Here is a 144179-nt window from a genome sequence, read left to right as displayed (position 1 = left end):
TATATATTCTGAACGATATTATTTGATTGTGATAAGACCTCCTATATATATATTTTGAACGATATTATTTGATTTGTGATGTAATGCTGAAGTAGTTCCTTATATATGTAGATACAGTTTTCTGTGTCAAACCTTTTAACTATTGTACTATATATGTCTTTTTCATATTTTGAATAAATTTATATAAAACAAAAAACCATTACTTTCTACACTTTCGAATTTATCTGGTGCCTTTAAAATCCCAAAGTCCTTATTTTTTCCCTTTTTAAAAATCTCTATTCATTAAGGATGATGGCACCCCCTTACAACGATACATCTGTGATATCCACTATCTAGCCACGAAGTGTTTTAGATATCCCACTTATTCCCATATCTTTATTTATTCACAGCAGTCAAAGAAAAAATTTTGCGTGGAGAATTCATAGACATTTTGTCATTGCTCCCATAATCTAAGGATTTTTTGTTAAAATCTGATAAAAAAAATGTATGATAGGTCTGAGGAAGATAGGAGGAGGGCAATTCCCCGGACTTTTCAGAACTGGCTCCAGACCTTTTGTATTTTTGCTTCTGTTATGGGTGAACGTTTTCCTGGCAAATGCTCAGAATTTTTTCAACACCTAGATATAGTTGCGGAGGCATACCACCACTTTGGTGCCATTGCATGGTTTAGCTATGATGAGAGCTTCAGACAGAAACTTTCAGTTTACCCATCCCTCCGCTGGGGGGGTTAAGGATGTGGGTCTGTGGCTAAACTTGATTCTGCTGCAAAGACCCCAATATACACAGAAACCTCAAATAACGAATGTTCAATTGACTTTTCGTAACGGAGTGTGCTTTGCAAACAATGATTCACAATGCAGATTCTTATCGAACTGCAGATATAAACATGAATGCTCATTTTGTGCGGGTACCCACCCAGCAGGCCGCTGTTTCAAAAAAGCAGCTAATGCATCTCAATCAAGGGACAATGCTGCAAAAGGCATGCCAGTGAAGTTGTCAAAAATGCAGTTCTGGCTAGATTGTTATCCAGACCGCAAGATGGCGGACCTTCTTTATGAAGGCTTTAAGTTTGGTTTTTTAGTCCCTGCCTTGCTTGGTGAAGGTTTTCTTTCAGTTAAAAATGTACGCTCTGTTCTGGTGCACCCGGACATAGTCAAAGAAAAAATTTCTAAAGAAATACAAGAAGGCAGAATTGCTGGACCTTTTTCTTCTCCCCCCTTTTTAAATTTTCATTTATCCCCTTTAGGCCTGGTTCCAAAAAAGGAGACAGGCTCCTTTCGGCTAATTCATCATTTATCTTTTCCGCATGGGAGTTCTTTAAAGGATGAGATAGCAGATTTTGAATCAACAGTGTCATATGCTTCATTTGACGATGCTCTTTGTCTTTTAAAGCATTTTGGCAAAGCAGCTTATATGGCTAAAGCAGATATAAAATCTGCATTTCGACTTTTACCAGTCAATCCCATAGGTTTTAATTCATTGGGTTTTTATTTTGAAGATCAATTTTACTTTGATAAATGCCTACCAATGGGTTTTTGAAAATCATGCCGTTATTTTGAGGCCTTTCCAACTTTTTTGCAGTGGGTTTTGTCACGAAATTTCCCTCAGGGTGGCGCTATTCATTATTTCGATGATTTTTTATTTATAGGCCCTGCAAAAGTTCAAGTTTGTTATGAAATGTTGAATTGTTTTTTCAACATGTGCAAATCTTTTGACATTCCCTTAGCACATGAAAAGACAGTGGGTCCAGTGACGGTGATTGAATTCCTGGGTAGTGATGGATGAACTTCCGACGGGAGGTTTCGCGAGCCCGAACCGCGAACGTGGCCAAAAGTTCACGAACCGCAAAGTTTGCGGCAGACCCCATTGACTTTAATGGCAGGCGAACCTTAAAAACCTCCAGGTCATATTTTCAGCTACAAAATACTTACTAGCTGGGCACACATAGTCCCACCACATGGCCACTGACATAACAAAAGTATTAAGTGAATCTGGGATCGACAACGACAAGCATTCTTTTTTTATCTGTGAAATTTTGACAATTCAGGAGCGCATGAAGGCCATGGAGGAGAGGCAAGGTCCTGGGCAGGCTATGAAGGGGGGTGCAGGAGATGATCAGTGCTACAGTCAGGGCAGCGCAGTCCTGTTCCAGTGTCCCAGTGTGCCAACCTGTGCTTGAGCCCCTCCCTCTGCCCGGCCCTTACCCCCACCTATGCAGGGCTCCACTGTGATGGTCCGGAGGTGCCAGTCCAGTGCTGATCCTCAGCCATGGTGCTGGCACTGCCTGCTGATTGGCTTCTCCACTGCTATCTCCCTCACTGACATCAGCACTGACATCAGCACCATGATAGAGATAGAGAGCACTGACACCACACCAGCACCGAGATAGAGAGAGAGCACTGACACCAGCACTGATACCAGCAACTCGCTGCGGGACTCAAAAAATATGACACCGCTCAACCTCTTCGAACAGGAGAGTACGGGCATGTAGTACGGTGTGCTTTTTTTGTACAAGGAAGTGAGCCAAAGGTAGAAAAAAGGTCCCTGTGTTTGATTAAATAAATTGTTTATAGAGTTATGCATATACATGGTCTACTGGTCACATGTGTTGAATTCCTCCGAGATCCATGCCTCATTCATTTTTATAAATGTGAGGTAGTCAACACTGTTGTGAGCTAGGCGAGTGCACTTATCGGTCACGATCCCCCCTGCTGCGCTGAACGTCCTTTCGGCCAGGACACTGGACGAGGGGCAAGCCAACAGTTCCATTGCAAATTGGCCAGAGGTCAAGCCTGCCCACTCAGTAGTCCAGGGGTTCGTCACTTCTCAAAGCATCCACATCGGCCGTTAACCTGATGTAGTCGGACACCTGTCGGTCTAGGCGTTCCCTGATGCTGGATCCGGATGACACCTGTCGATGGGTCGGCTGAAAGAATGACCTCATATCAGAAGTCACCAACACATCTTCAAACCGGCCTCTTCTTGCAGGCGCTGTTGGATTGGTACCCGCAACTCTTTCTCTGGGAGTGGGAATTCCTCCTCTGCCAGCGCACGCAAAAGCAGAATGCAGCATTTCTTGAAGCAAGGCCTGTAAGTGCTCCATTCTGACAGCCCTCTGTGACAGCGGTAACATTTCCGCCATTTTGTGTTTGTACCGGGGGGTCTAACTACGTTACCATCCAGTACTGGTCCTTGACCCTTATGCTTTTTATACGGGGGTCCCTATTAAAACACTGGAGCATGAAGGCCCCCATTTGCACTAAAGTGGAAGATGTGTGGTGGCCTGGCTCCTGCTCATCATCCAGGATAATGTCGTCCTCCTCGTTCTCCTCTCCCCATCCACATACAACAACAGGGATCCCAGAAAAGTTTAAAGCATGCTCTTCTTGCTCCTCCTCATCCGCCCCGGCACCATCCTCCTCTGACTCCTCTTCAGACTCCTGTTGTTGACTTGTCTCAGATAGAGTACCCCCCCCCCCCCCCCGGGAATTCATCCAGCATTGGGACTTCCTCATCTTCCTGCTCCTCCACGGCTTGATCAATGACATGACACAATGCACACTCCATAAAGAAGGCATAAGGTACCATGTCACTGATGGCGCCATGGGTGCGACTGACCAGTTTGGTGATCTCATCAATAAACACGAAACTCCAGCGCTAAGATTTTTTGGTCTTATGCTGGCCATACACCATACAATTCTCCTCTATGGATCTCCAACAACTACCAAAAACCACACAATATGAAGCCAAATCTAAACACCTTCAATGTGTGTGCAATCAGACAGGCCCTTATACCACACAGCTGAAGGCAAACCCAAAGGAAATTGAATAAGAAAATTGCATGGTGTATGGCAAGCTTTATTGGAGACAACCTATCAAAGTCAGATTAAAAACTAGTGATTCCGAGTGGTATCCAGTGCAGCTGAAAAAACTTCCGGAGAGAGGTTCACATGAATACAATTTAAAATCAGCGCTCAGTGGAACTCAACATAAATACAATCAATTAATTAAAAATATCACATTTAATCAAAAGAGAAGCACAGAGGTAAAATCATTAATATCCAGCACAACAGTGAGGGATGTACTTATTGCACAGTCAAGTAAAAATCCAAAAGTAGGACTAAATCAAAAGTAATAGTACACTGTGCCGCCTTCCTTCAGGAAACAAGCGGTTAACTCTCAGCTATAGATCTATTAACAGGTAGCAAAAGCATAGAGGACTCATAGCTCCACGTTGCAGTAACTTGGCAATTCACTTATCGCAGGCTGCTGTCCACTTAAAAAACATGTGCGCTGTTTTAATCTCAAGTTGAGATGACCAGGGATCAGACAGCGCTGCGCCAAGACAGTCAACAGAGTACCTCTATTCACGATGAGCGGCGTCCTATAGTGTATGTCCGAGAGACGTCGGGTTGGCATCCCATGACGCCCACCGTGTGGTGCAGAGGGGAGAAGCCTGAGTTGCCGGGAAAGACCGGAAAAGGACAACCACTACCGTTCGGAAAATGGAGCTTCCGTTCGGAAGGAAAGGGCGGTCAGTGAAGCTCAATAAGTTGCCGTGACGACCATGACTGACATGTTTCGCGCACCTGCACTTTGTCAAAGTCACGGGAGTCACTGGCAGGGTGGAATATAAAGCATAACAGACACTGAGGGATGGACCGATCAGCTGTCTGAAGTAACCTTAGATTTAACCCCTTGTTGGATGCTTCATATACATAGCATAGCAAGGCTAAGAGATAATACTATTAGACACTTACTACAAAGATATATATATATATATAAATATAGATAATATAACATATTGTATAAAATGTGTATATATATATATATATATATATATATATATATATATATATATATATATATATATATATATATATATATACCATATATAAACCAATCTGTATCTAAAAGGCTAAATTAATTGGTAAAAAAAAAAATATTGTAGAGAAAAAATAAATAAATTAAAAAATAAATATACATTAAATTTAAAAAAATATATATTTTACATATAAGATAAGCTGGATAGTGGGTAGCTTATTTTCAAAGGATGGTAATAATGAATATATCCCCATGGGTACAGATATACGCATACATGTAAAGGCATATAAATTGTGTTAACTGACATTCAGACCCAGGGGCTGGGCTCAACTTGAGACTATACTGAGGACGTCAAGGTCTTCGTTCATACCCTCAAGGGCAAGGGACCCCAGATGATAGATCCAGAAGGCTTCCCTTCAACACAGAAGGGAAAACCTTTCGTTCTCCGTGAGGGTATCCCTGGGTATAGCCTCTATGGCCCGAACCTCTATTTGGTTAAAATCTTTATTGTGAGCTTGGTGACAGTGACGTGGGACACTATGTTTAGTGCAGCCTTTCTTTGTCAGTCTACGGTGTTCACCCACCCTAGTACATAGGGTATGTATTGTGCGTCCCACGTAAAGCATGCCACATGAACATCGCAAGATGTAAATGACAAATTCAGTTGAACAGTTAATGAATTGTTTCATTTTTTAAGTTTCGCCCTTACTGGTGGTTACCTCAGAACATCCGTGGGGAATGGACTGACAGGTAAGACAACCCTTCTTACGGCACTGAAATATCCCAACCCTGTTATCAAAATAGGTTCTAATATTGGAGAGGGGACCCCTCACAGAGTTTGTCAACTTGCTGGGAGCAATAATATTCTTCACTGTGCAAGAACGCCTGAATGTCACTTGTGGTCTCGAGGGAAGTATTGGAGCCAGGAGATGATCAAGTTTGACAATGGCATAATGTTTATTTATGATTTTAGAAATAGATCTGAACTTAGTATTAAATGTGGAAATTAACCTTACTGCATGGCCCATTTCAACTGGATCACTCCTGTTCTTTTTTGGGGGACATATCTCATTTAAACGAAAAGCCTCTGCTATTAGTTCACTGGGGTAACCCTTTTCTTCGAACTTTTTGGTCATCACTTGACCCTGTTTTCTGTACTCCTCCATTTTGGTACAATTCCTACGTAGCCTATGAAATTGTCCACTGGGAATGTTGTTGTTCCATATAGGATGATGACAACTACCATAGTGGAGGTAGGAGTTGCCAGCCGTAGGTTTATTATGATTACTGGTAATGATAACATTGTTCTCATGTGACAAGACCAGATTGAGAAAAAATGTGATAAAAAGATCTCTACTACCACTCCAGATCAACAAGACATTATCGATATAACGTCCGTGAAAGACGATATATCGTGAAAAGGGGTTCTCGACCAAAATTTTCAAATGCTCCCAATGCCCCATGGTTAGGTTAGCATACCCGGGAGCAAAATTGGCCCCCATCGCAGTCTCTTTATGCTGGAGATAGAAATGGTCCAGAAAGGTGAAGTAATTATGACGCAAACAAAACTCGATACTAGAAAGCAAAAATGAAGATTGTTTGGAATTCATATCATTATTTTTGTTTAGAAAGAACTGTACGGCTGCAATACCCACCTCATGGGGTATCGAGGTGTACAGAGAGGATACAGCCAAGGAGGCCCACAGATAATCCTCCTGCCATGTATACTCCTTCAGTGTCTCAATCACCTGGCTCGAGTTGTCACAGATCAGCTGCGGAGCTGATCTGTGTCTCACCTTTACTGCAGTGGGTCGGCTGGCATCTGTTGTCCACTGTCAGGTGTTCAGCTCTGTGCACTCTGCAGCTATGGGCGTCGACGCCCTTCACCTGTTGCCTGATATATGTTTCCTTCCTGCTACTTCCTGTCCAGCCCCTCATGTGCTTCTCTATTTAAATCCTTTCCTAACTTGCTACCATTGCTTGAGCAACATTTGTTTCTGAAGCTCCCCTGTGTAACCTGTTTTATCTGACTTCTCGTGAACTGATCTTCTGTGTACCGACCCGGCTTGTTCTGATTACGTTGTCTGCAGCCCGCCCTGACCTTGGCTCACTACCTGGCTTTCCTTGCTTCATCCATCCATCCTTGTCTACAGTGTCTTCTGGTACTTCCCTAGCAAGCAGGGTGAACCCGGGGGTCATGACCTGGGATCAGCACGCAGCTAAGTCCAAACCTTCGTGAGAGGGTCACTGGCGGAACACCGGCTGACTCTTAGATTCTACGCCCTGGGGGATCCCGTGTCACCTGCTCGCCTGTGGGTTCGCTGTAAGTAGTACCGTGACACGAGTCTTTAATATAGGATGGTAATTGGACCACCATCGGTTGTAAACAATGATCAATATAGATGGAGAGGCCACTAATAAAGCTGTTCGTACTGGCAACGCTGGGTCTACCAGGAGGATCAATGAGAGATTTGTGCACCTTTGGAAGATGATAAAAATACGGAGTGCTACAAACCTTGGGGAGCAGGAAGCATTTTTCTTTAATATTCAGAATTCCATCCTTGTAAGCTGCCTCCACAAGTGGAACTAGTTCACGTTGGAAACCAGGAAGAGGATCGAATGGAAGCTTCAGGTACGTATTCGTATCTGAAAGTAATTGATAAGCTTCACGCAGCTAATCCTGTCTATCCTGGATTACAAGGCTACCACACTTATCCGCCTGCTTCACAATAATCTTTCTATTGGTAGTGAGATCTTTGAGTGCTTGCTGCTCATCCTTACTCAAATTCTGACTGTTTGTCTTGGGTGGGGAGTCACATAAGTTCAAAAAGTCTTTGTATACTGCTTGATAAAAAGTTTCAATATGTGGACCCTTGGAATTCGTGGGGTTAAATATAGAAGGAGGTTTAAAACTGGTATGTTGAATATCAGGATCTTGAAAGGGATATTGAGTCTCACTTTCAATATTGCTTTCTGCCCAAAGATCCTCCAAAACCTATAGCATATCTTGTTTAGAGTAGGAGGTAACATCATTGCCCATAACGTCTGAGATTTGGTTGTTAGACGAGCTGAGCTGAGCATAGTGTCTCTTCAGGGTGAGAGAGAGCGAATAAATTTATTAAAGCGGAGGTCCACCCTAAAATGGACCTCCGCTCATCGGAATCCCCCCCCCCTCCGGCGCCACAATCGGCACCTTTCAGGGGGGAGGGGGGTGCAGTTACCTGGATAATCCAGGTAACTGCACCCACTTCCGGGCTAGCTCTCTGCGGAACGGGGCATACGTTACGCCCCCGTTCCGCAAGCGCCCGCCCCCTTCAGCAAGTGCCCCGCTGCCTGCTGGGAAACACACAGCTCCCAGAGGCAGCGGGGACCGTCCGGATTGCGCCGCGCGGCTCGCGCATGCGCAGTAGGGAACCGGGAAATGAAGCCGAAAGGCTCCATTTCCTGATTCCCATACCCAAGATGGCGGCGGGACCCGGCAGCCGAGCGAGCGATCGGCTTCGGGTGCCGACATCGCGGGCGCGCTGGACAGGTAAGTGTCACTATTTAAAAGTCAGCAGCTGCAGTATTTGTAGCTGCTGGCTTTTAAAAAAAAAAAAAAAAACGCGGAGTCCCGGTGGACTCCCGCTTTAAGGACCTTAAACAGACCAAATTTATTCGGGCCTGATGAAGGACAGAAACCTAAACCCTTCTTCAATAAACATAATTCTGCCGCTGTTAAATTATGTGAAGACAGGTTAAATATTTTTATAGTACTCTCACCTCCCTCGTGTCTATTCTCTCTTTTTTGTTTGATCTCAGAACGTCTGCCACCTCTTCTACCTCGTCTAGTTTTCTTTTTTCTTTCTGTGATAGTCCTCCCTTTGGAGATCTGGGAAAAAAAGTATCATCGACTGGTAGAATAGAACTGTCTGATCCTTGGTCATCTCAACTTGAGATTAAAACAGCGCACATGTTTTTTAAGTGGACAGCAGCCTGCGATAAGTGAATTGCCAAGTTACTGCAACATGGAACTATGAGTCCTCTATGCTTTTGCTACCTGTTAATAGATCTATAGCCGAGAGTTAATCCCTTGTTTCCTGAAGGAAGGCGGCACAGTGTACTATTACTTTTGCTTTATTCCTACTTTTGGATTTTTACTTGACTGTGCAATAAGTACATCCCTCACTGTTGTGCTGGACATTAATGATTTTACCTCTGTGCTTCTCTTTTGATTAAATGTGATATTTTTAATTAATTGATTGTATTTATGTTGAGTTCCACTGAGCGCTGATTTTAAATTGTATTCATGGTGCTCTCATCAAATGGCCGCAGAAGTCTGCATGCGTCGCGCATGAGCAGCCACTGGCGCGGTGAAAAATAACAAGCTCCCCAGACCCTGTTCTGAAGCAGAGTTCATACAGGTAGTCGTTAACTGCACGTTTCTGCTGGAGCAGCCTATAAAGCATATAGAAGGTTGAGTTCCATTGCGTCAGGCAATCGCAAATAAGACGTCTGACCGGCAGATTGTTTCGCTGCTGAATGTCAGCAAGGCGAGCCATGACCGTGTAAGATCTTCTGAAATGGGCCGAGATTTTCCTTGCCTGCCGCAAGATGTCCTGGACCCCAGGGTATTTGACAATGAATCGGTGCACGACCAAGTTTAAGATGTGTGCCATGCATGGCACGTGTGTAATTTTGCCCTGTTTCAATGCGCTAAACAGATTGGCACCATTGTCACACACCACTTTACCAACTGTCAAATTGAGCGGTGTTAGCCGCTGATCTTCCTGTGAATGCAAAGCTGAAAGGAGTGCAGGGCCAGTGTGGCTCTTGGCTTCCAGGCACAACAGACGCAGCACAGCATGGCAACGTCTCACCTGGCATGTCGAATAGGTTCTGGAGATCTTGGGCAGCGCAGCGGAAGAGACGCTAGCAGCGGAAAAGGAGGAGTCAGCTGAGGAGGAGAGGGAGAAGGATGGAGTAGGAGGAGGAGAAGAAGAGGCAGGTCTGCATGCAATCTGTGGCGGTAAAACCAAATCTACATGAGTGCCACAGGTTACATGCTTGACGGACGTCAGAAGGTTCATTCAGTGGGCAGTAAAATTTATATACCTTCCCTGCCCGTGTTTGCTAGACCACGTGTCTGTGGTCAGATGTATCTTGGCACCAACACTGTGTGCCAGAGATACATTCACTTGCCTCTGAACATGGCTCTGGGATGCCCTTCTGTGAGAAATACTTCCTTCCTGGACCTTCCATTGTCGTGTTCCAATGGCCACAAATTTTCGAAAGGCCTCCGAGTCCACCAGTTTATATGGCAGTAGTTGGCGGGCTATCAGTTCTGACAATTCAGCCGTCAACCGTTGGGCAAGAGGGTTATCCGGCGTCATAATTTTTTTACGCTCAAACATTTTGCCCACGAAAGCCTGCCTTTTTGCAGAAAAACGTGAGGATGGCATGATCGAAGGTGGAGTGGAGGACAATTGTGAGGAGAGAGGAGAAGAAGTAGAAGACAAGGCTGGATGTTGAGAGCCTGGAGTGTGGCTTTGTGGGTTCCGTTGCTCCCACTGGGCTCGGTGATGGCAGCTCATGTGCCTTCTTAAGGCGGTCGTCCCTAGGTGAGTGTTGGGCTTACCACGACTTATGCGTTGACTGCAAAGATTGCGGAGCCATGTGCCGGCGTCCTGGGAGCGCCAGATGTGACCGTACATTGTTGATGCCTCGCTCCTGATACATTAGCAGTCTGCTTTGTCCCTCCTGTGCAATCTAAGTTCCGCCTGCTTCTCCTCCCTATCTGCTGGTCCATATCTCCCTCTGAGCTCCCCTCCTCTTCCTCTCTTGTGGGCACCCACGTGACATCACTAGACACGTCATCATCTACGTCACCTTCCCCACTGCTATAATTAGAGATCTCGGAGTAGGCAGCAACAGTGGGGACCAACCTCCTTGGGCTGATTTGGGTACTGTCGTCAGACTGCTGAGTGGCGGTTGTTGCTACCTCCTCTTCCTGATCCAATGCCAAGAATGGCTGCGCATCGGAAATGTCTTGTGATGGATCGGAAAATAATTCCTGTGACTAAGCGGAAGGTATATGGTGGTGGTGGTGTTGGTGGTAGTGTCTTTGGGGGTGCACACAGCAGAGAGTGAAGAGGGTGCAGATCAAGAGGATAAGGAGGGAGCAGAAGAGTAAGGCTGAGTGAGCCACTCAACCAAGTCTGGTGCGTTCTTTGACATAATCGCACGCACCTTCTGCAATTTGCGACTTTGGCTCAAGCCTGTTGCTCCTGCCCTACCCCTACCACCTACTGCGGAAGGGCCTGCCTCTTCCTCTGCCTGTCATTTTTTTTAATGACCCTGTGACAAAAGTCTCTAGAGAAGTGAAGTATGTATGTGGAAGAAGGTATATAACACCCCGCTTCAATCTGTCGTTTTTGGGGGCCACTGGTCTATCACACCAGTTATAATACTTTTTTTTTAATTGCGTTTGTCACTCTTTGTAGTATCTCTGCAGAACCGCTCAGCAGTCACAATGCTGCACAGTGGAAATGCACTATACTATGCTTTCTATGTGTGCAAGTATTTTATACGTGTATTACACCCCTATATACTGCACACCAAATAGTACACCTATTCCAGTCCTTAAAAGGAACTTTGTGGACCTAATAGTAGCTAGCTAGTAGCTAGTGAATTGCAGACTGTCCCTGCTCCAAAAACCAAACTGTCCCTCCCTACACTGAGAAGCGACAGCTGCAGAATTGGTCAGCAGCACAGCAGTGCACTATAATATGCTTTCTATAGTTGAAAGAAAGTATATTATACATGTACAACCCTATATACTGTACACCTATAAAAGGACCTTTGTGGACCTAGTAGCTAGTGATTTGCAGACTGTCCCTGCTCCAAACACCAAACTGTCCCTCAGTCCCTACACTGATAAAAGACAGCTGCAGAATCGGGCAGCAATCAGCTCAGCAGCACAGCAGTTAAGTATAATATGCTTTCTATATTTGAAAGAAAGTACATTATACGTGTAGAACCCTATATACTGTACACCTATACCAGTCCTTAAAAAGACTTTTGTGGACCTAATAGTAATAGCTAGTGATTAAACTGACTGTCCCTGCTCCACACAGCGTCCTGTCCCTACACTGACAAAAGACAGAATGTAAAATGGCCGCCAGATCAGGTCTATTTATAAGGTAGGGGGAATGTCCAATTGTCCATGTGCTGAAATGTCTCAATTGGCTGTCCTGTACCCCATGATGGATGTGTCATCATGGGTCAAAGTTCTTTCACAATGTAAACGCATATGTCCGCCACGCGAACAGCGCTAGAAGTCCGCCGGTTTGGCGAATTGCAAACAAGCAAAATTTGCCGCTAACCGACCGCCGTGCAAACTGCAAGGCCATCCCTATTCCTGGGCATCACAGTTGATTCTGTTGCCATGGAATTCCACTTGCCAATAGAAAAAATGATCAAAATGAGATTATCAAAAAAATTTGGTCAAAAAGAAAAGTTCTGTTGCGTGAGGTTCAGTCCTTGTTGGGTCTCTTTGCGTTTGCGTCTAGAGTAATCCCAGTAGCCAGAATTGTTTCTCGTCTATTTGCTCTAGCCACTAGGGGTCTTAAAAACCCTTTTTCACATGTCACTATTACTCGACTCATTATGGAGGACTTAAAAGTTTGGGATCAATTTTTGATCAACTTTAATGGCTGCGCGGTATGGCAGAGTGAATTCATTGAAGGTTTTGATATTCGCTTGTTTACGGATGCATCCGGTTCTGTTGGTTTTGGTGCTTTCCTGGATGGTCATTGGTGTGCTAAGGAATGGCCTGATTCTTGGAGGTCTCCAGATGATATCCGTAATTTAGTATTATTAGAGTTGTTTCCTGTAGTAGTGGCTATTTCTATTTGGAAAGAATTCTTTTGGAATAAACTAGTCATACTGCATACGGATAATAAAGGAGTATTCTTTGCAGTAAACGGTTTGTCATCAAAGTCTGAATTCGTGATAAAATTACTCAGTTTTTTAGTTTTGCAATGTATGACGTTTAACATTTGGCTGAAAGCAAAACATGTTCCAGGTATTACTAATGAGATCACTGATTCATTATCTCGTTCGTAGTTCTAGAGGTTTCAGGAACTCGCTCTGGAGGCGGATCAGGAAGGTTTCCCTTGCCCAGATTTTCTCTGGGGCCTGATTTGGGTTTAATTGAAGAAAATACAAGAAATTCCATTGCTCCCAAAACTTAGGAAGAATACTCGCAAGCCTGGTTAAGGTGTAAATTCTGTGCAGAATCAAATTTTTCTGTTGATACAGTTAGTGTGCATATGGCCTTATATTTTGTTTCTTCTCTGATTCAATCTAAACTTAGCCCTGCTTCAGTTAGCAAAATTTTAGCAGGGGCCTCATTCTTTTTGAAATTATCCGTACTTCCCGCTCTAAATTCCTTTTTTCCAGTTAAGCAAATGTTGAAAGGATTTAGAAGATCCTCTCCAGCTGTTGACGGTAGACTCCCTATTTCTTCAGATTTACTGGTAAAACTGATGTCTACCCTTGAATCAGTTTGCTTTTCTTCTTTTGAGACTTTGCTGTTCAGAACGGAATTTGTCATTGCATTTCTTGGCGCTCCTAGGATAGGGGAATTCACTGCACCTAATACATTTTCTTCTTCCTTTTTAGTTTTTTCGGACATCTCTGTTTCTGGGGATTCGGTTAAGATTTTTCTCCGTAGATCTAAGATGGATCAATTAGGCAAGGGTTGCTGGTTAACTCTTTATAGAGCCCCTTTTGAGATAATATGTCCAGTTTTTAGAGTTTCCCAATAGCTTTCTTTAAGACCCCACTTTTGAGGATAATTTTTTATTCATGTTAATTTATCTCCATTAACAAGATTACAGTTTTCTTCTGTCCTGTCTTCTTGCCTTTAGCAACTTAACCTTTCCGGTTTTCAATTTTCTTCACATTCTTGTAGGATTGGGGTGGCTACTGAAGCCTGCCTTCTCTAGTTTTCTAAAAATGGTTTAAAACAATTGGGGCGTTGGGATAGTGATAGATTTAAATTGTATGTTTGTCCTGATCTTATCATTGTTTAATTATTCTTAAGCCCCCATACACACTATTAGATTTTCTGCTGATTTGTTCCTTCAGATTTACCAAAACCATATAATATGAGGTCAAACCTTAGGAGTTTCAATTTGTATGCAATCAGACAGGCCCTTCCACTACATGATTTTGGTAAATCTGAAGACAAAAATCAGCAGAAAATCTGATAGTGTGTATGGGGCTTTAGGTTCCTCCAAGCGTGTAAATTGGATAATAGGACATTCCTTTATAATTTGGGCCAAGCAGAGAGCTTCCATCAAGAATGGCAGAATCAATATTGGTTTGGATGAGAGATGTTTTCAGGTTTTATGGTGGGTAATAAGGGGGCTGAGATGGAGAAATTGAAAGGATCAATTAATTTACTTGTGAAGTTAGTGGCCTCCTCCTGATGTGCTTATTATTCATGCCGAGAGGTAATGACCTGGGCAAAGTGAAAACTTGGGATCTGATTTGTGAAATGAAGAGAGACTTATCTGCTTTTAAGTTATTATTTCCTTCCACAGTTATGTTTTTTTTCGGAAACAGTGCCAAGACTTCTTTGCCCAGATTTAAGTAATCTTCACTATTTAGACAAAATTAGGAAACGTGTGAATAGAACTATTCGCAATTTTGTTGTTTCACAAGGTGGTTTTTCTTATCGCCATATAGATCTTGAGGGTTTCCTGCCTAGTCTTTACAGAGTTGATTTTGTACACCTTTCTGAAGTTAGTTTAGATATTTTTCTTTTAGGTTTACAAAACATGGTTGAGCAGGCCACGGTGTTTTGGGGGCTTCAGCCACTCAGTTTTTGAGTGGCTTTCAGCTGTTGGGGTTTGTCATCCAGTTCAGTTCAGGATGGACTATGTGATATTAATAAATTTAATTATTTATGGTTATGGAATTTTAAGATTAAAGATTTTGTATGAGTGATTATTGTTTATCTTAGGTAACCCCTTAATAAATGTCGTGGCCATTATTGCCAAACATGAAATTGTTTGTGTCTCTTTATTTATATACAGTATATTTTAGTCCTTTGTGCTGTCCCATGAATGAGCCCCTAGCGTTTATGTGGGGCTCCATGGGACAGTACAGAGGGCAATAGTTAGGCTGTTCCCCACCCCTTTTGTTTATTCTTTTAGGTTGCCCCAAGTGATGGCAGACTGTACAGTGGCATGGCAACGGGTCCCGATTGGCTGAATCAGGTGGAATTGAGCCGGGCTGTGTCTATATAAGCCGGCAGCTTTCCCGCTCCGTTCACCGCCTGAGGAGCCCTGCTGAAGACAGACCCCCCCCCCCCCCCCGTGCTGCTCCCACCCTCCTTCCCTAAATATATTACATTTTGAATCCGTCATGGCATTTTTTAGTGGGGTTTGTCATCCAGTTCAGTTCTGGATGGACTACGTGATATTAATAAATTAAATTATTTATGGTTATGGAATTTTAAGATTAAAGATTTTGTTATGAGTGATTATTGTTTATCTTGGGTAACCCCTTAATAAATGCAGTGCCCATTATTGCCAAACATAAAATAGTTTGTGTCTCTTTATTTATATATCCTTTATATGTATTTTAGTCCTTTGTGCTGTCCCATGAGTATGAGGAATTGGTCTGACATCCAGTCTGATACCCCATGACTGGCATGTCCTTCCATAGTCTTAAGCAGCTCTGTGACACTCCTGTGACCCATAAAATAAATATGGCTTTTGCCACACTCCTCTTTTAACCACTTTAACCCGACCAGCGCACGACGATGTACGTCGACAGAATGGCACGGGCAGGCATATTGGCTTACAGGTACGTCCAATATTCAATGCCGCCCTGCCATCGGGAGCGCGCCGCCGCCGGCGCACTCCCGCGCTGGTCGGGACCCCCGTGAGTCCGGTCACGGGACCCGCGGACTCGATCGCCGCGGGCATCCCCGCGATCGTCTTACGGAGCGGCCAAATGGAGGAAATGCTGTGTAAACAACATTTCTCCATTCTGCCTAGCAACTAGTGACGCTGATCTCTGCTCCATGTGATTGGAGCAAAGATCAGTGTTCACTAAATGAAAGCCCAACCCCCCCACAGTTAGTAACACACCCCTAGGAACACTTAACCCCTACACTGCCACCCACTGGTTAACCCCTTCACTGCCAGTGTCATTTACACAGGAATCACTGCATTTATATAGCAGTGATTACTGTATAAATGACAATGGTCCCAAAAATGTGTCAAAAATGTCCGATGGGTCCCTCACAATGTCGTAGTCACAATAAAAATCGCTGATCGCCGCCATTACTAGTAAAAAAAAAAATAATAAAAAATTATTAAAATAATAATAAAAATGCTATAAAACTATCCCTATTTTGTAAACGCTATAACTTTTGCGCAAACCAATCAATAATCGCTTATTGCGATTTTTTTTTACCAAAAATATGTAGAAGAATACGTATCGGCCTAAACTGAGGGAAAAAAATGTTTTTTTATATATTTTTGGGGGATATTTATAATAACAAAAAGTAAAAAATAATGCGTTTTTTTCAAAATTGTCGTTCTATTTTTGTTTATAGCGCAAAAAATAAAAACCGCAGGGGTGATCAAATACCACCAAAAGAAAGCTCTATTTGTGGGAACAAAAGGACGCCAATTTTGTTTGGGAGCCACGTCGCACGACCGTGCAATTGTCAGTTAAAGCGACACAGTGCCGCATCGCAAAAAGTGGTCTGGTCTTTGACCAGCAAAATGGTCCGGTCTGCAAGTGGTTAAAGAACTTGGGAACGAAGAGTACCATCCTGAGATATTAGTGTAAACCCTTGAGCAGGGGCGTACCTAGGGCATTTGGCACCCGGGGTGGAGCCTATATCTTCCCCCCCCAACAAAATCACAGTGTGCAGAGCTTGATGCTCAAAAGGAGCTTCTTTTGAGTGACAGTGTCGCATGTTGTGTTTTGCTGCGACTGCATCGCTATTTATCCCACCACAATTGGGGTGCCATTAAGAAGGTTCAGGTAGTATAGTGGCAGGGCTGTATAGGGTATTCTAGTGGCAGGTCTGGGTAGTATAAGGTATTATAGTGGCGGGTTAGGGCTATATACAGTGACAATGTGCTCAGTCACTTACAGCATGTCTGGAGATGCAGACACTCTTGGCTCCTGTGTGCTCTTCTCTTTATCCCCCTTCAGCTGCAGGATCAGCCAGTGAACGAGTCTTTGGGAGGAGTGGAGAAGAGCAGAGGCAGCCACACCACTGGCTCCCCCTACAAACGCCAGCGGACTCAGGACTCAGGAGATATTGAAGATCCCAGAGAGACAGTCGGCCTGATTGGATGATTGGGGAGACAGGAAGCCACCCTCCCCATAACCACTGGGCACCCTGCCATCCCAATGGACTTCTGATGTTTACAAAGCTAGGAAAGTGCAGGGGCACTCGCTCATTAAGATGGCCCTACTGCAATCTCCTCTCCGGATCATCCCACACTGCAACCCCCAGGCTGGCCCCCCCAATGTGCGGCACCAGGGGTGGACCGCCCCCCTGCCCTCCCCCTCCCTTTGTAGGCAACTGCACTTGAGGTTATGAAGTAGAAAGTGTCAAGAAGGCAAGCAACCAACTCGAGTGTGGAGCAGTGGTGACCAGTATCTGAGGTTCTGTAGGTAGGGGGTAGCCTGACACTGGGCACTCTACTGGACAGCAGGGTTCCTGACTATATATATATATATATATATATATATATATATATATATATATATATATATATATATATATATATAGATATATAGATATATATACACACACACACACACTGTATAGGCCAGTTTGGGAGCCACATGCCAAGTCTGTGTTATCAGATGCCCGTGCGGGTTAGAATACATAGGCTGGACTATACGACAACTCCAAGTGCAGCTAAAAGAACATGTTACCAATATTAAAAATGGATATACGAAACATAGTCTATACCATCATTATGCTACCCACCACAATAGGAGCTTAAAGGGCTTAGTATTTGTGTGCATGGATAAATTCACAGGAAACTGGAGGGGTAGCCACATGACCATAAGGGTGTCCAAATTGCAGATCCAATGGATCTATAAGGCCAGAACTTACAATCCTCACGGTATAAACGTATAATGGGATATAAACGCATTTATCAGTAATGCATGATGGGAGGTTTAATTAATAGTAATAAAGTATCCCACTAGCATTGAATAGTTTGCTGGGGTAGGAGTATTTTTATTTTTTTATTTTTTATTTTCTTTTCTTTTTTAATCATGTTTTGTATAAATTTCATTTTTTAGATATTTTTATCCCTGTTTCTGTGTGTGTATAGTTTACCATATACCAGTGATGGCGAACCTTGGCACCCCAGATGTTTTGGAACTACATTTCCCATGATGCTCATACACTCTGCAGTGTAGTGGAGCATCATGGGAAATGTAGTTCCAAAACATCTGGAGTGCCAAGGTTCACCATCACTGCCATATACCGTATATGGTTGATTGTAATTTTTCCTCAAACCAGAAGATGGCGCTGTGTCCGAGTGCAATACAATGTTTGTTAAAAACATTCTTTTCAAATGTTATTCATTTTATACTGGATTTTTACTATGTTACAGTATAAAGTTTTAACTTTTTGGTCCCTCTTTTTTGACTGAATGAGTAGATCTAAGGCTAATAAAGGGTGTTGATTTGGCTGCCCATATTATGAGATAGGAATGAGGGACACCTACTAACAAATGTATGTAGGCATAGGACACAGCTAATGCCACAAACTCTTAAAGGAAAATTAAGCCCAAAAAAGGTTAATTAAATTCACAATGACTTTTTTTTTGTTACCACTACTATTCTTTTATATTGGCTTTTAAAATCTACAAATGCAGCTGTTTAGAATTTGGATGAAAGGTTTAGCACTGGGAAACACTTTTTGAAAGATAAAAAGTGCATTTTATATACAATTATACAGATCAGACCAAAATGAGGGACAAATGAGGAGGAAAGAGGGGCAGAGGGACATTGCTCCAAATCAGGGACAGTCCCTTGAAATCAGGGACAGTTGGGAACTATGCCATATGTGTATGAGCGTTGTTTTTCACATCCGGTGCTTGAAGCGCATCTTACTTCCTCATTTCAATTAGTGTGTCCTGCATATATAATCCAGCCGAGCGTCCGTCTAGCCATGTCCCTGACGATGTCATTCTCTGACGAAACGGCTTAGGGAGGAGTCGGCAACGAGACGCTACTGCGTGCTGGGACACGGCGGCCATGTTTGTGATGAGGAAAGGCTGCATACATGCAAACAGAGCTCCATTTGTTTGTAGTCAATGTGAGTGAATTTTATTTGTTTTTACTCGATTAAACACTATCCTGATGTACTGCTCAAAATGGCATTTTTCCTTTTGTCCACATGGGATGTTTTTTGTGTGGTGATTACCGCCAGAGTGCTTCTGGGGTGAACCTTGAATAAGGAGAGTTATACCCAGATTTGCTGCATCCAATATCCAGTCTGCTGCTATAGATGTATAAAGATCGATGAGCTTCCAGTATACTTCATATGTGCTAATGTGCCCTTTGTGAAGAGGGTCCATTTAATAGGGTAAGCGGCTGTATTGTCGGGTGCTGGTGACGGGTCTCCCTATCTTCTGCTTACCGCAGACTGAACCATCATTTGAACATTCGTTCCTGAACAAATTCTTGGGACTATTAAGCGGTGCACCTTTACTATATATGTGTTTAGGTTTGCAGATAGAAGAGACGTGGGAAAGCATGACCACGGCTGCTAATTCTGTGATGTACATTATCAAGCCATCGTGAAATGAACCCCCCTACTCCTTTACTTTGCCTTTAAAGGCCTGTTTACTTTGCCCATAGATTCAATAAAGTCAAAATCCCCTGTCTATCGATCTTACATCTATCGCCATGTTAAATCATACCTGCTGCTCCCAGTCTCCTATGACCAGTAGATCGGCTCCCATCCCTTCACACACTTCCCGACTCCCATTCCATGTTCTTAAAACTCTGCTAGAGGAAATGTTATAACAGATCTCTCTGTGCCGCAACCAGCCATCGGGACACACCACACACCCTATAAGAAAATGTTTTCATTGCTTTAACAATCTTAAAATCAGCATAAATGAATATGCAAAAAACCTTGTCATTCAAAGCTCAACTTTCTTAGCCAAGCAATGGGAGCTTACATACACTGACCAGCCATAACATTATGACCAACCACCTAATATTCAGTAGGTCCCTCTTTGGTCACCAAAACAGCTCTGACCCATTGAGGTATGGACTCCACTGGACAAAGCATCACACTGCCTCCGTCGGCTTGCCTTTTTCACATACTGCATCCTGGTGCCATCTCTTCCCCAGGAAAGTGACACGCACTTACCTGCCAATCTACAGAATGTAAAATAAAACAAAAGTGATTCATCAGACTAGGCCACCTTCTTCATTTGCTCCATAGTCCAGTTCTGATGCTCACATCCTCATTGTAGGTGCTTTTGCCATGGGTCAGCATGGAGACCCTAACCAGTCTGCGGTTACACAGCCCCATACACAGCAAACTGCTATGCTCTGTGTGTTTTGACACCTTTCTATCAGAACCAATATAAATTTTTCAGCAATTTGAGCTACAGTAGCTCTTCTATTGCATTGTACTACACAGGTCAGCCTTCGCTCCCCACATGTATCAATGAGCCTTCACTGCCCATTATCTTGTCCTTGGTTTTCCTTCCTTGGACCAATTTTGGTTGTCAGTGTACATTTTGGCAGCAAATTTCAATTTCGTTTTAATCTAATGCCATGTACACAAGACCGGACTTTACGGCAGACTAGGTCTGATGGTCTTCCCGACAGACTTTCCGAACGAACAGAATTGGCCACACACAATCACAACAAAGTCCGATAGATTCGAAGGTGATGACGTACGACCGGACTAGAATAAGGAAGGTTATAGCCAGTAGCCAATAGCTGCCCTAGCGTCGGTTCTCATTCGTCGGGCTAGCAAACAGACAAATGGATTTTCCGACCGGACTCGAGTCCCTCGGAAAGATTCAAAACATGTTCTAAATCTAAAGTCCGTCTGATTTTTAGACAGCAAAGGTCCGATGAAGCCCACACACAATCGAATTGTCGGGTGGATTCGTTACGTTGGACCTTTGCTGTCAAAAAGTCCAGTCTGTGTAGACGGCATTAGCCTTAGGACTAAAATGGCATTTTAGTTTAAGTCCCATTTTAGTCTTCTGCAATTGCTTTAGTTTTAGTCGTATTTAGTTGACTAAATCTACAATTACATTTTAGTCGACTAAAATGTCCTACATTTTTAGTCAACTAAAATCTCCAGTACATTTTAGTGGACTAAAACTAATTTTAACTGTCTAAAATAAAATGGGTGTAGTGAAATTGTAATGCATTAGTTAACATTTCTCTATAATTTACAAACTCATTATATACTGCTGGAGTGAAAAATCTAATATGTTATTATTTAAGGGGGTGGAGGAGAGAGGTGTGTCACAACCAGTAGTAGCATTTTGGAAGCGTGGTGGTGGCACAACCTCCAACACTACTGCACCTTGTCCTGCATCCTTCCCAGCTGCCAGAAGAGTTACCCAATGCACCGTGAAATATAGGTAACGTCCCTGTCCATGCCTGCTGGACCATGAGTCTGACCATGCACCTCACCGCTGACTGCCCTGTCCAGCGAGGCATGGACATTGACCTCGACATGCCGATAGAGAGCTGGAATCGCCTTCAGTGAGAAAAAGTGGCGTTTGGGAACCTGACACTGAGGAACCACACATTGTACAAACTCATGGAAGGGGGCCGAGTCTACCAACTGAAAAGGCAGCAGTTGAAGTGCTAGCAATTTAGCCAAGCTACCATTCAACCGCTGGGCATGTGAACTTCTTTCAACTGTCCAGCAGCTGGGGAAGGGAAATGTGCCTGCTACGATCGGACGTCGGTGTACTGCTAGCAGAGTGCCCGCAAGTACTTGGCTGTGACACACCTAATTCTACACCTTCATTCCTCTCAGTGCAGGTTTCAGAGAGGACTGAAGGTATAGTGAAGGTATAGTGATAATGATCAGCCAGCAGTGCACTGCGATCCCGCAGTGCATTATGGGACGTGAGCGCCACTCGAATATGGCGCGAATGGCCCATAACGTTTGAAATTCGCCGAACGGGAAAACAGCCGGTGTTCGAGTCGAAAATGCGTTAGACTAGAACACCCAGCTCATCCCTAGTATTGAAGTATGAACATGCACTACAAACCAGTGTTAATTTTGAAGTCAAATTTCAATTTAGGCTTAGTATTATGCTGCGTACACACGATCGGACATTCTGACAACAAAATCCATGTTTTTTTTTTCCGACAGATGTTGGCTCTTGAAATTTGTCTTGCATACACACGGTCACACAAAGCTTGTCGGAAATTCCGAACGTCAAGAACGCGGTGACTTACAACGCGTATGACGAGCCGAGCCTCGAAATAGCCAGTGCTGCTCTTCTGCTTGATTCCGGGCATGCGTGCCACTTTGTGCGTCGGAAATGTGTACACACGATCGGAATCTGCGCAAACAGATTTTGTTTTTGGAAAATTTGAGAACCAGATCTCAAATTTTGTGTAGCGGAAATTCCCTTGGAAACTGTCCGATGGAGCCTACACACAGTCGGAATTTCCGACAACAAGCTCCCATCGCACATTTTACGTCGGAAAGTCCGACCGTGTGTACGGGGCATTAGTCTTTTGACTAAAATGCCATTTTAGTTTTAGTTGTATTTTAGTCATCTCAATTGTTTTAGTTTTAGTCGACTAAAATAGTATTAATTTAGTCGACTAAAATGTTTTAGTCGTCGAAATTAACACGGTTGGTTGGTCCTGACCACTGCAGACCAAACATCTCACAGGAGCTGCAGTTTTGGAGTTGCTCTGACTCAGTTATCTTGCCATTACAATTTGGCCCTCGTCAAAGTTGCTCAAATCCTTACATTTGCAAATTTCTTTCTGCTTTTAACACATCAACTTCGGAGACAAGATGTTCACTTCCTGCCTAATATATCCCAACCACTTTCAGATGCCATTGTAATAAGATAACTGATTTTATTCAGATCATTTGTCAGTGGTCATAGTGTTTTGGCTCATCAGTGTATTTATTTAATTGAAACTATATTGTAACCACATCAGCGCTCACATCTGTACACCCCTTATGGACCAAATCAACGTTTACATTTTTGCTATTATTGATTAGGCATACCACACATACCCAAAGTATTTCAATGACGGACACTTTTGCTTAACCATTGTCCAATCACAGCCTAAGGTGGGGTGGGGACCAGACCACATTGCTTAACCAATTAAAGACCGGAAAGGATTTTCCCCCTTAATGACCAGGCCATTTTTAGCGATACGGCACTGTGCCACTTTAACTGACAATTGCACGTCATGCGACATTGTACCCAAATAAAATTTACGTTCTTTTTTTTCCAACAAATAGAGCTTTCCTTTGGTGGTATTTGATCACCTCTGCGGATTTTATTGTTTGCACTATAAACAAAAAAGGACAGACAATTAAAAAAAAAAAACAATATTTTTTACTTTTTGCTATGATACATATCCCCCGTTTTTTTAAAACAAATAGGGCAGCACAGTGGTGTAGTGGTTAGCACTCTCACCTAGCAGTAAGAAGGGTCGCTGGTTCAAATCCCAACCACAACACTACCTGCCTGGAGTTTGCATGTTCTCCCTGTGCCTGCGTGGGTTTCCTCCGGGTACTCCGGTTTCCTCCCACACTCCAAAGACATGCAGGTAGGTTAATTGGCTTCTGTCCAAAATTGGCCCTAGTATATGAATGGGGACCTAGGATTGTGGGCTCCTTGAGGGTAGGGACTGGTGTGAGTGTGCAATGTACAGGGATGGGGACAGTTGTAGACACTCACTCAGGTTGAACTGGATGGACTGGTGTCTTTATTCAACCTTACTAACTATGAAATGTTTTCATCAGTTTAGGCTGATATGTGTTCTTCTACATATTTTTATAAAAAAAAAAAAAAATGGCATTAAGTGTATATTAATTGGTTTGCGAAAAAGTTAAAAAGTTAAACCAAAATAAGGGATTGTTTTATGGCATTTTATTATTAGAGCCCAAAATAGCCACTGATTACTGTATAAATGACACTGACAGGGAAGGGGTTAACACTAGGGGCTGATCAAGGGGTTACATTTGTGTTTCTAACTGGGGGGGGGGGGGGGGGGAACTGCCTGGAGGAGGAGACTGATCGCTGTTCCTAATCTGAAGGGACAGCAGATCTGTCTTTCCTCTCCTGACAGAACAGAGATCTGTCTATTTACATTGATCTCCATTCTGTCTCTGTCAGATGAGCTGCGGGCACATGGGCGCACCCCCTACAGCTCTTAAAGCACCCGACGTACAATGAGGGTTATTCACCCTGGGGAGTCAGCCTGCTGCAGTACAACTGCGGCGACTGGTCCTTAAAGTGGGGTGCCCCTTAAAAAAAAAAAGTCAGCAGCTACAAATACTGCAGCTGCTGACTTTCAATAATCGGACACTTACTTGTCCCAGGATCCAGTGATGTGGGGGAACGAAGCCCCCCTCATTCCCCACTCCGCTCACAGCGCCGTCATTCGTACTGTGAGCACCCGGCTGTGGCTTCACAGCCGGGCACCTACTGCACATGGCGCCGTGATACGCCGCACAGTCATCTGGGACACGTGACAGGTCCCAGATGACTGTGCGGCGCGAGGGGAAGTGATGTCACCAGCCCGGGCAAGGAAGAAGGCAGACTACGAGGGACCCCCTAGCAACAGGTATTTAGAGGTGAGTAAAAAAAAAAAAAATTCCCAATTTTTTTTTTTTTTTTAAGATTTTTAATCACTTTATTTTGTGTTAGACTGATACCACTCTACATGAGACTGATGGCCTCACAATTCTGCCTTGAGAGGGGGTTACAGATAGCTAATATAAACACAGATTTTGGCGCTATTTACACATACAGTGCCTTGAAAAAGTATTCATGCCTCTTGAAATTTTCCACATTTTGTCACAAGTTACAACCAAAGATGTAAATGCATTTTATTGGGAATTTATGTGATAGACCAACACAAAGTGGCGCATAATTGTGAGGTGGAAGGAAAAGGATAAATGGTTTTCAATTTTTGTTTGCAAATATCTGAAAAGTGTGGGGTGCATTTGTATTCAGCCCCTTTACTCTGATACCCCTAACTAAAATCTAATGGAACCAATTGCCTTCAGAAGTCACCTAAATGGTAACTAGAGTTCAACTGTGTGTAATTTAATCCCAGTATAAATACAGTTGTTCTGTGAAGTCTTCAGAGGTTTGTTAGAGAACCTTAGTGAACAAACAGCATCATGAAGGCCAAGGAACACACCAGACAGGTCAGGGATAATGTTGTGAAGAAGTTTATAGCAGGGGTAAGGTTATAAAAAAAAAATATCCCAAGCTTTGAACATCTCAGAGAGCACTGTTCAATCCATCATCCAAAAATGGAAAGAGTATTGCCGGCCGGGCAAGGGGAGCATTAATTAGAGAAGCAGTCAAGAGACACATGGTAACTCTGGAGGAGCTGCAGAGATCCACAGCTCAGGGGGGAGAATCTGTCCACAGGACAACTATTAGTCGTCTCTCCACAAATCTGCCCTTTATGGAAGAGTGGCAAGAAGAAAGACATTGGTGAAAGAAAGTCATAAGAAGTCCCATTTACAGTTTGTGAGAAGCCACGTGGGGGACACAGCATGTGGAAGAAGGTGATCTGGTCAGATGGGACCAAAATTGAACTTTTTGGTCTAAAAGCAAAACGCTATGTGTGGTGGAAAACGAACACTGCACATCACCCTGAACACCCCATCATGAAACATGGTGGTGGCAGCATCATGTTGTGGGGATACTTTTCTTCAGCAGAGAGAAGGAAGCTGGTCAGAGTTGATGGGAAGATGGATGGAGCCAAATACAGGACAATCTTAGAAGAAAACCTGTTAGCCCTTGTACACACGGTCAGAAATTCTGACGGAAATGGTCCGATCGGATTATATTGTCAGAAAAGCAGATCGTGTGTGGGCTCTATTGGACTTTTTCCATTGGTAATTCCGACGGAAAAAATTTGACAGCAGGATCTCAAGTTTTCCGAACGCAAAATCCGATCTGACTTTTTCCGATCACTTGTAGATCGGACAAAGTGCCACGCATGCTAAGATCAAAGTATGAGAGCAAAGCTATTGGCTACTAGGCTGAACGTAGTCCCATCGGAACGCACGAACGTCATCACGTTCCGAACGATCGGATTTTTCGACAACTTTGTCCAACCGTGTGTATGCAACACCAGATTCAGACAAAATCTGTCTAAAAAAAAACGACGGATTTTGTGGTTGGAATTTCCGACCGTGTGTACAAGGGCTGCAAAAGACTTGAGACCGGGGTGGAGGTTCACCTTCCAGCAGGACAACGACCCAAAAAATACAGCCAGAGCTACAACGGAATGGTTTACATCAAAGATAGAATGGCCCAGTCACAGTCCAGACCTAAATCCAATTGAGAATCTGTGGCAAGACTTGAAAATTGCTGTTCACAGACGCTCTCCATCCAATCTGACAGAGCTTGAGATATTTTGCAATGAAGAATGGGCAAAAAGGTCCCTCTCTAGATGTGCAGAGCTGGTAGAGACATCCCAAAAAAGACTCGCAGCTGTAATTGCAGTGAAAGGGGTTCTACAAAGTTTTGACTCCGGGGGGCGCCATACAAATGTACCCCCCACACTTTTCACATATTTAATTGTAAAAAAATGTGAAAAGCATTTATCATTTTCCTTCCACTTCACAATTATGTGCCACTTTGTGTTGGTCTATCACATAAAATCCCAATGTTGGGCTTTTGTTAAATTTTTGTTTTTGGTTGCAATATGATAAAATGTGGAAAATGTCAAGGGGTATGAATACTTTTTAAAGACGCTGTATATTGAAAGCTTTTGATTGAATATATAACTTGTTTATCTAAATGTCGTTTTATATTTGTTTAACATTGTGCTTGAAACTAATGAATATATTAATAATTATTCCCGCAATGTATAATGTCATTCCAGTTGCAGAGATACAAAAGAGGGTTTATGTTCCAAAACATAATATTAAAGCGGGAGTCCGCCGTTTTTTTTCTTTTTTTAAAGCCAGCAGCTACAAATACTGCAGCTGCTGACTTAAAATAGTGACACTTACCCGCCCAGCACGCCCGCAATGACGGCACCCGAAGCTGATCTCTCGATCGTCTCTCGGGTGCTGCCGCCGCCATCTTGGGTATGGGAATCAGGAAGTGGAGCCTTTCGGCTTCATTTCCCGGTTCCCTACTGCGCATGCGCGAGTCGCGCTGCGCAATAAGGATGGACCCCACTGTCTCTGGGATCCGTGTGTTTCCCAGCAGGCAGCGGGGGACTTTCGGAAAGGGGCTTAGATTCTGCGGTACTGTACAGGTACCTGCACCCCCCTCCCCCCTGAAAGGTGCCAATTGAGGCGCCGGAGGGGGGAGGATTCCAATGAGCGGAAGGTCCACTTTAGGGTGGACCTCCACTTTAAACACTTTAAGTTCTTTTATTAGACAGATTAAAACCGTTTATGAAAGAAAAAAAAAAGTTTTTTTATTTTTTCCACTTTGCCTAATTTTTACCTTTGTTGTATGTAAATGTATTCTGATTTATACATGTAGCAATATGGACTACAATTGCAACGAACAGTTATTTCCTGCACTGTCTGTATATTATATTATCCCTCTAGTGCCTGGTGTTACTAAACTGACATCATATTGTGAGCCCAACCAAAGGGATTGTGGGATTAGTAGTTCCACCAGATGGCTATTCCCCTGCACGGCTATACACCGCAACTACATATGCCAGGGATCTTTGCTACCATCAGGAGGATTGCTGGGAAGGGCTATAAAAAAAAAGACCCGCTCAGCCTCTCTTCTTCCAATGCCTCGTGTGTGAGGGATCTCTCTGTGTAGGGAGAGTGAGATCACGACCTACTACGCAGTGTACAACATTCCTGCCTGACCAAGAAGGGGTCCAGCGCTGCCTGCTGTTCATTGGACATTTGACCAGCACCAACTTACCATACAGCAACCCACCCCCCCCCCCCCCCACCGCATTCAGGTGATCATCACAAGTGGGTCCGCAGCCAGGACGTCTATTCGGGAGTCGCTATGTGGAAGGCGCTTGATTGGCTTGGTCATTGGTGAGAGGGCAATTGCCCACCTTTGCAAGTCTTTCCTTGGTTGTTTTACTGAGACACTGTCTACAGACAGCTTTACTTTGGGAACACTTCACTGCACTTCTATTGGAACACTGTACATAGGCATCTTTAGCTGCAGTCAGCACAAGATATACTACCACTTTGTTACTGCACCTTATTGGATATAGTTAATAAGCTCTGACTGCCGGTGAAGACCATCAGATCTGCAACGGGGACATTCTTTCATTGCTGCTTAAGGGGCCCTTATACCATTCTTGTTTAGCTTCATCTCTCATTAGGATAAAAGGTTGAAAAGGTCAGCCTAGGTTTCTCTTTTCAAGTATTGTCAGAATGGATGCTCAACTTTTGCTTCACATTTAGGATTTAAACATTTAGTACATTTAGGGATACTGTACACTATGCCATTATTGGGACGCCTACCTTTACACGCACAAGAACTTTAATGGCATCCCAGTCTTAGTCCGTAGGGTTCAATATTGAGTTGGCCCACCCTTTGCAGCTTTAATAGCTTCTGGGAAGGCTGTTCACAAGGTTTAGGAGTGTGTCTATGGGAATGTTTGACCGCAGAAACGCATTTGTGAGGCCAGGCACTGATGTTGGATGAGAAGGCCTGGCTCGCAGTCTCTGCTCTAATTCATCCCAAAGGTGTACTATCAGCTTGAGGTCAGGACTTTGTGCAAGCCAGTCAAGTTCCTCCAACTCAAACTCGCTCACCCATGTCTTTATGGACCTGTGCACTGGTCATGTTGGAACAGGAAGGGACCGTCCCCAAACTGTTTCCACAAAGTTGGGAGCATGCAATTGTCTAAAATGTCTTGGTGTGCTGATGCCTTAAGAGTTCCCTTCACTGGAACTAAGGTGCCAAGTCCAACCAGTGTACAAAGCAAGGTTCATAAAGGCATGGAAGAGTGAGTTTGGGGTGGAGGAACTTGGTTGGCCTGCACAGAGGAGAGAAGAGTTGAAGCTGTTATAGCTGCAAAGGGTGGGTCAACTTAATGTTGAACCCTAGGGACTAAAGACAGGCGTCCCAATACTTTTGGTAATATAGTGTACAGTATATTTTGAGCTATAAAGCAAAGTGAAGAAATCTAAATTGATCTGCAAATTAAGATATCCATTAATAAAGGGAAACTGTAATGTTTTTGGGTCAATGTTATTTAAATGTTCAATATATATAAAGCATAGTAGACAGTGCACACTGAAATATTTCGTTTCGGAATTTAGTTTTCGTCCAAAAAATACATTTATTTAGTTACTCCCGAAATTTGTTTTTTTATTTATTTTGTTTTTCGTTTAAAATTGCATTGGTCCGAAAATCCAAATGAATTAAGGTCGAATCTGTCATTGAAGGCTTATGGTGTCTGTCAAATGTTCAAAGAAGATTCGAAGTAGCAGCTAAACTGTGTGACTCCGTATAGTTTAGCTGCTCCATCGAATCTTCTTAGAACTTTCGACAGACACCATAAACCAAAGATTCGACGTTTGTATGTTTTTCGCTGCTTTGTTGAATCTTTGTCGTTCATATTGAATGTATATAGTTCAAACAGAAAATGGACTGGTGATAGTGATCACTGATCAGACAGGTAACAAGATAGGGTATATAGAATCTATATAGAATCTCAATCTATAATATATAATCTATAATAATAATAAATCCCACCCCCCACCACACGGGCAGCCTCTGAGGCTATTACAACACCAGTAACACTAGTATCACTATCAGGTTCACAACAATAGCAGCAGATTATTGTGAAAAAGTTAAGTTGAACTGTAGCTTGCTTCACTATTGTTCTGCTGCTGTGCTTATGTTTAATTGCTAAATAATTCAGGTTCTCTGACAAACGGACCAGCTAAGATTGACTGTCTTCTGAAATGATTCAGTGTGTGTGTCTCTCTCTGCTAGCAATCATAAGTGAAAGTAAGTTGGCTGTATGTGTGTACTTAGTTCTAGCTATTTTACTGCTCCTCCTCTTTGGTTACAATCAGCCAATAACATTCATCATCATCATTATTTTTATTTTACTCCCCCCACCCAATTCCAGCAGCGATCTTTTCTCTCTATGTAGAATCTTTTCTCTCTATGTCAAATCTTTTCTCTCTATGTAGAATAATCCTGGACTAATAGAGCTAAGGTTAGGCACATTCAACCACAGATTCGATGGACACAGATTGTTATCGTCAGCGTCATGTCGAATCTCCTATTCTATAGCGAACTGTGGTCGCAACAAAAATAAAGCATTTGTTTATGTCGGATTTTTCGCTTTTTGGATTCTGCACTTTTGTTATCGTTTGTTAAAATGATAATGAAAATACCCGAAATTCAGACGAAAATGCATTCGGACAAAAATTAATGCTCATGTCTAAAGCATAGCATTGTATATCTAAGTACATTGTTTTTAACTAGAAACTGCATTTCCCGGAGAAAATGTGTGTGGAATGCTGAATAGCATCAAAACTGCCCCATCATATTGCCCCCATCAAAACTGCCCCCATCAAAACTGCCCCCATCAAAACTGCCCCCATCAAAACTGCCCCCATCAAAACTGCCCCATCGAAATTGCCCCATCAAAACTGCCCCATCATATTGCCACCATCAAAACTGCCCCATCATTTTGTCCCCAACAAAACTGGCCCCCATCAAAATTGCCCCATCAGAATTGCCACCATCAAAACTGCCCCATCATATTGCCACCATCAAAACTGCCCCCTATCATAACTGCCCCATCAAAACTGCCCCATCATATTGCCACCATCAAAACTGGCTCATCAGAATTACCCCATCAAAACTGCCCCAACATATTCCTCTATTATAAATCAGTACATGGTGTGTCTGTGCTCTCCCCCACCGCCCATCACTGTGTATAAGAAGGTTTGGTAACCATGGCAACAAAAGCCTTTAAAATGAAATTTCCTGAAATGATCACTAAACTTAAACAGCTTTTTCACAAAAACGGAAAAAATATAGCCAGATAGCTGAATATTTTGTGAACCTTTTTAAAGTTTGTTTGGCGTCTGTAGGTGAAAGTATGAAGGGGCTGAAACTTTTGGGAGCGGAAGAAGATTTTAAGGATTTAAACCATGCTCTTATTGACTTCAATGTTAAAAAAAGTTTTAAAAAGCTTAATATTTTAAAAAGTATAAATAGTAGAAAAAAAAGTTGAATAAGTCCACACATCAGCCGAAAGAGCTGAACATTTTAAACGTTGAAAGGCTTTAATAGCTGAAAGTATGCAGAAGTTACACAGAGCCAAAAAACGTACGGAATAATAATAAAAAGATGATGGTGATTAACTAGAAAATGCATTTCCTGGAGAAAATGTGTGGGAATGCTGAATAGCATCAAAACTGCCCCATCAGAATTGCCCCATCAAAACTGCCTCATCATATTCCTCTATTATAAATCAGTACATTGTGTGTCTGTGCTCTCCCCCGGGCTCTGTAATCTGAGACGCTTCAGCCGCCTCCCCCCACTGCCCATCACTGTGTATAATCAATTGCCATCAACAGTAAACAGCATGGATGGAGGAACTTCTATCACTAGTGTAACCCAGCAGAGGGAGAAGAGGAACTCAATAACCATCCCCCCCCCCATACTGCTAACTTCAGCAAGAGATAGGCAAAATCACTTGGGAGGAAGGAGAGGACGCTGGTGTGGCCTGTTGCTTGTGCGCTGCTTCTCCGCTCCCTGTTGTTTCTCCGCTTTGGTGGGCGGGTTCCAGCCGGCGCTTGTGTGTTCCACTTGTGTGTCCTGTGTCGGGCTGGAGACGAGGAGGGGACGAGGGGAGGACGAGGAAGGAGGAGCCCTATGACGTCCATTGACAGCTGAGCGGCCGGCCAGTCGATTCCAGAGCCATCGATCAGGCGGGCAGCTGAATGGCCGAGCACCGAGCATTCAGACAGCTGAGCGGCTGAGTATTCAAACAGCCGAGCGGCTGAAATCAGCTACCTGGAGGTGGGGAAGGATAAGGGGTGACGAGGAACAGCTGAATACTATCACTGGCAGAGAAACTGAGTAGCAGATTGTTTGAACGGCTGAGCAAGTCCTCTCCCTTAGGCTATACAGTTTTGTTGCTCCTGTTTGAACTTGGAAGCTGGTAAGCAGGTGTGGGGACTTGGATTATATATTTTTTTTAATTCTGCATTTTCCTTACTGTACTTTGCAATTTTTCACATAAACTGGGAACAGTGCAATTTTGGAAGGACTACAGTGTATTTGGCCCAAAATGAACTCCTGCACTATGTTGTAGCTATCCAGGGTATAGATTAATATAACCCTGATTGTATGTTATTTGTATTTTTTCATAGACATTTCGTACATTGCACTTTAGTGCTACGGATATTTGTTTTGTGCCTTTAAAATGCTGCCGTTGGTACCATTATTACGTCTGAGTTATTCAGTTAAACAGCTGATGAACTAGACCAGTTTTTTGGCTCCACCATGTATTGCGGTGATTAAACAGCTGGGACTACTCCGCCGCCCACGTTATATCCATAGAAGCTCTCGGCGAAAGTTTGTTTGTTCACAGACTAATCATACCATCCCGACTCTTTGGTCAGCAATACGAACTGTTACTTCACGCATGCGTCAGCGGAGCGCTGGTGATCATCAGTTATGTGGTTTAAACATTTCTATGGTAACATCGCTTGCTGAGTTGAAGGAGAAACGTGAGGGGTGGATTTTTGTTGCGGCCGGTGCGAAGATGTGTTGCGTTTTCAAGTAGCAAAATTGAACTTTTAAATGCACAATCTATTACAAACAAATCGTGTTTTATTCATGATCATATTCTGGATAAATGTTTGGATTTTATGTTCATTACAGAGACTTGGCATCAGCCAAATATTTTTTCTTCTTTAAACGAGAGCTGTCCTAAAGGGTATAGTTATCTTGAAATAGCCCGCAGCACAGGGCGAGGTGGGGGCCTGCTAGTTATCTATCGCAGCCATTTGGAACTATCTTTACAATTAGTACCAGATTTTGTGTCATTTGAATGTCTTGCTTTTAAATGTAAAATTCCTTCCCCTGTGTTGTTCATTCTTGTTTATAGGCCACTGAAATTTAGTTCATCATTTACTGCTGAGTTGTCAAATCTTTTAACAACCTTTTGTATATCAAATGTAAATGTTATTATTTTGGGAGATTTAAATATTCATGTTGATACCCCTTCGTGCTACCCCGCAGCTGAATTTCTTCAGCTGCTGGATTGTTTTAATTTAAAACAACTTGTTGATGTCCCCACACATACTAGGGGGCATACCTTGGATCTGGTCATTACGAACTCTGCTCCTTTGACTAATTTGCAGGTGTATGACCTAGGTGTGTCAGACCATATGGCTATTTCAATGGATTTGACATCATCATCCAGTTGTTATAAGCCTGCGGGACATTTGTTTTAGAAACTTAAAAAATATAAATCCAGAACTTTTGGCAACGGATTTTCAGCATCTATCTACACAATTTTGCTCTGTTGATGATGCAGTGGCATATTATAATAGCCAGCTTAGCAGTCTGTTGGACTTTTATGCCCCACTTAAAACAAGAGCTGTTACTTATACTCACTCAGCCCCGTGGTATACAGATGAGCTTCGTAAGATGAAGGCAGTGGGACGGGTTCTTGAACAGCGTTTTCGAGCCTCTGGCCTCACTGTCCATAAACAAATTTACCGGGAGCATCAACATCTATATGCACAGTCCCTTAAAGCGGGAGTCCACCGGGACTCCGCATTTTTTTTTTTTTTTAAAAGCCAGCAGCTACAAATACTGCAGCTGCTGACTTTTAAAATAGTGACACTTACCTGTCCAGTGCGCCCGCGATGTCGGCACCCGAAGCCGATCGCTAGGTCGTCTGTCGGGTCCTGCCGCCGCCATCTTGGATATGGGAATCAGGAAATGGAGCCTTTCGGCTTCATTTCCCGGTTCCCTACTGCGCATGCGCGAATTGCGCTGCGCAATAAGGACGCTCCCCGCTGCCTCTGGGAGCTGTGTGTTTCCCAGCAGGCAGCGGGGCACTTGCGGGAAGGGGCGGGCACTTGCGGAAAGGGGCGTAAGTTACGCCCCTTTCCGCAGAGAGCTGTCCCGGAAGTGGGTGCAGTTACCTGGATTATCCAGGTAACTGCACCCCCCTCCCCCCTGAAAGGTGCCGATTGTGGCACCGGAGGGGGGGAGGGTTCCGATGAGCAGAAGGTCCACTTTAGGGTGGACCTCCGCTTTAAGGAGGCTAGGTCGCAGTTCTATTCTAAAGTTATACGAAATAGTTCAGGAAATTCTAAGCAGCTCTTTTCAACTATAAATCAACTGCTTAAGCCAAATTTGCCATCGACTACTGCTATTTCGGAAGAGCGGTGTAATGAATTTATGGATTTTTTTAGATCCAAGATTGATCATATCCGTTCTTCTCTGTCTGGTCCCTTGGCTCAAACTGTCCTTTTAAACTGTTTTGTGCCCCGACAAATGGATCATTTACCAGAGGTGTCATTGGAAGAGGTACAGGGTATTGTTAAGTGAATGAAGCCCTCTACCTGTTCCTTGGATCCTTTTCCAACTCCACTGGTAAAAACTTATGTTTCAGTTTTAAGTCCATTGATTACTGCTGTTGTTAATTACTCTTTTCGAACTGGCCATGTTCCTTCCATTTTAAAAAGTGCTGTTATTAGACCACTGCTTAAAAAGTCCTTTCTAATTATAGGCCTATTTCTAATCTTCCCTTTTTATCTAAGGTACTTGAGAAAGCAGTTGCAAGTCATCTTCAGGATCATCTCAAGCATAACAGCCTTTTTGAAAAATTTGGACTAAAAAATTTAGCCTTCAGTTGGTTTGAATCATATCTTACAGATAGGATTGAACAAACTACATTGGGTCATTTTAAATCTAAACCGCATGTGGTTACCTGCGGAGTTCCCCAAGGGTCAGTGCTTGGCCCGATTTTATTTATTCCATATCTTACTCCCTTGGGCCATATTATAAATCGTTATATTTCTTTCCAATGTTATGCTGACGATACACAGCTTTATGTAAAACCTGCAGCTGAAACTCCTTCAGTGCAGTCGCCCCTATCAGTCCTCACCGCCTGTCTGGAGGAGATAAAGGAGTGGATGGAACAACATTTCTTGCAATTAAATAGCTCCAAAACTGAGTTTATTATGATTGGAACGTCTCACCAGATTAAATCATCGCTGATAACAAGTATTGCCTTTTCAGGCTCTAAAATTCCAGTTTCGTCTGTAGTCACTAATCTTGGTGTAAAAATGGATTCCCAACTCACTTTTGAAGCTCATATAAATCAAGTATGCAAGACTTCTTTCTACCACCTTCGTAATATCTCTAAACTTCGTTCTATCCTTTCTTTTTCCGATGCTGAAAGGTTGATTCATTCCTTTGTCTCCTCCAGGCTGGATTATTGCAACGCACTTCTCATTGGGATTCCGAGAAAGAGCATGCAGAAGTTGCAATACATTCAAAACTCTGCAGCGAGGATCCTAATGAGAGTGCGGAAGCATGAGCATATCACTCCAATTTTAAAATCTCTTCATTGGCTCCCGGTCTCTACAAGGATTGAGTATAAGGTCTCTCTTCTTGTCCATCAATGCATACATGGACAACCTCCACCTTATCTTAAGGAACTTCTTAGATTACAAAATCGACCTTGTTCCCTTCGCTCAACTAAATGGAATTGTTTAGAGATTCCAAAAACTAGGTTGAAAACCATGGGAGATAGGGCTTTTTGTGCGGCTGCCCCACGTCTGTGGAATGCTTTGCCTGATAGTCTGAGGGTTTCTCAGTCAACTGAAAATTTTAAAAAGGGGTTGAAGACTTTTCTTTTTAGCAAATGTTTTGTAAATTAAGCAGTTTGTTTGTTTTTATTGTAATTATGTAGCACTTTGAGGTCTTTTGATGGAAAGTGCATTATAAATAAAATGTATTATTATTATTATTATTATTATAAGAAGCTTTGGTAACCATGGAAACAAAACAGACAACAAAAGCCTGGATGCTCTAATTTAATGAAATTTTCGGAAATGATCACTAAACTTAAACAGCTTTTTCACAAAAACTGTAAAAGATATCAAACTAAAAAGATATAGCCAGATAGCTGAATGTTTTGTGGACGTTTTAAAGTTTGTTTGGCGTCTGTAGGTGAAAGTATGAAGGAGCTGAAACTTTTGGGAGCGGAAGAAGATTTTAAGGATTTGAACCATGCTCTCATTGACTTCAATGTTAAAATTTTTTTTTAAAAAGCTTAATATTTTAAAAAGTGTAAATAGTAGAAAAAAAAAGTTGAAATCCCATCATTAGCTGAAAAAGCTAAACATTTTAAAAGCTGAATGGCTTTAATAGCTGAACGTATGCAGAAGTTACGCAGAGCCAAAAAACATAAGGAATAATAATACAAATATGATGATTAATAAAGAAAAAAAAAATTAACAACAATAGTGGGACTGCTAAAGCCAATTTTCAGACATGCTATCATTCAGTGAAACCTTAAAGAGGAAGTAAACCCTGATGGGTTTAACTTCCTCTTTATTTCCCTGCAAAGGTAAAGCATAATGGGCTACTAGGCATCACACAGTAGCCCATTATGTGTCACTTACCTGAAACCGAAGCCTGCAATGTTACCGCTGTCCCCACTAGCAGGCAGTGAGCGTCCATCTTCATCCCTCTTCCTTCCGGAGCCGCAAACTCTGTGACTGGCCGCAGTCATGTGACGCATGCACGCGGGAGCCACCAGTCACGGCATTACCCTTTTAGAAATGGCAGGAGCTGCCCTTTTTAAAGTGCCCATGCACCGTAGACATTGGCGCATTCACCGTAGACTTCGGCGAGCAGATTTCTTGTAAATATCTCCTAAACCGTGAAGGTTTAGGAGATATTTCCAGCACCTACAGGTAAGCCTTAATATAGGCTTACCTGTAGGTTAAAGTGGTGTACAACCACTTTAAATGATGCCGTATGAGAAGAGAGAGTCACTGCTCTGATTCATTCATTTGTGTGTGTAAATTTTAGGTTACGCTATTGAGCTCTGTACACAACTTACTTTTTATTTCATGTGGTATGGAACATGTGGAACAGGCCACACACAAGCACACCAAAGTCCGACGGATTCGAATGCAATGACATACGACCAGACTAGAATAAGGAAGTTCATAGCCAGTAGCCAGTAGCTGCCCTAGCGTCGGTTTTCCTCCATCAGACTAACATACAGACAAACTGATTTTTCGACCGGACTCGAGTCCGTCGGAAAGATTTGAAACATGTTTTATTTCTAGGTCTGTCTGACTTTTGGGAAAAAAAAAAGTCTGCTGGAGCCCACACACGATCGAATTGTCTGATGGATTCCGGTCTGCTGGACCTAGTCTGCCAGAAAGTCCGATCGTGTGTACGCGGCATAAAGCTTTACCTGTTAGCGCCATAAAAGACTACATCAATTACAATAGTTAATATTTTCCTTCCCATAATAAAGACCAAAGCATACAGTATGTACAAACTGCTATACTGTACATTCTATTTGAATAATAAAGGTACTTTTGATACCTTATCCTAATATTACATTATAGATATTATTATAGTACATATGGTCAATTATATAAATACATTCATGTGGATAGCATTGTACATCTCACAGGGTCATTCATTATTTCTAGATCCGATTGGGTCAAGTTGATTCTGGAAAAAAAATCCTCCATATGGAGTAAATGGAAGATCTGTAGACTGTATCTAATAAAATCAAACTTACCTGCAGATGACTGGCTGAGGTTCTTCCTTAGCTGGGCAATCTCTTTTTGCAAAGACTGACCTTTATAAACTGGAAGACACAAAGAGAGGAGACAAAATAGGTGGAATGAAAGTCTTACATATTAGAAGGGTCATCATTTACCATGGTGCAAATCAGGGAGAAGAATTATTTCCAAGGGTCTTTCTGTCTCTTCAGCAACCATTTCATTAGACAGTTTGATAAAACAGGTCCAGAGACTTTCCCTTCTTATGGATTGTGTCCAGTATACTGTATAACTTACCCAGCGCTCCAATGACGTAGCCGATGATGATTTTGGATCCCACAAGGAGGGTTATAATGGCCCCTTTCCAAAAAAGACGCCAGAGTTTCTTCTCACTGTTACCTGTTGAGATTACCAGTAATTAATTAATCATAATGCACTAAAACTGTTGGTAGTGTATATTCTAGAACTCTAGAAGTAGATCACACTAGAAAGAATGAGGTAGCAAGTAGCAATAGCTCCACTAGTAGTAAACAGAGATATTTTAGATAATATAATAGTGCAGGTGGATATTTAAAATTCAAAGATGGTAACAATTATCTGATGTCCAATAAAGTTCTTTTTAAAACATGACCAGCATAAAAAACATAAAAAACATAAAATATACCTTTCCGTATGCGTAGTGCGTGCCAAAATACAGTGCAGGTGTAGAAATGAATATTAGTGATGGTAAACCCCATGCTAGAAAAAAATAATAAGGTGCTGGCGTCTCAACGTACAATCACAGATATACACAACAGAGTAAAAATGCATCACACAAAAAAAAATATATAGTTACAAAATGTCCATAAATATTCCCATTCATAAAATAATTCTAAAGCCGCGTACACACGGGCGGACTGTCTGGCCAACTTAGTCCGCCGAAACACATTTCAGCGGACAGTCCGCTTGTGTGTGGGCTTCAGCGGACTTTTTCAGCGTGCAGTCTGGCGGACTAAGTATTTCGGAATTTCCGTAATACTGTCCGTCGGACTCGCATTTCGGCGGACAATCCGCCCGTGTGTATGCCAGTCCGCCGTACTTTTGAAATGAGCGGACTTTTCCCGCCCGGAGAAAAGTCCGCTCATTTCGAGCGGGTATCCAGGTAGGCGGGGCCTGCGAAGGAGACACCAACCCATGTGACATAAAGCCATGTGACACCGCCCCTTGTCCCTATATAAGTGGCCGCGCAGTGCGTCCCTGGCATTCCGGCCGGAGAGATCGTCGAGGCAACATCTCCTGGAGAAGAAGAAGAAGAAGAAGAACGGAAGGCGGCGGCGGCGGCGACAGAAGACCGGGCCACCGCCTGTAAAAGAGCTATAAGAAGGCGCGGTGGCCCGGCAGAAGAACCGAAGAGGGGGACAAGACCCCCGAAGTCGGGAGAAGAGGCCGGCGGCGAGGAAGAAAGCCGGACTCCTCCGCTAGCAAAAGAGCTACAAGAAGATAGCGGAGGAGTCCGGCGAGAAGACCCCCGAAGACGGAAGACCCCCGGAGCTGTGCAATAAAGTATTTTATCTCGTGTGTTGTGTTTTTTTTGGTACTTTTATTTTACAGGTGAATGGGTAGGGGTACATTGTACCCCATACTCATTCACATAGGGTGGGGGGCCGGTATCCGGGGGCCCCCTTATTAAAGGGGGCTCCCGGATTCCGATAAGCCCCCCGCCCGCAGACCTCGACAACCAACGGCCAGGGTTGTCGGGAAGAGGCCCTTGTCCTCATCAACATGGGGACAAGGTGCTTTGGGGTGGGGGGGCCGCGCGGCCCCCCCTTCCCCAAGGCACCCCCCCATGTTGAGGGCACGCGGCCTGGTACGGTTTAGGAGGGGGGGCGCTCGCTCGCCCCCCTTTCCTGGCTGGCCGGGTAGCGTGCTCGGACAAGGGTCTGTTGTGGACTTGGGGGGGACCCCCACGCCTATTTTTTTCGGCGTTGGGGTTCCCCTTTAAGTCCATACCAGGCGGCGGGGTCAGCGACGTCTCCTTCGCGGGCCCCGCCTACCTGGAGACGCGCTCGAAATGAGCGGACTTTCCTCCGCGTGTGTGGGCGAGTCCGTTCATTTCAAAAGTAGGGCGGATAGTATGGCGGACTTAGTACGCCGTATTAGTCCGCTCAAAAAGTGGTGTGTGTGGTCAAGTCCGTTCATTCGAAAGTATGACGGACTGTCCGTCGGATTGTCTGACGGACTAAGTTGGCCAGACAGTCTGCCCGTGTGTACGCGGCTTAAGGTGCACGGTGTGGTGGTACTTTGAATCCAAAGAATAAAGTGCTGGTGCTTATACACAAAATTTGGTGTAAAAGTGCTGCAAGTGGTGGATATGCTGTGCGGTGCTTTCATGGTAATTATATGGGTGTCCACTTACCTTACTGCTGTAAGGTAACAGCATAGACTTGTATAACTTTGTGGTCCTTGGTGACCTTCCCCTTTAAGGATCCTACTGAGGCAGCCCAGGTCCTCGCTGGCATTCCTATCCTGCCTATTCCCAGCGTGTGTACATCCCCTTTAAGGGTAGTTTTAAGGGTCTCACCATTCTCACCAGTATACCATATATATATAGGGATTTAAAGAGAGGAGATATGGCCCATAGTGTAGTATTTTAACAGCATTTATTGTATTAAAAATAAAGACAGGTACTCACATATACAAAAGGAAAACAGAGCAATGTACAAACGAGCGGCAAGCTCGATTAGCGTCACTTCCGGTGGAAAATAGTCCCGTGACTTCATCAGGGGTTGACTAGTGCCTGTGGAAGTGTCTATTTATAGGCCATATAATTAGATAGTCCGGCAGCCATTTTGTTGAAGACCGGATCACCGGAAGTTACACGGCGGCCATGTTGTGGTCAGCATGGTCGCCGGAAGTTGCGCGGCAGTCATCTTGCTGGTGGGAAAAGGCTGTAAACATCCGGAAATATACAATGGAGTGCAAAAGGTGGGGGTATTGCGGCAGCAAAAAGAAGGAAAGAAAACAAGCGCGACTGCCTTATGCCCCCTATTTCTTCTTTACACATATTCTGTTGTCTGTACTTCCTCTAGTATTTCACACCTTTCACTTTGGGGAACTCCAGCTTCTTTCTAGTTAATGTAATATATATCGGTCTCTAGATGTATTTTCTTATGTTTTTATACTTACTTTTACTTACTTACTTCACTTACATTTCTTATATATTATGGATGTTGTATTATCTCATTTTAACCACTTGACAACTGGGCACCTAAACCCCCCTCGTGACCAGACCAATTTTCAGCTTTCGGTGCTCTCACACTTTTAATGACAATTACTCAGTCATGCAACACTGTACCCAAATTTATTTTTTGTCCTTTTTTTCCCACAAATAGAGCTTTCTTTTGGTGGTATTTGATCACCTCTGGGGTTTTTATTTTTTGCGCTATAAATGAAAAAAGACCGAAAATTTTGAAAAAAAAAAATAATTTTTCTTTGTTTCTGTGATAACATTTTGCAAATTATTATTTTTTTTCATAAGTTTTGTCCACAATTTATACTGCTACATATCTTTGGTAAAAATAACCCAAAGTAGTGGATATTATTTGGTCTTTGTGAAAGTTAAAGAGTCTATAAGCTGTGGTGAAAATCATACAAAATTGATCACACCTGATGTACTGGTGGCCAATCTCATTTCTTGCGACCCGAACATGCCAGGAAAGTACAAATACCCCCAAATGACCCCTTTTTTGAAAGTAGACATTCCAAGGTATTTATTAGGGATGAGCCGAACACCCCCCGGTTCGGTTCATACCAGAACTTTTGAACGGACCGCAAATTCGTACGAACATTAGAACCCCATTGAAGTCTATGGGACTTGAACGTTCGAAATAAAAAGTGCTAATTTTAATGGCAATATAGCTAGCTATGTAGGTGGATATAGCGGTGTATACTGCGGTCAGGGCATGCAGACAGCACACACAATCTCCTACAACTGACTGCAAGCTCTATTAAAAAAGAGAAATATAGCTAGCTATATAGGTGGATATAATGGTGTATACTGCGGTCAGGGCACGCAGACAACACCCACTACAGAAGAGCAAGAACGCAAAATCGGCCGATAACGAACGGTGTATACTGTGTTGAAGGTACACAGAACACCCACTACTCCTACAGACGCCAACACACTACACAGGGCCGCCGCGCTGGTGGCCTTATATAGTGTGGGGCATGTACTACACCGCCTGAACTATGACTGGCCACAGGCATCCTGCCTGTGGCCAATCATGGCTCTCCTCGCTGCCGGCGCTGTGATTGGCCAAGCATGCGGGGTCACAGTGCATGCTTGGCCAATCATGAGCCAGCAATGCATGGCGCAGTGCATTGTGGGCCGTGAGCGCCACACGAATTTGGCGCGAACGGTCCATAACGTTCAGTATTCGCCAAATGGGCTAACAGCCGATGTTCGAGTTGAACGTACGTTAGACTCGAACACAAAGCTCATCCCTAGTATTTATTAAGATGCATGGTGAGGTTTTTGGTGTTGTCATTTTTTTTCACACAATTCTTTGCGAAATTAAGATTTTTTATTTTTTATTTTCAAAAATTTTCATTGTAATAGGTTATTTCTCTCACATGGCATGTGTATACCACAAATAATGCCCCAAAATAAATTCTGCTAATAAATTCTGCTACTCCCCCTGAGTATTATGATACCACGTGTGGGACTTTTCCACAGCCTGGCCATATAGAGAGGCCCAACATGCAGGGAGAACCATTAGGTGTTCTAGGAGCATAAATTACACATCTAACTTGTTGACTACCTATTACACCTTTGAAGGCCCTGGAGCACCAGGACAATGACACTGACGTGGCACTGATGACAGATGGCACTGATATGTGGTACTGATGACACGTGGCACTGATGTGGCACTGATGACAGATGCCACTAATACGTGGCACTGATGACACGTGACACTGATGACAGATGGCACTAATATGTGGCACTGATGATACGTGGCACTGACAAATGGCACTAATACGTGCCACTGATGACAGATGGCACTAATACGTGGCACTGACACGTGACACTGATGACAGATGGCACTTATACGTGGCATTGATGACACGTGACACTGACAGGTGGCATTGATGACAGATGGCTCTGATACGTGGCACTGATGACAGATGGCCCTAATATGTGGCACTGATGACACGTGACAGTGATATGGCACTGATGACAGATGGCACTATGTGGCACTGATGACACATGGCACTGATAACAGATGGCATTATACATGGCACTGGGGACAGATGGCACTGACAGGTGGCACACTGGGGACAGATGACAATGACAGGTGGCACACTGGGGACAGATCGCACTGGCACACTGGGGACAGATGGCACACTGGGGACAGATGGCACTGGCACACTGGGAACAGATGGCACACTGGGGACAGATGGCACACTGGGGAGATATTTTACTTACGGCCGCTGTAGACATTCACCTCTCCCTCCTCACACGCTGTCTGTGTTTACATATGAGATCATCTCTCATTGGACATGCCAATCGCGTTGTAAACGGCCGCTGTGATTGGGCGTTTACAGCGATCTGTGACTGGCTGTGTCCGGGGGACACGGGCAGCACAGAACTTCCCCAATGTGGGCTCGCGGGAGCGCGCATTGCGGAAGTAAACAGGAGGGCGTCCAGGGACAGCCTCCCAGGACTTGGCGTCCGCTCTGCAGCCGTCTTTCGGCTATAGAGCGGACGCCTAGTGGATAATAATAATGTTTAATACTATTTATCTCGCCATATAATGTAGAGCGAGACGTCATTTTCGGCCGCTATATATCATTTTTGATTTACATGTATATACGTTTTTATATAGTATGTCATTTTTTATCAATTTTTAAGGTACCGATTTTACCTTACCATTTATTTTTGCCCAATTTGTTTTTAATTTGACATCTTCGTGTATAACCATACATATATACATGGGTATTTGTTTTCCCCCAATATATCCTGGCGTTAGCTATATATATGCCTATGAGTATATTGTGACAGTTTTCTTTCCTTCTTTTAGCTGCCGCAATCCGCAATATGTTTACAGCCTTTTCCCACCGCGCAATTTCTGGCGACCATTCTGACCACAACATGGCCGCCGTGTAACTTCCGGTGATCGGGTCTTCAACAAAATGCCCGCCAGATTATCTAATTATATGGCCTATAAATAGACACTTCCACAGGCACTAGTCATCCCCTGAAGAAGTCATGGGACTATCTGCCACCGGAAGTGATGCTAATCGAGCTCGCCGCTCGTTTGTACATTGCTCTGTTTTCTTTTTGTATATGTGAGTACCTGTCTTTATTTTTAATACAATAAATGCTGTTAAAATACTACACTATGGGGCATACCTCCTCTCTTTAAATCCCTATATATATGGTATACTGGTGAGATTGGTGAGACCCTCCCTCCTGGAAACGCTAAAAAACTACCCTTAAAGGGGATGTACATACGCTGGGAATAGGCAGGATAGGAACGCCAGCGAGGACCTGGGCTGCCTCAGTAGGATCCTTAAAGGGGAAGGTCACCAAGGACCACAAAGTTATACAAGTCTATGTTGTTACCTTACAGCAGTAAGGTAAGGGGACACCCATATCATTACCACAAAAGGACCGCACAGGATATCCACCACTTGCAGCACTTTTACACCAAATTTTGTGTATAAGCACCAGCACTTTATTCTTTGGATTCAAAGTACCACCACACCGTGCACCTTAGAATTCTTCTATGAATGGGAATATCTATGGACATTTTTTAACTATATATTTTTTTTGTCTGATGAATTTTTGCTCTGTTGTGTATATCTGTGATTGTACGTTGAGACGCCAGCACCTTATCATTTTTTTCTAGCACGTGGTTTACCATCACTAATATTCACTGCTACACCTGCATTGTATTTTGGCACACACTACGCATACGGAAAGGTATATTTTATGTTTTTTATGTTGGTCATGTTTTAGAAAGCACATCAGATAATTGTTACCATCTTTGAATTTTAAATATCCACCTGCACTATTATATTATCTAAAATATCTCTGTTTACTACTAGTGGAGCTATTGCTACTTGCTACCTCATTCTTTCTAGTGTGATCTGATCTTAGTCCTTCTGTACAGTGCACCACTATCTCCATATCTTTTCTATTTTTTGTGTTCAGACATTTCCCTCAGTAAGTGCAGCAGTATGCCAGCTAGTTTTTGTCTTTGAGTTTGCGCTGGAATACTTACCTTTCCATTTAGAGTAAAGGAATAAAGTTCAGTGGCGTGCAATTTTACCTTATAGGAAGGAAGTGATGTCACTGTGATGTATCTTCCTCCTCTACAGAATTGCACATCCTGGAAGTAGAGTAGAGCTGTGTTCCTGACCACAAGCCAATCACACGTTCATAAAAATATTGTACAAAAACTTTTTTAGTATGTCTGGGATTCCATTCAAATAGCAGGTCTGGACCAAATTTTAAGAGTTTTCAATCTAAATTAGTTAACTCAATGATGGCAAGAGAAAATGTTCTGATTTCTGTACAAACATTCAAATGAAATTCTACTTATGTGTACCCAACTTAAAGCAGAGTTCCACTGAAAAGTGGAAGCTCGGTTTGTTTGCTTCCTCCCCGCCTCCGGTGCCACATTTGGCACCTTTTGGTGGGAGAGGGAAACGGGTACCTGTTTTTGACAGGTACCCGACCCCACTTCCGGGAGACTTGGCTGCAGCGAGGTCCCCCAGACGTTCGCCCCCCTCCTCCTTCCAACCCCGCTGGGCCAGTTAGAAAGCGCAGCACGCTTTGTGCATGCGCAGTAGGGAACTGGCTGTGAAGACGAAAGGCTCACCACGAATGGCGGTGGCTGCACCCGAGAGCAGATCAGAAAATCATCTGGGGTGCCGACATCACAGGATTCAAGGACAGGTAAGTGTCCGTATATTAAAAGTCGGCAGCTACAGTATTTGTACTGTAGCTGCTGACTTTTCATTTTTTGGTGGGGGGGGGGGGGGGGGGCTGGCCTTCCCTTTTAACCAATTCAGCCCCGAACTCCGCTTTCTTCTTCCAGCTCTTTTACTAGCGTTGGCCCGGTCTTCTGTCACTGTCGCCGCCGCCTTTTTCTCTTCTTCTCCTCTTCTTATCTTCTTCTTTTCTTCTTCCTTGCGATGTTCACACAACGCTCTCTCTGGCCGCAATGGCAGAAGACCGGGCCAACGCTAGTAAAAGAGCTGGAAGAAGAAAGCAGAGGCCCGGCAAGAAGAACCGAAGAGGGGGACAAGACCCCGGAAGAGCGGGGCAAGACCCCGAAGGCGGAAGAAGACCCAGACGGCTGCGGCGAAGAAGAAGAAAGCCATCTCCTCCGCTAGTAAAAGAGCTAGCAAAAAAGCAGAAGATAGCAGAGGAGTCCGGCGAGAAGACCCCCCAAGACGGAAGACCACCGGAGCTGTCTAATAAATTATTTTAAAAACTTCTGTTGTGTTTTTTATTTACACTTTCTCCCTCAGGTGAATGGGTAGGGGTACGATGTACCTCATACTCATTCACATAGGGTGGGGGGTCTGGATCTGAGGGCCCCCTTATTAAAGGGGTTCCCGGATTCCGATAAGCCCTCCACCCGCAGACCCCGACAACCAATGGCCAGGGTTATGTCAGTGCATTGGAAGCAGCAAGCCTGTTTTCTCCAGCCCCAGTCTGCAAAGATCCTTCACTTCCTGCTTCCCAGCTCCACCCCCAGCTTCTTCCTGGCAGCAGCACAAGCCATTGATAGCAATCTGTGGGACCATTGAATAAGATGTGTGCATATGCATACTGCTCATAATTATGGTGTGCTGATCCATTAAGAGGAGGAGTACCCTGTGGTGACTAAGGATATATTTACCACGATCTCATTAAGCTTTAATCTGGTAAGCGCACTCACTATAAGGTGACGGGCACGTGTGCGCAGTTTCAAGTGTGTGCAACCACCGTGGTGTTTTTATATAGGATCGCAAGGGTTGACCATCTATGGACTTTTTTTCATGAACTCATTAATTATGGATTCATATTGACTGTCACTATTTTGTTATAAGTTTTGAAGTATACCAATTATTTATTAATTTATTAAAAATTTTCTCTATTTTGGGAAGTTGGTGTATACAATATTGTTGGCGCAGTTTTTTTTCCTTATTCCTAATGGCCAGGGTTGTCGCGAAGAGGCCCTTGTCCTCATCAACATGGGGACAAGGTGCTTTGGGGTGGGGGGGCCCGGGGCCCCCCTTCCCCAAAACACCCCCCCATGTTGAGGGCACGTGGCCTGGTATGACTAGCCGGGCTGCATGCTCAGATAAGGGTCTGATATGGACTTTGGGGGGACCCCCACGCCATTTTTTAGGCGTAGGGCTTCCTCTTTAAGTCCATACCAGGTGACAGAGCTAGCGAGGTGTCAATCTCGCCAATGGAGGCAGCGACATTGACTTCCTGCACTAGTCCCATCTACCTGGAGCCGCGTTCAAAATGAACGGACTTTTCTCCGTGTGAGGGCAAGTCCATTCATTTCAAAAGTCCAGCGGACTCCCGCCATAGTCCGGCGGTTTGTCCGCCGGACTTAGTCTGTGGAAAAGTCCTGTCGTGTGTGGGCAGGTCCACTCGTTCAGAAAGTCCGGCGGACCTCAGCTGCAAAGTCCGGTGGTTTGTCCGCCGCATAGTCCGATCGTGTGTGTACGCAGCATCAGCTATCGTCTCGCTCGTCCCCACCCCCTTTCCTGACCGGCCGGATAGCATGCTCGGATAAGGGTCTGATATGGACGTAGGGGGGAACCCCCGCATCGATTTTTTTGCCGTAGGGATTCCCCTTTAAGTCCATACCTGGTGACAGGGCCAGTGACGCCTCCTTTGCTGCTCCCAGCTACCTGGAGCCGTGCTCAAAATGAGCAGACTTTTCTCCGGGCGGGAAAAGTCAGTTTATTTTAAAAGTACGGCGGACTGGCGCACACACCCAGCTGTACTGTCCGCCGAAATGCGAGTCCGGCGGACAGATTGGTGTGCAAAACTACTTTCTTAGTCCGCCGGACTTTAGGGTAAACAAAGTCCGCCGGAGCCTACACACGGGCGGATTGTCCGGCGGACTTTTCCACCGGATTGTTTGATCGTGTGTACGCGGCATTAGGGGGTATGTAGGTGGAAGCTGACTTATTTAAATTACAGACATCTATTGTCTGGTGTTCTCTTTGCTTTTGACATGTGATGTCATCATGCCAAGATCAACAGAGCTCTTGAAAGGCTCTCAGAAAGAAATATGTGGATGTCTGGCACAGGAATTAAAAGAATTGTCAGATGATTTGTTTGACAGACCTAGCCGGGACAGAGGCTTTTGGAGAGGACTGAATGCCAACCTCTTGCATTGCGATTATGGGTCCTGGCATTTGGGGGAACGGTGCTCTTTGTGAGCTGTATGCCTGGGTACCCTGGAGGTGTTGTTACATTAGATTCAGGTCCATGTCCCCCAAGACACACAGACTCTGGGAACCCTGTATATGCCGAAAGACTATTCCTGGTTGTTAATTAGGAACAATACACAATCCTTGAACGAGCTGATCACATTGACCTGCGGAGACGGACTGTCTGGTCACCTAGGCTGCCTTAGGTGCTGTGTTAATTAACATGTTAATTATGTAATTGTCTTTTAAGTTGTTGCTATAGGGGAGGGGGGAGTATCCATGAGCAGCCCTACCTCATTATCTAACTCATTGTGTTAAAAGTGTATAAAAAGGCTGTATTCTGTCCAATAAAGCATTCAAGATTCTACAAGCTATTTTCGGCTAGACCTTCAGAAGGAGCACGGCTTTCAAACGATCTCAGCCTGTACGCTCACGAAAATGGTCGCGCCCCACCTCATGATGTCATCTCTCTCCGCCTGCGCTCCAGACTTCATTCTGCTTTGAACTGCGCCCCACGGCTGCCGTCTGTGCCACTTCCTGGCTGTTATTATTAGCGCACATTGGATAGATTCATGCATTCATCCACCTTATAAATAAGTATAGTATAGTGATATCTGGGATCCTATTTTGATGTTACATTTTGAAAGAAGCTTGACGCCAACAATGGGAAGGTGGTGGAGGCCATGTTGGTACACCCCGCACTGTTCAGTGCTAAACCTTTAGCCTTTCAAAATTAAACATCCAAACAGCATCCCAGATGTCACTATTGTCATGGTTATGCAATAGAGTTTGTCTGCTTACCTGTCTCCATGTGTTCATCTCTAGAGACCAGCTGCCCCTCACCTGACTGCTTTTGTAATCCATCCTCTGGCATGGCTCCACCCTAGCTCCTATCAGAGAACTCTATATTAACCTGTGCACTGCAGGCCAACCCTGCTGATCAACCTTTGTGTGTTTGGCTTCCTGTTACCTGCCGTTTGCTCTTCTATTGTTCTGTTAGCGACTTTGGCGTGTCCCTGACTATCCCTGATTGCCTGTGATCCTGATCTTTTGGCGTGTCCCTGACTATCCCTGTCTGCTTGTGGCCCCGACCTTGGCTTTATCCCTTACTATCCCTATCCTCCTGTTACCTACTGTGGGTATGAGCTGGGGGTCGCGACCTGGAGCCAGTTGCAGCCCAGTCCATCCTTGCCACTAGAGGCTCTGGTGAACACCTGCTGGCTCTTAGACTCCGTGCCCCAGGGAATCTTACTCTCTAACCCCGGTGGGATCCGTCTTGGTGTTTCGGTGGCCCTGACTCCCGTCCTCAGCAGTCAGCTGTAGGGTCCACAACCTTGAAGTGCACTCCTGATTCCTACGGTGTGCATCTGTCACCTGGCCTCTAGGTGACCTGACAACTATACTATATTTATTTATACACGGTCACTTTATTGCTAAATTTACTTTGAAATTCAAGATGTAGCTGGGTGTAGTAAGATGACCGCTACTGCCTTCTGACTGGTGTTCTGTCAGATTAGCAAACCTGGTAGCGGTGGATCGCATACGCAGCTGACTGAATGTCACTTCCGTTCGCTGATCTGATGGGTTCGCTAATCTGAAAGCCCCTTTGGTAGTGTAGCAGAAAAGAAGCTCTAGTGCTTAGCTGTCCTATTCCTGTGGCTGCTGATCCCAGTACCCCCTCTTCATGCACTGCCAGCCCGCCTGGCTGCAGCTGTCCCTTTCACTAGCCCTCCTGGCTACTTTTCCACAGTCCTCCCAGACTGACTCTGCATCCATCCCAGACTTCTTGCACCCAGTCCCTTCAGGCATGCCTCTCAGTCCTCTGATTGTACACTCACCAGCCCTCTTGGCTCTCCTTGCTCCTTGTGCCTCCTGGTCAGGATCCCCCTGTGTGTTTTGAAGAGGGGTCCCTTCCGCACTTGAGCCCAGGTATGAGTTCACCCTCTCAGACTGGGGAACTACTCTCAAAGGCCTCTGACAGCTTAATACGCCAGCTCTATCTTCCACCCAAACTCCACTGCCCAAGCTATGATGACCCTGTGTATTTGAGGGGGCCTGCCCCCTACCAACCCATCTGTTTGGGATTGGTCAGGTCCCTCAGAAAACTCCAGGCAGCTCCTCCTCCCCTCCAGTACCATCCGACTGGATACTTATTATCAGAGAATCTTATTAGTATCAGAGATGCTGCCCATGAGTCATCCAGCCCTCCCTGAGTCACTCAAACCTTGACCCAGAAAAACAACAAGCCAAGCCTGAACAATTTACCTACCCTATACAAAAACTCTAGCAACGCTAGGGGGTGCTACACTAATATTGGTATATATGTATATACAGTATTTATATTTATATATATTCTTGTGAAAAACGTTTAACCGGTTCCCGACCGGCGAACGCCGATGTACGTCGGCAGAATGGCACGGGCAGGCATATTGGCGTACAGGTACGTCCAATCTTCAATGCCGCCCTGCCATCGCGAGCCATTCTGCTTAGCAACTAGTAATGCTGATCTCTGCTCCATGTGATTGGAGCAGAGATCAGTGTTCAATGAAAGCCCAGCCCCCCCACAGTTAGTAACACACCCCTAGGAACACTTAACCCCTACACTGCCACCCACTGGTTAACCCCTTCACTGCCAGTGTCATTTACACAGGAATCACTGGATTTATATAGCAGTGATTACTGTATAAATGACAATGGTCCCAAAAATGTGTCAAAAACGTCCAATGTGTCCGCCGCAATGTCGCAGTCACAATAAAAATCGCTGATCGCCGCCATTACTATTAAAAAATAAATAATAAAAAATTATTAATAAAAATGCCATAAAACTATCCCTATTTTGTAAACGCTATAACTTTTGCGCAAAGCAATCAATAATCGCTTATTGCGATTTTACCAAAAATATGTAGAAGAATACGTATCGGCCTAAACTGAGGGAAAAAAATGTTTTTTTTTATATATTTTTGGGGGATATTTATTATAACAAAAAGTAAAAAATAATGCGTTTTTTTTTTTCAAAATTGCCGCTCTATTTTTGTTTATAGCGCAAAAATAAAAACCGCAGGGGGTCGCTTCACGTAGATCTCCATGAGGCACACATTACAATGATCCCGAAACCAGGGAAAGACGGCGCTTTAGTCCCTAATTATAGACCGATTTCATTGATAAATGTAGATATGAAGCTCTACGCGAAAGTCATTGTGAATCGTATTCTCCCCTTCTTGCCCTCCCTGGTTTCCCTGGACCAAGTAGGTTTCGTTCCGGGCCGTGAAGCGCGCGACAACACGCTGAAAGCGATCAATGTCCATAAATGGCTATCGGCTTCCCACAGTCCGGGCTTCTTTTTATCGTTGGACGCGGAGAAGGCGTTGGACCGAGTGGCTTGGGATTACATGCTGGCCACCCTTAGGAAAATGGGTTTTAAAGAACGTACCTTACAATATATTACGGCACTGTACTCTTCCCCCACAGCCAGAATTAAAGTTAATGGGCATTTGTCGGACGCCTTCTCCCTGTCCAACGGCACGAGGCAGGGTTGCCCACTATCCCCGATTCTGTTCATTTTAACGATTGAACCCTTACTCCACAAACTCCGCACGAACATCAATGTTAAGGGAATACGAATTCGGGATGAGACTTATAAAATAGCTGCATACGCGGACGATATCCTTTTATTTCTCACAGACCCACTTATCACCTTACCCAATTTACTCAAGGACTTTTCTCAATTTAAGACAATAGCGAACCTGCAAATTAACTTCCATAAATCGAAGGCCCTCAACATCACTTTACCCGACGATGTACTGACACACTGCCAGACGAACTTCCCCTTTAGCTGGGAAAAGCATGCTATCACATATTTGGGAATTCAATTACCGACCAAACTAACAGACCTTTATCCTCGCAACTATTTACCACTACTTAATTCCGTTCGGACTGATTTGCTAAATTGGAAAATACCTACTATTTCGTGGTTTGGGAGAGCAGCGATTCTTAAAATGAACATTCTCCCACGGTTCTTATATCTTCTACAAACGATTCCAATCACACTTCCCCCCACTTTTTTTGCGACGTTCAAAACTCTCTGCTCCCAATTCGTATGGGCTAACAAAAAAGCTTGCATTAAATGGGAGACCCTGACTCTCCCCAAATTACGGGGGGGTCTGGGAATCCCGGACATACGCAAATATCACTGGGCATGTCAACTGACCAGAATCGTGGATTGGCACATACATAGACGAAACAAAGCTTGGGTGACGATCGAAGAGGCATTTGTACAAGCACCGATACATTTACTTCCTTGGACAGGCACAGCCCCAATACAGACAGCGATCTCAGATCACCCTTTGATTAGCACCACACTTAATACATGGAAAACAGTTTGCCGGAGTACCAAAATATCCTCCTCACATGGCCTGCTTACCTCCTTAGAGCACAATCCGGACTTCACCCCTGGTTTTCAAGCACCATTTTCCACTGACGATATAACCAGAGATTACGTTCGAGCAGGATCCTTCTTCGACAACGGTAGAATGATTACATTCCAATCTCTACTGACTAGATTCCCGGACAGAAAGATACCTTTCTTTAATTTCTTACAAATACAACATTTTTTACTCCAGAAGTCTCCAGCCACTACGTGGTGCAGGGACCTGACCCCGTTTGAACAACTTTGCACTAAAACAACTCCACAGAGACATATGATTTCTGAACTCTACACTGCTTTCTTTCCTACTACGAACGACTCCGTGACATCACTACGCACTAAATGGGTGACAGACATGGGTATAGACCTAACACACGACGATTGGGAACGGATACTAATAAATGTTCACAAAGGTTCTAGGAATGTATCAGTACAGGAAAATGGTTTTAAGCTCTATTCCCGATGGTATAGGACCCCTGATATCCTGCATTCCTTCTACCCTTCGGTTCCTTCAGCATGCTGGAGATGTGGTACAGCTAATGGAACCTTCCTGCACATCTGGTGGGAATGCTCAGCACTTCGTTTATACTGGCAGACGATCCACCAATTTATCTTTACCATAACGACTTTCACACTAGATTTCACACCGTCCCAATACTTACTTCATCATACGACCTTGTCTCAGCGCCATTACAGGAAGTCAGTTATAATACACTTAGTCAATGCAGCCAGGATGTGCATTCCAGTCTATTGGAAATCAACTACGACCCCCTGTGTCAAGGATTGGCTACGTAGAGTAAACAGAATAATGGACATGGAAGAACTCACGCATCGAATCCTTGACACATCACCTAAGTTCACTAACACCTGGGCATGTTGGAAACACTTCCAAAAAACAGATGACTATAAACGGTATATGGCTGATTAAAGAATTAATCGGAAGGTCGTTCCCATTTGACGCTTTCATGGTCACCACAGGTCATGATCGGTTCAGACAATATTCTTAGCATACTAATGTGCACCTACCCTCCCTTTTCCTTTTCCACCCCCCCCTCCTTCCCCCTATATTTTGATGCTGGACATCATATATTAGTCGTAGCATTCCAGACACTTACGGTAGCGCAATCTAGCGGTACAGCAACCAATTAGTAGAACAGTTAGGGTATTCTACCAATGCATTCATATAACATTGTATGGAACACTCCGGTCGCTACCTTCTTGGATCTGGTCACAGATCAAACGGAGTGAGATGTGGAAACCTTTGTATCTCCAAAGAGAAGAAATATGCTAGAATTTCTTAATAATTTGTACTGTTGTTTTAATAGAATTTCTACTGAGATTGTATTGGCTTGTTTGTAACACATACTATGTACCTGCTGTTTCTGCTGTATGTTATGATCTATTCAATAAATAGATTTTCCAAAAAAAAAAAAACTGCAGGGGTGATCAAATACCACCAAAAGAAAGCTCTATTTGTGGGAAAAAAAGGACATCAATTTTGTTTGGGAGCCACGTCGCATGACCGCGCAATTGTCAGTTAAAGCGACACAGTGCCGAATCGCAAAAAGTGGTCTGGTCTTTGACCAGCAAAATGGTCCGGTCTGTAAGTGGTTAATATGCTATGACAATCTTGTGTCTTGTACTGTAGGATATGATGTATACAGAGCACTAATGCTGCATACACATGGTCGGAATTTCCAACAACAAATGTTCGATGGGAGCTTTTTGTCGGGAATTCTGACTGTGTGTAGGCTCCATCGGGCATTTTCCGTCTGAATTTCCTACAGACAAAATTTGTAGGGCTGTTACTGAACACGAAAAAAAAATTGTGTTCGATTAACCAATTTTTTTAAATCGATTAATCGACTAATTTTGATTAATTATAAGCTGGAGAAGAGGGTGCTAGCGAAATTATGCAGTTCTGTAGGCTGTACAGATTCCGGGATGCCGCGTATCTTAACATTATTGCGCCTTGAGCGGTCCTCAAGGTCCGCGAGTTTAGATTTCATCCATAGGGATTCATCTTTTTGGTCATGATATGCATCGACCAGATCATTAATCGTTTCCGTGCACTCTTCTACTTTAGTCTCTATGAAAGTCACCCTGTTATCCATGTGCTTCATTTCAAGTGAAAACTTGTTTATCAAGGAGGAAAGATTTGACATGAGGGATGATTGAAGGGACACTAACATGTCCTTCATAGTGGTGTCTAGCACCGGTTGCCCTAGTGTGGGGAACTGAGCGATGGATGTTTGTAAGGAAGAGATGGCAGTATCATTATGTAGGCCTGTACTCACATTATCTGCGGCCTGTCCTGCTGTATCCATCCGCATCCTGGTTTTCGCTGGGCTTTGGGTAACAGGGGTCGCTGGAGCATAGTCCGGTGAATCTCCTGAGTCCATCCTGTGCTTCATTTCAGGTGGATGGTGTAAGGCATGCTCAGGAAAGGATAGTGAATGGCGCGCTGTGCCTCCGGCGGCGCCATCTTGCCTGGCTGTGTGGGGCTGATAGGCGAACGATTGGAGGCGCCGCGGGCCCGGTTCCTGCCCTCGTTTGCGGGACATCTCGGTCGCTGGTGATGCGGGTAGCCACGGGGGATCTATCGGTGCCGCGGATGCCGGTGTGGAGGCCCGGGAAGTCGCTTTGCCGTCCGGATGATGTGCGGAGCTCTCAGCTCAAGCTGCCATATTCGGCCGCGCGCAAGCCACGCCCCTAATTTTGATTAATTATAACGCACATACAGATCCAACTACTTTTAGCTAATCTCCTTCCATTGCAACTCTGCATTAGTCAGTGGTAAATGTGGTATACACTATATACAATCACCCGACACTAGTTAGTTTCCACAATCCATGACTTAACTTCACAGTTCACACAAATACGTTTTAAATTCAAACTGTAGCACTGACGTAAGTAATTTTTTTCCACAGTAGTGTGACAATCCCTCCACCTCCAGTCTAACTAATCACTCTCACCTTATGGCATAGACCCCTGTGCAAACAGGTGGTCATGCAAGCGGGTATCAAAATGGTTAACACGGACCATAAACTTCTCTCACGTCTCCTTAGATCTCAGCAAGGACGCCAGGTCATGGGTAGAAAGAAAAGATCTAAGTGCTCACCGCTTAAGTATAAGATTTCATTTTTGTGTTCAAACACAAACTACTCACATAAAGATGAGTAAAGTTCTGTAGGGCAGCAGCGGCTGAAGTCATGCGTAGCTCCTCCCCTGTACATGTTATGTTCAATCAGAACTTTGACGTTACCGGGCTCCTCCCCCCTTCCCTTCGTTAGCAGATGGAAGCACTTGGGGAAGGGGGGAGGAGTCCGGTGACGTTGATGTCCGTGATGTCACCAGATCTCCTACGGAACTCCCTGAAAACCCGGAAGCCGACGGAGAGGTGAGTATCGATCAAAAGAATTTTGATTGATCAAAAAAAAATTAACGATTAATCAAGGAATTAATCTTTAATTTCCACAGCCCTAAAAATTTGAGATCTGGATCTCAAATTTTCCGATAACAAAATCCGTTGTCGGAAATTTCGATTGTGTGTAAGCAAATCCAACGCACAAAATTCCACACATGCTCGGAATCAAGCAGAAGAGCTGCACTGGCTATTGAACTTAATTTTTCTCGGCTCATCGTATGCGTTGTACGTCACCGTGTTCTTGACGTTCGGAATTTCCGACAAGATTTGTGTGACCGTGTGTAGGCAAGACAAGTTTGAGCCGTCATCCGTCGGAAAAAAAACATGGATTTTGTTGTCGGAATGTGCGATCGTGTGTACACGGCCTAAAGCCCCGTACACACGAGAGGACTTATGTCCAACAGACTTCCGAAGGAGTCCTGCCGGAGTTCTGCCGGAGTTCCGACAGAGTTTTGACTGACTTTTCGACTGAGCGGACTTGGCCACACACAATCACACCAAACTCCGACGGATTCGAACGTGATGACGTACGACTGGACTCGAATAAGGAAGTTCATAGCCAGTAGCCAATAGCTTCCCTAGCGGCGGTTTTAGTCAGTCGGAATAGCATACACACGAGCACATTTTTCGAAGGGTCTGGGTCCGGCGGAGTTCCGTCGGAAAAATTTGAAGCATGTTCCATTTTCTAAAGTCCGTCAGACTTTTGCGAATCAAAAGTCAGTTGCAGCCCACACACGATCGAATAGTCTGACGGAATCATTCCGTCGGACTTTGGATGTTGAAAAGTCCGCTCGTGTGTACGCGGCATTAGAGTTAAAGGGGTTGTAAAGGTTCTTTTTTTTTTTATTAAAATAACAAACTTGTTATACTTACTAAGGCAATTCCTTTATTTCTAACTGATTACCAGTGATCACTGTTCTGAAATTAATCCTAAATCTACAATCGTCAATCAATTCTACATTATTATAAGAAAGAAGAGCCTCTTACCTGTTGTCTCCATGTCTGATAACACGTGAAGTGTCCTGAACTAATGCACACTGGTGTCTGGTTTGGTCGGCTATATGTAAAATATCACATACACTATACAAGGTGTGGGTGTTCCTATGTGGTCAACCAAGATGTGAGCAGGCTATTCTTGACTAGGAAGGATAGTATGAAGAATACAACTTCCTGTATTTTTGAGAATATGTGTGTTCTTATGTTTTTCATTATGAGTCACCTAGCAAATGTCAAGTGAAGAAACCTGGTGAATTAAAAGACTCTTCATGCAAGTTGACAGGTGTCAACTTGCATGAAGTACAAACCTCCCGTGATTCTTTTATTACTCCATTGCCCTAACTGGCCCTCTTCCCTTGACATTTCCCAGGTGATTCAAATTTTGCATGACCCGTGTAGATAAGAGGTACCTCCTTGTTGACCAACCTGCTGTACCTTCGTTACACCCCACCCAATACCAGGGCCGTTTTTTAAGGCAGGGCAAAAGGGGCAGCTGCCCTGAGCCCTGTCATTGTTGTGGGGCCCAAAGCAGCTGCCTCATACTTGCCAACTATCCTGGTTTAAATTCCCTCGCCCCTTGAGGTTTTAGTCCTGTGCTGTGTCCTGGTATCTCAGTGTGAAGTGCTGCTACTAATGCTGCCCAGCTCTTCCCTATTGTTGTGTACAGATGACTCACCTGCAGACCCTGTGTTTACATGTACATTACCGGCATTCATATGTAAATAGGGGCAGCCAGCAGCATTGATATGTATATCATGCCCCCCTGAGGTCATATCCACAGTAATCTCTAGCAACCAATCAACAAGCAGAAATCATGTGCTGTAACCTCTAGCAACTAATCAGTGAGCCATAATGTGTGCTGTAACCTCTAGCAACCAGTCAGTGAGCGGTAATGATACACTGTAAGCTCTGGCAACCAATCGCAATAGCTGCCTGATCTGATTCAGTATACTGATTTTGAGTCTAGCTGCTATTTATTGTATGTTTCAGAGCAGGTGGAGAGCGAAACTGCATGGGGGGGGGCCAAGAAAAGTTTTGCCCAGGGCCCAATCAATATTAAAGACGGCCCTGCCCAATACACCTGTCCACTTAACTATAAAAACGAGACCACACTTTCTTTTTGGGGTATAACCGGCCACAGCAGCCTTTTATTTAAAATATATAAAATATATAAAACATGTATCAAACTTCAAAACCATAAATAACAGACTTAAGAAAATATCAGTTTACCCGGTGGTCTTGTACGGCACTTCCCCACATAAATTTTACCACTTTTTACACTGCGGGCTGGCTAACGTACTAGGCCTCCGGCCGTGATAACTTCAGCCTGGAGACGACTCGCTACCCGCAGTGTCCACCTTCCATCCTCCGCTAACCCGTGTTAGCTGTAACCAAAGGGAGCCCATGTCCCTAATGAGTCTCCCATACTTCCATCTCCTGGGTCAGTTACCACCATACAAGACCACCCCACCGCTGTAAAGAACGCTGCCATGACGAATCCTCCAGAACACCTAAAAAAAAAATTAACACAAGACACAACAGCTACAACATTCAAGGAGGGTGGGCTTAACCCTTTTTGTACCCTTACCACACTGTCATGTAGGCCCTTTCCCTATCTCCGCTTCGCTCCTCTCGTTCCCGGGCCTCTCTATACATGGTAGAATGTGCAGTGCATGTGTATTTTGCCATACCTCCCAACTTTTTGAGGTGGGAATGAGGGACACCTATTAGCAAAAGTATGCCGGCATGGGACACACACCCTGCCATGCCCCCTTAACCACTTGCTTACTGGGCACTTAAAACCCCCCTCCTGTCCAGACCAATTTTTAGCTTTCAGTGCTGATGCACTTTGAATGACCATTGCATGGTCATACAACACTGTACCCAAATGAAATTTTTTGCATTTTTTCCTCACACATAGAGCTTACTTTTGGTGGTATTTGATCACCTCTGTGGTTTTTATTTTTTGTTAAAAAAATTGAAAGACAGAATTAAAAAAAATCTTTTTTTTTTAATATTTTGTCATAAAATTTTGCAAACAGTTAATTTTTCTCCTGCATTGATGTACACTGATGAGGCTGCAGTGATGGGCACTGATGGGTAGCAGTGGTGGGTGCTGATTGGCACCACTGGTATCCATTGTTAGGTGGCACTTGTGGGCATGGATAGATGACACTTATGGGCACTGGCAGGTGGCAACAACAGGTGGCACTGGCAGGGGATACTGATTGACACAGATGAAGTGCCTGTGTTCCTTCCTCTTCGGGAACGATGTCCCTTTAACATAAGCCAGTGATTGTTTTTTTTCTCTCCTCGCGCTGTCATCGTGAGGAGAAAAAAAACCGGTTACCGAGCTTTTGTTTACATCATGTGATCAAGTGTCATTGGCTGACAGCTGATCACATGGTAAGGCCCCTTACTCGGATCGGTGATCACCCGAGTCTCAGTGACTCGGTGATCACAGCGCGCTCCCCGCACGCCCTGCAGGGAGCATGCATAGGGGAGGACAACCTATGATGGTCTCCCAGAAATTGAGGTCCATGCTGTAGCCGTCATTCGGCTATGGCCCGGACCTCAAGTGGTTAAAGGAGAATTGTACAACAAAAAAAAAAATTGGTTAAACTCACAAGTCTTTTTTTACCATTACTGTTCCTTTATATTGGCTTTTGGAATTTACAAATGGAGCAATTTAGAAATCAGATGAAAGGTTTAGCGCTGGAAAACACTTTTTGATAGATAAAAAGTGCATTTTATATACAACTATATGGATCAGACCAAAATGAGGGATGAATGGAGGAGGAGAGAGGGACAGAGGGACATTGCTCCAAATCAGGGACAGTCCCTCCAAATCAGGGACAGTTGGGAGCGATGTTATTTTGCTGTTTTTAAAAGATGGACAATATTGACATATGACATACACAGTGGATATAGTTCTCTGTTTTGGTCTTTATCCACTTCCGGCCCACAGCCGTCATATGACATCCTGGACTTTCAGTGGGAATATCTGAATGATGGCTGCAGCCACAGGCATCATTCAGATATCCTTTTTTCCAGCCGGCGATTCTGTGTACCATAAGAATGATCATAGCGGCAGTTCCACCGCTTGATCATTCTTACAGGTGACGGGATGGGACACCCCCCGCCGCCATCCGGTGCTTCTCCGGGCTCTCCCATGCCATCGGAGACCCGGGGGAAGAATCGTCCGGCGCCGGATTATGACGATAGAGATTTCCGGTGACCAGATGGTCACCAGTCATCTCTTTGACCGTCGGAGGCGCGGGCGCGATGTTGTGACGTCACGCCCAGGGCTGGACTTACCATTGGGCTTGACTGGTCTCAAGCCCATGGGCCCCATCCAGTAGGGGGGCCCCGTGGGCCCTGCTGAGATACATAGCGGAGTGTACTTGGCTCGGCTCCGCTCACAGTCACGCCCAGTCCTGCCCCATGATGGACATAACACAGGGACTGGGTGTGACTGTGAGCCGAGCCGAGTACACTCGGCTACTCTTGGCTCCTGCTCGGGACTGCGAGAGGACCCAAGAGCTGCCCAGAGGACCCGAGAGATGCCGAGAGGACCCGAGAGCCGCCAAGAGGACCCGAGAGCCTCTTGGCGGCGCCATTTTTAAACTACAAGACTGCAATGACAAGGCTGCAAATGACAAGACTGCAAATGACAAGACTGCAAATGACACTGGGGCAAGGCTGCAAATGACAAGGCTACACTGACAAGGCTGCAATGACATTGGGCAAGGCTGCAGATGGACACTGATAAGGCTGCATTGATGGGCATTTAAAAGTTTTTTCCTTAAACTCCCTCCTAGAAGTTTTTTTCCTTAAAATTCCCTCCTAAAGTTGGGGTGCATGTTATATGCCGGCGCGGGTTATACGCCGATAAATACGGTAATGTATAGAAGGTAGGGCCCACAAGTGACTCAAGCCCAGGGTCCCCCACCACCTTAAGTCCTGCCCTGGTCACGCCCGGGTTCCAGAAAGTAAACAAAGCTGCGATTGCGGATGTCAGCATGGGATCAGTGAATTTTTTTATCACAATCTCATGCTTTCCAGCCTGGAGGAGAGATGTGGGGTCTTACTGACCCCACATCTCTCCATAAAGAGGACCTGTCACATAGATTCCTATTACAAGGGATGTTTACATTCCTTGTAATAGGAATAAAAGTGATAATTTTTTTTTAAAAAAGTTGTAAAAATAAAGTAAAAAAAAAAAGTAAAATAAAAAATAAAATAAAAAAATTAGTTTTTTAAAACGCCCCTGAAGTGAACGCACACGTTAGTCCCGCCCACATATGTAAACGCCATTCAAACTACACATGTGAGGTATCGCCACGTGCATTAGAGCGCAAGCAACAATTCTAGCACTAGACCTCCTCTGTAACTCTCAATATGTAACCTGTAACCTGTAAAAAAATGTAAGGCGTCGCCTATGGAGATTTTTAAGTACTGAAGTTTGGCGTCATTCCATGAGTATGCACAATTTTAAAGCGTGACATATTAGGTATCTATTTACTCGGCGTAACATCATCTTTCACATTATACCAAAAAATTGGGCTAACTTTACTGTTTTGTTATTTTTTAAATCATGAAACTTTTTTTTTTCAAAAAAATTTTTTGAAAAATTGTTGCGCAAATACTGTGCGAGATAAAAAGTTGCAATGACCGCCATTTTATTCCCTAGGGTGTCTGTTAAAAAAAATATATATATAAAGGGTTCTGAGTAATTTTCTAGCAAACAAATTATGATTGTTACGTGTAGGAGAGGAGTGGCAGAATAGGCCTGGTATTGATGTGGTTATACATAGTGATGGACGAACTTCCGACAGTTCGTGAACTGTAACGTTCGCGGCGGGCCCCATTGACTTCAATGGGAGGCGAACTTTACAAACCTACAGGTCATATTTGCAGCCACAAAATAATTACTAGCTGTGCACACATAGTCCCACCACATGGCCAATGACATAACACATATATGAGGTGAATCTGGGATCGACAACTACGAGCATTCTTTTTTTATATGTGAAATTGTGACAATTCAGGACTGTGAAGCACATGAAGGCAATGGAGGAGAGGGAAGGTCAGCGTAGGCAAAGAAGAGGGTGCAGGAGATGATCACCAGCACCGTGATATAGAGCACTGACACCTGCACCGTGATAGAGTCATCTGACACCAGCACCGTGATAGAGAGCACTGACATCAGCAGCGTGACATACAGCAATGACACCTGCACCGTGATAGAGTGATCTGACACCAGTACCGTGATAGAGAGCACTGACATCAGCAGCGCGACATACAGCAATGACACCTGTACCGTGATAGAGTGATCTGACACCAGCACCGTGATAGAGAGCACTGACATCAGCAGCGTGACATACAGCAATGACACCTGCACCGTGAAAGAGTGATCTGACACCAGCACCGTGATAGAGAGCACTGACATTAGCAGCGTGACATACAGCAATGACACCTGCAGCGTGATAGAGTGATCTGACACCAGCAACGTGATAGAGAGCACTGACATCAGCAGCGTGACATACAGCAATGACACCTGCACCGTGAAAGAGTGATCTGACACCAGCACCGTGATAGAGAGCACTGACATCAGCAGCGTGACATACAGCAATGACACCTGCACCATGATATACAGCACTGACACCAGCACCGTGATAGAGAGCACTGACATCAGCAGCGTGACATACAGCAATGACACCTGCACCGTGATAGAGCGATCTGACACCAGCACTGTGATAGAGAGCTCTGACATACAGCAATGACACCTGCAGCGTGATAGAGTGATCTGACACCAGCAACGTGATAGAGAGCACTGACATCAGCAGCGTGACATACAGCAATGACACCTGCACCGTGATAGAGTGATCTGACACCAGCACCGTGATAGAGAGCACTGACATCAGCAGCGTGACATACAGCAATGACACCTGCACCGTGATAGTGATCTGACACCAGCACCGTGATAGAGAGCACTGACATCAGCAGCGTGACATAAAGCACTGACACCAGCACCGTGATATACAGCACTGATACCAGCACCGTGATATACAGCACTGACACCTGCACCGTAAGCAGCCCCAGGAGGAAGTCAGCATAGCACAGGGATGGTGGGAGCCCCTCATAATGAGCATAGCACAGGGATGGTGGGAGCCCCTCATAATATGCACAGCAGAGGTACAGCCCCAGGAGTAAGTCAGCACAGCACAGGGATGGTGGGAGCCCCTCATAATAAGCAGCCCCAGGAGGAAGTCAGCACAGCACAGGGATGGTGGGAGCCCCTCATAATGAGCATAGCACAGGGATGGTGGGAGCCCCTCATAATATGCACAGCAGAGGTACAGCCCCAGGAGGAAGTCAGCACAGCACAGGGATGGTGGTAGCCCCTCATAATAAGCAGCCCCAGGAGGATGTCAGCATAGCACAGGGATGGTGGGAGCCCCTCATAATAAGCAGCCCCAGGAGGAAGTCAGCACAGCACAGGGATGGTGGGGGCCCCTCATAATGAGCATAGCACAGGGATGGTGGGAGCCCCTCATAATATGCACAGCAGAGGTACAGCCCCAGGAGGAAGTCAGCACAGCACAGGGATGGTGGAAGCCCCTCATAATGAGCATAGCACAGGGATGGTGGGAGCCCCTCAAAATATGCACAGCAGAGGTACAGCCCCAGGAGGAAGTCAGCACAGCACAGGGATGGTGGGAGCCCCTCATAATAAGCAGCCCCAGGAGGAAGTCAGCACAACACAGGGATGGTGGGAGCCCCTCATAATAAGCAGCCACAGGAGAAATATGACACCGCTCAACCTCTACAGGAGGGTACGGGCATATAGTATGGCGTGCTTTTTTTGTACAAGGAAGTGAGCCAAATGAAGAAAGAAGGTCTGTGTGCTCGATTAAAAAAATCGTTTATAGAAATATACATGGTCTACTGGTCACATGTGTTGAATTCCTCCGAGATCCATGCCTCATTCATTTTTAGAAATGTGAGGTAGTTAACACTGTCGTGAGCTAGGAGAGTACACTTATCGGTCACGATCCCCCCTGCTGTGCTGAACGTCCTTTCGGACAGGATACTGGACGAGGGGCAAGCCAACAGTTCGATTGCAAATTGGGCAAGCTCTGGCCAGAGGTCAAGCCTGCCCACCCAGTAGTCCAGGGGTTCATCACTCCTCAGAGCATCCACATCGGCCGTTAACCCGATGTAGTCGGACACCTGACGGTGTCATCCTGATGCTGGATCCGGATGACACCTGTCGATGGGTCGGCTGAAAGAATGACCTCATATCTGAAGTCACCAACACATCTTCAAACCGGCCTCTTCTTGCAGGCGCTGTTGGATTGGTACCCGCAACTCCTTCTCTGGGAGTGGAAATTGCTCCTCTGCCAGCGCACGCAAAAGCAGAATGCAGCATTTCTCGAAGCAAGGCCTGAAAGTGCTCCATTCTGACAGCCCTCTGTGACGGCGGTAACATTTCCGCCATTTTGTGTTTGTACCGGGGGTCTAAGTACGTTGCCACTGAGTACTGGTCCTTGACTTGTCCTTATGCTTTTTATACGGGGGTCCCTATTAAAACACTGGAGCATGAAGGCCCCCATTTGCACTAAAGTGGAAGCGGTGTGGTGGCCTGGCTCCTGCTCATCATCCAGGATAATGTTGTCCTCTTCATTCTCCTCTCCCCATCCACGCACAACAACAGGGATCCCAGAAAGGTTTAAAGCATGCTCTTCTTGCTCCTCCTCATCCGCCCCGGCACCATCCTCCTCTGACTCCTCTTCAGACTCCTGTTGTTGACTTGTCTCAGATAGAGTAGCCCCCCCTGGGAATTCATCCAGCATTGCGACTTCCTCATCTTCCCGCTCCTGCTCCTCCACAGCTTGATCAATGACACGACGCAATGCACGCTCCATAAAGAAGGCATAAGGTACCATGTCACTGATGGCGCCATGGCTGCGACTGACCAGTTTGGTGATCTCCTCAAATGGCCGCAGAAGTCTGCATGCATCGCGCATGAGCAGCCACTGGCGCGGTGAAAAAAAAAACAGCTCCCCTGAACCTGTTCTGCCGCAGAGTTCATACAGGTAGAGCGTTAACTGCACGTTTCTGCTGGAGCAGCCTATCAAGCATATAGAAGGTTGAGTTCCATCGCGTCGGGCAATCGCAAATAAGACATCTGACCGGCAGATTGTGTCGCCGCTGAATGTCAGCAAGGCGAGCCATGGCCGTGTAAGATCTTCTGAAATGGGCCGAGATTTTCCTTGCCTGCCGCAAGATGTCCTGGACCCCAGGGTATTTGACAATGAATAGCTGCACGACCAAGTTTAAGACGTGTGCCATGCATGGCACGTGCGTAATTTTGCCCTGTTTCAATGCGCTAAGCATATTGGCACCGTTGTCACACACGACTTTCCCAATTGTCAAATTGAGTGGTGTTAGCCACTGATCTGCCTCTGAACGCAAAGCTGAAAGGAGTGCCGGGCCAGTGTGGCTCTTGGCTTCCAGGCACAACAGATGCAGCACGGCATGACAACGTCTCACCTGGCATGTCGAATAGGTTCTGGGGAGCTTGGACGGCGCAGTGGAAGAGACGCTAGCAGCGGAAAAGGAGAAATCAGCCGAGGAAGAGAGGGAGGAGGATGGAGTAGGAGGAGGAGGGGAAGAAGAGCCAGGCCTGCATGCAATCTGTGGCGTTAAAACCAAATCTACATGGGTGCCACGGGTTACATGCTTGACGGCCGTCAGAAGGTTCACCCAGTGGGCAGTAAAAGTGATATACCTTCCCTGCCCGTGTTTGCTAGACCACGTGTCTGTTGTCAGATGTATCTTGGCACCGACACTGTGTGCCAGAGATACATTCACTTGCAGCTGAACATGGCCATATAGCTCTGGGATGCCCTTCTGTGAGAAATACTTCCTTCCTGGGACCTTCCATTGTGGTGTTCCAATGGCCACAAATTTTCAAAAGGTCTCCGAGTCCACCAGTTTGTATGGCAGTAGTTGGCGGGCTATCAGTTCTGACAAGCCAGCCGTCAACCGTTGGGCAAGAGGGTTATCCGGCGTCATCATTTTTTTTATGCTCGAACATTAGGCCCACAGAAGACTGCCTTTTTGCAGAAAAACGTGAGCTTGGCGTGATGGAAGGTGGAGTGGAGGACAATTGTGAGGAGAGAGGAGAAGAAGTAGAAGACGAGGCTGGACGGTGAGAGCCTGGAGTGTGGCTTTGTGTGTTCCATTGCTCCCACTGGGCTCGGTGATGGCAGCTCATGTGCCTTCTTAAGGCGGTCGTCCCTAGGTGAGTGTTGGGCTTACCGCGACTAACGCGTTGACTGCAAAGATTGCAGATGGCAACACTATTGGCAGCAGCGGACACGTTAAAAAAAGCCCACACTGCGGAGCCATGTGTCGGCATCCTGGGAGCGCCAGATGTGACCGTACATGGTCGATGACTCGCTCCTGATACATTAGCAGTCTGCGTTGTCCCTCCTGTGCAATGTAAGTTATTCCTGCTTCTCCTCCCTATCTGCTGGTCCATATCTCCTTCTGAACTCCCCTCCTCTTCCTCTCTTGTGGGCACCCACATGACATCACTAGACACGTCATCATCGACATCACCTTCCCCACCGCTATAATTAGAGATCTCGGAGTAGGCAGCAACACCGGGGACCAACCTCCTCCTTGGGCTGATCTGGGTACTGTCGTCAGACTGCTGAGTAGCGGTTGTTGCTACCTCCTCTTCCTGATCCAATACCAAGAGTGGCTGCGCATCAGAAATGTCTTGATATGGATCGGAAAATAATTCCTGTGACTCAAGCGGAAGGTATGTGGTGGTGGTGTTGTTGGTGGTAGTGTCTTTGGGGGTGCACATAGCAGAGAGTGAAGAAGAGGGTGCAGATCGAGAGGATGAGGAGGGTGCAGAAGAGTACGGCTGAGTGAGCCACTTAACCAATTCTGGTGCTTCCTTTGACGTAATCGCACGCACCTTCTGCAATTTCCCACTTTGGCTCAAGCCTGTTGCTCCTGCCCTACCCCTACCACCCCTGCAGAAGGGCCTGCCTCTTCCTCTGCCTGTCATTTTTTAAATGACCTTGTGACAAAACTCTCTACAGAAGTGCAGTATGTATGTGGAAGAAGGTATATAACACCCCGCTTCAATCTGTTGTTTTTGGGGGCCACTGGTCTATCACACCAGTTACAATACTTTTTTTTTGGATTGCGTTTGTCACTCTTTGTAGTATCGCTGCAGAACCGCTCAGCAGTCACAATGCTGCACAGTGGAAACCCACTATATTATGCTTTCTATATGTGCAAGTATTTTATACGTGTATTACACAACGATATACTGCACACCAAATAGTACACCTATAACAGTACTTACGGACCTTTGTGGAACTAGTAGCTAGGGATTAGCAGACTGTACCTCAGTCCCTATACTGATAAAGGACTGCTGCAGAATAGGGCAGCAGTCAGCAGTAGTGCACCTCAACCCTATATATTGTGGACCTATACCAGTCCTTAAGGATTAGCAGACTGTACCTCACTCAACCCTATATACTGTACTACGCTATACCTTACCAGTCCTTAAAAGGACCTTTGTGGAACTAGTGGGTTGTGATTAGCAGACTGTACCTCAGTCCCTATACTGATAAAGGACTGCTGCAGAATAGGGCAGCAGTCAGCAGTAGTGCACCTCAACCCTATATATTGTGGACCTATACCAGTCCTTAAGGATTAGCAGACTGTACCTCACTCAACCCTATATACTGTACTACGCTATACCTTACCAGTCCATAAAAGGACCTTTGTGGAACTAGTGTGTTGTGATTAGCAGACTGTACCTCACTCAACCCTATATACTGTACTACGCTATACCTTACCAGTCCTTAGAAGGACCTTTGTGGAACTAGTAGGTTGTGATTAGCAGACTGTACCTCAGTCCCTATACTGATAAAGGACTGCTGCAGAATAGGGCAGCAGTCAACAGTAGTGCATCTCAACCCTATATATTGTGGACCTATACCAGTCCTTAAGGATTAGCAGACTGTACCTCACTCAACCCTATATACTGTACTACGCTATACCTTACCAGTCCTTAGAAGGACCTTTGTGGAACTAGTAGGTTGTGATTAGCAGACTGTACCTCAGTCCCTATACTGATAAAGGACTGCTGCAGCATAAGGGCAGCAGTCAAGTATAATATTCTTTCTATATTTGGAAGAAAGAATATTATACGTGTACAACCCTATTACCATACCAGTCCTGAAAAGGACCTTTGTGGACCTAATAGTAACAGCTAATGATTAAACTGACTGTCCCTCACTGCTACACACAGCGTCCTGTCTGTCCCTCTGTACACTGACAAAACACAGGCTGCTGCAACAATGACTTGAATAGCAGTGCACTCAAAACTATATCCTGTACTACACCATACCAGTCCTGAAAAGGACTTTTGTGGACCTAATAGTAACAGCTAATGATTAAACTTACTGTCCCTCTCTGCTACACACAGCGTCCTGTCTGTCCCTCTCTGTACTGATAAAAGACAATTTGCTGCAACAATGACTTGAATAGCAGTGCCTCAAACCTATATCCTGAACTACACCTACACCATACCAGTCCTTAAAAGGACTTTTGTGGACCTAATAGCTAGCGATTCGGGTCACTGCAGTCTCTCCCTGCTCCACACAGCAACCTCTCCCTATAGTGACAGTAGAAAGAATGTAAAATGGCCGCCGGATGGGGTCTATTTATAAGTTAGGGGGAATGTCCAATTGTCCATGTGCTGTAATGTCTCAATTGACTGTCCTGTACCACATTATGGATGTGTCATCAGGTCAAAGTTCTTTTACACAGTAAACACGTAAGTCCGCCAGGCGAACAGCGGCAATAGTCCGCCGATCGGGCGAACCGCGAACAGCCGAAATTCGCCGCGAAGCGACCGCCGGGCGAACAGTTCGGCCATCTCTAATAAGGATTATGTCAGGTCACCTAGAGCCCAGGTGACAGGTGCACACTGTAGGGTTGGGGATGCACCGCAAGGCTGTGGACCCTACGGCTGACGGCTGCAGACGGGGGACAGATCCCACTGGGGTAAGAGCGTAAGATTCCCCGGGGCGCGGAGTCTAAGAGCCAGCTGGTGTTCACCAGAGCTTCGAGTGATGAAGATGGTCTTGGCTGCAACTGGCTCCAGGTCGCGACCCCCAGGGTCCCCCAGCTCACACCCACAGTAGGTAACAGGAGGATAGGGATGGTGAGGGACAAAGCCAAGGTCGGGGCCACAAGCAGAACAGAATAGTCGGGTACACGCCAATAGGTCAGGGTCACAGGCAAGCAGGGATGGTCAGAACACGCCAAGGTCGGTAACGGAAATCAGAAGCAGAGCACACGACAGGAAACAGGAAGCTAATACACAAAGGTTGATCAGCAGGATAGGCTAGCAGTGCAAAGGTTAATATAGTGTAGTCTGATAGGGGCTAGGGTGGAGCCATTCCAGAGGAAGGAAATAAAAGCAGTCAGGTGAAGCTCGGCTGGTCTCTAGAAATGAACACATGCAGACAGGTAAGGAGAACAACTCTAATGCATAACCATGACAGATTATTGCCTATAGTATCTATTCACTTTAAGATTGAAGATTGTCACCATCGGTAATCTTGAATTTTTTGGTTCATATGAGGATTAGTGGTAGATATATAGATACATGAGGTATAACTATGGCCTATGGGTCACCCACTCAGCGCCACCTCAATCCTACAGTGCCAGCAGCAGGTAGATGCGTTAAACTATTCAATATCATATGTCAATGTCTCAGACATAAACAAAAAAAAATAAACATATAAAATTACCAAAAATAGAAGTGAAATCAGAACATAAAATAAGACTAAGCAGCTGTTTAAACAAATATAAATAAAATATTACAGTGGTATAACCAGAGCTAAAGTCCTCCTTGCATCAGATAAATACTAAAACAGCGCTAAAACTAAAATAAAAATAGGAAAAAAATTGATGGTAATGAAACCATAGGGCAATGGCAAACACCACGGCCAACAGTCTTTATGTAGCAGATGGATATGTGGACAGTTCAGATAATTCACAGTCACTTTTCTCTTAGTGTGCGCCTTCCACCAGAGTAAGAATGCAATTATCCACCTCGTGGAGCGCACACCCCTCTGGGGTACAAACTCACCAGACGCCGCTAGAAATAAAGCCTTGTATCCGTGTACAAACATCGCTCTGTGCTGACACCCCACTTATCCAGAAGGTCCACTGGTAAAGGTACTCCGATTGTATCATAAAACACAAGGATAGATGTACATGGCGTAATCCTGTTTATTATAATGCAACATACCCATACAGCAGAACCCCCCCCCCTTAATCCTAGCTGCTTACATTTAAAATGCAATCAACAAGCATAAAGAAATACAATAGAGGGCGCTATCACCAGTCGTTCGACTTCAACAGAGGGCCCTCTGTTGAAGTCGAACGACGAAACCGGTCAGGGCCTGACCAGCACGGAAACCGGAAGTGACGTTGTGCTCTCCACCACGTTCTGCCTTCTACCCGGGAGTGTAATACAGTGTCTTCAAGGAACAGCACACTTCCAGCGGATGGCTGGAGATGGTGATAGCGCCCTCTATTGTATTTCTTTATGCTTGTTGATTGCATTTTAAATGTAAGCAGCTAGGATTAAGGGGGGGGGGGGGGTTCTGCTGTATGGGTATGTTGCATTATAATAAACAGGATTACGCTATGTACATCCATCCTTGTGTTTTATGATACAATAGGAGTACCTATACCAGTGGACCTTCTGGATAAGTGGGGTGTCAGCACAGAGCGATGTTTGGACACGGATACAAGGCTTTATTTCTAGCGGCGTCTGGTGAGTTTGAACCCCAGAGGGGTGTGCCCTCCACGAGGTGGATAATTGCATTCTTACTCTGGTGGAAGGCGCACGCTAAGAGAAAAGTGACTGAATTATCTGAACTGTCCACATATCCATCTGCTACATAAAGACTGTTGGCCATGGTGTTTGCCATTGCCCTATGGTTTCATTACCATCAATTTTTTCCTATTTTTATTTTAGTTTTAGCGCTGTTTTAGTATTTATCTGATGCAAGGAGGACTTTAGCTCTGGTTATACCACTGTAATATTTTAGTAGTAGATATAGGTATTGATCCTGCATCCTGGAAATTTTTTTCCCAAATACAATCTATAAGCATCACTGGATTACCATATCAATTGGTGGATATATATGGACTAAATATTACTTCACATGATTGTTTGATATATATATATATATATATATATATATATATATATATATATATATATATTGGTTTATTTATATATATATATACTCTGTACCTTTTTCTTTTCCACATTCAGATATATGAGATATACATTGAGATATATGTAGCAATATCTACCACTGTATTAGAAGGAGACTTGCACATCTTATATTCCTGTTTCTGATATTATTACATCAGCTTTGTTTTGCACCTGAGCACTTTAATATCACTAGATAGATATAAGGATTATTGCCTATAGGATCTATTCACTTTAAGATTGAAGATTATCACCATCAGTTATCTTAAATTTTCTAATTGTTGTTGGTTTGTACACTTTTGGCTTTACACATTTTTATGATAGATTTATCTATGGTTTATTTAAATAAGATAAATTGCATATTACTGGTTTTTAGTAGACCTATCCCCTCTAAGCAGCGCAACACCATTCTCTGCTATAATATACATTTTGTGGACACGGTTTGACCCACACAGGTATTTGCTGCAGCTTCACCTTTACTACCCTTATCCTCTCCTTTTCCTCCCTTTCCTCTTATTACATCTCCCCTCTCAATCCCCCCCCCCCCCCTTCCTGGATTCACATATTTTTTCATCACACGGTAGCGCGAGAATAATTTTGAAATTATCACTCGGGCCAGCCGGTCCCGAGGCACAGGACCATGCGACACAGACCCCAGGCCAGGAGGGCCATGAGGTCGGGATAGCGGACCCCAGACAAGAACCACCAAAAATGGTGTCGGTACCTTAAATACCCTCTCCCAGAATGCACAGCAGAGAAACCACTTCCACTGAGCTATTATCGAGCAAGAGGTAGTATTCAATACATCAAGCCTGCTGCTGTTCTACCAGCGGTGACATCGACACCTACGGTCAAGTGGAATTCAGTGCAACCCAGCTGGACTGGCACAGAAACCAGAACTTTTAGGAAAAATTTGCCTGAGCCCAACTGCAGCTTCAGACAACTAAATTTGAAAAACAATAGCGTCTGCTCATTAGGAGCAGGGTGCTGCATAATGACTATGAGCACACAATAGGGAGTGTGGGGACCGAGACTCAGCCTGTGTGATGTGTCAGTGTGTGTGTGTAGGGGAATTGCATGCCTGTGGGACCAGCGTCAGGATTACTCTCTCTTTCAGTCTCTCCTTCAGGCTGCAGCAGCACGGCACTTATTGAGGGAAGGGAGCCGCATTACAATTGAATCCATCCACCCAGGAAAGCATACAGTGAGCACAGGGCACACAGATGCAGAGCAGGGATTGTATGCCTCCACCCGAAAATGGAGAAAAAGTCCCTCTTCTTCTCTCACCTCCTGGGCCCCTCTATTAGCCATTTGCTTACTGGGCACTTAAACACCCTTCCTGCCCAGACCAATTTTCAGCTTTCGGTGCTCTCACAATTTGAATGACAATTACTCAGTCATGCAACACTGTACCCAAATGAATTTTTTGTCCTTTTTCTCCCACAAATAGAGCTTTCTTTTGGTGGTATTTGATCACCTCTGGGGTTTTTATTTTTTGCGCTATAAATGAAAAAAGACCGAAAATTTTGAAAAAAAAAAAACGCATATTTCTTTGTTTCTGTGACATAATTATGCAAATTATTAATTTTTCTTCATAAATTTTGCCCACAATTTATACTGCTACATATCTTTGGTAAAAATAACCCAAATTAGTGGATATTATTTGGTCTTTGTGAAAGTTAGAGAGTCTACAAGCTGTGGTGCAAATCACACAAAATTGATCACATCTGATGTACTGGTGGCCTATCTCATTTCTTGCGACCAGAACAAGCCAGGAAAGTACAAATACCCCCCAAATGACCCCTTTTTGGAAAGTAGACATTCCAAGGTATTTAGTAAGAGGCATGGTGAGCTTTTTGATGTTGTAATTTTTTTCCCACAATTCTTTGCAAAATTAAGATTTTAATTTTTTTTTTATTTTTTTCCACAAAATTGTCATTGTAATAGGTTATTTCTCTCACATGGTATGTGTATACCACAATTGACACCCCCAAAAAATTCTGCTACTCCTTCTGAGTTTTACGATACCACATGTGTGGGACTTTTTCACAGCCTGGCCACATAGAGAGGCCCAACATGCAGGGAGCGCCATCAGGTGTTGTAGGAGCATAAATTACACATCTAACTTGTTGACTACCTATTACACTTTTGAAGGCCCTGAAGCACCAGGACAATGACACGTGACACTGATGACAGATGGCACTGATACGTGGCACTGGTGACACTTATACGTGGCACTGATGACACGTGGCACTGATGACAGATGGCACTTATACGTGGCACTGACACGTGGCACTAATACGTGGCACTGATGACAGATGGCACTAATACGTGGCACTAATACGTGGTACTAATGTGTGACACTGATGACAGATGGCATTGATAAGTGGCATTGATGACACGTGACACTGACAACAGATGGCACGTGACACTGACAGGTGGCACTGATGACAAATGGCACTGATACGTGGCACTGATGACAGATGGCACTAATATGTGGCACTGATGACAGATGGCACTATGTGGCACTGATGACACGTGGCACTGATGACAGATGGCACTTATACATGGCACTGATGACAGACGGCACTGGGGACAAATGGCACTGACAACAGGTGGCCCTGGGGACAGATAGCACTAACAGGTGGCCCTGGGGACAGATAGCACTAACAGGTGGCCCTGGGGACAGATAGCACTAACAGGTGGCACTGGGGACAGATAGCACTAACAGGTGGCACTGGGGACAGATAGCACTAACAGGTGGCACTGGGGACAGGTAGCACTAACAGGTGGCACTGGGGACAGGTAGCACTGGGGTGGATGGCACTGGGGTGGATGGCACTGGGGTGGATGGCACTGGGGTGGATGGCACTGGGGTGGATGGCACTGGGGTGGATAGCACTGGGGCGGATGGCACTGGGGGAGGATGGCACTTTTTTATTTATTTTTTTATTTTCCCACTTACGGCCGATGCAGCCGTTCATCTCTCCCCTCTCACACGCTGTCTGTGTGAGGAGGGAGAGCGGCACTGAGAGATGATCTCATATGTTTACAATAGGTTATTTCTCTCACATGGTATGTGTATACCACAATTGACACCCCCAAAAAATTCTGCTACTCCTTCTGAGTTTTACGATACCACATGTGTGGGACTTTTTCACAGCCTGGCCACATAGAGAGGCCCAACATGCAGGGAGCGCCATCAGGTGTTGTAGGAGCATAAATTACACATCTAACTTGTTGACTACCTATTACACTTTTGAAGGCCCTGAAGCACCAGGACAATGACACGTGACACTGATGACAGATGGCACTGATACGTGGCACTGGTGACACTTATACGTGGCACTGATGACACGTGGCACTGATGACAGATGGCACTTATACGTGGCACTGATGACACGTGACACTAATACGTGGCACTGATGACAGATGGCACTAATACGTGGCACTAATACGTGGTACTAATGTGTGACACTGATGACAGATGGCATTGATAAGTGGCATTGATGACACGTGACACTGACAACAGATGGCACGTGACACTGACAGGTGGCACTGATGACAAATGGCACTGATACGTGGCACTGATGACAGATGGCACTAATATGTGGCACTGATGACAGATGGCACTATGTGGCACTGATGACACGTGGCACTGATGACAGATGGCACTTATACATGGCACTGATGACAGACGGCACTGGGGACAAATGGCACTGACAACAGGTGGCCCTGGGGACAGATAGCACTAACAGGTGGCACTGGGGACAGATAGCACTAACAGGTGGCACTGGGGACAGATAGCACTAACAGGTGGCACTGGGGGCAGGTAGCACTGGGGTGGATGGCACTGGGGTGGATGGCACTGGGGTGGATGGCACTGGGGTGGATGGCAATGGGGCGGATGGCAATGGGGCGGATGGCAATGGGGCGGATGGCACTGGGGCGGATGGCACTGGGGCAGGATGGCACTGGGGGAGGATGGCACTTTTTTATTTATTTTTTTATTTTCCCACTTACGGCCGATGCAGCCGTTCATCTCTCCCCTCTCACACGCTGTCTGTGTGAGGAGGGAGAGCGGCACTGAGAGATGATCTCATATGTTTACATATGAGGTCATCTCACACTGGACACGCCGATCGCGCTGTAAACGGCCGCTGTGATTGGCCGTTTACAGCGATCTGTGTTTGCCTGTCTCCAGGGGACACGGCAAACACAAAACTTCCCCGATGCGCGCCCGCGGCGGCGCACATTGCGTGAGTAAACACGAGGACATCCAGGGACGGCCTCCCGGACGAAAGCGCCTGCTCTATAGCCGTCATTTCGCTATAGGGCGGGCGGGAAGTGGTTAACCTGATGGGGCCCAGGAAGGTACTATATACCTTGCCAAACCTACCCCAAGTAGGTTCAGGTTAATAAAGTTATTTAGCTAATTTGTTTTTTTTTAGCTAGAAATCTGCTTGGGCCCCCCCTGCTGGCTGGGCCCGGTACAACAGGACCGGCTGTACTGCCCTATCAGCAGCCCTGCTGACACATCTAGACAGCTTCCTAGAATATTTGCTAATGTATTGTAGACAACGCTGGGGATGGGTTCTGGGAGGGTGCTATGCGTTGCCCATATTTGGGTTAAGGTCCCTTTAAAAGAAATAGTTGGGGTACTCAGGGATTCTTGCCCATGCAGGGTGAGAAGGTTCCAGGACAGTTGCCCATAAAGGAGAGGACTAACTTGCAGTTCTCTCTGCATTAGTAATTGCCTATTTGGGACCTGAAATTTTGGAGGTTCAGAGAGATATTCAGGTGGGAAGGAACCTCCAACCCTGATTACGGGGACTCTGGCCCCAACAGGTTTAAGAAGCCTCCAGGAAGCAGCACTTAGGACAGGAAACTTCCAGTGTTGGAGGAGGAGCAGGAGGAGTTTAGGAGAGGAGACCTGTCTGAGGTCTGTGGGCTAAAAGCTGAAAAACAACTGAAGTTGGACTTTTCTAACTTTGGGGTAAATCCCTTATATGAACTTCTATGTCTTATATTTTGTTTGTGCTGAAGACAAGCAAACGTTTGTGTTGTGTTTCTTTTTTTTGTGTTGTGTTTTATTTTTTTAAATAATGTTTATTGAAATTTTGACGATACAAACATGAAAAGGTATACATAAGTGGTCTTACATATCAGAAATAAATTGCAAGGCACAACTTGTGGTAACACAGACATATCTGGAACAGGATACATGGTTACAGGTTTAGAACTGTATGGCTAAAACTAGGGATGAGCTTCGAGTTCGAGTCAAACTCATGTTCTACTCGAACATTGCCTGTTCGCCTGTTCAGCGAACAGTGAACAATTTGGGCTGTTCGCAGCAAATTCGAAAAGCCGGAACACCCTGTACAAGTCTATGGGAGAAATCTAAAGTGCTCATTTTAAAGGGTAATATGCAGGTTACTGTCCTAAAAAGTGTTTTGGGACCCGGGTCCTGCCCCAGGGGACATGGATCAATGCAAAAAAAGTTTTAAAAACTGCCGTTTTTTCAGGAGCAGTGATTTTAATAATGATGAAAGTGAAACAATAAAAGTGTAATATTCCTTTAAATTTCGTAGCTGGGGGGTATCTATAGTATGCCTGTGAAGGGGCGCATGTTTCTGGTGCTCAGAACTGTCCCTGCACAAAGTGTCATTTGTGCAGGAAAAAAAGTCTTTTAAAATCACTTGCAGGTAAATTGTCGGCTCCCCATAATACAGAGAACACTCAATGAGTGTTCTCTGTATTAGCCGACAATTCATTCATTCATTGATTAAAAAAAAAAAAAGCGTGGGGGTTCCCCTAAATTCAATTACCAGACCCTTCAGGTCTGACATGGATATTAAGGGGAACCCCGCATCAAATTAAAAAAAAAAATTGACGTGGGGGTCCCCCTAAAAATCCATATCAGACCCTTTATCCGAGCACGCAACCTGGCAGGCCGCAGGAAAAAAGGGGGGGACGAGAGAACCGTACCAGGCCACATACCCTCAACATTGGGAGGATGCTTTGGGGGTCTGTGACCCCTCAAAGCACCTTGTCCCCATGTTGATAAGGACAAGGGCCTCATCCTCACAACCCTGGCCGTTGGTTGGTTGTGAGGGTCTGCGGGCGGGGGGCTTATCAGAATCTGGAAGCCCCCTTTAACAAGGGGACCCCCAGATCCCAGCCCCCCCCTGTTTGAAATGGTAAGGGGGTACAAAAGTACCCCTACCATTTCACAAAGAAAGTGTCAAAATGGTTAAATAAGACAAACACACTTTTGAAAAATTCCTTTATTAAAAATGAAAAAAATAAAAAAAAGATTCCAGCAGTGCTAATCCACTCTTGCTATCCAGCGATGGGTCTCCGGGGTCCAGCGATGGATGATCATATCCAGCGACGGGGATCTCTCAGTCCAGCGCTGTCCATACATCTTTCTTCTGTCTCCACTCCGGAGACACTGCAGAGAGCCCAGCGCTGACGTTTCTTATATTAGGAGGGCGGGGCCACCCGTCACCTGACCCCGCCCCCTCTGACGCTGGTGAAGGGAGCCAGGGGTTCCCCAGTGACGTGTGGGTGACCCCGCCCCCTCTGATGTAACGGAAACCTGCGTTTGTACCCCCTTACCATTTCAAACAGGGGGGGGCGGGATCTGGGGGTCCCCTTGTTAAAGGGGGCTTCCAGATTCTGATAAGCCCCCCGCCCGCAGACCCTCACAACCAACGGCCAGGGTTGTGAGGATGAGGCCCTTGTCCTTATCAACATGGGGACAAGGTGCTTTGAGGGGTCACAGACCCCCAAAGCATCCTCCCAATGTTGAGGGTATGTGGCCTGGTACGGTTCAGGAGGGAGGGGGGGGCGCTCTCAAGTCCCCCCCTCTTTTCCTGTGGCCTGCCAGGTTGCGTGCTCGGATAAAGGGTCTGATATGGATTTTTAGGGGGACCCCCACGTCAATTTTTTTTAAAAATTTGATGCGGGGTTCCCCTTAATATCCATATCAGACCTGAAGGGTCTGGTATGGATATTTGGGGGGACCCCCACGTCAATTTTTTTTTTAAATTTGACACGGGGTTCCCCTTAATATCCATGTCAGACCTGAAGGGCCTGGTAATTGAATTTAGGGGAACCCCCACGCTTTTTTTTTTTTTTTTTTAATCAATGAATGAATGAATTGTCGGCTAATACAGAGAACACTCATTGAGTGTTCTCTGTATTACGGAGACCCGACAATTTAGCCGCAAGTGATTTTAAAAGACTTTTTTTCCTGCACAAATGACACTTTGTGCAGGGACAGTTCTAAGCACCAGAAACATGCGCCCCTTCACAGGCATACTATAGATACCCCCCAGCTACGAAATTTAAAGGAATATTACACTTTTATTGTTTCACTTTAATCATTATTAAAATCACTGCTCCTGAAAAAACGGCCGTTTTTAAAACTTTTTTTTGCATTGATCCATGTCCCCTGGGGCAGGACCCGGGTCCCCAAACACTTTTTAGTACAGTAACCTGCATATTACCCTTTAAAATGAGCACTTTAGATTGTGAACGTTCGAGTCCCATAGACTTTAATAGGGTTCTAAAGTTCACACGAAGTTTAGGTCTGTTCGCGGGTTCTGGTGCGAACCGAACAGGGGGGTGTTCGGCTCATCCCTAGCTAAAACTATAAGTAACATCATGAACCTAGGGAAGATATATACTACCTGTATTCTTAATTAGGTGAGGGAAGGAAGGTGGGGGATGGAAGCAGGAGTGTGGTAGGAGGGGAGGAAGGAGATGAGGAGGGGGGGAGGAGGAGAGAAGGGAGGAGGGAAAGAAGATAAAGGGATGTAAAGGTATTATTTTTAAATAACAAACATGTTATACTTACCTCCACTGTGCGGCTCGTTTTGCACAGAGTGGCCCCGAACCTGCTCTTCTGGGGTCCCCCGCAAGTACTTCATGCGAGCTCCCTCACATGGTGAGAAGCATCTGCGGGCGCGCTCCCGTGATACAGCCGGCGGCTATAGCCGCTCACTGTATCACTCGGCCCCGCCCCCGGTGCGCCGCGTCATTGGATGTGATTGACAGCAGCGTGAGCCAATGGCTGCGCTGCTTTCAATCTATCCACTGTAACCAATCAACGGCCAGGCTGAGTGGTGAAGAGGATGTCGGGGGCGAGCACGGGACTTTTGAGGGGTCGGGTAAGTAAAACAGGGGGGCTGGGGGGGGCCAGTATTATAGAATAGAATATAGAATGCATTAAGGTGAAAAAAAGTTACCTTTACAACCCCTTAAGGAGAGGTGAAGGGAGAAGGAAGATGGGGAGAAAGAGTTGAGAGTTGAAGGAGAGCAAAGGAGAGCACCAGAGCGTAGAAGACAGAGCACCAGATCTTCTCAGTGTTGTGTTTTCTGAAGTTAAGTCAGTTTAATTTTGATGCTGGAAGCTCTGTTTTTGTTTCCTTTTAAGCGATTGACGTCGCTGCCGGGTTTAGGACGCAGGCAGGTCAGCATATCCCGGAAATGATTTACAGCCAGGACCAGTTGATCATCACAGCCCAGAGCTCTGTGTTGGTAAAATCTTCCGGAATGAAGAGGTTAAAGAAAAATAAAGACTTTTATGTTTAAGACAAACATCTTTGCACGTGATCCTGAGGCGCTATTACTGTGGCTGTATCCCTGGAGATTATATTATACAAATAAAAGATGGATTGAAACCTAAATTAAACATTCTCTCTTTGCTTACTGGCTGGGCCTGGGCTCAGTACCCTTTTTTGGCCATTTGTAAATGTGGGATTGTTTTATTACTTTGTATTATAAATCAAACAGAGTGTGTGTATGTTGGGAGGAATCTGTCAGATCTTCGGGGCTTTTTTCTGACAAATCCAGTTTTGTTTGGCTTGACATTCACCATTATAATATCCAGCAGTTGTATGTATCCTTACACAGTTTCCTGAGGATTTTGTTGATATTGAAAATCTGGGTAATAAATAAAAATGAACAGTTATGGATTTTGTTTCTAGATGAACATCATTCATATTCTCAGTGTAGATGAAGAGTCACTTACAGGCCGGTATTATAGAGGTGACCGTCCACCCATCTCCATCCATCTCCATCTCTGTACAGACCCATCCAGAACATATCCATTGCTTGTCCTGATCGTCCTCCAACCGATCTGTTTATAAATTCCTGGTAACACAGAACAACATTTGCCACAATCCAGATTATTATGGATGGAGCGATGGTTTGTCACATTGGATATGAACAGTGGGTAACGCATGCTACAGAGAAAGTGGGTGTGGCTAAAAAATTGAGGGGTGTGGCTTCCCCTGATGTACTAAATGACATATGCCCACCTTCATCAAATATACATATTAGTAGGACATCATTTCTTTTAAAAATATAATTACCATGTACATACCATACAATAAGACATTGCTAATTGCAACTAGTATTCAGAAAAAGAGATAGATATACAACAAATGGGGTACCAATGATTACATTCAAGATACAAGAGAAGTGGTACTGTGCAGAGTCCATACATATAGAAGAACTGATACTGAGAATTACACCCAGCATACAGGACAAGAGAAGTGGTACTGTCCATACATATAGAATAGGAATACATACTGAGAAAGTGATGGGAATTCTCCTCCTATACAATTGTCACCAGAAGATATGTTCTATATTAGGTTTAATTCACACAAGAATGGTGGCCCCTATTGCATGAAAAAGGCTTTATTTATGTGGCTGGACCTGTGTGTGGGCAGCTTATGTTACTCTTATGCCCTGTACACACCATAGGATTTTCCAAAAGCAAATGTAGCGGTCATAACCCGTTGCAGGGCGGCCTTGACTTATTGGGCTTACCGGTTACCTTCTCTTGGCCTGCTCTTCCACATCTAGGGGTTCCCAGGGTTGATACCCAACGACTTGTACACTGACACAGATGAAGTCCTCTTTAAAAGGTTTTATTTTGCAGTAAGAACTCTCAATTAACAGTCTCTTAGGGAACAGAGAGCACGGGTGAAGAACTCAGGCACCTTGAACTGCAGGTCTAGCAAAGTCTCTATTTCCACCCAGAGAGTAGCTACTCGCAGCTGGGTACTTCATGGCTGAACAGATCTCAAGCCGGAGATCATGGCAGTCAGCACATTGACTCAAACTTGATCTATCAACTAAGGGTGAACAGGAACCTTTTTCCTCCGTACCTGGAGCGTTTCCCATCTCCTCAATGGTACTGGAAAAGTGTGGACTCGTCAATGTCCTTCCCAACTCAGTAACCAGGCATTTCTCAGGATGCCACTTGCCGACCCTCCTCCAAAGAGTCCTCCCCCGGTAACTTCCACGAGCTGCGGTGCCCCTCCAAGCCAAGAGCACACCCGGACACTTTGAATCCTCTCTCAGTTACTGTGCCTCGGACCAGCAGGTTCCGAGACTCGGGAACAGACAGATCCCTACCCCGGACCAGGCAGGTCAGGGGCCACTGACAGGAACATGTTGCAGGATGTCGAACACCCCGTGACCGGGACCCCTCACGGGGCTACCCCGGTCCTGGAACCAGAACAAACCACACAGGTCTCACAAACCCCTCTCTCTCAACCACGTGACCCACACCTCTTAAGTACCCCTTCCCAGACTCCTCAGCAGGGCCCGGCACTCCCACTGATTGGTTCAGAGAAGGTCGATACCCAAACATCCAACCAGACCTGGTTCTGGCCTGTCATGTGCACCTCACTGTTCACATGACCAGGCAGAACTTTCAAACACAGCCTGGCCAAACTGGTGTTAAGGCCAACCTATGTAATCAACCCTCAAATCCTTTATTGTTCTGAGGCAAAAATTAAATTTACATGCGTATGACATTTTGTCCAAAATGTCATCCGCTACACAAAACGTGGATTTTTTTCCCGAAGGTTGTTGGCTCAAACTTGTCTTGCATACACACGATCACACAAATGTTGTCGGAAATTCCAAACGTCAAGAAAAGCTACTAGCTAAATCATATATTATTATGCTATATATTGTAAAGGACTAGTGTCAAATGTAGGGCTTTAAGGACATCGCCACTTGCTGGTTCTTTTTTGTTTAAGGGCTTTGTTTGCCCATTTGTATTAAAAGCAAGTTCAGCAAACAGACATAGGTTTCCCTCGCAGGGGTTTTCAGCATTGCGTTGTCCATCAACAAAATGACGTTCAGCCTAGTTGTCTCTCACTTGCATCACTGCTGCTCTGGCCTTACCCTCCAGGCCTTAAGCCCCGTACACACGAGAGGACTTATGTCCGACAGACTTCCAAAGGAGTTCCGCCAGAGTTCCGCCGGAGTTCCGCCGGAGTTCTGACAGACTTTTCGGCCGAACGGACTTGGCCACACACGATCACACTAAACTCCGACGGATTCGAACGTGATGACGTACGACCCGACTCGAATAAGGAAGTTCATAGCCAGTAGCCAATAGCTGCCCTAGCGTCGGTTTTAGTCCGTCGGAGTAGCATACACACGAGCGGATTTTTCGAAGGGGACCGGGTCCGGCGGAGTTCCGTCGGGAAAATTTGAAGCATGCTTCATTTCTAAAGTCCGTCAGACTTTTGCGAAGCTAAAGTCCGTTGCAGCCCACACACGATCGGATAGTCTGACGGACTCGGTCTGACGGACTTTGGATGTTGAAAAGTCCGCTCGTGTGTACGGGGCTTAAGTCTGTCTCCTACAGACTGTTTCACTGACCACCTTGGTGCACACAGCTAGCAGCCTCTTGCTGCACTGGCTCCCACGTGGAGCCCTCCTGACTCCTGGCACTCAGACTTCCTATCTATATATCTATAGTAAATATCACTGTAAAAATATAAACACACCCTACCCTATTAGCTTCATAGAGAAACTTTCCCTATCACTCCCAGTACCAGGGTCAGGAGTACGTACATGTATGTACCCAGAGGCCGCAAACCTGGAAGGAAGACAGAAGAAAGGTGGAAGCCAAGTCAGTGGTGACAGCATACTACCGGAGGGCTTTGTTTTAGGGTAAGTCTTGCATAATGTGCTAGTATGTGATGCATGCTAGCATATTATGACATTGCCTGGCAGGAAATGTTCTTTTGTTTTTAACTGCTTGCCAACCGTATAATCTAGATATATGGCGGCAAGGCGGCTTGGCTGTGCAATCCTTTTTCCAAGGAACACCACACCAGATAGATGACAAACGGCTTCCACTGGTAATGTAAATCCCTTTACAAATTCTTCCTTCCCATCATTAAGCAGTTAACACGCAACAAAGAGAGGTCTCCATGGTGTAGTATTTAAAAATAATTTATTTCAACAACGTAGCAACTTACAGTTAAAAATAGTGCTGTTCAGCTTCACAAACAAAGGAACTTCCGGTCTCGGCCACGACCACAAGTGACAACACCTGTCTCCTTCCGACGCGTTACGTCACTGATCACGTGACTTCCTCAAGGGTATGGAGTCGAGTGTACAATGCCGGCATCTGGAATCTGGGGTAATGTTTATACAGAGGCTTGACTTGACCTGTAGGAGTCTCTGTACAAGGTGAGAAGCTGGGGTAAACCACAAGCGCACTTTGGAAGGTTGAAGCATTTGGATGAATTGGATTTTCTTACACAAGCACTTTCTTATGAACTTTATTATTAGGCACCTTCAGCGCATTGATTCACAGTATTGTCACTTTGACATTGTTGCACTTTATTACGCATGAAGGAGAGTTTATGATTATTTGCACTAGATTGTCATTATTTGCCATTCATTATTATTGCACTTTATGAAGGATTATCTATATTGCATTTTATATACATATCATCATTTTTGAGTACCGTATATACTCGAGTATAGGCCGACCCGAATATAAGCCGAGGCCCCCAATTTACCCCCAAAAAACTGGAAAAATTATTGACTCGTGTATAAGCTGAGGGTGAGACATGGCTGTCCATCCCTGTGTGTCCGTCCATCCCTGTGTGTGTGTCCGTCCATCCATCCCTGTGTGTGTGTCCATCCATCCATCCATCCATCCCTGTGTGTGTGTCCGTCCATCCATCCCTGTGTGTGTATCCATCCATCCATCCATCCCTGTGTGTGTGTGTGTGTGTGTGTGTATCCATCCATCCATCCCTGTGTGTGGGTGTGTGTGTGTATCCATCCATCCATCCATCCCTGTGTGTGTGTGTGTGTGTGTGTGTGTGTGTCCATCCATCCATCCATCCCTGTGTGTGTGTCCGTGCAGCCTTGTGTGTGTGTCCAGCCTACCTGTGTCCCGAGCCTCCGTCCCGAGCCGCCGCCGTCGTCCCGAGCCTCCTCCGTCCCGAGCCTCCTCCGTCCCGAGCCTCCTCCGTCCCGTGCCTCCTCCGTCCCGTGCCTCCTCCGTCCCGTGCCTCCTCCGTCCCGTGTCGTGCCGATGGATCGCCGCTCCAGGATCGCCGCTCTTCTCGGCGGCCATTCTACAATTCAAAAGCCGCGCCTCCGCCTCCGCCTGTGATAGGCGGAACACTCAATTTCCCAGCAGCCTGTGTTCCGCCTATCACGGACATCCTCTCATCCTCGTCCGTAGTATGAGAATGAGCGGATGTCCGTGATAGGCGGAACACTGACTGCTGGGAAATTCAGTGTTCCGCCTATCACAGGCGGAGGCGGAGAAGGAGGCGCGGCTTTTGAATTTTAATGTCCGCCGTCTGTCTGCTCGATACGCTGATCGAGCAGTCAGACAGCGGTGACTCGAGTATAAGCCGAGGGGGGCACTTTCAGCCTCAAAAAAGAGGCTGAAAATCTCGGCTTATACTCGAGTATATACGGTAAGCACCATATTATATATTATTTCATTAGTACAGTGTGGGAACACCATTTACATTGGCAGCTGCTTAGTTTTATTATAGTGATTCACTTGGTAAGCGCATTAGTACTTATACTTTACTGGCAGAAACAAACTTTTTTTGTAAAAAAGTACAGTATGTGATCTGACACTTGTAGGCAGGGCTGGGACAAAAAATTGTCTCTTGACTTCATCCAGATCGACCCACTTTAATTTTACAAACACGCACAAAAACAAGTAAAGTGGGAGGGCTAACGTCATGCAGGAACATTGCTACAGCTTCATTGGCTGGAATTTCAGAAACCGGCATCACTGCACAGCCATTTGCTGCCTTTCAGCAATGCAGCGGCGCTGAGGCTGAGCCGGGCTGCGCACTATGAAGTGAGGTGATGGGCAGTGCGGGTGACAGGTCTCTCTGATACCAGCCGGCAACCCCGATGGCCACCCAAGAGCACCCCCCCCTTCATTTAGCCATTAGCTGTTCTACTTTTTCTCTTATATCAAGGATGCTGAATTAAAATTTACGGGGAGTCCACATGATAAATCCGCTACATCACAGCCTCCCATATACATCTCAGTGCCCCCCACACATCACACACCTTTAGTGCCCACACACATCACACGCTTTTTTTCTTTAAACTTAATTGAAATGTCAAAATATTTTTTATTAATTTTAATGCACCGCAGCCCAGTTGCATTGCATAGAAACAGTATGCATTTTGCACCACGCTGCTCAGCACTCAGGGGCGCTGTTGTAGTGTGAACAGGATGCATAGAAAACAATTGTTCCTTGCAGAGACCTGTGTTTTGCTAGTGCAGAAATCACAGACCCCCTTTTACATCAGTGTCTTCAGTCCCTCCCTTCACATCACCCCCCCCCCCTGTTTTACATCAAAGGCTGCCGTGATCACAGACCCCCCCCATCACAGACCCCCTCATCACAGACCCCTCCATCACAGACCCCCATCACAGACCCCCCACCACAGACTGACCCCCCCATCACAGACCCCCACATCATAGACTGATCCATCACAGACAGACCCCCATCACAGACTGACCTGACCTTCACAGACCTCCCCATCACAGACTGACCCCCCCGTCACAGACCTCCCCATCAAAGACTGACCAGACCATCACAGACCTCCCCATCACAGACTGACCCCCCCATCACAGACCTCCCCATCACAGACTGACCATCACAGACCTCCCCATCACAGACTGACCTGACCATCACAGACCTCCCCATCACAGACTGACCCCCGCGTCACAGACCTCCCCATCACAGACTGACCTGACCCATGACAGACGGACCCCTTGACAGACTGACCCCCCCCCCAAATCACAGACTCCCATCACAGAATGACCTCCCCTATCACAGACTGAGCCTCCAAATCACAGACAGACCTGACCCATCGCAGACTGAGCTCCTTCACCTTCCCTTTGAGGGTGCCCCACATATACCCAATAGGGTTTAGGTCTGGAGGCATGCTTGGCCAGTCCATCACCTTTACCCTCAGCTTCTTTAGCAAGGTAGTGGTTGTCTTGGAGGTGTGTTTGGAGTCATTATCATGTTGGAATACTGCCCTGCGGTCCAGTCTCTGAAGGGAGGGAATTATGCTCTGCTTCAGTATGTAACAGTACATGTTGGCATTCATGGTTCCCTCAATGATCTGTAGCTCCCCAGTGCCGGCAGCACTCATGCAGCCCCAGACCATGACACTTCCACCACCATGCTTGACTGTAGGCAAGACACACTTGTCTTTGTCCTCCTCACCTGGTTGCCACCACACACGCTTGAAAATATCTGAACCAAATAAGTTTATCTCATCAGACCACAGGACATGGTTCCAGTACTCCATGTCCTTAGTCTTCTTGTCTTCAGCAAACTGTTTGTGGGCTTTCTTGTGCATCATCTTTAGAAGAGGCTTCGTTCTGGGATGACAGCCATGCAGACCAATTTGATGCAGTGTGCGGCGTATGGTCTGAGCGCTGACAGGCTGAAACTCCACCCCTTCAACCTCTGCACTAGGGATGAGCCGAACACCCCCCCCCCTGGTTCGGTTCGCACCAGAACCTTTGAATGGACCGAAAATTCGTATATGAACTTTAGAACCCCATTAAAGTCTATGGGACTCGAACGTTCAAAATCAATGCTAATCAGTGCTAATTTTAAAGGCTAATATGTAAGATATTGTCCTAAAAGGGGTTTGGGGACCTGGCTCCTGCCCCAGGGGACATGGATCAATGCAAATTGTTTTTTTTTTAAAGGCCATTTTTTCGGGAGCAGTGATTTTAACCACTTTCAGACCGGACCATTTTGCTGGCTTAAGACCAGACCACTTTTTGCGATTCAGCACTGCGTCGCTTTAACTGACAATTGCGTGGTCGTGTGACGTGGCTCCCAAACAAAATGCACTTCATTTTTCCCCACAAATAGAGGTTTCTTTTGGTGGTATTTGATCACCCCTGCGGTTTTTATTTTTTGTGCTATAAACAAAAAAAGAGCGACAATTTTGAAAAAAAAACACATTATTTGTTACATTTTGCTGTAATAAATATCCCCCAAAAATATATAAAAAAATGTTTTTTCCTCAGTTTAGGCCGATACATATTCTTCTACATATTTTTGGTAAAAAAGTAAGCAATTATTGATTGGTTTGCACAAAATTTATAGCGTTTACAAAATAAGGGATAGTTTTATGGCATTTTTATTAATAATTTAATTAATTAATGTATTAATAATTATTTTTTACTAGTAATGGCACCAATCAGCAATTTTTATTGTGACTGCGACATTATGGTGGACACATCGGACATTTTTGACACATTTTTGGGACCATTGTCATTTATACAGCAATCAGTGCTATTTAAATGCACTGATTCTTGTGTAAATGACACTGGCAGTGAAGGGGTTAACCAGGTGGTGGCAGTGTAGGAGTTAAGTGTGTCCTAGGGGCGTGTTACTAACTGTGGGGGGTGTGGCTGTATGTGTCAGGTCACCTTGAGGCCAGGTGACAGATGCACACCATAGGGATCAGGAGTGCACCGCAAGGATGTGGACCCTACGGCTGACTGCTGCGGACAGGGTTCAAGGTGATAGGAAGGCAGGGCCGCCAGAACACCAAGATGGATCCCACCAGGGTTAGAGCGTAAGATTCCCTGGGGCATGGAGTCTAAGAGCCAGCAGGTGTTCGCCAGAGCCTCTAGTGATGAGGATGGACTTGGCTGCAACTGACTCCAGGTCGCGACCCCCAGGGTCCCCCAGCTCACACCCACAGTAGGCAACAGGAGGATAGGGATGGTGAGGGACAAAGCCAAGGTCGGGGCCACAAGCAGACAGGAATAGTCAGGGACACGCCAAAAGTTCAGGATCACAGGCAAACAAGGATAGTCAAGGACATGCCAAAGTCGGTAACGGAAAACAACAGAAGAGCACATGGCAGGTAACAGGAAGCTAACACACAAAGGTTGATCAGCCCTGATGGCTTGCAGTGCACAGGTTAATATAGGGTTCCCTGATAGGGCCTGGCATGGAGCCATGCTTAGAGGAGAGGTTATAAAAACCACCAGGTGGCAGTGGCTGGCCTCTTAGTCTGAACACATGAGGGGAGGTAAGCAAACACAGGAAGATCACTGCATAACCATGACAGTATGTTAGTTAACACTGATCTCTGCTCCAATCACAGGAAGCAGAGATCAGTGTCACTTGTTGCTAGGCCGTTGTAAACAGCATCTCCCCGTTCTCCCTCCCAGTGAGATGGTCACGGGTATCCCCGAGGCGATCGAGTCCGCGGGACCCGTGACCGGACTTACGGGGGTCGCATGTGATGGCAGGGTGGCAAATTCAACTGGACGTACCTGTACGCCAGTTTGCCTGCCCGTGCAATTCTGCTGACGTACATCATCGTGTGCCGGTTGGGAACTGGTCAATGACAATTAAAGTGAAAAAAAAAAGTGAAATATTCCTTTACATATCGTGCCTGGGGGGTGTCTATAGTATGCTTGTGAAGTGGCACGTGTTTCTCGTGTTTAGAACAGTCCCTGCACAAAATTATATTTAAAAAAAAAAAAAAAGTCATTTAAAACTGCTCGCGGTTTTAATATAATGTCTGGTTCTGGCAGTATGGATGAAAATCATTGAGAAAAATCGCATCGCAATTTCTTTGGTCGAACATGGCGAGGCCTGTTCTGAGTGGAACCTGTCCTGTTAAACCGCTGTATGGTCTTGGCCACAGTGCTGCTGCTCAGTTTCAGGGTCTTGGCAATCTTCTTATAGCCTAGGCCATCTTTATGTAGAGCAACAATTATTTTTCTTCAGATCCTCAGAGAGTTCTTTGCCATGAGGTGCCATGTTGAACTTTCAGTGACCAGTATGAGAGAATGAGAGCGATAACACCAAATTTAACACACCTGCTCTCCATTTACACCTGATACCTTGTAACGAGTCACATGACAGAAGGGAGGGAAAATGTCTAATTTGAGCCTAATTTGGACATTTTCACTTGGAGCCGTACTCACTTTTGTTGCCATGGCTGTGGGTTGAGTTATTTTGAAGGGACGGCAAATTTACACTGTTATATGAGCTGTACACTCACTACATTGTAGCAAAGTGTCATTTCTTCGGTGTTGTCGCATGAAAAGATAGAATAAAATATTTACAAAAAGTGAGGGGTGTACTCACTTTTGTCAGATACTGTAGAGGTCAGTATTAAGTAATGTAGTGTTCAGCAGTTAATAATCAGTAATGCAGAGTGCAAAGGTCAGTATCAAGTATTGCAGGAAAATCTCAGAAGTACGTGGAAATCACCTAGAAGATGCTACACAGATTGTATGCACGATTGTTATCTTCCTGTGTCCGGCCAGCTGGATTTTGGGTGAAGCTAGCTCTAGTGGTGGCTGACAATATTGCAAGCGATTTCACAGCTTTGCTTTACCATCTCAAAGGAACCCCTTTTCTCATCCCTCCTCCAAACGAGGGTCTCTCTTTAGTTAGCAAGTTGCTGTGAGCGTGATCCTCATGACACACTACTATATGTGACTTATGTATCTTATACCAAGGAAAATGTTTTGCTCCATCTATGTAACAATCAATACATTGCTAGCATTTTTAATCATGTGAATTAGATAATAAAAATCATCTTTGGGGCAAATTTATTCTCCCATCTATTTCCATGTTATTTCCATGTTATATCATACCTCCTGTTCCCGGTCCTCTATGACCAGTAGATCGGCTCCCATCTCTTCACACAATTCCCGGCTCTCCTTCCATGTTCTGTATTCTCCTCCAAATGAAAAGTAATAACAGTTCTCTCTGTGCCACAACCAGCCACCGGGACACACCGTGCATTCTATAAGAAAATATTTAAGAAAATTGAGACAAATATGTGAATATCAGACCAGGGTGTAATAAACATGTTTTAATGCACGGTGCAGTTTTTAGGGAAGCATTTTCACACCTCCCAACATTCTGAGATGGGAACGAGGGACACCTACTAGCAAATGTATGTGGCCATAGGACACGCCCCCCCGCCACACCCCCGTAAAGGAGAATTAACCAAAAAAAAAGAATAATTAAATCTACAAGGGATTTTTTTTACCACTACTCTTCCTTTATATTGCCTTGTAAAATGTATAAATGAAGCAATTTAGAATTTGGATGAAAGGTTTAGTAGTGGGAAACACTTTTTGAAAGATAAAAAGTGCATTTTATATACAATTATATAGATCAGACCAAAATGAGGGACAAATAAGGAGGAAAGAGGGACAGAGGGACATTGCTCCAAATCAGGGACAGTTAGGAGGTATGCTTCCTGTGACGATTACACTTTCAGATCCCAGCAGTGTGCCACAATGTGACATATTACACCATACCTCCCAACTTTCTGAAATGGGAATGCGGGACACCTATTAGCAAATGTACTGTATGTAGGCACAGGACACACCCCTGCCACACACCCTTAACCATTTCAATACCAGGCACTTTTGCCCCTTCCTGCCCAAACCAATTTTCAGCTTTCAGCGGTGTCACTTTTTAAACGACAATTGCGCGGTCATGCTACACTGTTCCCAAACAACATTTTTATCATTTTGTTCCCACAAATAAAGCTCTCTTTTGGTGGTATTGGATCACCTCTTCGCTAAACGATTCAAAAAAGAGCGAAAATTTCGAAAAGAAAACAGTTTTTCTTTTGCCCCGTACACATGGTCGGATTTTCCATCGCAATTTCAATCACACAAAATTTGAGAGCTGGTTCTCAAATTTTCCGACAACAAAATCCGTGGTCGGAAATTCTGATCGTGTGTACACAATTCAGACGCACAAAGTTCCACGCATGCTCGGAATCAAGCATGTCCGGAGTAAGTCCTTCAGGAAGGATCCAGGGCCGGTGTCAGTGAGTGGAGAGCACAGTGGAGAGATCTGGAAGAGACATGCCAGGGGAGCTGGATGTAAAGCCAGAGGGAGAGACTGTGGGAGTTTTGTGTCAAATAGATGCAGCCATGAGGGCGGGCGGGATTTGGAAGTCGGACTTGCTGGGATCAGTAGTCCATCACAAATTAATCTTCTCAAGTAAACGGTTGCTGCCATAAAGGGGTACTGCAGGCCCCGACCTACAAAGGGTCATCAAGTAAATTCACTGGGACTTATTCAGAGTGAGGCCTGTATAGTGTGTGACTGTGGATGGAGATAGTTTAAGCTAGGCAGGTTAGTTAGTGGCAGTGTATTTCATATATATATATATATAGCAGTCTAGTATATATATATATATATATATATATATATATATATATATATATATATATATATATATATATATATGTATATATGTATATATGTATATATATATATATATATATATATATATATGTATATATATATACTTACTGTATATACTCTGTATTCAGTGTAGACTCTATATTCAGTCAATGCAGGCAGTGTAGTTTATATAACACAGTGTATTGAAGTGGTTAAGGGGAACCCTATGCCAAAATTTTAAAAAGAAATGGCATGGGTGTACCCTGCAAAAATCCATACCAGGGTCTGGCAACACATTACAGCTGCAAGAAATTTTAAATTACATTTTTTTCCTTTAGAAATGTCATTTTACTGTAGTACTGTTGTAAATATGGACAAGAGGTGCTACTTTACAGGCAGACTAAGGGCACCACCCAGGTACAATATTTAAAGGAATATTTCATTTTTGTTGTTTCACTTTAAGCGTCATTAAAATCACTGCTCCTGAAATAAAAATGGTTGTTTTTAAAACTTTATTTTGCATTGATACATGTCCCCTGGGGCAGGACTTGGGTCCCCAAACACTTTTTATGACAATAACTTGCATATAAGCCTTTAAAATGACCACTTTTGATTTTTCATGTTTGTGTCCCATAGACTTGGTGTTCGCGTGTTGTACCAATTTTTTGGCCCGTTCGCATGTTCTGGTGTGAACCAAACCCCAGGGGTTGTTCGGCTCATCCCTACTGGCCAGGCATCCTAATCCAGCCATCAGCTTCCCTGCACAGAATCAAACAGGAAAGCCTTACTTTGAGTCCACTCAGGTTCTCATTTGACCCCCAAAACACATTGGCTGTCTTTTAATACAACATCAATTAATGAATTTGGACATTTTTATCTTTTGATCTGGCGCTCCTTCCATATATGCACGTCTTTTTCTGGTAACCTGCTGGAGTACCCACAGTAGGGTAGCCTGTGAGCAGCCCAACCTGAGCCAGTGGGATCTCCAATTGTTTTTTCACCTCAAACTTATATCAAAGTCTCAGCGCCTCTTGGGTGCCCTTTTCTTTTTTCAATGGAGTCTAATTGCCAGCAAAGGCAATGTTCTCTAGGTTTCATCTGTTATTAGTAATAATAATGATGATAATAATAATAATAACAACAATAATCTGTATCTAAGGTGCATTTCTTGTCTGTTCCTCAAATGTATCTGTTCCTTGAGTGGACAGGGAGCGGGACAACCCTTCTATAAGGCCAATCGGGGCTATGGATTCAAACTTTACAACCATGTTTCACATGCCCTTCTCTTTTTTCCATGACCCAATGGATATACTTCATTTTAATGTGGATAGATGAATGCACTGCCCTTCTGTATCATTATAGTTATTCACTACCTGACAACATTCATATGGCCACCAGTTAGTGAAGGACATACCATTGATGTTTCCACAGATCTTTTCTCTTAAGACCCTTTTTTCTTGATCACGTTGATAAGCTTTATAGACTGAAAGAAACAAAACATATTTTCCATAGGTGTACATGGGTATACTGAGTTTAACAATCAGAACACAAGATCTTTCTGACAATTAGAGTCTGCAATGCATTAACACAGCCTATTGCCAGACAGGGGAAATTTACTGATCTATGGCAAAATGTGTGCATGAAGCAAACTATACTCCTGCTTTCAGATCTGTAGCAAAAAAAAAAAAAGCTGTTGTATGTTGTAGTCATGTGCATGAGCCCTAAAACTAGCACACAACTGCATGAAGTGGTCTTCACCTCCCCGGAGTTCAGCTTTAAATTCAAAACATTCTACTTTAAACATTTGCATTCACAATGCCTATTTTGATTTTAAAAATAATACTTTTATTTGATCAAAATGAAATCGGTCACAACCTGTAGTTGAAACCCTCTAATGCCGCATACACACGACCGGACTTTTCAACGGACTAGGTCTGATGGTCTTCCCGACGGACTTTTGGCGGAGTTCCGACAGACTTTCCGAACAACCGGACTTGGCCACACACAAGCACACCAAAGTCCGACCGATGACGTACGACCGGACTAGAATAAGAAAGTTCATAGCCAGTAGCCAATAGCTGCCCTAGCGTCGTTTTTTTGTCTGTTGGACTAGCATACAGATGAACGGATCTTTCAACTGGACTCGAGTCCGTCGGAAAAATTTGAAACATGTTTTAAATCTAAAGTCCATCTGATTTTTAGACAGCAAAGGTCCGATGAAGCCCACACACAATCAAATTGTCCGGCAGATTTGTCCTGTCGGACTTAGTCTGTCGAAAAGTCAGGTCGTGTGTACGCGGCATTATTCTTACACTTGTCCTTGAGCGTTGCATTCCTTTTTGTAGGGCAAATTGTTAAAGTAGAACTAAAGAAAAGGCGGAAATGGGATACGAGATATCGGGAAGCACTATTGTGGCTCATTAGTGGATATCTCAGGTATAACAGTATGAAAGGGTGCCATCATCCTTAATGAATAGAGATTACAGCGAAAATGGGTGGGGACTTTGGGATTTTAGAGGCACCAATAGTATGTTCAAAAGAAAATTATTAGTGATCAATCAATATTCTTTATATATAAATTTATTCCAAAAAAACATATAGAATAGAAAGGGTTAAAAAGATTGTTTGACACAAGAAATATGTCTACACACATAGGAAAACTACATCAGATACACATCAAGGTCCATAGAATATAGAGATTCCAATTTTATACAGGAGAGCTAGTCACCCCGAGTAGAACATAGGTCAGTGTAGATGGGTGCTAAAGTGAGGAGCTGATGCAGGATCCACAGAAATTGCCCGACATGTTTCGCGTTATTAGAGGAACGCTTCTTCTGGGGCGTGGTTAAAAACACTTCAGAATTTAAAAACAAGAAAAAAAGAACAACATACATGAATACATCTTACATATGACGTGCAATATTTTGAGCAAACCATATATGTTACTGCATACATCATACTTAAAATTGTGTAAAAAGGCATAATGTATATAAGATTACAAGAAAAGGCATACTTGTCAAAGGGGGGACCACACAGGATTTAAGGGGGCTATGAGCGCCGAAACGTGTAGTGGACACTGTGGGGGCATATACGTATAAATATAGATGTCTACATTAATAAGGGAAGGGTTAAAAAAGAAGAAATTGGTGTTGAAAATGATACATCAGAGAATATGTAGAAAATTCAAAGGATTGGATGTCCTACCCCAAAACTCTCTGTAGGTGGCGCTGACAGCACACAATAGAGATGGTAATATACTGTAATAGCTGATTCCTATAGGTAGGGCTGAAGGTAAAAATATCATCAATATGGAGAAGATTTCCATAGATGTATATATAGGTATGTGATATAAATATACAGACACTCACCAATTAACCACTTCAGGACCGCCGTATTGCCATTGTACGTCAACACAATGGCACAGGCAGGCACAATCACGTAGATTTACGTGATTGCCTTCCAGCGGGTGGGGGGTCCGATCGGACCCCCTCCCACTGGTTACGGCGGTCCGGTTCGCTCCAGGAGCGCTCCGTGATGAGGGAATGGCCGTTGGTTTTCGGCCACCCCCTCTGGATCGCTCCTGGCCAATGAGAAGCTTCCTCCCCTGTGTATTGTTTACACAGGAAGGAGGAAGTGATGTCATTCTCCTCGGGGCGGTCTTTTTGACCGGACTACGAGGAGAAGACTAATAGTAAGTGTGCACCAACACTACACTGACATGTAGGTACACACAGGCACACAAACCCCCCCCCCCCGATCGCCCCCCCTCCCCCCCCAGTCACAGTGTCACTGATTGCATTGATCATTTCTTTACTGATCAATGCATTCAGTGTCAGTTGTGACAGTAAAAACTGTCAGGACAGTTAGTGTTAGGTCCAGGGTAGCCCCCTATCACCCCCCAATAAAGATTTAACCCCCTGATTGCCCCTAGAGTTAACCCTTTCACCCCCTTTTGCCAGTGTCACTAAGCGATCATTTTTCTGATCGCTGCATGTGTCGCTAGGTAGCTAGTTATTTTTTTAGGTTCACCGCCAGGTTTTTATAGCGCTAGGTACCCCGATATACTACCCAATAATGGTTTTAACCCCCTGATTGCCGCTAGTTAACCCTTTCACCCCCTTTTGCCAGTGTCACTAAGCGATCGTTTTTTTGATCGCTGCATTAGTGTCGCTACAGTCGCTAGGTAGCTAGTTATTTTTTTAGGTTCACCGCCAGGTTTTTATAGCGCTAGGTACCCCGATATACTACCCAATAATGGTTTTAACCCCCCGATTGCCGCTAGTTAACCCTTTCACCCCCTTTTGCCAGTGTCACTAAGCGATAATTTTTCTGATCGCTGCATGTGTCGCTAGGTAGCTAGTTATTTTTTTAGGTTCACCGCCAGGTTTTTATATCGCTAGGTACCCCGATATACTACCCAATAATGGTTTTAACCCCCTGATTGCCGCTAGTTAACCCTTTCACCCCCTTTTGCCAGTGTCACTAAGCGATCGTTTTTCTGATCGCTGCATTAGTGTCGCTACAGTCGCTAGGTAGCTAGTTATTTTTTTAGGTTCACCGCCAGGTTTTTATAGCGCTAGGTACCCCGATATACTACCCAATAATGGTTTTAACCCCCTGATTGCCGCTAGTTAACCCTTTCACCCCCTTTTGCCAGTGTCACTAAGCGATCGTTTTTTTGATCGCTGCATTAGTGTCGCTACAGTCGCTAGGTAGCTAGTTATTTTTTTAGGTTCACCGCCAGGTTTTTATAGCGCTAGGTACCCCGATATACTACCCAATAATGGTTTTAACCCCCCGATTGCCGCTAGTTAACCCTTTCACCCCCTTTTGCCAGTGTCACTAAGCGATAATTTTTCTGATCGCTGCATGTGTCGCTAGGTAGCTAGTTATTTTTTTAGGTTCACCGCCAGGTTTTTATATCGCTAGGTACCCCGATATACTACCCAATAATGGTTTTAACCCCCTGATTGCCGCTAGTTAACCCTTTCACCCCCTTTTGCCAGTGTCACTAAGCAATCGTTTTTCTGATCGCTGCATTAGTGTCGCTACAGTCGCTAGGTAGCTAGTTATTTTTTTAGGTTCACCGCCAGGTTTTTATAGCGCTAGGTACCCCGATATACTACCCAATAATGGTTTTAACCCCCTGATTTCCGCTAGTTAACCCTTTCACCCCCTTTTGCCAGTGTCACTAAGCGATAATTTTTCTGAACGCTGCATCAGTGTCGCTAGTGTCGCTAGGTAGCTAGTTATTTTTTTAGGTTCACCGCCAGGTTTTTATAGCGCTAGGTACCCCGATATACTACCCAATAATGGTTTTAACCCCCTGATTGCTGCTAGTTAACCCTTTCACCCCCTTTCACCAGCGATCACAGTATAAGTGTCACTGGTGACGCTGGTTAGCCAGTTAGTTATTTAGGTTCCCCGTCAGGTTTTTATATAGCGCCAGGGACCCCCATATACTACCTAATAAAAATTTGAACCCCCTGATTGCCCCTAGTTAACCCTTTCACCACTGATCACCGTATAAGTGTTACGGGTGACTCTGGTTAGTTTGTTTTTTATAGCATCAGGGCACCCACCATTTATTACCCAATAAAGGTTTAACCCCCTGATCACCCGGCGGGTGATATCAATTAGGTTTTAGGGTCAGGGTCTGCGTCGCCCCAGGCAGCGCTAGGTTAGTGCCAGTACCGCTAACACCCACACGCAAAGCATACACCTCCCGTAGTGGTATAGAATCTGAAAAGATCAATATCTGATCTGATCAGATCTATACTAGCCTCCCCAGCAGTTTAGGGTTACAAAAAAACGCATTGTTAGCGGGATCAGCCCAGATACCTGCTGGCACCTGCGTTTTGCCCCTCTGCCCAGCCCACCCAAGTGCAGTATCGATCGATCACTGTCACTTACAAAACACTAAACACATAACTGCAGCGATTGCAGAGTCAGGCCTGATCCCTGCCATCGCTAACAGGTTTTTTGGTAGCATTTTATATTCAAATCCGGAAGGCAGTGCTTGGTTTTCGGGGTCCCGTACGTGGCTAGGCTCCCAAAAAGTCCCCCACATGTGGTATCCCCGTACTCGGGAGAAGCAGCAGAATTTATTTTGGGGTGTAATTTGACTTCTGCCCATAGCATGTGTGAGCAATATATCATTTAGTGACAACTTTGTGCAAAAAAAAAAAAAAAGTTTGTAATATTCCCGCAACTTTTGGCAAAATATAAAATATTCCATGGACTCAACATGCCTCTCAGTAAATAGCTTGGGGTGTCTACTTTCCAAAATGGGGTCATTTGGGGGGGTTTTGTGCTATTTTGGCATTTTATGGCCTTCGAAACTGTGATAGGTAGTGAGGAGTGAAATCAAAAATTTGCACCCTTAGAAATCCTGAAGGTGGTGATTGGTTTCCGGGGTGCCGTGCACGAATAGACTCCCAAAAAGTCCCACACATGTGGTATCCCCATACTCGGGAGAAGTAGCGGAATATATTTTGGGGTGCAATTCCACATATAACCATGGCATGTGTGAGCAATATATAATTTAGTGACAACTTTTTGTAAAAAAAAATTTTTTTTTTTTGGTCATTATTCAATCCCTTAGGACAAAAAAAATAAATATTCAATGGGCTCAACATACCCATCAGCAATTTCCTTGGGGTGTCTACTTTCCAAAATGGGGTCATTTGGGGGGGGTTTGTACTGCCCTGCCATTTTAGCACCTCAAGAAATGAGATCGGCAGTCATAAATTAAAAGCTGTGTAAATTCCAGAAAATGTACTCTAGTTTGTAGACGCTATAACTTTTGCGCAAACCAAAAAATATACGCTTATTGACATTTTTTTTACTAAAGACATGTGGCTGAATAAATTTTGCCCTCAATGTATGACTAAAATTTAGTTTATTCGATTTTTCTTATAACAAAAAGAAGAAAATATCTTTTTTTTTCAAAATTTTCGCTCTTTTTCCATTTATATCGCAAAAAAAAAAAAAATCGCAGAGGCAATCAAATACCATCAAAAGAAAGCTCTATTTGTGGGAAGAAAAGGACGCAAATTTCGTTTGGGTGCAATATTGCATGACCGCGCAATTACCAGTTAAAGCAGCGCAGTGCGAAATTGCAAAAAGACCTCTGGTCCTTAAGGTGTTTATTGGTCCGGAGCTGAAGTGGTTAAACAGGTACAATCTATGCCAGCCAGAGAGGTGGGGGAAATACTGATGTCTTTATTTGGTTAATTTTGTTATGCAGTGGAGTACTCTATTGTGTGCTATCAGCGCCACCTACAGAAAGTTTTGGGGTAGGACATCCAATCCTTTGAATTTTCTACATATTCTCTGATGTATCATTTTCAACACCAATTTCTTCTTTTTTAACCCTTCCCTTATTAATGTAGACATCTATATTTATACGTATATGCCCCCACAGTGTCCACTACACGTTCCAGCGCTCATAGCCCCCTTAAATCCTGTGTGGTCCCCCCTTTGACAAGTATGCCTTTTCTTGTAATCTTATATACATTATGCCTTTTTACACAATTTTAAGTATGATGTATGCAGTAACATATATGGTTTGCTCAAAATATTGCACGTCATATGTAAGATGTATTCATGTATGTTGTTCTTTTTTTCTTGTTTTTAAATTCTGAAGTGTTTTTAACCACGCCCCAGAAGAAGCGTTCCTCTAATAACGCTAAACATTTCGGGCAATTTCTGTGGATCCTGCATCAGCTCCTCACTTTAGCACCCATCTACACTGACCTATGTTCTACTCGGGGTGACTAGCTCTCCTGTATAAAATTGGAATCTCTATATTCTATGGACCTTGATGTGTATCTGATGTAGTTTTCCTATGTGTGTAGACATATTTCTTGTGTCAAACAATCTTTTTAACCCTTTCTATTCTATATGTTTTTTTGGAATAAATTTATATATAAAGAATATTGATTGATCACTAATAATTTTCTTTTGAACATACTATTGGTGCCTCTAAAATCCCAAAGTCCCCACCCATGACTATAGTATGACTGACGTACCTCAGCTGCTGTACCAACCACCCAACTCCATACTTGCCCCTTCCCATTAAATGAGACCACACCTTCTTTTGGAGTATTTAGTGGCCATAGCAGCCTCTTTATTAATCAAAATATAATAATTTAACATGTAACAAAATATCAACAAAACATAATTTAACTTCAAACCCTGAGCGCGTTCGTCATCTGCAGTAAACTCCCCCTCTCCACCCCATTAGCATATCGATCCAAAACAAGCACTGCGGTAATATTCCTTTAACTAGGCCTCAAGCCGACATGCTAGCTCAAAGACACCGAACCCTTTTACCGCAGTGCACCCATTCACCATCAGCCATATCAACCCTCACTATATGGCTTATCATCAACGAGCCCATATCTCCAATGGGTCCCGCATCAACTTCTCTGTGGGGAGGGGTTATCTTCCTGTACCTGAATCGATCAACACCCGCCACCGCAAGCAAGGATAACACCTTATCCTTGTGAGCACTGCCACACCCTCAAGGCACGCTCCACCCCATCCTGTATGCCCAAAGCCCACAAATCAGTTCCCACATCATTAAGATGTACACCATCCTCTTTTAGGTACCGCCATGTCTCCACCTCCAACTCCAAATGCCGGACCGCCAACCCCCCATTGCGTACCACAAAACGACTGACCTCCTGATTAATCTTCCTGCGGGCTTTGTTAATTTTGTCCACAGACCTGGCAAAACGCCACTTGGTCCTGGCTATAATGTCAGACCACACTATAATCATGTGGGGAAAGGTCGCCCGCAGTCGCAAGAAATCGTATTTAATGTCCCACGTGACATCCAACTTGGTGCGGAGGCCCAAATCATTGCCCCCTGCATGTAACACTAAAACATCCGGGGCCCTGTCAAACCCTGCAAAACGGCACACTTCGTGTACCATTTTGCTCCATAGCATGCCTGGAAACCCAAACCATTTCACACACGCCTCAAGTCTGGATATCCCCAACTGTCTGCCCTCCGGCCTAACATCACCCCTCCTGGCGCCCCAGCAGACGTATGAATGGCCCAAAATCCAGACCAATCCTGGCGCTGCATCTGAAAGAAAGTAAAAAACACAAACCCAAATCACAGTAACTGCACATGTGGAACACAGACCCATGCCAACACGTCCCCTAACTCCCCCCGGTTAAACATCCACCAACTCAGGCCTCACGTACGATCTACACCTCCGAAACTCCCAGCGCCCAATCCTCTTAACCGCCTCCTCGTCCAAACCCCACCTTACAGCCTCCGTCGCAGCCTCAATCTGGAAAGAATGCGAGGAAAACCTTTCCCCTTCCAAACCCAGGGCCTTCAGGCACTTCCTAAAAACCCCTATAAACTGGTATCGCGATACAAACTCCCCATTCCCATGTATCAACAACGGGCCCGGACTATCCGGCCGAGCGTTCAAAAATTCCTTCAAAACCAATACCGGGCAAAGCTTGCACTCACGAATCGCGAACACCACCACTTCCTTCCCTTTTTCCTCCTGATCTGTCTTTGATCTCCGTATCTGCATGCGCACACGGTCATCCCCACAAAAAACGTCCTCAAAAAACAAACCCCTTGGCCCCTTCTTGGAAGGGCTGACCAATTCCCCTATACGAAACGCCCCGAAGAGCGCCAATACAAACGCGGCCCTGAACAACACCCTCTCGTAATCCGAAAAACACAACCCCCAACCGACCACAAAGTCTACCCAACAACTTGAAGGACACCGGTCTCCTGTCATTCTTCATCAGTCTCCCCTTCCTATAGCCCTTCATAGCCTGCCTTACCCAAAAATCTTTGGTGAAGTCATGTTCCCCTCTCAGCTTAAACCAAAAGGCCAAACCGGCCAATTTCTGCCCCATTCGGGACACCGAAACCCCCTGCTCCATGTTCCGTGATACAAAATAGATCACCATCAGCCGCCTGTCTCGCACATCCGCCCCCACCTGTAACCCCAAAGCCTCCCATTCAGCCCATGTTTTCTCGTACGCCGACCAAGTGCCCTCACTCACCGACCGCCTGATCCAGTCGGAGGTTCGTCCAACGCAATCTTCCATAACTCCTCTGGGCAGGGTGCCCCCTGAACATCCGCCAACGGCGCCAGCTCCCAGAATCTGTCCCACTGAAAGCGAGACAGTGCGTCAGCCACAACATTCTCCACCCCAGGTAAGTGCACCGCATGTATAAAGATGTTCAATTGCATGCATCGCAGTACCAAATGTCTCAACAGTCTAACCACCGGCGGCGACGCCGCCGACACCCGGTTGAGGACCTGCACCACCCCCAAATTGTCCACATGGAAACGAACCTTCCGATCCCGGAAGGATTCCCCCCAAAGCTCCACTGCCAGTACCACTGGAACGAGCTCAAGCAGCACCATGTTCCGCAGCAACCCCCCACCCGTCCATGCAGCGGGCCATGGGCCCGCACTCCATTTGCCCTGAAAAAAGGCCCCGAAACCCGTGGACCCCGCCGCATCCGTGTAAAGTTCCAAATCAAAGTTGCTCACCGGCCCGGCCATCCATAGCGCCCGGCCGTTGAAACGCTCGGGGAAAACATGTCAAATCCGCAGATCCTCCCGATGATCCTTCAACAGACTCACGAAGTGTCGCGGGGAATCCACCCCCCCCCCCCCCCGTACTGGCCGCAAGCCTCCTACTGAAGACCCTACCCATGGGTATTATCCTGCATGCGAAATTCAACTTTCCCAGCACAGACTGAAGAGTCCTGAGCTGCACCTTCCGCACGCCCACTATCCCCCGTATCTCCGCCTTCAGCTCTTCCAACTTGTCTGCCGGCAAGCGACACTCCATCGCCTCCGAGTCCAACACAATGCCTAAAAACCTGATCACCGTCGTCTGCTTCTCCGTCTTCTCCGGGGCCAGAGGGATACCGAAACTCCGCACCACCCCCTCCAGCATTGTCAGAAGCACAGCGCAAAGCGCCGACGAGGCCGGACCTACGCACAGGAAATCATCGAGATAATGGATGACCGAATTCACTCCCGCGACGTCTCTGACCACCCATTCCACGAAGGAACTGAATTTCTCAAACAGCGCACACGAGATGGAGCATCCCATGGGCAGGCACCGGTCTACATAGTATTCCTCCCACCACCGGCAGCCCAAAAGCCGAAAACTCTCGGGGTGCACCGGCAGCAACCGAAAGGCCGCCTCGATGTCCGTTTTTGCCATCAACGCCCCCCGGCCATAACGCCTCACCCAAAACACCGCCGCATCAAAGGACGTGTAGGAAACCGCGCTCAGCCGGGGGTCGATGGCATCATTCACCCCCCCCAACCAACCCGCCCCAATGACCCCTGAATAAAATCTGACTTACCGGGTCGCCTGGAAGAATCGCCTCCAGCCGCCGAACCCTCACCGACCGCTGACGGAACGCCATTCGGTCTCTCCTCTTCAGACGACGACAGTTCCCCTTTCCGACCGGTCCGGGGCAGCCGCTCCATCCCCTGGTGACATCTGTCCACGGGGCCCCGCCTGGGCTGCCGACGAGGTGCTCTTGCGCTGCCGCCGACTTCTGTATCGCCTTCCCCCGGCCTTTCGCTCCCGCCTCTGCAGCCGTTGGCATACTGTGGCATGGTGGCCGCCGCCCCACAGGAGTCTTGTCCTCCATCACTTGCGCAGTCCCTCCGGCATCATGGAACTGCCTCCAACGGCGTGGCCCCGCCCCCGCAGCGGCTGCGCTACAAGACAAGCCCGGATCTCTTTGCGGCGGACCGCCGCACTGATGGAGGCCGGCGCCGGACCGGCCACCGGCCCTACTGAGCTGCGCCCACCCCCCATCTGCGCCAGAGGCCTCCTCTGCCCGCCGGACTGGCCGTTTCGCGGGCGGCTCGTAGGGGGCGGGGCCAGCGTTCCCCGCATGGTGAAGTGTTGGAGCCCTGGGGGAATCAGGGGAGAATCGGGCCGGCGGGCGGGAACGCCGCGCCCGGCCCGAGCCTTCCCCCTCCGTCCTCATAGTGTCCCGGTCCCCCCCCCGAGGGCAGCCGCCACCTGGTCATGGAGCCACCGCTCCCCATTCGCTGCCGCCGCAGCCCGTAGCTGGTGGACAAGCCAGTGACGACGCCATCCTCCTCAGTTAACTTCCCTGGTCCAACTGACGCCGGGGCGTAGAACGCGCACATGTCCTCGCGCTGACTCCCCCCCAGCTGCGCCAGCCAATCACTGCAGTCTACTCTGCTCATGCCAGCCCTGCTCCTACGCTTCTCTCGCGTATACGGGCTGTGCTTTTTCGCTGTAAAGTAGAACTAAAGGCAGATTTTTTTTTTTTTGGAAAGATATGGGAAGATTATAACCCCTGTCAGTTTTTGTCCATCTGTATCCCAATGCAGAGATTTCCCTTCACTTCCTGTCTCATAGCCAATACACATAGCTCCCAACTGTCCCTGATTTCTAGGGACTGTCCCTGATTTGGAGCAATGTCCCTCTGCCCCTCATTCCTGCTCATTTGTCCCTCATTTTGGTCTGATCTATATAGCTGTATATAAAATGCCCTTTTTATCTTTCAAAAAGTGTTTCCCAGTGCTAAACCTTCCATCCAAATTCTAAATTGCTGCAAAAGCCAATATAAAGGAATAGTAGTGGTAAAAAAAAAAAAAAAAAAAAAACCTTGTGGATTTACTTAAGCTTTTTTTGTTAATTCTCCTTTTAAGGGGGTGTGACGGGGGCGTGTCCTATGCCTATATACGTTTGCTAGTAGGTGTCCCTCGTTCCCATCTCAAAATGCTGGGAGGTATGGGCACAACAGAACGCACCATTGTCAGTGTGGGGTGAGGGGAATGTTAAACATATTAGCAGATTTAAACACACTAACAAATTGAAGCTGAACTCCAGCTCATACTTTATAATCAGTTACAGCAAACATTTTTTTCCCTTTTGGGATAAAGTTTTTACACAAATAAATAAAAGCGGATCATTTTAACCACTTTAATACAATTCAATTTTCAGCTTTCAGCGCTGTCGGGCTTTGAATGGCAATTGCCCCGTCATGCAACACTGTAACCATGTGAATTTTTTTTTTTTTTACACAAATAGAGCTTTCTTTTACTGGTAATCACCACTGGGTTTTTTTATATTTTTTTGCTAAACAAATAAAAAAAATACCTGTAGATGACTGGGTGAGGTTCATCCTTAGCTGGCGGTTCTCATTTTCCAAAGACTGACCTTTATAAGCTGGAAGACACAAAGTCAGGAGACATAATAGGTAAAATGGAACTCTTACTTGTTAGAAGGGTCATCATTTATCACAGTGCGAATCAGAGAGGAGAATTATTTCCGAGGGTCTTTGTGTCCCTTCAACAACCAATCAGATTCTACATTCTAATCAGATTCTACATTTCATTAGACAGTTTGATAAATCAGGCCCAGAGACTCTCCCTTCTTATGGGTTGTGTCCTCCATACAGTATAACTTACCCAGAGCTTCAATGATGCGGATGAGGATGATATTGGATCCCACAAGGAGGGTTATAATGACCCCTTTCCAGGAAGGCCGCCAGAGGTTCTTACCACTGTTACCTGTAGAGATTATCAATAAATCATTTGCTAATAATAATAATGTATTTATAATAATACATAATATGTGTTGTCAAAATTTAACTTTATCCAAACTACAGTTTGGTTTGGGTCCATTTGCCTAAATTGACTTCTGTGTCAGTCTGACTGGGCTGTGAGATCTTCAACCTGGCCACAGGGGGCACTGTCTCTGGTGGCAGGCGTGGAACTATGGCCTGGTTAGGCGCTTAACCACTTGGGCACTTAAACACCCTTAATAACCAGGCCAATTTTCAGCTTTCGGTGCTCTCGCATTTTGAATGACAATTACTCAGTCATGCAACACTGGACCTATATGAAATTTTTGTCATTTTTTTTCACACAAGTAGAGCTTTCTTTTGGTGGTATTTAATCACCGGTGGGTTTTTTATTTTTTGTGCTATAAAAGAAAAAAGATCAAAAATTCAGTAAAAAAATGTTTTTTTCTTTGTTTCTGTTATAAAATTTAGCAGATTAGTAATTTTTATTCATAAATTTTGGCCACAGTTTATACCACTACATATCTTTGGTAAAAATAAGTACAAATTGGTGGATATTATTTGGTCTTTGTGAAAGTTATAGAGTCCACAAGCTATGGCGCCAATATCTGAAAATTAATCACACCCAAAGTACTGACAGCCTATCTCATTTCTTGAGACCCTAACATGCCAGAAAAGTACAAATACCCCCCAAATTACCCCTTTTTGGAAATAAGACATTCCAAGTTATTTAGTAAGAGGCATGATGAGTTTTTTGAAGTTGTAATTTTTTCCTACAATTCTTTGCAAAATCAAGATTTTTTTTTCCTTTGGTTTTTTTTTCTCACAAAATTGTCATATTATCAGTTTACTTCTCACACACAGCATATGCATACCACAAACTACACCCCAAAACACATTCTGCTATTACTCCCGAGTACGGCGATACCACATGTGTGAGACTTTTACACAGCGTGGCCACATACAGAGGCCCAACATGCAGGGAGCGCCATCAGGCGTTCTGGAGCACCCAGGACAATTCTGACATTTCTCCCCTACATGTAAAAATCATCATTTATTTGCTAGAAAATTACATAGAACCCCAAAACATATATATATATATATATATATATATATATATATATATATATGTTTTTTTAGCAAAGACCTTCGAGAATACAATGGTGGTCGTTGCAACTTTTTATCACACACAGTATTTGCGCAGCAATAAAAAAAAAAAAGAAAAACAGTTTTGTGCTTAAAGCAGTAAAGTTAGCCCAATATTTTTGCATAATGTGAAAGATGAAGTTACGCTGAGTAAATAGATACCTAACATGTCACCCTTCAAAATTGCACACGCTCGTGGAATGGCGCCAAAATGTTGCTACTTAAAAATCCCCATAGGTGACGCTTTAAATTTTTATACTGGTTACATGTTTTGAGTTAAAGAGGAGGTCTAGGGCCAAAATTATTGCTCTCGCTCTAACGTTCACAGCGATACCTAACATGTGTGGTTTGAATACCGTTTTCATATGTGGGCGGGACTTACGTATGCGTTCGCTTCTGCATGCGAGCTCATGGGGACAGGGGCGTTTTAAAAAATGTTTTTCTTTTTTATTGTTCATTTTACTTTATTTATTTTAGTTTGACATTTTTTTCCCCAAAAATAAATGTTTTGATCACTTTTATTCCTATTACAAGAAATGTAAACATCCCTTGTAATAGGAATATGGCATGACAGGTCCTCTTTACAGTAAGATATGGGGTCAATAAGACCCCACATCTCACCACTAGGCTGGGAAGCCTGAAAAAAAAATGGCAGGGTATTGCAGAGTATTGCAGAGTATTGGCGGGGTATTGCAGAGTATTGGCAGGGTATTGCAGAGTATTGGCAGGGTATTGGGTATTGGCAGGGTATTGCAGAGTATTGGCAGGGTATTGGGTATTTCAGAGTATTGGCAGGGTATTGGGTATTGGCAGGGTATTGCAGAGTATTGGCAGGGTATTGCAGAGTATTGGCAAGGTATTGGCGGGTATTGCAGAGTATTGGTGGGTATTGCCGAGTATTGGTGGGTATTGCCGAGTATTGGTGGGTATTGCCGAGTATTGGTGGGTATTGCAGAGTATTGGTGGGTATTGCAGAGTATTTGCGGTATTGCAGAGTATTGGCAAGGTATTGGCGGGTATTGCAGAGTATTGGCGGTATTGCAGAGTATTGGCGGTATTGCAGAGTACTGGCAGGGTATTGCAGAGTATTGGCAGGGCATTGCAGAGTATTGGCAGGGTATTGGGTATTGCAGAGTATTGGCAGGGAATTGAGGGGTTAATTTTCAGTTAGCAGCACTGTGGGCACTGCAGATGCAGCCCACAGCGCTGCTGACACCGATCTCTTCCCCCTCCGCTGTACCGATACAGAGAGGGGAGGGAGGAAACGGCGTCATAACATGGCGCTGGTTTGTTTACAAGTGATCGCTCCGTCAAATCACGTGGTAAACAGCCGCAATGAGCCACGGATGCTCTCGAGTGCGCACCCCAGGGGGTGCGCGAGAGCAGGATTCTTTGAGGCCGTTAATTAACGGCCTCTCAGAGTTAAACAAGCGCCCTGAAGCCGTTAATCGGCTATGGGCCGGTTGTTAAGTGGTTCATTTACTGTCTCCCGAAGCCAGGTCAGTGGGAGTGGCCCTCTTGCTGTGCCCCCTGGGAGAGGGTATTTAAGACGTGGACGTCACGTGGTTCAGAGTTCCGGTTCAGTATGAAGTGTTGATTACATGGTCCTGGTCCTCCTGACCAGCCCCCAGGAAGGCTATGGCCTGGGGTGAGGATCCACCTGACTTGAATGCCTCGGGGCTGGCTAGCCCAAGGCAAGGGAACTAAAGGAGGATTCTGAGGTGGATGGGTGCCTTCTCCGGTTCGGGAGAAACCCATTGCACTTCAAGCATTCCAGGGGAGGACTCTTCAGAAGAACACCACATACAGGTTGGTTTTCTTAACAAGAGCCTGGAAGGGCTGAAGTAACCGAGAGAATCCGGACTTGTGGATATCGCCAAGTGGCTGAAAGATCCAGGTATCCTACAAGTGTTCTACAGCTTAGTTTCCCTATATGTTCTGCAGCAATGTCGGTGATACAGACTTTGTTCTTGAGGAAGCACCTTGTTGGCTGCTAGACCTTGTGAGAGAGGGACTGTCCAACCTGAGTGCTCATCCAGTTCTGAATGGCTATTCTCTGGATGCAAAGTAAGCAAGTTCCTTAACATTTATAGACTTTGACATTGAGAGTATCTGAACTTCCTTTACAACCCTTTAATCCCAAGTTAAAAGACTGTTCATTGGTTGAAGTTTGCAAATAAAATCCATTCAACTGGATCTATTGTCAGTCTCAAGTTACTGGGCCATCTACCACGGGACATCCCCTAGACGTGCAACAAGGAGAAGCGGAAGGTAACGGTAAGCCCAAAAATAACCAGCAGCTCCTTCGGGGGTTAGTGCTACAATAATAATATAGACATAAAATCCTCCCTACTTTATATTCCTAGGACTCAGGAGAGTATAAAGTGCAGTAGTCTGCTTCTCATCGGGTGAAGGGACAGGAGCCATTCCTATCTTACCGTATAGAGGAGGAAGTGATGTCACTGTGATGCAACTTCCTCCTCTACAGAATTACACATCTGGGAAGTAGACTGGAGCTGTGGAACTTGACAGCTTCAAGCCAATCACATGTTTATACTAACAAGCCCTACTCTCCATTAAAGAGGAAGTAAACCCTCTCTAAAAAAAAAAAAAAAAAAAAAAAAAAAAGGCATAATGAGCTAGTATGCATATTGTCTTTCAGCAGCTGGTTTAAAGTATAAGTTGACACTCACTTTGTAAAACAACCCATTCAGTTTAAAACAGAAATGAAAGGCAAAACATTTATGTATATATGTAAAAACCATTACAAATACCTTTTTCCCCCTGTTTTAATACGTGATCACATCTCCTCTAAGCTCCACACAACAGCACACTGATCTTCCCTGTAAAAGGCTGTGTGGTGAGGGGGGGGGGGGGCATGTAAGCAGAAGTCTGATCATTGGAGGAGAGCACACGGAGTTCCCAGTATAGCTAGAGAACTGTTTTTAATAGGAAAGCAGAGGGACTGTCAGGAACACCAGAGATTTCACACAAAGGAAGCAATGCAAAGAGAACAGGAGACTTTCTCATACAAGTACATGGTACAGCAGGCATCAGGAATATGAAATGTTGGGTTTACATATTCTTTATGCAGCAGTGTTGGCAAGATCATGAGAAGAGGTAGGAGAGCATATTGGAGGGAAAGTTAGGAGGGTGAAGGTTGAGTTTGGAGGGTGACCATGTGTAATATGGCAGGATAATAGAGATTTGACCTGATAAAGGACATGGATGTCTGAAATCATTGCCATTGTAATTGCTGAATCTTTAATATACTCTTGATTTGTGATGAATCTTGTGGTTTGGACATTTCTAATATCAGGAGGTTAATGTGGGAATCCCTCCACTTAATATTCCTATAGTCCTATGTACTGCGCTATTTGGTGCTTGAATATGTGTTTGATGCTCATTTACACAGGGCCGGCGCAACTACGGCCTCTGCCCAGTGTGAGCTCCTCTTCTGCTCTCTCGCCCCCCCCCTGTGGTGTTCCACCGGTGCCACCAATCCCCCATGTTTCCCGCTGAGCGCCCCACCGTACTCATCTCACAGCGCCGCTCCGGGACTCCTTTGCTCCAGCCTGTCCCTCTGGAGCGGCGCTGTGTGTCTGTGTGAGTGCAGCGGAGGGGCGGGGCTCGGCGGAGATGGGAGCTTCGAGAGGTCGGTCAGCTGACCTCCTGCCCGGCGGGGACATCATGGAGCGGGGTTGACGGCACTGGCCTGGTCCCGGCGGGGATATGATGGAGGCGGAGCGGATGGATGGCGCTGGTGTGGCCCCGGCGGAGCAGGTGGACGGCGCTGGTGTGGCCCCGGCGGAGCGGATGGATGGAGCCATGCCACTTGATCTTTTTTGTGAATTAAAAAATCTTAAAAATAAACTAAACTAAAAGCCACTCTAGAGAATCAGAATTGACCCATTCTCTGAATGGAATCATATCTGATGGTACAATCCGGTCGCTTACCTACCCATTAGGGGAGCACGATCGGACAAGGTCAACCCCCCATACCCGATCGCACAGTTCTAGTAACTGCAACCAGAACATGGGAGGGCCCACCATCGTTCCCCGACCTTACTCATCCACGTGGGCAAAGAACACTATCAGATCATCAGACCATCAGACCATCTCTTAAGTCTAAAAATTTTATAAAACTCTATAAAGAAGGAAAGGAACATTCTCATATACAGGACATTATTCCAATTAAGCCTTATATAACATAGGCCATTGGAAAAAATCCTCAAGTAAGCCAAATAAATCACAAATAACAAAACATCCCCAAGTGAGCTTAGTTAACCCAAACCCACAGGGGGGGATTACTATCCCATACTTTATTATGGGTCGCCCACCAATTATGGTAGACTTCTTAAGAGAGGGTGGTCAAATGTTAATACCACCTCATATCACCTAATATCTAACGTTTTAATCTATGCTAAACCCTAAAGGATCGGGGGTTCTATGAAGTCTCAATATATAGATGGGAGAGATCATAGAGCCCTCCTCATCACCCACCTAAAAAGATGAATGAAACACGTTCCCAGGGTGACCTAAAATATTGTAAAGGGTGGCCAGAACCACTCTACCAAGTCTTACTGGTCAGTACTAAAGCGGGATATACCCCTCACATCACCTCACAGGGGATGATGTCGGATAGATGGAAGTAATCCCGCAAGGTCAATAATTAATTGCTATACTTCGGAATGGGCACCCCCAGTGATTTATCAAAAAAGTGGATAATTCGAAAAATTCTCTAATTATATCAGGACCAAAAATACGGACCCAACCCGGGAGTTCGGAAGTGGTTCACATTAGAGGGGTTTAGCCATTATCTATGAAGGCGTTCACGTCAACATCCACGTTGAGACCGTGTGGAGTATAACACCGTGTTTTATGTATCCACATCATTTCTAGTCTAGACAAATCACGCACCAGGGAGCTCCCCCTCCAGTGCGCACTAAATTTGTCTATACCCAGAAATAGGGTGTTTGCTGGGTTACGGCCATGATGTAAATCATAATGTTTGGATACTGAGTGAAATTTATACCCATTTTTAATGTTTGTGATGTGCTCACCCAAGCGTACTTGCATAGCTCGCTTAGTTCTCCCAATATATTGGAGCCCACAAGGGCATTGCAAAAGATATACGACACCCTTAGAGCTGCACGTTATAAAGGGTTCAATTTGATATTCTTTCTGAGTACTAGTAGAGACAAAGGATTCAGTTTTTCTCTTTTTACTTTTATTCAACATACAGATCTGACACCTTCGACACTGGTGGTACCCTGTTATATGTTGAAAAAAAGAAATATTCTTAGTAGGGGGATCAATTACATTAGGAGCTATCCTATGTCTCAGGGAGGGAACCCCTCTAAAGATGATCTCTGGTTTAGCTGGAAGAAAGGTACGAATGACTCTATCATTCGACAACAAATGCCAATGTTTACACAGCATCTTTTTGACTAGATAGTGTTGGGTGGAAAAAGTCGTAACAAAAGGGACAATAAGCTTCTCCCTTTCCTTACCAGAACTGGCCCTCAAAAGAGCAGCTCTGTCACCCTCAGCAATCTGTTCAAACATTGCATTCATGGATTCGGCATCGTACCCCTTTTCTTCCAGCCTCCCTTTCAAAATGTTAGCCTGCGACCTAAAGTCGCTAACGTCAGAGCAATTCCTCCTCATCCTTATAAACTGACCCTTAGGGATTGATCTTAGCCATGAGTTATGGTGGCAGCTCTCTGTGGGTATAAAAGAGTTCCTATCAGTTTTCTTAAAATAGGATATCGTTTTAAAACCCCCTTCAGACTTGCTAATGGTCAAATCCAGAAAATGAACTCTCTCTGGACTGGCCTCCACTGAAAATCTGATGCCCCTATCGTTGTTATTGATATTAAGAAAAAAGTCTTCCAATTGGGGTCTAGTCCCCTCCCACAGGAGGAGGACGTCATCTATATACCTCGCCCAAAACACCAAGTGCGGGCTTCGGTCTTTATAGATGACGTCCTCCTCCCACTTGGCCATAAAGAGATTCGCTAGGCTAGGGGCGTACTTCGCCCCCATTGCCACTCCCCGAATCTGTTTAAAGTACTTTTGCTCGAACCAAAAATAGTTATGGCTTGCCGCGAACTCAAGTAACTCAATGATGTACTGCTGTTGCTGTGTTGACAAAGTTGACATGGTATTCAAATAGTGTGTCGCAGCCGCGACCCCTAATTCATGTGGAATGATCGTATAAAGCGAGGTGACATCGGCTGTCACCAATAACGTGCGTTCATTCGATCTCAACCCTGAGAGTAAATTGATCACCTGTCTTGTGTCCTTCAAATAAGAAGGTGTTTTCTGGACTAAGGGCTGGAGAAAGAAATCGATATATTTCCCCACCCGGGACATAACGGAGTCTATACCACTCACTATAGGACGTCCCGGGGGGGGGGAAATAAGGTTCTTGTGGATTTTTGGCAGGTAATAGAGTGTGATGTGTCAGTGTATGTGTCGTGTCAGTGTATGTGTCATGTCAGTGTAATGTGTCAGTGTATGTGTCATGTCAGTGTAATGTGTCAGTGTATGTGTCATGCCAGTGTGATGTGTCAGTGTATGTGTTGTGTCAGTGTATGTGTCATGTCAGTGTAATGTGTCAGTGTATGTGTCATGTCAGTGTAATGTGTCTGTGTATGTGTCATGTCAGTGTGATGTGTCTGTGTATGTGTCATGTCAGTGTGATGTGTCTGTGTATGTGTCATGTCAGTGTGATGTGTCTGTGTATGTGTCATGTCAGTGTGATGTGTCTGTGTATGTGTCATGTCAGTGTGGTGTGTCTGTGTATGTGTCATGTCAGTGTGATGTGTCTGTGTATGTGTCATGCCAGTGTGATGTGTCAGTGTATGTGTCGTGTCAGTGTATGTGTCGTGTCAGTGTATGTGTCATGTCAGTGTAATGTGTCAGTGTATGTGTCATGTCAGTGTAATGTGTCAGTGTATGTGTCATGTCAGTGTAATGTGTCAGTGTATGTGTCATGTCAGTGTAATGTGTCAGTGTATGTGTCATGTCAGTGTAATGTGTCTGTGTCTGTGTATGTGTCATGTCAGTGTGATGTGTCTGTGTATGTGTCATGTCAGTGTGGTGTGTCTGTGTATGTGTCATGTCAGTGTGATGTGTCTGTATACGTGTCATGTCAGTGTGATGTGTCTGTGTATGTGTCATGTCAGTGTGATGTGTCTGTGTATGTGTCATGTCAGTGTGGTGTGTCTGTGTATGTGTCATGTCAGTGTGATGTGTCTGTGTATGTGTCATGCCAGTGAAATGTGTCAGTGTATGTGTCATGTCAGTGTGATGTGTCTGTGTATGTGCCATGCCAGTGTGATGTGTCTGTGTATGTGTCATGCCAGTGTGATGTGTCAGTGTATGTGTCATGCCAGTGTGATGTGTCAGTGGATGTGTCAGTGTATGTGTCATGCCAGTGTGATGTGTCGTGTCAGTGTATGTTGTGTCAGTGTATGTGTCGTGTCAGGCCGCGTACACACGCGCGGACTGTTTGCCCAACTTTGTCCGTCCAACAGTTTCGGCAAACAGTCCGCTCAAACTTAGCATGGACGGACATGGCCACACACGACGGACGAACAGTTTGCTGAAACCGTGCGCGATGACGTGAACGGCACGTACGACGGGACGAAAAATACGACGTCCTATACACTGCATTATAGCTTTCGGCGTGAAAATCCTTTCTGAGCATGCGCGCAACTTTGTTTGACGAACAAGCCTACACACGAGCGGACTGTTCGCTGAAACAAGGTTTCAGCGGACAGTTTTACGGAATTTCCGAAAAACCTTGTCCGTCCAACTGTCCGCTGAAACTGTCCGCTGAAAGCCCACACACGAGCGGACTGTCCGCCCAAACACTGTTCAGTGGACAAAGTTGGGCGAACAGTCCACGCGTGTGTACGCGGCCTTAGTGTATGTGTCGTGTCAGTGTATGTGTCATGTCAGTGTATGCGTCAGTGTATGTGTCGTGTCAGTGTATGTGTCATGTCAGTGTATGCGTCAGTGCCATTGTATGTGTCAGTGTATGTGTTTTCAGGGTATGTGTTTTCAGGGTATGTGTTTTCCGGGTATGTGTTTTCAGGGTATGTGTTTTTAGTGTAGGTGTCAGCGTGATGGTCAGTGTAGGTGTCAGCGTGATGGTCACTGTAGGTGTCAGCGTGATGGTCAGTGTAGGTGTCAGCATGATGGTCACTGTAGGTGTCAGCGTGATGGTCAGTGTAGGTGTCAGCGTGATGGTCAGTGTAGGTGTCAGCGTGATGGTCAGTGTAGGTGTCAGCGTGATGGTCAGTGTAATTGGCAGTGTAGGTGCCAGGTGGGTTGGTGTAGGTGCCAGGTGGGTCGGTGTAGGGGTCAGTGTGATGTGAGTAGTGCAGGAAGTAGGAGTCAGGTGGATTAGTTTATGTGTCAGGGGGTCAGTGTAGGGGTTAGATAGGTCATGTGTAGCAAGGGCAGGGTAAGGTGGAGTCATGGGCGCAGCCGGGGGGGGGGGGGCGGCAAAATTAGGTTTTCGCCTAGGGTGTCAACGGTCCTTGCACCAGCCCTGCATTTACAGTTATGACATCATAACACATTTTCAATGTCTAATTTATGAGGTCAGGACCAAAGGACAGACAAGGAGGTTGCCCATAATAACCGCATTTCATTGTCTTTTTCTTAACCTAAATCAGGAAAATGAAGCATGGAGTCTGAATTCCCGAGTCATGTGACACCGGTGATTCTTAGTGATGACTACTAATACCAGTGATCACTGTTCTGCAATGAATCCTAAATCCCATCAATCATTTCTACATTATTATAAGACAGAAGAGCCTCTTACCTGTTCTCTCCATGTCTGATAATACAAGGAAAGTCCTGACCTGCTGTACAGTGATGTCCGACCTAAAAGACTATATGTATGACATATCATGTAATATACTGTACATGGTGTGACTGCACTGCCGTCCCCCTGTTCCTGTGTGGTCACCCGGGCTGAGATCTGCCCAGTCCAGTCTAACCACAAAGAATAGTGTGAAGACCAACATCCTGTATTTCAGACTATGTATGTGTGTTTGTGACCGTGCATGTACAGTATATTATATCATTAGCTCCTATGGGGTGGAACTGATATGAACCAGCCTGTGTGTCCACCTAAAATCCAGAGAACTCCCCGGTATGTTACCACAAACTGGATATAATTCTGTATCTAATCTTTGTATGTCATTGTGAATGAGTACTGCGTTATATCTTCAGTAGGGATGAGCTTCATGTTCGAGTCGAACATACGTTCGACTCGAACATCGGCTGTTCGCCCGTTCGGCGAATTCTGAACGTTATGGGCCGTTCGCACCAAATTCGTGTGGCGCACACGGCCCACAATGCACTGCGTCATCGCAGTGCATTGCTGGCTCATGATTGGCCAAGCATGCACTGTGACCCCGCATGCTTGGCCAATCACAGCGCCAGCAGCGAGGAGAACCATGATTGGCCACAGGCAGGATGCCTGTGGCCAATCATAGCTCAGGCTGTGTAGTACACGCCCCACACTATATAAGGCCGCCAGCGCCTTGTGTAGTGTGTTGGCGTCTGAAGCAGTTAGTGGGTGTTCTGTTTACCTTCAACACAGTATACACCGATCGTTATCGGCCGATTTTCGATCTTGGTCTTCTGTAGTGGTTGTTGTCTGCTTGCCCTGACCGCAGTATACACCGCTATATTCACCTCACCTATATAGCTAGTGATCTATTTTTTATAATAGAGCTTGCAGTCAGTAGTGTTAGGAGCTTGTGCGTGCTGTCTGCGTGCTCTGTACCCAGTACATACCGCTATATCCACCTACATAGCTCTTCTCTATTTGAGCCCACTTGCCATCTGCAGGAGTTATTGGAAGTTGTGTGTGCCTCCAGCACAGCACAGTATACATCTGTATATACCCCTTTATCTCTGGTGTTCTATAAAAATGGCATATGCAGGAGTTAGTGGGTGTTTTGTGCCTCCAGCACAATATACACCTGTATATACCCTTCATTGCTGTTCTCTAATAGAGCCATCTGCAGGGCTTAGTGGGTGTTGTGTGACTCCATTACAGTATACCCCTTTATCTATGGTGTTCTATAATAAAGGCATCTGCAGGAGTTAGTGGGTGTTCTGTGCCTCCAGCACAATATACACTACCCAACTGCTGTTTTACCCAACTCCCTTCAGGCCATTACCATGTCTAGAAGGCCAGCAAGGAGAGGCAGACAGGCGCAAGCCGATAAAAGAGGGCAAGCAGGCTCTGTGACTAGAGACAACAGTGCTGGTCGTGGACGCGGTGCATTGTCATCAGCACGTGGCCATGGGACACGCTTGTCCTTCTTTTCGGCAGCTGGACATGTTGAGCCGCAACATGCCAACGACTTGGTAGAGTGGATGACCAAGCCCTCTTCATCCTCCTCATCCTCTCTCACCCAGTCTCAGGGTACTAGCAAAGCAGCTGCCAACGCATCGTCTTCCCTCCTCTCAATGTCATCATCAGTGACTCCTTCCCTAGACCCACCACGTCCTCCTGAGGAGTCTCCTGAACTCTTTGAGTACAGTGTTGGGTACATGCTCCAGGAGGATGCCCAGTGTTTTGTAGGCTCTGATGATGATACTCTGCTAGAGGAAGGCAGTAGCGTGATTGCAGAGAGAGGGGATGCTCAAGAAGGACAGCAATCTGGCAGTCATGTTCCACAGGCTGCAGCATACTGCCAGGTTTGCTACAGCGATGAAGAGGGAGGGAATGATGAGGGCACTAACTCCACGTGGGTGCCTGGGAGGAGAGAGGAGGAGGAGGAGGAGGAGGCACATGTCCAACGAGGCAGGATGCCCTCCGGGGGCCAGCTTAGGGGCAGCACACCAACTGAATCACACCGCAGAGCTCCGCCTGTGCAGGGCGCTGCCTCTGCGTGTTATTCTAAAAGTTCTTTGGTGTGGGCCTTTTTTGAGACGAGTGCATCAGATCGCACCGCTGCTATTTGCAACATATGTCTCAAGCGTATCTCGCGTGGCCAAAACATCAGCCGCTTGGGCACCACATGCTTGACCAGACATATGTTCGTTGGCAAGCGTACCTCAAAGACCCACACCAAAGAACAAAGCGGACCTCTCCTTGCTCCTCATCAGCTGGCATCTCCAACCCCACTAGACCTTCAGTCCTCTCTGAGACCTGCTCTGAGAGGAATGAAGGTGTAGAATTAGGTGTGTCTGTTAGGGTCCAGGTGTGGAAGCCCGACTTGTAGGAGGAGACCTCTCTTACAACGCTGGTTCAGGAGCCGCTGGAATGGAGACAGCGGTCTCGAGAGCACAGTGGGTAGGAGTGCCTGCTGGATAGGACCGCTGGAGCTGGTAGTAGAGCGGAGGATCCTCTGGAAAGGCTGAGCGACTGGAGGTTGCTGGAAGGCTGAGAAATGCAGACGGTAGCTTCAGAAGCCGAGCACTGAACAGGCAGAAGGCTGGAGCAGAGTCAGACGGTCCGGGTCAAGGTAAGTAGGCAGGTGGCAACAGGAGGCAAAGAGGTGTCGGTAAAACTGGCAGAGTTCGGCAACGGAATCGTAGGCAGGAGAGGTAGCGAGGTCAGGCAGGCCGGGTCGGGTTCGGAGAAGGCAGAGAAGTCAAACAAGCCGGGTCGGTAACGGTAGCAGGTAATCAGGTTCAGAATCAGGTATTCAGGCACACAGGAGCTGAGACGAAACAGCGCCGCACCGGCGCGCTTGAGGAACCTTTAAACGTTCAGTGGCGGGAAGTAGCGCACGAACGCCACTCACGACCACGCGAACGAGCGCGCGCACGAACGGCACTCACGACCGTGCATACTAATGTGTAAACGAACGCGCACGCGGACGCGTACACGAACACGCAGGAAACACGCGCCGACGCCTGTGTGAACGCAGCTGTGCCTGTCTATTGCTGGTAAGTTCCTGACAGTGTCACAGCCAAGTGCTTCCGGGCACTCTGCTAGCAGTACACCCACGTCCGATTATAGCAGGCAAATGTCCCTGCCCCAGCTGCTGGACCGGCGAGAGAAGTTCACTCCCAGCCATCCACATGCCCAGCGTTTGAATGCTAGCTTGGCTAAATTGCTAGCACTTCAACTTCTGCCTTTTCAGTTGGTAGACTCGGCCCCCTTCCATGAGTTTGTACAATGTGCGGTTCCTCAGTGGCAGGTCCCCAAACGCCACTTTTTCTCACGGAAGGCAATTCCGGCTCTCTAGTGGCATGTGGAAGGCAATGTCCTTGCCTCGCTGGACAGGGCGGTCAGCAGTAAGGTGCATATTACTGCTGACTCATGGTCCAGCAGGCATGGACAGGGACTTTACCTGTCTTTCACGGCCCATTGGGTCACTCTTTTGGCAGCTGGGAAGGATGCAGAACAAGGTGCAGTAGTGTTGGAGGTTGTTCCGCCACCACGCCTCCAAAATGCTACTATTGGTTGTGACACACCTCTCTCCTCCACCCCCTCCTCTTCTTCTTCCTCCATGGCCTCTTCCAGTGCTCTGTCCTCAGAACCAGCGGTGCTCCGTAGGCGTTCCAGGGGCTACGCAAGTACGCAGGCAAAACGATGCCATGCCGTGCTTGCGCTGGTTTATTTGGGGGACAGGAGCCACACTGCGGCGGATGTTTTGTCAGCTCTGCAGGGGCAGGCCGAGAGGTGGTTGACGCCACGCCAGCTTAAGCCAGGAATGGTGGTTTGCGACAATGGCACCAACCTCCTCTCCGCCCTCCGACAGGGATAACTGACCCATGTGCCCTGTGTAGCTCACGTCCTTAACCTGGTGGTACAGCGGTTCTTGGGCAGGTACCCCGGCTTACAGGATGTCCTGAAGCAGGCCAGGAAAGTCTGTGTGCATTTCCGCCGATCATTTAATGCCTGTGCTCGGCTGGCTGAGCTCCAAAAGGAGTTGAACCTGCCCAAGAACCGCCTTATATGTGACATGCCCACCAGGTGGAACTCAACGTTGGCCATACGCAGCAGAGGGCCATCAATGAGTACCTGTGCGACTACGGCACCAGGACAGGGTCAGGGGAGCTCGGTTTTTTCTCACCACGCCAGTGGGGCATGATCAGGGATGCATGCACTGTCCTGTCACCGTTTGAAGAGGCAACAAGGATGGTGAGCAGTGACAGTGCATGCATCAGTGACACTGTACCTCTTGTCCACCTCTTGGAGCATACGCTGCGTGGAATAATGGACAGGGCACTTGAGGCAGAACAGAGGCAGGAAGAGGAGGACTTCCTTGCCTCTCAAGGCCCCCTTTATCCAGACTGTGTTCCTGCTGTGCCACCCATCACACAGGAAGAGGATGAGGAGGAGGAAGAGGAGGAGGAGGATGATTGTGTCAGGATGGAGGTGGAGGCTGGCACTCAGCATCAGCAGCAGCAGTCTTGTAGGGATGATTTACAGTCCCAAGAAACACGTGGACTTGTACGTGGCTGGGAAGAGGTAGCTGCGGATCATGTTGTCCTTAGTGACCCAGAGGACTCCGGACCGAATGCCTCAGCTAACCTACGCTGCATGGCCTCCCTGATCCTGCAAAGCCTGCGGAAGGATTCTCGTATTCTTCGGATCAAGGAGAGGGACCATTACTGGCTGGCCACTCTCCTTGATCCACGGTACAAGGGTAAGGTTGCCGACCTTATCTTGCCATCGCAGAGGGAGCAGAGGATGAGACATCTCCGGGAGGCCTTGCAGAAAGGTCTGTGCAACGCGTTCCCAGAGACTGGGAGGTTACAAACTCCTGGTCCTGGACAACGTGTTGCTGAGGCATCGGTCAGAAGGAGCGGTGGAGAAGGTGGTCGTCTGACTGATGCTTTCAGACAATTTTTTAGTCTGCAGCCCCAAGGTATGATCGGTTCCAGCAACCATCGCCAGCGTCTGATTTACATGGTGCAGGAATACCTAGGGGCAAGGTCAGACTTGGACACCTTTCCCACTGAAAATCCTCTGGCTTACTGGGTCTTGAGGATGGATCACTGGCCAGAGCTTGTACAGTATGCAATTGAGCTACTGGCCTGTCCTGTATCCAGCGTTCTTTCGGAACGCACCTTCAGTGTTGCTGGTGGCTTTGTTACCGATCACAGGGTGCGCCTGTCCACCGAATCAGTTGATCGACTGACCTTCATCAAGATGAATCAGTCTTGGATCACCCACAGCTACCAAGCACCTGAAGCTGATGTAACCGAATATTTTTTTTTTAAATATCACATCCCTTCAAGACTGCCTATGCTGATGCTGAGTGACTGTCCTGTTATTTTGATTGTCTATCCTCTTCCTCCTCCGCTGATATGTTGGAAGAACATTTCTGGTTCTGGGTGATGCCATCAGCCAAATTTTTCTGCCCCTGTTTAACAGGGGTGTTTAATTACAATTTTTGATGCAATGCTTTGCAGCAGGGCTAATTCCTGCAATAAAAATAGAGTATATGGGAGAGGTTGCAGTGTGGTGGCACCAGCACCAGTGCCTAAGGCCCAATTTTTCTGCCCCTGTTTAACAGGGGCGTTTAAGTACAATTTTTGATGCAATGCTTTGCAGCAGGGCTAATTCCTACAATAACACAAGAGTATATGGGAGAGGTTGCAGTGTGGTGGCACCAGCACCAGTGCCTAAGGCCCAATTTTTCTGACCCTGTTTAACAGGGACATGTAATTACAATTCTTGATATAATATTTCACAGGAGGGCCCGTTCCTGTGCCCACCCAGAGTAACTGTGAGGACTTATAGTGTTGTGGCACCAGCACCACAACCACCAAAGGTCAATTTTTCTACCACTGTTCAACAATGGCATGTAATTACAATTCTCGATATAATCGTTCACAGCAGGGAGCTCCAGCGCCCAGCAAGAGTCACTTTGAGGGCTTACAATGTTGTGGCAAAACCAACACCTTGTTCCGCCATTTCTGCAGAGCATATAGGGCAGGCCCCTACTTTCAAACATCCAACTTACAAACATCTCCTACTTGCAAACGGAAGGAGACAACAGCATGTGAGATGAAAAAAGATGGACAACAAAACAAATTATACAGGGGTGATAACCCTTCCCTATGTTTTCCAAAAAGCTTAAAAATAGTTTTTTTGACTGGAGCTACACTTTAAAAATGTACCAGTTGAAAATTAAAAACAGATTCAACTTAACACAACAAACCTACACAGTCCCTGTCTTGTTTGCACCGCCTGTATACTGCTGTTTTGAGTATATAGGGCCTGGGGGCCACACGCATTTCCTTTTTTTAATATGGGTACTGGGTTCCCCTTAATATGCGTACAAGACCCAAAGGGGCTGGTAATGGGCAGGGAGGGCTACCCATGCCATTTTTCTCAATGATTTTCAACCATATTGCAGGAACCAGATATAACATTAAAACCGCAAGCAGTTTTAAATGATGTTATTTCCGTTTAATGTCATTTTGTGCAGGGACTGTTCTAAACACGGGAAACATGTGGCACTTCACAGGCATACTACAGACACCCCCCAGGCACCATATTTAAAGGAATATTTCACTTTTTTTTTTCACTTTAATCATCATTACAATCAGTGCTCCTGCCAAAACGGTCATTTTTAAAAACATTTTAGGCATTGACCCATGTCCCCTGGGGCAGGAGCCAGGTCCCCAAACCCTTTTTAGGACAGTATGTTGCATATTAGCCGTTAAAATTAGCACTTTTAATTTCGAACGTTCGAGTCCCATAGACTTCAATGGGGTTCTAAAGTTCGTACGAATTTGGGGTCCGTTCGAAAGTTCTGGTGCGAACAGAACCGGGGGTGTTCGGCTCATCCCTAATCTTCTGTATGCTGGGTGTAATTGTCAATATTTGTTCTTCTTTTTCTTATTATTATACACGATATTCTCGATTCTCTATGTATGGACTCTGCACAATACTACTTATACTGGGTGTATTATGTTTACATGGACACTGCATGGTACTACTTTTAAGTCCTATAATTGATGTCTATCTGTTTTTGTTTGCACTGCACAACTTTTTATGTCTGTTTAGCATCTTTTGTACTGTACACATTAGTAAGTTCTTGTTTTACTGTGTCCTAAGCCACGCCCCTTAACATTTGCCACACCCAGTTTTTGCTACAGCATCTTCCTTATCCCCCTATAAACTCAGTTTTCTTTTAAAATCCTAAAAACTCCAGACTTGTCCATGGAGAGTGTGCAGTGAGTTTGAGTAGCACACGTGAGACAACCAAATCCCCCCCCCCCCCCCCCCGAGTTCAAGGATGCTGATGGGAAGTTGAGTTCCCTCCTATGAGCAAGTCTCATGAGGGCATCCATCGTCAGAACTTTCCATGTCTTTAGGGGAAAGCATTTCCCATGCCTGGTTGGAAATCCACCACACAAGGGAGGGCCAGGAATATCAAGGCTGCTCAGATGCAATAGCAGCTCCTGCGAGAGACTTGCTCAAGAATGGGCCCCAAAAACACGCCAATTTCATTTGTTCCACCACTTTTAAAGTGTCACAGCCTGCAATCTTCAATAGTCACCAGCTATGGGGGTGCCAGCACTTTAGGACCAGAGATGTGCACAAGGCCCAGGACTTGGCATGATAGATGTCTTGCTCCTGCAACAGAGCAGCATTAAATGGCATGGGTGGCAAAAGAGGTAAGTATTCATTCTCTTCAGATTTTTATTAAAAATGTAACCTATTTTTAGGTTTGTATATATAGTGAAGAAAAGGGAGATTAGTTGGCTGATGAAAAACTTCTGTCAAGATTTTATTGCTCAAGGTATTTCAAAGTATGGTGGGCAGTCCAGATAAAGTTTATTTATCACAATCACCATGAAACAACCAACTCACTTTAGGTGATTGATCGATTATCAGCGTAGACATCCCTTTTAAAGAAGCTGCTTATTTTCTCTCTTCTCCTCTCCTCATTCTGTTGACATCCGTGATCAGCTGTGATTGGTCACAGCTAATCACATGGTAAAGAGCCGCTGAGTGGCTCTTTACCTCAATATGTGATCAGGATTGTCCTCCGGACACTATGATCACAGACATCGCTGCCCCACCAGTGGTGTGATCATATAACGACTAGAGATGGCCTTGCGGTTCGCGGCAAACTTTGCTAGTTCGCGATTCGCCAAACCCGCGGACTTATGGCGCTGTTTTCGGCGGCCATATTCGTTTACATTGTGAAGAACTTTGATCCACGACACATCCATCATGGGGTACAGGACAGCCAATTGAGACATTTCAGCACATGGACATACCCCCTACCTTATAAATAGACCTGATCTGGTGGCCATTTTACGTTCTGTCTTTTGTCAGTGTAGGAAAAGGACGCTGTGTGGAGCAGGGACAGTCAGTCTGTAATCACTAGCTATTACTATTATGTCCACAAAAGTCCTTTTAAGGACTGGCATAGGTGTACAGTATATAGGGTTGTGATACACTTATAATATACTTTCTTTAAAATATAGAAAGCATATTATAGTGCACTGCAGTGCTGACCGATTCTGCAGCTGTCTTTTCTCTGTGTAGGGACAGTTTGCTGTTTGGAGCAGGGACAGTCTGTAATTCACTAGCTAGTTACTATTAGGTCCACAAACATCCTTTTAAGGACTGGTATAGGTGTACTATTTGGTGTGCAGTATATAGGGGTGTAATACACGTATAAAATACTTTCAAATATAGAAAGCATAGTATAGTGCATTTCTACTATGCAGCATTGTGACTGCTGAGTGGTTCTGCAGCGATACTACAAAGAGTGACAAACGCAATTAGAAAAAAATATTATAACTGGTGTGATAGACGAGTGGCCCCCCAAAACGACAGATTGAAGCGGGGTGTTATATACCTTCTTCCACATATACTGCACTTCTCTAGAGACTTTTGTCACAGGGTCATTTAAAAAATGACAGGCAGAGGAAGAGGCATGCCCTTCTGAAGGGGTGGTAGGGGTAGGGCAGGAGCAACAGGCTTGAGCCAAAGTGGGAAGTTGCAGAAGGTGCGTTCGATTACGTCAAAGGACGCACCAGACTTGGTTGAGTGGCTCAATCAGCCTTACTCTTCTGCCCCCTTCTCATCCTCTCGATCTGCACCCTCTTCACTCTCTGCTGTGTGCACCCCCAAAGACACTACCACCAACAACACCACCACCACCACCATATACCCTCCGCTTGAGTTACAGGATCCATCACAAGACATTTCCGATGCGCAGCCATTCTTGGCATTGGATCAGAGGAGAGGAGGTAGCAACAACCGCTACTCAGCAGTCTGACGACAGTACCCAGATCAGCCCAAGGAGGAGGTTGGTCCCTGCTGTTGCTGCCTACTCCGAGATCTCTAATTATAGCGGTGGGGAAGGTGACGTCGATGATGACGTGTCTAGGGACATCCCGTGGGTGCCCACAAGAGAGGAAGAGGAGGGGAGTTCAGAGGGAGATATGGACCAGCGGATAGGGAGGAGAAACAAGTGGAACTTACATTGCACAGGAGGGACAAAGCAGACTGCTAATGTATTAGGAGCGAGGCATGAACCATGTACAGTCACATATTGTGCTCCCAGGACGTCGGAACATGGCTCCGCAGTGTGGCCTTTTTTTAACGTGTCCGCTGCTGACAATAGTGTTGCCATCTGCAGCCTTTGCAGTCAAAGCATATGTTGCGGTAAGCCCAACACTCACCTAGGGACAACTGCCTTAAGAAGGCACATGAGTTGCCATCACCGAGCCCAGTGGGAGCAACGTTGTCAGAACCCACAAAGCCACACTCCAGGCTCTCGCCATCCAGCCTCTTTGACTTCTCCTTCTCCTCTCTCCTCAGAATAGTCCTCCACTCCACCTTCCATCATGCCGTCCTCACATTTTTATGGAAAAGGGCAGGCTTCCGTGGGCCAAATGTTTGAGCGTAAAAAAATTATGACACCGGATAACCCTCTTGCCTAACGGTTGACCGCTGGCTTGTCAGAACTGATAGCCCACCAACTACTGCCATATAAACTGGTGGACTCGGAGGCCTTTTGAAAATTTGTGGTCATTGGAACACCACAATGGAAGGTCCCAGGAAGGAAGTATTTCTCACAGAAGGGCATCCCAGAGCTATATGGCCATGTTCAGCAGCAAGTTAATGTATCTCTGGCACACAGTGTCGGTGCCAAGATACATCTGAGCACAGACACGTGGTCTAGCAAACACGGGCAGGGAAGTTATATAAGTTTTACTGCCCACCGGGTGAACCTTCTGACAGCCCTCAAGCATGTAATCCGTGGCACCCGTGTTGATTTTGTTTTACCGCCACGGATTGCATGCAGGCCTGCCTCTTCTTCTCCTCCTCCTACTCCATCCTCCCTCTCCTCCTCGGCTGACTCCTCCTTTTACGCTGCTAGCGTCTCTTCTGCTGCACCGCCCAAGATCCCCAGAACCTATTCAACATGCCAGGTGAGACGTTGCCATGCTGTGCTGCGTCTTTTGTGCCTGGAAGCCAAGAGCCACACTGGCCCTGCACTCCTTTCAGCTTTGCGTTCACAGGCAGATCAGTGTCTAACATTGCTCAATTTGACAGTTGGTAAAGTGGTGTGTGACAACAGTGCCAATCTGCTTAGCGCATTGAAACAGGGAAAAATTACACATGTGCCATGCATGGCACGCGTCTTAAACTTGGTTGTGCAGCGATTCGTGGTCAAATACCCTGGGGTCCAGGACATCTTGCGGCAGGCAAGGAAAATCACGACCCATTTCAGAAGATCTTACACGGCCATGCCTCGCCTTGTTGACATTCAGCGGCGGCACAATCTGCCCGTCAGACGTCTTATTTGTGATTACCCGACGCGATGGAACTCAACCTTCTATATGCCATTTGATGAGATCACCAAACTGGTTAGTCACCATCAGTGACATCGTACCTTACGCCTTCTTTATGAAGCATGCATTGCGTCGTGTCATTGATTAAGCCGTGGAGGAGCAGGAAGATGAGGAAGTCGCAATGCTGGATGAATTCCCAGAGGGGGCTACTCTACAATAGGTGACCGTGATATTGTGTCAATCTCGCCGCTTCTATCGGCGAGATTGACACCCTACAAGCTCCGTCGCAGGAGCCAGCGCCGAGCTGGCTCCTGTCAACATCGAGTCAACATCTCCAGGAGAAGAAGAAGAAGAAGAGCTGAAGGCGGTGGCGGCGGAAAGGGCGACAGAAGACCGGGCCACCGCTAGTAAAAGAGCTGGAAGAAGAAGCGGTGGCCCGGTAAGAAGAACCGAAGAGGGGGACAAGACCCCCCGAAGTCGGAAGAAGAGGGCGGCGACGAAGAAGAAAGCCGGGCTCCTCCGCTAGTAAAAGAGCTAGCAAAAGAGCAGAAGATAGCGGAGGAGTCCGGTGAGAAGACCCCCAAAGACAGAAGACCCCGGGAGCTGTGCAATAAACTATTTTAACCCTTGTGTGTTGAGTTTTTTTTTTTTTTTTTCTTCCAAAGGTGAATGGGTAGGGGTACATTGTACCCCATACTCATTCACACAGGGTGGGGGGGCGCTTTCCGGGGGCCCCCTTATTAAAGGGGGCTCCCCGATTCCGATAAGCCCCCTGCCCAAAGACCCGACAACCAACGGCCAGGGTTGTCGGGAAGAGGCCCTTGTCCTCATCAACAAGGTGCTTTGGGGTGGGGCGGCCTGGTACGGCTCGGGGGGGGTGCTCGCTCGTCCCCACCCCCTTTCCTGGCCGGCCGGGCTGCGTGCTCGGATAGGGGTCTGGTATGGATTTTGGGGGGACCCCACACCGTTTTTTTTGGCGTAGGGGATTCCCCTTAAAATTCCTACTGGACCTAAGGGCCTGGTATGCTCCCGAGAAGGCATGCAGACTATATGAGTGAGGCAACATTATCGCCGCTCTCTCGCTCTCGCTACTATAGGAAAATGACATTTTCCTATTGCCGCCAGCGCGAGAACCAGTGCAACGGGATCGCGCTGGTTAGAGAAGCCTGTCGCCGGGAACCAGAGCAACAGTATCGCGCTGGAAACACAATATCGGTGGCACCTACTATATCTTAGACAAGTCAACAACAGGGGTCTGAAGAGGAGTCAGAGGAGGATGGTTCCGAGGTGGATGAGGAGGAGCAAGAAGAGCATGCTTTAAACTTTTCTGGGATACCTGTTGTCCATGGATGGGGAGAGGAGAATGAGGAGGATGATATTATCCTGGACGATGAGCAGGAGCCAGGCCACCACACCGTTTCCAGTTTAGTGCAAATGGGGGCCTTCATGCTCCAGTGTTTTAACAGGGACCCTCGTATAGAAAGCATAAAGGTCAAGGACCAGTACTGGGTGGCAACGTACTTAAACCCCCGGTACAAACACAAAATGACGGAAATTTTACCACCATCACAGAGGGCTGTCAAAATGGAGCACTTCCAGCATAGAGAAATGCTGCATTCTGCTTTTGCATGCGCTGGCAGAGGAATTCCCACTCCCAGAGAAAGAGTTGCGGGTACCAATCCAACAGCGCCTGCAAGAAGAGGGCAGTTTGAAGATGTGTTGGTCACTTCTGATATGAGATCATTCTTTTAGCCGACCCATCGACAGCTGTCATCTGGATTCAGCATCAGGGAGCGTCTAGACCGACAGGTGTCCGACTACATCGGGGTAATGGCCGATGTGGACGCTCTGGGAAGTTATGAACCCCTGGACTACTGGGTGGGCAGGCTTGACCTCTGGCCAGAGCTTGCACAATTTGAAATGGAACTGTTGGCTTGCCCCTCGTCCAGTGTCCTGTCCGAAAGGACGTTCAGCGCAGCAGGGGGGATCGTGACCGATAAGTGCACTCGCCTAGCTCACGACAGTGTTGACTACCTCACATTTATAAAATGAATGAGGCATGGATCTCTGAGGAATTCAACATGTGACCAGTAGACCATGTATATGCATAACTCTATAAACGATTTATATAATCTAGCACACGGACCTTTTTTCTACCTTTTGGCTCACTTGTACAAAAAAAGCACACCATACTATATGCCCCTACCCTCCTGTTTGAAGAGGTTGAGTGGTGTCATTTTTTTGGGGTCCCACAGCGACTTGCTGGTGTCAGTGCTGGTGTCAGTGCTCTCTATCTCGGTGCTGGTGCCAGTGCTCTCTATCTCGGTGCTGGTGTCAGATCTCTCTATCTCGGTGCTGGTGTCAGTGCTCTCTATCTCAGTGCTGGTGTCAGTGCTCAGTCTCTATCGCGGTGATGGTGTCAGTGTTCTATCTCAGTGCTGGTGTCAGTGAGGGAGATAGCAGCGGAGAAGTCAAACAGCAGGCAGTGCCAGCACCATGGCTGAGGAACAGCACTGGACTGGCACCTCCGGACCACCGCAGTGGAGCCCTGCATAGGTGGGGGTAAGGGTCGGGCAGAGGGAGGGGTCAGGGGCTCAAGCACAGGTTGGCACACTGGGACACTGGCACAGGACTGCACTGCCCTGACTGTGGCACTGATCATCTCCTGCAGCCTGCCCTGACCTTGCCTCTCCTCCATGGCCTTCATGCGCTCCTGAATTGACAAAATTTCACAGATAAAAAAAGAATGCTGGTCGTTGTAGATCCCAGATTCACTTAATACTTCTGGTATGTCAGTGTCCATGTTGTGGGACTATGTGTGCACAGCTAGTAAGTATTTTGTGGCTGAAAATATGACCTGGAGGTTTTTAAGGTTTGCTTGCCATTAAAGTGAATAGGGCCCGCCGCGAACCTGCGGTTTGCGAACATTTGGGCACGTTCACAGATCGCGTTCGCGAAACATCCCGTTGGAAGTTCGTCCATCATTATATAGCACACTCCTGATCTTTGTACTCTGTACGCAGTACATTCATGAACTCTGTACATACTGCACTCCTGAGCTCGGCACTCTGTGCAGAATGCACAAGTAGTATTTAATAATGCTCCATTAAGACTCTCCCACTCTTAGGGGGTGGTGGTGTGGTTAAGTTCCCGCACCTATTCTATGAGAAAAAATGCACTGCCTATAGTATGTTCCGCAGTCTCTTACCACCTCCTGTAGTACATCTGCAGTCTCGGATCATCTTCTGTAGTATGTCCGCAGTCTCTGATCATCTCCTGTAGTATATCTGCAGTCTCTGACCATCTCCTATAGAATGCCTGCAGTTTCTGACTGTCTCCTGTAGTATGTCTAGCACTAAATAATATGCACAACCCTCACATCTGGGTTATTATTGGCTGCCTTCTCTGCTGTATATAGGTGCTTCTTATTATTTACAACCTAGACCTCTGATTGGCTGCCCGCAGTGATAATTTTGCATACACTACTTACGTTATTCACATTTGGGTGGTAGTTTTTTATTTTAACTAAGTTGGTCACGCCATCAGATTGGAACCAACTTTGTTTGTTCTTTTGATTGCCTTTTAGGTTTATTTTTTGGGGATCATTTTTATGCTTGTTCAATTTATTTGTCACTTATCTATCAGATCAAATTCATTCACCTATTATTCTTAGCGCAACTTCCTTTTTTTTTTTTCGCTACACCATATAGTAGATAGGAGTGAAAGAGCTGCCCACTCGAGTTAGGTGGTTAGTGTGTGAACTGCATGGAATAAGGTTCACGTTGGAGAGTCTGGTGGTGAGTGTCCCTTCCAACTGGAAATATCCGATAGTCAGGAAGCTCTGGCGGGGATTGCAGTTGGCGGCTACTATAGACTCCGAAAAGAGTTAATAGACTATCATTGTACGGAAGTAGCAAAGCGGTGTCAAAATATACAATTACATAGTTGTGCCAGTGATAAAAACAAGGCTGTGGTCCATTTATAGTTGTGGGAATACAGTGATTGAACATTATTTGGGCGAATGACCCATCAAAGAAAAATACGGAAATCTTGATGTTTCAAAAAGTTCTATATCCTCTTGCTCAAGATGGCTCTCCTGCAAAAATACTACCACAGGTTTATACAACTCTATTAATTCATAAACTGCTTGTCTTTTCCCCCTATCTCCCAATCCTCTCAAATTCCATGATAATATCTTCATTTTACTACTCATTGTTTCATTTCCCACCATCTAATAGCCTAATAAATTTGGGTCCAACCGGAAGTCCAACCAAGACCTGAGTATCCTATATGTAGGAAACCTGAGTATCCTATTGGTAGGAAACCTGAGTATCCTATAGGCCACATAAAAATAGTATTTCTTATATTTACAGATACGGTAGCCTTGCAGGACAAAAAGGAGCATCCAGCAAGAATCTGCCTGACGAGAAGCAAAAAAAAAAAAAAAGGGGAGAGACAAAGGGAGAAAAAAAAGCAATTACAGCAGTTAAAGACACAAGAGAGGTGATAACGTATAATACAAGCAGTATTCAGAGCACATGTGTTGATTTCTATACCTCACTTTATGAGTCCAAGATGCCAAAAGTAAAGAATCAAATGATTTTTAGATAAACTGGACCTTGACAAACTTAAACCAATAGAAAGAGAATACATAGATAGTCCTATAAGCCTGGAAGAGTTAAAACAAGTAGTAGCACAGACTCATAATAATAAAGCTCCAGGGATAGATGGACTGCTGATAGAAATTTACTAAAAATTTGGTCAGATTCTGTTACCTGAACTATTGGAAGTATTAAATGTTGCTTTTAGAATGCAGAGTCAATGCAGGAAACAATAATAGTGATTCCAAGACTCCAAGACAGGGTAAGGACCCATTATTGCCTTATCTCCCTCCTCACCATCTGTTAACATTTTAGACAGGGTGCTTGCAAATAAGTTATCAAGATATATCAATACCTTATTTTATTGAGATCAAACAGGTTTTATCCCAACAAGAGCAACATCAACAAACATTTGCAGACTCTTTCAAAATATGCAACTCCCTATGGAAAATGTTGAATCTAGAGTCATATTGTGTCTTGATGCCCAGAAAGCATTTGATATGGTGGAGTTGGAATATCTATGGGCTGTATTAGAGGCTTTTGGTATATCCCTGGATTCTTAAAATGGGTGAGAATATTGTATAATGACCCTAAAGCGAGGTTAAGAATTAATAATACTATATCTGGGCCATTTTTACTGTCCAGAGGAACTAGACAGGAATGCCCTCTGTCCCCACTACTGTTGGCTATGGCTGTTGAGCCTTTAGCTCTCGCTATTAGACAATCAGCAGAAATAACTGGGTTTTGCCGCACAGGTAGAGAGGATAAAATAGCCCTATATGCAGATAATTCTCTTATTTTCTTGGGGGATACCTCAAAGTCATTAAAGTGAGGCCCGGAAAGCAAAAAGTAGTGGAGGGCCGGGCATGACAGAGTGAAAAGGAGAGTCAACAAGGGGTTAATTTGATAAAGGTCGGAAGGGGAGGATTCAGGCGGAAAAGTGCTGGACGGGGGCAAGAGCTGTACAAAAAGGTGGAGGCGGGGACTTCCGGGAGCAGTTGGTGAGGGAGATAGAAGGAAGCAGTTTTCCCACCCACCCTCCCTATTGTTTTTGTATTTGTGTGTTCTTTGTTTGTTTTCTTTTATTTCAGTGGAACGGTGTCAGAAAAACAGATGTGATGGAAGTGGTGGGGGGGGGCTCATCTGTAGTATGGGCCCCTCTGGAGGATTCCAGTGGAACGGTGTCAGAAAAACAGATGTGATGGAAGTGGTGGGGGGCTCATCTGTAGTATGGGCCCCTCTGGAGGATTCCAGTGGAATGGTGTCTGCTGGAATACGGTATTGGTTGCATTGCGGGAAAGGGGTTGTCTCCGAGCTGATGATGCGGCTGGAGGCCTGGTATGGTAAAAGGTCCCACAGTGTAGTGGTGGGAAATGTTAAGTTCGGAGTGCCGTCAAAGACCAAGAGGCCGTGTGTTTAAAAGTTGTCGTTACAAAGGTTTTTTTGAAATAATTAAATATTTTGGTTAATAAAAAGGCTGCTATGGCCATTTACACAACAAAACTCTTGTCTGGTCTTATCATTGGGTGGTGGTACGAGAATGTGAGTGTGGGGGAGTTTGTGGGTTTAAGAAAGGGGTGTTAAGAAAAGTTGGGGATATCTTGACTATCTTTACTACATTGGTCATGGAGCTTATGAGCCTCATTTCTGCATTCAGGCTATTTTCAGGCTTTTGGATTAATTGGGATAAGTCGAAACTTAGATTGGCTAAAAAACCCTTTACCAGATCAAGTCTCTCAAATTCAAATTAAACATACAGTGAAATATTTAGGGATAGAGATATCTCGAAATGTAAAAGATTATATTAACTTGAATCTTAGACCATTATTAGCTAAATTTAGGGATAAGTGCCAGAGCTGGTGTAAACTTCTGCTGACATTGATTGGTAGAGCCAACCTTATTTAAATGATTTGGACCCCCCAGTTACTTTATGGAATCCATAACTTTCCTGTATGGATTGCATCATTTTGGTTTAGAAAAATAGAATCTGTTTTTAGAGAACTAAATTTGGAGGAAAAAACAATCCCGTATTAAACTAACTAATGTTAACTAAAGAAGCTGGAGGTTAGTTATCTCCCATGTTAAGAATTATTTTCTAGCTTCACAGTTACAGTATTTTGGTGGATGGACAGTAGTGTCAGACTCTGATTCTATACAGGGCCTGTTGCTATCGGTATATGATGAATATCTATTAACAACTTCTGGACTGCCCACCGTTGTTATACGTCATTACTTTGAAGGGAAATATCCTTGTTATGGCAGCAGCTAGCTGCCATAACCCCAGTATCCTCTTCTTCAGCGGGTGGTCTGCTACAAGAAAAAAGTGGTCTCTGTGGCAGATTCGCAGCGAGGTCACTTTTATCGGTGGAGGGAGAGGAACCCCTCATTCTGACGTGCTCCGGTGCCCCTCCGCCGCTTACTGGATCCGTCAGCAGCGGGAGAGCTTCACAGGTTGCCACTGGAGTCCTCTTCCCCTCCTCCATGATGACATCACAAAGCTGGTGGATTTTAGAGACCTTGCGCTCCTCCACCTTCCATTTAAGGATGCCCGACAGAATGTCAATGGGGTTTAGGTCTAGAGACATGCTTGGCTAGTCCATCACCTTTACCCTCAGCTTCTTTAGCAAGGCAGTGGTCATCTTGGAGGTGTGTTTGGGGTTCTTATCATGTTGGAATACTGCCCTGGGATGGGATCATGTTCTGCTTCAGTATGTCACAGTACATGTTGGCATTCATGGTTCCCTCAAAGAAGTGTAGTTCCCTTGTTCCGGCAGCACTCATGCAGCTCCAGACCATGACACTCCCACCCCCATGCTTGACTGTAGGCAAGACACACTTGTCTTTGTACTCCTCACCTGGTTGCCACCACACACGCTTGACACCATCTGAACCAAATAAGTTTATCTTGGTCTCATCAGACCACAGGAAATGGTTCCAGTAATCCATGTCCTTAGTCTGCTTGTCTTTAGCAAATGGTTTTCTTGTGCATAATCTTTAGAAGAGGCTTCCTTCTGGGACGACAGCCATGCAGACCAATTTGATGCAGGGTGCGGTGTATGGTCTGAGCACTGACAGGCTGACCCCCCCCCACCCCTTCAACCTCTGTAGCAATGCTGGCAGCACTCATACGTCTATTTCCCAAAGACAACCTCTGGATATGATGCTGAGCATGTGCACTCAACTTCTTTGGTTGACCATGGCGAGGCCTGTTCTGAGTGCAACCTGTCCTGTTAAACCGCTGTATGGTCTTGGCCACCGTGCTGCAGCTCAGTTTCAGGGTCTTTGCAATCTTCTTATAGCCTAGGCCATCTTTATGTAGAGCAACAATTCTTTTTTTCAAATCATCAGAGATTTCTTTGCCATGAGGTGCCATGTTGAACTTCCAGTGACCAGTATGAGAGAGTGAGAACAATGACACCAAATTTAACACACCTGCTCCCCATTCACACCTGAGACCTTGTAACACTAACGAGTCACATGACACCGGGGAGGGAAAATGTCTAATTGGCCCCAATTTGGACATTTTCACTTGGGGGTGTACTCACTGTTGTTGCCAGCAGTTTAGACATTAATGGCTGTGTGTTGAGTTGTTTTGAGGGAACAGCAAATTTACACTGTTATACAAGCTGTACAATCACTACTTTACATTGTAGCCAAGTGTCATTTCTTCAGTGTTGTCACAAAATATAGAATAAAATATTTACAAAAATGCGAGGGGTGTACTCACTTTTGTGAGATACTGTATGTGTGTGTATATATATATATATAACATTTTTATTTTTATTTTTTCTTTCAGCCACCAATCACATTCAAGCCTTCTTAAGGCCCCTTTCACACGGGCACCTCCGTTCTGCGGGATCCCCTTGCCCAGTGAGCAGGCGGATGATGGGTCCATCTTCACTAACTGTGCAGAGCAGAGACAGATAGAGTCCCACTCTCCTCTATGGGAAGATCGGATGAAAATTGACTTCCTTTCCTGATCCACCAGATAGATGGAAAATAGGGTCACCATCAGACTGATTTTGGTGGAGAGGATCGGATCGGATAGCAGTGTATGTCAGCGGACATGTCACCAATGACATCCCTCACTCCATAGAGGTGAATGAAGGCTCCGATCAGGTCCACCCGAAAAACTGCCTGGCGGACCTGATTGGACAGCCTGTGTGAAAGGGGCCTAAACTAAGAATGAGGAGAGGGTAAATGATAAAAGTGCAATTCGCCGGTGGAAGTGGAAGGGTTAATTGCTGTCTCCTGGGGTTTGGCTATAACGTTGGACAGGTGTGTTCATAAAATACTGGTTTGAGATTGTTGGCTCCCTTCTGTGATAAACCAGTTGTGGATTTGTGATTTGCCCAACCAATAGGCCCATAGCAAAAAAGCTAAAAACTCTGACCCATAGGGGGCGTAGTAGTATGAGAAGTGAAGTGGTTAAAATATAATTGAAAGGAGAGAACTATTTAATTTGTTTGTCCAAGACAGATGGATTCGGATGCCAAGGTTTATGGGCATTTATTTATTTTGATTTTAAAAGCAATTAAAATATTTTCTGCGTAAATGGGCATGGCCATATTGGAAAACAGTCATGTACCAGGTTTACTAGCAAGGCTTACTTTACCCTTTTCCTAATTCCTAATGTCACATGACCCAGACCTCTCCCAGCCTGTCTGCAGGGAAACATAAACAGGAGGAGCTTCTAGTCCTCTGCTGCTGGTCACATGTTGAAAATAAAATAACAGCCTTTGTAATACATAGTAAAAATAAATAATTAATATCAATAAACTGTTATAAATTGTCATATGAATATATATTTGAATTCAAAACTTTATTATTTTTGGCAATTACATAGTGTGGGAGGATTTCTGCCAGTCACAGGCTGTGTCACACCCCTCCAGCCCGAGTCTTAGAATAACAGGGAGCTGAAGCCTCCATCAATCTGCATGTAATATCCCTTCCCCATTGTGTTTAGCTGGTTAGTGGGCATGGAGGGGGAGAGGGGAGTGGGATTTAATTTACCTCTGTGTATATGCCCACATGTGTGACTCTATAGTCACATGGGCTGTTCAAATGTGATAGGGAGGAAATGCTCAGCAAAGAAACTCACTAATAACTGAGCATGTGCAGAGCTGCCAACACTGCTCTGTGGAATTCCCAACTGCAGTGGGGACATGGACAGAAGGGGGAGACAGAGAACAACAAGATCAAACAGGTTTTTTGCATAATACAGAAAACAAATCTCATAGTGACTGAGTGAGTATGTACAACATGTAATGCACCATTTATCCACAGTTATGTAAGATAGAGATTGCAGCAGCTCACAGCAGGGGGTCAGTGCGTCTCCCTTTACCCTTTCAAGTCCGAATTCAGCCCAAAATTTGGGCTGAATTCCGACCTGAAATGGACCAAAAGACACACAGGGCTAATGTGCAGCTTGCACCGGAGCCACTCCGGAGATGTGTGAACCGGCTCCATAGAGAGCTGGTCACAACCTCCTGCTATGCGAATTGGATACGGGGAAAGTCCAATTCGTGTCCAATTCGCATAAGTGTGAACCCAGGCTCAGTCAGGAAAAAGCACATACTGTATGTCTGTCTGTATGTATTCAATTGCTGGCATCCATCAAAGAGGACAAATACAAATGTATGCAATTGAAGATATTTGGCCGTTTCATTATTTACACCGTGGCCAATAACTGGCAGCAAATACAGACTAATGCCGCGTACACATGACCGTTTTTTCCGTCGGAATAAACTCTGAAGTTTTTTTTTGCGACGGAGTTGCGCTGAAACTGTCTTGCCTACACACGATCACACCAAAGTCCGACCGTCTAGAAAAAGGAAGTTCAGTAGCCAGTAGCTTCCGTCTCGTACTTGCTTCTAAACATGCGTCGTTTTTGGTCTGTCGGAACAGCATACAGATGAGTGGTTTTCCCGATAGGAATCGGTTCAGTCGGAAAGAGTTAAAACATGTTTTATTTCTAAGTCTGTCAGAATTTTCTGAAAAAAAAAAAAAAGTCAGATGAGGCCCACACATAGTTACACAGTTAGTAAGGTTGAATAAAGGCACCAGTCCATCCAGTGTACACACTCACATCCGTCCCTACCCTCAAGGAGCCCACAATCTAAGGTCCTCAACTCACATTCATATACTAGGACCAATTTTTGGACAGAAGCCAATTAACCTACCTGCATGTCTTTGGAGTATGGGAGGAAACCCACACAGGCACAGTGAGAACATGCAAACTCCAGGCAGGTAGTGTTGTGGTTGGGATACGAACCAGCAACCCTTTTTGCTGATAGGTGAGAGTGCTACCCACTACACCACTGTGCCACCCACAGATCAGAATATCCAATGAAAAGATTCCGTCTGATTTTTTCTGCCTGAAAGTCCGGACGTGTGTACGCGGCATTAAAGTGGAGTTGAAATATAAAAAAAAAAGAAAAAAAAAAAAGATTTGCATTGATCATCATGCCTATGACAGCTCAGTCACTGTGCTGGGAGTGGAGACTGAGCACGCTCTCAGCATAGAAAGCTCTGCTCCCCGTGGTCACACATGTGCGGCGTGATGACGTTTAAGCTCACATTCCTTGCTGCCGCACATTACTGGGTCAGAAAGAGGCTAATAATTAATTAAAAGATTAAACAAGAAATATGAATTTTTTTTTTATAAAGACCTGGATTTTCTATTGCAGAAATGGATTAATCTATTTATCTAATTATCTAGAACAGTGACACTGATGGCCAACAGTGATTAGATTGGATGTGATCTTCCCGTATTACTCTGTATTGGGGGTGATCTGTGGTCTGTACAGAGTGTCTGTATGTTGGGAGGAATCTGTCAGATCTTCAGGGATCTCTTCTGACAAATCCAGTTGTGGTTGGATAGACAGCGATCCTTATTATATCCAGAGTATGCTTCCATCCATACACAGTCTCCTGAATATTCCTCTGATATCTTGAATCTGTGTAATAAATAACAATGAGGAGTTTTGAGTATTTATTGTTTTCTGGATGAACATCATTCATATTCTCAGTGTAGATGAAGAGTCACTTACAGGCCGGTATTATAGAGGTGACCGTCCACCCATCTCCATCCATCTCCATCTCTGTACAGACCCATCCAGAAGATTCCATCTCTTTGTTGGTTGATGGATTTGTTTATAAACTCCTGGGAGAAGAGAACATCATCTGTCACCATCCAACCACAGACATCGGATACACACATTGGATAGAAGTCTGAAGATCTGTATATTCCATAACTCTATTGTGGACAAATGTCACCAGAAAAAATGATCCGTGAATTGGAACTATTTGTCATTTTCTTGACATTGTCTATTCTTCTATATTAGTTACCGTATTTGCCGGCATATAAGACGACCCCCTTAACTTCCATTTAAAATGTTGGATTTGTGCTATACTTGCCGTATAAGACGACCCCCTTCCGACCAGTCTGTCAGCCTGCTCGATGTAACAGTTAAAGTGGTTGTAAACCCTTACAACCAACTTTGACCTACAGGTAAGCCTAGATTAAGGATTACCTGTAGGTACAGTACACACTCACATTGGTCCCTACCCTCAAGGAGCCCACAATCCAAGGTCCTCAACTCACATTCATATACTAGGACCAATTTTTGGACAGAAGCCAATTAACCTACCAGCATGTCTTTGGAGTGTGGGAGGAAACCGGAGCACACCTAGATTAAGGCTTACCTGTAGGTCTAAGAAATGTCTCCTAAACCTACACGGTTTAGGAGATATTTGCCAAAAGACAGGCACCGCTGTCTACGGCACATGCTCCGTAGACAGCAGCGCGCAGGCGCACTGAGCGCGCCGCTGTCAATGGTGATATGCTGCGAGTGGCGGCTCCCGTGCGCATGCGCGGGAGTGACGTCATTGCGGCTTCTCCGAATGACAGTGGCGGAGCAGCGAGACCCACCGAGAAGATGGACGCTCCGGACTACAGGGGACAGCGGTGACTTTGCTGGCTCCTGTGTCAGGTAAGTGACACATAATGGACTACTATGCGATGCATAGTAGTCCATTATGCTTTACCTTTGCAGGGAATCAAAGAGGAAGTAAACTCATCAGGGTTTACTTCCTCTTTAACACTGTCTCACATTATACATACAGTATACTGCGCTGAGCCAATCAAGGCGAGCGATGTATTCTATTCATGAATACAAAGCCTGCTCGGATTGGCAGGGGCTGTAACATCATCAGCCCGCGCCTCTGACTCTCAAAGCCAATCGGAGCAGGCTACCGTATTGGCCTGCTCCGATTGGCAGAGGTGGTTACTCTAATCGGAGCAGGCTTTGTATTCACTAATAGACTACATCGCTTGCCGGGATTGGCTCAGCGGTGTATACTGTATGTATACAGTATTACCGCACATTTATTGCGAGCATCCAGTATTACCGCGAGCATCCAGAGGGCTGTCATCCAGCGGGCGGCTTGCATAGAAAATTACCCCTGCTTTATACCCGGCGTATAAGACGACCCCCGATTTTTGGCTGTTTTCTTTTAGTGTAAAACAGCTGTCATTAAATGGCGGCCTACGGTCTGAGTCCGGACCGAGCGCGGCTTCTGCCCGGACCGCTATGCCGCCTGTGTTGTGAATTACAGCAATCACTGGTTTGCTGGGACCGTGGGTTTCCCTAGCAACCAGTGACGCTGTGCGCATGCGCCCGCCCCCTGCTCCTGGCCGCGTCTCTCGGAGCTGTGTTTTACTCACGCTCACAGGCAGTAGGGGGTGTGACGTCACATGCGTGCCCCGCCCCACATGCTGCCCGCGGTTCCCGATTCCCGGGTCCTGGCTCTCCTCAAGGCAGCTTCAGTTGTGCCCTTCCTCCTGCAGTTGAGGTATGTGGGCACATTAGTTTTCATGCACACTGTTGGGCATATTGTAAGGGGCACACTGATAGGTATATTTGTAATTTGCACAATGCTGGGCTTTTTTTGTAAGGGGAACGCTGATGGGTATATTTTTTATATGCACACTGATTTGCATGTTTTGTTAAGGTGAACCTTAACAAAATATGCCCATCAGTGTGCACTTAAAAAATATACCCATCAGAATGCCCCTTAAAATAAAATGTGTCCATCAGAGGGCCCTTTAGCATAAAATAAGGGTCACCTTTTATGTTAAGGGGTACTCTGATGGACAAATTTAATATTACGGGGCACGCTGATGGGTATATTTTTAATGTGCACATCGATGGGCATATTTTGTTAAGGGGCACGCTGATGGGCACAACAAAATGTGCCCTACAAAATATGCCCATTGATGTGCACATTAAAAATATACCCACCAGCATACCCCTTGAAATAAAATGTGTCCATCAGAGTGCCTCCTAACATAATAGGCGCCCATCAGTGTGACCCTTATTTCATGTTAAGGGGCACTCTGATGGGCATATTTTATTTTATATTAAAAGGGGCACTCTGATGGGCAAATTTTAAGCTAAGGGGCACATTTTGTTGTCCATCAGAGTGCCCCTTAATATAAAATGTGCCTATCAGCATGACCCTTATTTTATGTTAAGGGGCACCCTGATGTGCACATATTATGTTAAGGGAGACTCTGATGGGTACATCTTATGTAAGGGGACACTGACAGGAATGTCAGTGATGTAAATGGACACTGTGATGTAAAGAGGCACACTCATGGGCACATTTTATTTTAAGAGCAACACTGATGGGTACATTTTATATTAAAGGGGCACTTTGATGGGCAAATTTTAAGTTAAGGGGCACATTTTGTTGTGTCCATCAGAGTGCCCCTTAATATAAAATGTGCCCATCAGCGTGACCCTTAACATAAGATTTACCCATCAGCGTGACCCTTATTTTATGTTAAGGGACACCCTGATGAGGACATCTGATGTATGGGGGACACTCTGACAGGAAGGTCTGATGTAAAGGGGCACTGTGATGGGGACACCCGATGTAAAGGGGCACTGTGATGGGGACACCCGATGTAAAGGGACACTGTGATGGGGACACCTGATGTAAAGGGACACTGTGATGGGGGCACCCGATGTAAAGGGACACTGTGATGGGGACACCCGATGTAAAGAGCAAATGTAAAGCTATCCTAGTTCCAACTGTCCGCATGTTTAATATTGTAACTGAAACTTGACAATAAATATTGTTGAAATGCTATGTAAATTGTACATTTCTCATGTTTTTGATAGATATACAGTGACTACAATCTTTCTGAGTCGTAGCACAGACTTGAGATTCGGACCTCGGCCCAAAGAAAATTTTGGCGACCGGACCTCCTTGAATTTTAATTCATTACCCCTGGTGTAAAAGGTCGTCTTATACGCTGGAAAATACGGTAATCAAAGATCACACACAATAAATATGCTGATTTCCTATGCCCAGGAAGCGTCATCCAATTATACCCTTCAGTGCAATACTCCCAACTCACACATTCCTGCACAAGCGGCTGTATCTTAAGGCCCGTACACACGATGGTACTTTTTGACAACAAACATGCAAATTAGCTGTTTTAAGGCAACATCGGCCCGTGTGTATGTTCCATTGGACAAACTTATTTGGTTTTCATCTGACTTTTGTTGGCTGTGCGAACGGACAAACTTTTCAACAACATTGAAGTCCGATGGAGCAAAGTCCGATCGTGTGTACAGAAAAACATCGGACTTTACAAACACGCATGCTCAGAACCAATGCAAAAGATCAGACAATAATACAGAAGTTGACCAAAGGTGGCAGTAAAGAGCAGAAAAAAACACGTGATTTGGTGAAAGTTGGCTGAAAAAGTCAGATCGTGTGTATTGTTAACAAGTCCCCAGCCAATGCCCTTTGTACAAACTTTCCAGTGGATTTCTGTACAAAGTCTGATCGTGTGTATGAGGCTTTAGATTGAGTGCTGAAATGACCAACGGCTGGAACCAACTGCAATCATGAGAAGGAAGTGTCACCAGCGCACCAGGATCTCCAAAACTGGGTCCAAAACGTTAATCACATAGTATCAAAAAATAAAAGCCTTTCATATTTTTAATACTAGCCAAGAGCTGGAGAAGAAAGGAGGAGGGGATCTGAAGTGCACAGAATGTCTCTCTCCGGCTCCTGCATGAGATATGTAAATCACCTGTCACTCACAGCAAGGGGGAGAAACGGACTCCTATTTCTCTGTGTGCCAGTTGTTATCTTAATTAAAAAAGATAAGAGAATTGCTCAGAGCTGGATTAACTTTTCATGGCAAGACTGGGCACAGATGACATGAAATACTATACTGTACAAGGTGCAAGCCTTAATTAAAAAAGAAAATAGGGTTTACATCCACTTTAAGGTTTATTTGACTGATATCACATGCAAATCAAAGGTCACACATTTGATCAACATATGACTGAATTAGTAAATACAACCAAACACCACACTGAGACATTGTATTTATTTAATGACATTTACAGACTACAGTAATACCTTGGATTACGAGCATAATTTGTTCCATAGGAATGCTTGTAATCCAAAGCACTCGTATATCAAAGCGAGTTTCCCCATAGGGCATTATGGAAACTCGGGTAATCCATTTCACAGTCACTGCTTGTCTATGCAGTACTGCATGTGGAGACACTCGGAAACACTTGAAGACACTCGGAGATGCTCTGAGACACTCAGTGTCTCCGAGCATTACCGGCGACCCCACACCTCTGACCAAATGTGGTACAGCACGCCCCGGCAGCTTGAATCCTGCTCGTCTTGCGAGATAAAGCGAGTCAGGATTTTTTTTTTTTTTAAAACAGCGTTACTCACAATCTGAGGTTCCACTGTATTTGCAAGTGTCATTTTATCCAGGAGTTCCTATATTTTGACAGCTGCTCCTGATGTGTAACACAAAGCTGTCCTTTTTACATTACATATATAACAATTGTACAATCATCAATCCACCAGTCAGAAATCTATCTACAACCTATGGAAAACAATCATTTAATCATTTTGTATTGAAGTGATCAACATAATTCCATCTTAACTGAGTCCAAATCAGCTGATTTAGCTTGCTAAATCAAATAAATGGTCTTTGATGTATTTAATTTAGTGTAATTGCATTAAATAAACAATTGTAAATCAAATTAATACATATAATACATACAGTGTGGCCACCATTAAGATTAAGATGTCATAGTGTGATGTCATCTTTTCTGGTCATTCCTGTATAATAAACATGCAGATGATGGAACAATGGAGTATAAATCCTCTGTATCTCTCCATCCATCTCCCATCTATTTCCATGTTATATCATACCTGCTGTTCCCGGTCCTCTATGACCAGTAGATCGGCTCCCATCTCTTCACACCCTTCCCGACTCTCCTTCCATGTTCTGAGATCTCCTCCAGATGAAATGTAATAACAGTTCTCTCTGTGCCACAACCAACCACTGGGGCACACCATGCATCCTATAAGAAAATGTTTTAATTGCTTTTAAAATCAAAATAAATGAATGTCCATAAACCTTGGCATCCAAATCCATCTGTCTTGGAGAAACAATATCAGCTTAAATAGTTCTCTCCTTTCAATTATATTTTAACCACTTCACTTCTCCTACTACTACGCCCCCTATGGGTCAGAGGAGTTTTTACCTTTTTTTGCTATGGGCCTATTGGTTGGGCAAATCACAGATCCACAACCGGTTTATCACAGAAGGGAGCCAACAATCCCAAACCAGTATTTTATGAACACACATGTCCAACGTTATAGCTGAACCCCAGGAGGCAGCAATTAACCCTTCCACTTCCACCGGCGAATTGCATTTTTATCATTTACCCTCTCCTCATTCTTAGTTTAACCAGTTCCCGACCGGCGCACGCTGATGTACGTCGGCAGAAGGGCACAGGCAGGCATATTGGCGTACAGGTACGTCCAGTTTTAAATGCTGCCCTGCCATCGTGAGCTCGCCGCCGGCAGTGCTCTCGCGTGCCGGTCGGGACCCCCGTGAGTCCATGCATACCCGCGATCGTCTCACGGGGCGGCTGAACGAGGAGATGCCGTTGTAAACAGCATCTCCCCATTCTGCCTAGCAACAAGTGACTCTGATCTCTGCTCCATGTGATTGGAGC

At 45.3% G+C, this 144179-nt stretch overlaps 1 protein-coding gene and 1 long non-coding RNA gene across 3 annotated transcripts; both read right to left on the bottom strand.

Annotated features, from left to right (window-relative positions):
• Positions 1 to 79645: 79645 nt before the first annotated feature.
• LOC143930932 (uncharacterized) lies at positions 79646 to 143512 on the bottom strand. Of its 2 annotated transcripts, none has more exons than XR_013262853.1 (3): positions 143368 to 143512; positions 80499 to 80620; positions 79646 to 80410 (listed from the first exon to the last, which is right to left on the bottom strand). It is a non-coding gene; the product is annotated as an uncharacterized LOC143930932 (long non-coding RNA). The 2 variants fall into 2 exon arrangements; XR_013262852.1 differs by lacking the exons at positions 79646 to 80410; positions 80499 to 80620 and adding exons at positions 135599 to 138059; positions 138153 to 138265.
• On the bottom strand, positions 90435 to 115680 carry LOC143930031 (C-type lectin domain family 12 member A-like). Its single transcript, XM_077453931.1, has 5 exons — positions 115572 to 115680; positions 105468 to 105569; positions 105157 to 105225; positions 93413 to 93481; positions 90435 to 90592 (listed from the first exon to the last, which is right to left on the bottom strand). The coding sequence occupies exons 1-5, from the start codon at positions 115582 to 115584 to the stop codon at positions 90435 to 90437; spliced, it is 411 nt and encodes a 136-aa protein (XP_077310057.1). The 5' UTR covers positions 115585 to 115680.
• Positions 143513 to 144179: the final 667 nt, after the last annotated feature.

The sequence above is a fragment of the Lithobates pipiens genome, unplaced genomic scaffold (genome assembly GCF_037356315.1).
Source record: "Lithobates pipiens isolate NorthernLeopardFrog02 unplaced genomic scaffold, aLitPip1_a1.2 Scaffold_25, whole genome shotgun sequence".
NCBI classification, from domain to species: Eukaryota; Metazoa; Chordata; class Amphibia; order Anura; family Ranidae; genus Lithobates; species Lithobates pipiens.
Note: the sequence above shows the minus strand (reverse complement) of the source record. Positions and strands in the feature narration are given on the sequence as shown.

What these genes read in the sequence shown, in the direction of transcription:
- LOC143930031 (XM_077453931.1), bottom strand. An exon ending in CCGCATCATTGAAGCTCTGG is followed by an intron (nt 105,226 to 105,467) that starts GTAAGTTATACT and finishes TGTGTCTTCCAG; the next exon opens with CTTATAAAGGTCAGTCTTTG. An exon ending in GATCTGTGGAAACATCAATG is followed by an intron (nt 90,593 to 93,412) that starts GTATGTCCTTCA and finishes ATTTTCTTATAG; the next exon opens with AATGCACGGTGTGTCCCGGT.